Raw genomic sequence first — 136,697 nt, forward strand, 5'->3', positions numbered from 1 at the left:
TCCAATGAGATATTTCCTCTCTAGGGATGAGCCTTGAGTGTCCCTCACCCTGCTCCTCAGAGATCCTCCCACCATCACCCCACACAGCCCTCAGCACAAACCTGCCTGTGTAGGGCTGAAGGTAAAGCAAGAAACTGCCCCAGGGTGCAGCAAAAGCTGATGGCTGGGGAGGGGTGGATCAATGGAGGGATCAATGGATGGATCGATGGAAGGAGAGGGAGGGAGGAACAGAGGGAAGAAAAATTAATGGGGAGATAGTGGGAGGGAGGAGGGGAGGGATGGATGGATGGATGGATGGATGGATGGATGGATGGATGGATGGATGGATGGATGGATGGAGGGATGGATGGATGGATGGATGGATGGATGGATGGATGGATGGATGGATGGATGGATGGAAGGACATAGGGATCTTGAGGAACAGTGTCATACTGGGTACTGCCCAGAAAAGGATCAAACAGGCCTTCATGCCAAAAGGATCCGATCTTCACTTTGATGTTTGCTTCCTCCAGGCCCTGCCAGCATCACCTCAAAGCCCAGTCCAGTCCTAGGGGAGTTTTCTGATCCTGCCCATCTACCTTCTCCCAGGAGCAGGCACAACCTTCCCACTCCGTGACCACGGCAGGACAGGGCTCTGTGCCTCTGCCAAGGATGCTGCTGTCTAAACACAAATACAAATACAAATACAAAATATATAGATCCCATCAGCAGGCTGGCAAACACTGGCAGCAAGCAGAGACTTTGAAACCTGCTCTGCAAAATGTGGGCTGATAGGAAGCCTTCAGGAAACATCCCATCCCTGTGCCCTGCCCTGGTGCGCTGCTACGCCCTGCTCCCCTCCCTGTGCCAGCTCTGGGGCTCTGGGGTGGCCCCATGGCTGGGGGTAATGAATTTCTTGAAGAGTCAGGTGGAATCAGCTCTGTGAGGGTTCAATACCTCTGAGGGTGTCCAGCACCTCACAGAAAATGGCTTAAATAACCTTGTGAGACACCATAGTTGAGTGTGTCTTGGAAAAGCAAAAAGGTTTTAATAAGAGAAGAAAACAATTCAAAAATAAAAAAACCAAAGCTGAACACAGTGTAGGGACAGGTCCCACACACCTGCTACAACACCCCGAGAATGCTCTGAGAAGCCTCGTGCTCTCCTTTGAGTATTGGGTGATTCGGGTGGGGCTTTTGGCAAACAGCTCAATAGAAAATAACTACATTTCTGAGGAACAGGTAAAGAGACCTGTCAGTGGCTTTGTCTTGGCACTGAGCTGGTTATTGCTAGGACAGTGAAGATATTTCTGGTGTTCTTCCTTGAAAAGGTTTTGGGGTGAGTCTTAAACCTTTCCCTAAACAGGAACACCTGCTCAGGTGTGGGGTGCTTTACTACATGGGGAGTGTCCTGGATGGGTTCTGGGAAGGAGCAGTCCCCCTTGGGAAAGAGGTGCTGGGGCTCAGCGGAGGGGCTTGGGCAGGGGGTTCCTCCTGCCAAGGGAACAGAGCCCCAAACCTGGGAATTAGGTGACTGTGGAGGGAGAAGGGAGCAGTGGAGAAGGTTTTCTGCACCAAACTGCCCTGTCAGCAGCCATCAGGGTGTGGGAGCCAGGCCCTGTCCTCGGTCACCTCAACCCTGCCAGGACAGTCGCTTTTCACTGGGAGGAAGTCCCAGGAACAACATTTCACTCCCCTGCAGCCCATCCCTGCCCTGGCAGCAGGGAGGAGAATTGCTCCCAGCAGCAAGTTCTGAGGGGTCTCAAAAGCACTGCCAGCAGGTCAGGGAGGGGATCCTATCCCTGTGCCCAGCCCTGGGGGCACCTCTGGGTGCTGTGTCCAGCTCTGGATCCTCAGCACAGCAGGGACAGGAGTTCCTGGAGCTGAGGAAGGGCCTGGAGCATCTCCGTGCCCAGGAAAGGCTGAGGGAGCTGGGGCTGCTCAGCCTGGAGAGGAGCCCCAGGGAGAGGGGCCCTCAGCCCTGGGTGTCCCTGTGTGCTCCTGGGTGTCCCTGTCTGTCCCTGGGTGTCCCTGTGTGTCCCTGTCTCTCCCTGTGTGTCCCTGTCTGTCCCTGGGTGCAGGGAGGGCAGAGCAGGTCCAGGCTCTGCTCCAGACCCAGCGATGGCCCCAGAGCCATGGGCAGGGCTGAGCCCAGGAGCTGCCCCTGCACAGGAGGCAGAATTTCTGCCCTGGGCAGTGCCCAGCCCTGAGCAGATTGTGCACAGAGGCTGTGGAGGGTCCCTCCCTGGGGATATTCCAGAAGCCTCTGAACACAATCTTGTGCTCTGTGCTCTGTCTGGGCAGGAATTTTGGACCAGAGGAGCCACTGTGGATCCTTCCAGCCTGAGCCTGCCCAGGATTCTGTTTGTGGAGATGCTGCAGGGAGCCAGACTGTGCCTCACTGCTGCACTGCCTGCAGCACAGCAGGACAGAAATGGTGACACATCATCTGTGCTCTGTCCCTCCCATTTGCACCACAGACCTCAGCAGCCTTCCCAAGAACAGCAGTCCCAAACAGCTTCCTCTAAGAGGCAGAGGGATGGCAGGGTCTGCCTGCAGGGCCACAGGGGCCCTGTGCACCCTTCAGGGTCTCCACACACCACCCACAAGGGGGGCCATGGGGTCACCGTGCCATGCCCAGGGGATGTGGCACTCCCTGCTGGAGCAGCTGGGAGGAAAGGGGAGGAAGGCAAAAGCCTTGCCAGGCTCGAGCTGAATTCTGCTTCTGCTTTGCAGGAGCAGCCTGAGGTGAGAACCTGCCTTTCCCCACTGAACTGCACACAGGGGTTGGTATAGGGTGGCCCTCCCACACCACCCCCACAGTGGCTTTTGGGGGCACTGCTGGGTGGGGAAGGACCTGCTTGAGTTGGAGCAGGGATGTCCTCAGCTCTGGGCCCTCAAAGGGCAGGGAGAGGTTATCAGCCACGGCATCAGAAGTGAGATATGGCACCCTCAAGCTTGAGTAACAACTGAGCTGGACCAACCACCAACCCTGCTGGGGCTCTTGCAATAAGTGTTGTGTTAAAAGCAGCTGGGCCAGTCTGTGGTGAAAGCTCAGGCTCCTTGCAGGAGAGAATCCCACTGGATGTCCCTCTTCAGCCCCTGCTGTCATCCTGCCCCTCAGCTCGCTCCACAACCTCCTGCCCACGGGACATCAGATGTGGGATGAGGTGCTGCATTCCCGGCATCCACCCAGCACAAAGGTTTGGATATTCCCAAAATTTCACCCACCCAACCCTCCCAAGTCCCCCCATCAGCACGAACATTTTAGCCTGTTGTTCCCCAGTGTAGCCCAAAGGAAGGCAGTGCCTGGCTGAGGGGCAGGGCACAGCGCAGCCGGGGCAGCGTCATGCCTGGGAAGGGACAGGACAGAGGGTGGGACAGGGATGGGGACCAGAGGGTTGGCCTGGAGGAGGGACCGGCAGTGGGAGGCGCAGGCTGGGTGCCGCGGAGCCCGCAGCAGTTCCTGCACGGGACTGCCTTGGCATCACCCTGGAGCCCAGAGCAGGCGCTGCCACCGTGCTGCTCCCGGGGGGCTGCGGACCGACAGAGGTGAGGGACAACCGCGAGCGCGGCAGGAGATGGATGGGACAGATTTGGGGGCGGTGGGGAAGGGTCAGGACTGGGCCAGTCCGTGTGCCAGCTGGGCACGGGTTTGTAGGCACAGGGCCGGTGCCCACCTCCCCGTGAAGTGCCGCTGCCCATGGGCACGGCTGCGCTGCCCCAAAGTGCCACACCACAGCCTGGTGTCCGGCCCCAGAGCCCCGGGAACGGGGAGGTCTCAGGAGCGATCTCCTCACTGGAGAAGCCCCAGGCAGGGCAGGCGGAGGGCAGAGCCGGCCGCAGATCCCTCAGGGCGATACAGGCATGAGAAAGGGGGAAATTGCCCCATTTCGGCCCCAGCTGCTGGGCAGAAGTGGCTACAGCCCTTTCACCCCGGGCACAGACACCCAGCCCACACCTGCCTGGCCTGGTTCTGTCGGTCCTACACCAGCCTGACAGCTGCCCTGTCCCCCTGTCCTGCTGCCCGTGTCCCAGCCCGTGCCGTGACCGTCCCTCCTCCTCGCTGACAGCGTCCCCACGTGCTGGCGGGGACACCGCAGCCTCGCAGGGCGCTTCCCCACGGCCCCCACTGCCTGGGCAGCTCAGCGGGCACACGCCGGGCTGGGCACGGCTGGGGGCTGCGCACGGCTGGGGGCTCAGCCCGGCTCTCCCCGGCCGCGTTCGGGACGCCGCTCGTGCGGGAGGGGGCAGGGGATGCGTGGGAGCGTGCAGGCAGCAGGAAGGAAGCCTGCGCCGAACAATAGAGGGAAATGGAGGAACTGGAAAAAGACCCAGTGGCAGCACAGTCAGCACAGATGGTTTAGTGCGGAGCTGCGTGATTCATGGGAAAAAGGCCCTCAGCACGCCGTGTCCCGCCGCCGTGCCGCCCGATCCCTCCGGCGTCCCTGGTGGCAGCCGAGCCCGGCCCCGCGCTGTGCTGGTGCTGGCAGTGGGGGGTCCGGCCCGGCCGGGGGTGGGTGGGTGGGAGGCTGTCCCCCCTCTGTTTGCCCGTGAGTCATGCTGACCTCTCCCATGCCCTCGCCAGCAGCGAGAGACAGGCAGATTATGGTCTGGCCCTTCCGGCCGCAGAGCCCTCCCCAAGCCGGCCGGCACAGGAGCTCATCCCCTGGGAGGGGCCGCGCTGCTCCCCCCGTTATCTGCCCGGGACACCCCGCGGCTGCGCGGCTCCGGCCCGCCCGGCGGCCCCGCGGCGTGTCCCGGCATCGGCCCGCTCCCCCGTGAGCCCCCGGACGCTCGGTTCCTGCCCGGGCTCGGGTCACGGCCCCGCCGACAAAGCGGGGCGAGGATCCGGCTCCAGCAGCCCAGGAGGGTGGTGGAGAGGCCGGGGAACAACAGGATGCCGGCTCCTGGAGCTGGGAGGTGAGCGGCTGCGGGGGACAGCAGCGAGGTGTGGGGACCTCTGGGAGCATCCCGCGCTCCCACCCACGGGATTCACGGCGGCTGAAGCCAGCCCCTTTTCCCTTCCTGCTGCCTCCTCAGCCCCTCTCTCCCCTCCTCGCACAGATGATGGGCTGAGCATCCGTCGCAGAGGCACCTCAGGGCCATGAGCTCCCCGTGCGGCCCTGACTCGGATATTGCAGACTGGCTGGCCACCATCCACTTGGAGAGGTACCGGGATGTCTTCAGGCAGCACGGATACCACGTGGCCAGAGATGCCACCTCGCTGGGCAGCCACCACCTGCAGCAGATGGGCATCACCGCCACCGGGCACCGCAAGAGGATCCTCGCCCTGGCGCAGCAGACTCGGGTGCTGAGTCAAACCCGCGGGAGACCCGCAGCAGGAGACACCCATTCCCGAGGCACGGAGGTCCTGGATGCCCCCCAGGAGGGCAAGGATGCCATGAGAGCAGAGCCGGGAGGGACTGGTGACGCCTTCGGGACGCAGCCGCGTGTCACCGTGCCCAGCCAGGCAGCGCCTGGAGAGAAGGACCCCGCTCCTCCTGCCGTGAAGCCGGTTCCCAAGCCGAGGACGGTTTTCCCTCGCTCAAAGGCAGAGCAGGGATCAGTGCCCGTGCCCCCGGCACGCTCCGCGGTGCCAGCACAGGGGCCGGGCAGCGAGAGGGCACCAGCAGCTTTTGTGGTACTGGAGGGCTTTGTGCCGGGGGAGAGCTCCACGGATTTGGAGAGCCCGGAGCCCGGAGCTGATCCAGGGGCAGCCGTGGCCATGGGTGCGATAGCGTCCCGGCTGCGAGGGCGGGACAGCGCTCGGGAGGACACACGGCCGACCCCGAGCCACGGACAAACCCTGGAGGCACCGGAGAAATCCCCGCCGTCCGTCCCGAGCGTCCCCCCGCGGCACAGACACAGGGCCCCGGCAGCTGAGGCCGGCCCTGGCGGTGCCCCGGAGGGTCCCGCCGCCCCCAGCCCTCCGCTGCCCGCCCCAGGCAGGAGAGAGCCCTCGCCGTGCCCGCGGGCAGCCTCGCAGCCGGGCTCGGGCCGGGGCCGCCTAGAGATGGTGTCCAACGTCATCTACGAAGGACTCGAGCGGCCGTCCGCACCCACGGAGGACCCGCGAGGGGACGACGGGCCCCGGGCTGCGGGTGTCCCTCAGCCCCCGGCTCTGTCCCCGCAGGAGCAGACCCAGCCGGAGGACAAGTCTGAGTAAGCCGATGCTTTCCCTCAGCCCTGGGAGCGGACGGGGGGGCAGAGCAGGCAAAGATGAGCATCCAGAGAGCCCCCCACCCCCGGGACCCACCCCAGAGCCTGGCCCTGCCTGCCTCCAGGTGCTGACAAGCCCCTTTCACCACCCTCCCCGCGCCTTCCCCGAGCTCTGGACGCGGCAGCTGGGATCCCTCTGAGATGACAGCACGGCTCTGGGCCCCCCGATGGCTCCTTCTGCATGCAGGGAGAGGCCGCTGCCCTTTCCCTGCCCCTCTGGCAGCAGGGCTGGGGGTCCCCAGCGTGGGGAGGGGGTGGCTGGGCCAAGGTTCTGGGGCTGGCCCCTGCTGGGAACGAGGTAGGAGATGCTGAGGTGGGAAATGCCCCGCAGCCCCAGCAAACACAGCCCGGCGGCCCCAGGTTGGGAAGAGAAGGGAGCAAGGAGGGCACTGGGAGCAGGGAGGGGATGCTGCACATTCCAGCGGACGCAGCCGGGCTCGGGAGCAGCGTCCAGCAGTTCCTGTCCGGCCAGGCGGGACACCAGAGACTCCGGCCCGGGCACAGTAACCCCTGTCCTGTTTTCCCGCAGGACCCCGCCCCCCACGGCACAGAGACCCAGCAGCAGGCCAGGTGAGAGCCCGCGGGGCAGGGGGGCGAGCAGGGACCGCCGCTGGCCCCGAGGAGCGGGGAGAGGGTCACCCACCCCCTGCCTGTCCCCGGCCCTGCCGTGCTCCTGCCGCCCTCGGGGACTGGGCTGGCCCATTCCAGCCCCCCGTGTGTCACCGTGCCGGGAGCCCCGGGTGTTGGGGGGCACTGCGGTGGGCTCGGGGAATCCCTCTCAAGGACTGGGAGTGTTGGCTGGTCTCTCCCTCGCCGCAGGCGCCACTGATGCCTTTCCCTCCCACAGAGGTGAATGATCTGCCCGTCAGCCCCTACAGCGAGACCTTCTTTGGCCATGTGGCCCCACTCCGGGAGCCAAAGGTGAGGGGACACTCTGGGGCTGGTGGCTGTCCCCTGCTGTCACTCTGCATCCCGCCAGCTGCTGCAAAGTCGGGAGCTGCAGCTGCTGAGTCTGCGGTGCCTGGCAGCTCTTCCCCAGAGGGTGCTGGCACTGCCCAGGCTCCCCAGGGAATGGGCACGGCCCCGAGGCTGCCAGAGCTCCGGGAGCCTTTGGACAGCGCTGCCAGGGATGCCCAGGGGGATTGGTGGGAGAGTCTGGGCAGGGCCAGGAGCTGGGCTGGATGTGTCCCTTCCGGCTCAGGAGATTCTGTGATTTTGGGTTGAAGGTCACAGGCTGAGCCCCTGCACTGTAGTCCCAGCAGGCTGAGGGGGTCTGGGATAGGACTGGGCACAGGGGACAGGAGATGTGACCATTGTGTTTTCCCAGGGTGTTGGCGTCTCCTCTGAGCAGAGCTACGAGGCCGTGTCCGAGCTGGAACTGGAGAGAGAAGGCTGCAGGTAGGGATCAGCTCCTCTGGGCCACAGGGGCTGGGCTGGGTGTCAGGGGACAGGGCACACCCCTGGGGACAGCCTGAGAGGGGATGGTTTTTTTTTTCCCCACGGCAGGGCTGATCATCCTGATCAGTCTGGGATGGTGTCAGCAGTCTCTAGAAGAGCTGGCGGGTTTGGAGATGACAAGGAGCTGTGCTGGTGGGTGGACCTTGGGGGGACAGTGCTTGCCAAGGGATTTCTGAGTGCACAGCTGGGGCAGCACTAGTGGCACTGGGCACCTGTACACCCAGAGGAACCTGGATTTGGCCTCCTGGGAACAGGGAAACACCATGGGGGATGGGGATTACTCAGGAATTAGAAGGCTCCAAGCTCCAGATAAGGAGTTGTGCAATCCCTGAAGGCTCCAGCAGCATCAGATCAGCATCTAGTGCTCAGTCATTCCGTGGTGGTGGACGGTGAAATCGTGAGGGGCACCTTTAAAACACTTTTGAAATGTACTTTCCATAACTCCTGATAGCATCTCAGAAAGAGGAAGGAAAGCTGCTCTTCCCATTTCGGATGGGGAGGGTTCCTTTTCCTGTGTTGCTTAGAGAGGAGGAGGTGAGCTGCAGCTCTGTGGCCTTCAGCTGGCCACTGCGTGTCCATGGCCCCTCTGGCCCAGTGTGGCTCCAGTTCCTCTCCGGGGAGGGGCTCTGGGTGTGTGGCACTGCGGTGTCACCTCAGCCTGTGGCACAGATCACAGCCACGGACAGGGAACTGCAAATACCTAGGAACTGGAGTTTTGTAAAGGGAAATGCTGAAATCTCCTGTGGAGCATCTGAATCAGGTTAGAGAGGAGCTGGGCACTGACCTGTCTGCATCCCCAGCTTCCAGGGAGCTGGGATCCAGAACATCCCATGGGAATTGCCAGGGACTTGCAGCTGGGGGATTTTGCAGCTGAGAAAAGGCAGGATGTGACCATCAGCAGCGTCAGGGGCAGCAGCTCACAGGTTTTCTCTCCCAGCCCAAGCACCAACGTGTCTGGGGTGTGGAGAGTGGAACAGGACACAAAGAAGCCTTCGAGGACCTTTGGCACTGTGCTCACAGACTCCAGCATCCAGCTGCTCCAGCACTTTCCTCCCACACCCCGCTGGTCCCACCACGGTTCCCTGGGGCAGAGCTGTGGGATCTGCTCAGCTGCTGAGGGGCTGCTGGCCAGCCCTGGCCCCAGCTCTGCTGCTCTGTGGGACCTCCTGATCCTCCCCTGCAGCACTGGTGTTTCTCCAGCTCAGTCAGTCCTCATCCTTGTGTCACTGGGAATGACCAGACGTCCTCTGCAGCCCACCAATCCACTTGTCGTGGGAAATATTCCCCAGTCCTAAACTTCAGAGAGGCCCTTCTGCCCCTTTTCCTGCCTGTGGGAACTCCCTATGCTCTGTTCTTGGGGAGCTTTGTCTGGCCCACGCTCCCTGGCTTGGGGTGTGGGCAGTGGCAGTGTCAGGGGTGGGCAGAGCTGCCTCCCCAGATAGAAAATATCCTCAGAAATAGGAAGAGGAATGCAAAATTCCCTGCAAACTGGGAGCTGGGTCTCTGAGGGTGCAGCAGGAGGTGGGATTTACCTGCTCTGAGTCTGAGCACCTTCATCCACGCTGGTGATGCTCAGCCCCCTGAACTGCTGGTGCCCTGCTCCAGGCATCGGTGTCAGCAGGACAGAGAGGTGGCACGGCGGTGACAGTGTCACCTCATGGAGCTCAGGGGGCTGGATCAAGGCTCACCAGGCACCGTGGGCTTCACTTGTCCCTGCTGGATGCTCAGTGGCCTCCGTCTCTTTGCATTTCACTGACTGAAGTCACAGCTCAGGAAGGGGCTGTCATGGATTTTTTCCCGTTTTCCTCTTGCCCTGACCCATTCCCTGGGTCGACCTCCCACTCAACCTTGGCACTCAAGGCTGCTGTGTGCCTGTGACTCAGAGGCCTCCAGCCACACCATTCCCGGTCCAGTCCTTCCTGAAGCATCTGCAGCCCAGGCTGGGCCTGCAGCCAGATGACTCAGCCTGCCAAAGCTCTGTTGTGCTGCTTAAACAGCAATCTTCCTTGTGCTCCGAGCCTCGCAGCCACCCAGGGCCATTTCTCGTCTTTCCTGGACCCAACGGGCTGTTTTCCCTCTCCATCCCCTCCTCAGCCCTGTCCCACTTCTCTGGAGCAGACCCCAGCTGCGATGGCTCCAGCCCAGCATCTTCCCGGGCAGATTTAGGACTTGCTCCTGTCCCACGTGCATCAGCGACATCTGGTGTCCAATGGCCTCAGAAAGCGCCTGTCCAGGGCCTGTCCTGGGACGAGGCAGTGCCCAAAATGGGGTGTTAGGAGAATGTATTAAAGGAGGTGTTTGGGGTCCTTCTCGTGGTCCTGAAGCTTCTCATGAACTTACACTGGAGACACTTTCTCGCATTCTGTGGGTTTCCTCTCCAAAAATGTCTCCATCTCCAAGGAGGATTCCCACAGCTCATCTGCTCCTTTCTGCCCCTTGCTCATGCTGGCTTTTCTGATGTCACCCAGCTGCTGTGGCTGAAGCAGTGATGGCCAGGAGAGTCCTTCCAGTTCTCATGAGCCTGCCCCCATCATTCACCCTGCACCCTGGAGATGCCCAGTTTGCTCAGGTGCTCCTCAGACAGAAGCTGGGACGAGTCTTGGATCATCCTTGTTTCCTTTTTAGGAGCCTCCTCTTCCCCCTGGCACTGGATTCCACCGTGGAATTTGGCATGGAAGCTCTCCCGTGGGTGCTGGGGTGTCCCAGCTGCCATAAGTGTCTTCCTGCCCATCACCACTGCACCTGGGCAGGCCCCCCATGAGCTCCTGGCACTGTCAGACATTTTCCAGCACATTTCCTTTCCAGGGAAAGAAAAACGCCTGGCTGAGAGGGCTGATGGGAAGGGGCAGGCTTAGCCCCTTAGTTTATTTTTATAATTTCCTTTTATTGTTACGGCTGGAGAGCCTCAGCAGGTCTGGCTGGGGGTTAGCATGGCTTCCCAAGGAAAGGAGAGGGATACAGGAGTTCCACCAGCCCAGCGTTTTGGCTGGACACAAGAGCAGGCACAAAGGAGTCGTGGCAGGAGTTTCACAGTGCAGGGAATGTTGGAGGGCAGAGGGAGGGAGCAGCTGGGGTGGGTGTGGAGCAGGGAGCAGGACATGGGATTTGGGATCTGCCTGGCTTCCTTTGCTGCCTGTGAAAAAGGGAAGGAGGTGGTGCCAGGGGTTTGGAGACATGTGGTGGTGGCCTGTATGACATTCCCTGAAGCAGGGAAGTCGCAGCCTCTGTGCCTTCATGTAGGACTGGCTGACGTCAGGCTGCTGGTGGCCACAGGGCTGCTGAGCACTAATAGAGATGCAAACCCCAACATCCCTGGGTGCCCCAAGCAGGTCAGGATGAGGCCAGAAGCAGTGCCAGGTGTCCCCAGTTGGGATGGGATTCCCCAGGCCCCTGCTGTGCTGCCCAGCTCCCTCACAGCCCCTTCTCCTCAGGACGAGCAGCGAGTGCAGCAGCGAGGGCCGCAGCGAGGACGAGGAGAGCCGCAGCCGCCTCATCGAGCGCATCGCCCACAACGACACCGAGGGCTATTCCACCGTGGAGGCCCCCCGTGCCCAGGGCTCCCCGTTCAGCCTGCCAGCCCACCTGTACCCCGACGAGGTCCTGGATGACCTCACCATCTCGCCCTACGCCAGCTTCACGTCGCTGTCCGAGCCCCGGCCCACCATGCTCAGCGGCTGGCTGGACAAGCTGTCCCCACAGGGGTATGTGGAATCACAGCAGCCTTTGGGCTGGGAGAGACCTTGAGGTCTTCTCATTCCACACCACAGACAGGGACACCTCCTGCTATCCCAGGTTGCTCCAAGGCCTGTCCAGCTGGCCTGGAACACTTCCAGGGATCTTGGGGCAGCCCCCATAGGGGCAAGGTGAGGTGGCTGCACTGGTCACTGTGCTCCCCTTGGAAGAAGAACCTCTTGGGTACCCCAGCTGTGCTGCAAGGCCCTCTGTTCAGTCATACCTGGGAGGAGGAAGGGTCTATGAGGGGGAATCATCCCCTTCCCAACGGTTTTTCTGCCATCCCAACAGGAACTATGTCTTCCAGAGGCGCTACGTCCGTTTCGATGGGAAGAACCTGATGTACTTCAGCAGCGAGAAGGTACCAAGGGGCAGCGTGGGGCAGGGTGGGGACACTGAGCCTCGACACCTCCTGGGGAGCTGCCACATCCCCTTTGCCTCCCCTTGTCCTTCTGGAAGGAGCCAGCAGTGCTCTGCCATCACCAGGGTGGAGCAGCCAATGCCTGGAAGGCTCCCAGCACAGCCTCAGTCACAAGGAGCCCAGGATAGCAAGGGGCCCTCTGCCAACAGGGAGCAGGAAGGGGGAGGTCCTGCTGGAAACAGGGTCCCAGCCATGGGTCCATCCCTTCCTGAATCCCCAGCACCCACCTGGCTGCTGGTGCCCACAGGCTGTGCTGTGAGGGAGCACCAGCAGAGCAGCCAGGGGATGTGGAGGATGTGCCAGGTCATGGATGTGCCCTGTGGGAAGGGCAGAGGGGGTAACCTCCATTTGGGGCTCGTTCCAGGAGCCCTATCCCAAAGGAGTGATCCCGCTGTCTGTGATTGAAATGGCTCGTTCCACCAAGGACAACAAGTTCCAGGTCATCACCAGCCATCGGATCTTTGTCTTCCGTGCTGAGAATGAGGGTGAGTGAAAACCTGGGCCAGGGCCCACCAGCCCTAGGGAACCGTTCCTGCCTCCTTTCTCCAGCCAGAGCATCCTGCAGGCAGCTCTCACCCCATCCCCAGAACATCCCCTTCCTGCCTTCTGGGTGCTCTGCTCCATGCCAGGGCTGTTGGGAAGGGCTCAGCCCTGCTCCCTCCTGCCTGGTCCCCAGCCCAGAGGAATGAGTGGTGCTCCACGCTGCAGAAGAAGGTGATGGAGCAACGCCTGGTGGGGTCCCGGCCCCGGCCTGCCAACACTGCCCACTGCCAGAAGTCGGGAACCCTGGAGCTGAAGGGACAGAAATCCAAGGTTTTTGCAGCCCTGAGCCTGCCTGAGATGTGGCTGTACAAGAGTGAGCAGGTTTGTGGCCACAGCAGCCCCCCACATGGGATGAGAGGGATGGAGGGAGCCGGGCCAGGGCTGGTGCCAAAGGCAGAGCAGAGAGGAAACGAGTGGGTAAGAAAAAGGCAATGGCAGAGCAGGAAACTGGAGATCCTGCCCAGGGCAGCAGTGATGGGTACCAGGAGTGGAATCCCCCCCAGTCATCTATCACCAAATTATCATCACGTGCACCAGGCAGTTTGGTCCTGGTCACACCAAGCACCCCAGTCCATCCCAGGACAGCTGGATCAATGGCCACGGAATCAGCAGCAAACACACCTGCTGCAAGGAGGACTCGCAGTGACAGCTGGTCCCTGTCACCTCCCACGCTGCTGCTGCTGCTGCTGCTGCCCACAGAATGCCCCACTTCCTTTCTGCTGAATTTTCTTAGCATCTCTGTTTTTATTTCCATCACCTCACTTCCAGGTTGCCCGCTGTGCACTAAGCAGCATCAGCTCTGAGGTGTTGGCTCGTGTTGATGTTTGTTTGATGAGCATCCCTGACTCAAATCCCCAAAAGAAAGGGACCTGGATAGCCACATTTCAGGGGTTGTGGGCAGAACTTGCCTTTCATTTGAAGGCACAATGTACTTTCGGGGTGTTTTATGTCAGAGGAGAGGGTGGCAGGGGCTTGTCCCGGCAAAGCAGGGGTGGGATGCTGGGGGTGCCACAGGGTGTTGCAGCCCCAGCACCACAGGCATGCCCAGGGTGGTGCAGCAGAACCAACACCGCTGTCCCTCTGGACTGCAGTTCTTCAAAATGGGCATCGCCATGTGCTTCATCGAGATGCGCGGCTCCACCATCCGCGAGGCCAAGAGCCGCAGCTTTGAGCTCATCACCCCCTCCAAAACGTTCAGGTACCGCGGCGGCCGGGGCTGAGGAGGGAGGAGCCCTCGGGAGCCAGACCTGGGCGCTGCTGCCTGCGGCCGCCCCCTGAGGTCCGGCTGTGCCGCTCTCCCAGCTTCGTGGCCGAGTCGGAGCGGGAGAAGCGGGAGTGGATGGAGGCGCTGCAGGAGGCCATCGCCGAGATGCTCTACGACTACGAGGTGGCGGAGAAGATCTGGTCCAACAAAGCCAACAAATTCTGCGCCGACTGCTGGGCTCAGAGTCCCGACTGGGCCTCCATCAACCTGTGCGTGGTCATCTGCAAGCAGTGTGCAGGTGGGATAACTCCCGGGGGGCATCCTGGGGGTGTGGGCTGGGCTGGGCGGGCATGGTGCCAGCTAGGGTGGGGGCATAACTCGGGGCCCCGTGCCCAGCAGGTGAGGGGTGCTGACTCTCCTGCTCCCTGCAGGGCAGCACCGCAGCCTGGGCTCCAACATTTCCAAAGTGCAAAGCCTGAAGCTGGACACCAGCGTCTGGTCCAATGAAATCGTGCAGGTGAGACACTCAGGGGTGCAATGAAAATGTACAGGTGAGATCCTCAGGGGTGCAATGTAATCGTGCAGGTGAGACACTTTGGGGTGCAATGAAATCAGGCAGGTGAGGCACTCGGGGCCACAATGAAATTGTGCAGGTGAGACACTCGTGGGCAATGAAATCAGGCAGGTGAGGCACTCAGGGGTCCAATGAAATTGTGAAGGTGAGACTCGGGGGTCCAGTGAAATCGTGCAGGTGAGATCCTCAGGGGTGCAGTGAAATCGTGCAGGTGAGACACTCAGGGCAGGGCATGGTGTGCCCAGAGGCCAGGCTGCTTCTTGGGCAGGGCAGCAGCCCTACGGTCTCCCTTAGGAACACTGGGAATCCTCCTCCTCCTGCTGACCCTGGGGCTTGCCATGACCATGGGGCTCTCCCACAGCTCTTCATCGTGCTGGGAAATGACCGAGCCAACCGGTTCTGGGCCGCTCGGCTCCCCGCCACCGAGGCCATCACCCCGGACAGCGGCGCCGAGCAGAGACGGGATTTCATTGCCCGCAAGTACCGGGAGGGGCGGTACCGCCTGGCCCACCCCCACTACGCCACTCAGGAGGAGGTGCTGCAGGTAGGGGTCACCTCGAGGTGCTGGCAGCCGCCCCAGAGCTCCTGGTCTGAGGTGCCAGCACCTCCTGCCTGGCTGCTGTGCTCACTCCGTCGTGCCAGGCAGGTTTTGGGAGGTTGTGCCCTGGTTTGGCTGCCTTGGAGCAGCCCTGGGAGGGAGCTGGGGTCTCCATGAGCCAGGATGTGGCCCCTAAATGTGCCTGTTTCACCCCAGGCGCTGTGCACTGCAGTGGCAGGACCAGCCCTGCTCAAGACCGTCCTGCAGTTCTTCTCATCCTCGGAGGCTGCTCTGGCCTCTGATCCTGCTGCCAGCGAGGTGGCCCCGGGGCCCGACCTTTGGTGGGGACCAGAGAGCAAAAGGCCCAGGAACCTTTCAGGTAACGAGGACCCTCGAGCTGTGGTGTGGTGGAGGAAATTCCTCTTTGCTGCTGGTCCTGCCCCTCCTAGCATGGCCCAAGGCTGGGGACACTCAGAGGGTCAGGTGGCCCCCTGGGGAACCCACCCTGTCTAAAGATTTCTCTGGAATCTCTAATCGGCACATTCCTCTCGAGTGCCTGTTCAGGGAACCCCATGCCTGCACACCTGGTGCCTACACCTGCACAGGTGGGATGTCTCTGGTAGCCGCAGTTTGGTGCCTGCTCCCACCCTCCGTGCCGTGTCCCACAGGGAGCCCCCGCACACGGGACCCGGATCCAGAGGGCGTCTACAACGAGATCACCCAGCCAGTGACACACAGCGGGTACCTGTACCGGGCCACAGCCCCCCCGAAGCTCCCAGGGGCCAGGAAGAGCAAAGAGGGTGAGTGTGGGCAGCATGGGAGGGCAGGCAGAGGGTGCTCTCACCCCAGTGCCACTGACCCCCCATTCCTGCAGACTTCCAGCGCACGTGGTGCTCCCTGGAGAGAGCCCTGCTCTTCTTCGAGACTGAGAAATGCACTGAGCCCCTGGGCCACATTGACAGCGGGGATCTCATCTCCCTGGGGGTCAACAGAGCCCACCAGGCAGTTACCAGCCCCAGCCCCACTGAAAGGTACCCCCAGAAAGCGTGGGGCACGCAGCACAGTGTGTGCCTCTCTGCTTGGTGCGGTGGCTGCTCTGGCTCTGGGGGCAGGGACAGGGCTGTCCTCATGGGCTGGTTCATCCTCTGCAGGTTTCGCTTCACCCTTGAGCTCTTCCTCACTGGGGAAAAAGTGCAGCAGCTGGGAACTGATGGGCCTGAAATGCTGCAAGCCTGGGCCAGTGCCATTGGCAAGGTGAGCCAGCCCCAGTGGCCCAGACTCTGTCCCTGCTTCCCTACTGTGATTCCTCACAGCTCCCTATACTCTCCTCCCTTTCTAGGGGCTCCCATCCTCACTGGTGACCTCCCCCCATCCTCGTGGGGATCAGCCCTCGGAGGTGGAGCCCTGTCTTCACCCCACTCATCTCCTGTTCCATCCCACAGTGGTTCACCCCCGTGAGCTGTCACTGCCTGCTGGGCTACGAGTTCCAGCGCGTGGGCCAGCTGCGCTACAAGTGCATGCTGAACCCCGAGCGCTGGCAGCGGGCCTTCTTCATCCTGCAGAAAGGCCACCTCTTCATCTGCCCCGCCGAGGAGGACGGCGCCGAAGACAGCATCAACCTGCGGCGCCTGCAGGAGCTCAGTGAGTCACAGCCGTGTCACAGCCCTGGTGGCCCTGGTGGCCCTGCGTGGCTCTGACTCCTCAGCTTCTCGCCCCAATGCAGGCCTGGTTCCCCTCACGGACACCCCTGAGAAGAAGGAGCTGCTGGTTCTGGTGGAGATGGGGAGGTGAGTCCTGGCCGTGGGGGTGATGGGGAGTGAGCCAAGCAGCCTCGGCATGCTGCCCAGGGCGAAGGCACTGCTGGATGGGCCGATGCTGATCCCAGATCCCTGGTGGGAAAACTACTGGGACAGCAGGGCTGTGACTGAGGGGCTTGCAGAGGTGTTTTGGGGGGTAGGGTGTCCCTCGGCTCAGTCTGGCTGGCTCTTGCTCCCTGTCACAGGCAGGAGGGGATAACCTGCCCCTGTGACAACCCTCATTCCCTCTTTTCTGCCCTTGTTGTTCTCAGGACATTTCACCTGCAGGGCTTATCACGGGCGGACTCAGCAGCGTGGTACAGTGACATCCAGGCGTCAGCAGGGGGCCGGGGCAACGCTCTGAGGGACCAGCAGCTGAGCCGAGGGGACATCCCCATCATCGTGGACTCCTGCATCGCCTTCATCACCCAGTACGGTGAGCCCAGCACACCCCAGCACCCTCGGCACCTTGGGACGGCTGATGGATCCAGGGAGGAGGCACCGCCCTGGAGCCACCAGCTCCATGAGGGATTCTCCAAGCAGGACTCGGCCCCTGTGACCCCATGTCCCTGTCCCAGGGCTGCGGCACGAGGGGATTTACCGCAAGAACGGGGCCAAGTCCCGGATCAAGGTACTGATGGAGGAGTTCCGGCGGGATGCCCGCAACGTCAAGCTGCGCATCAGCGACAACTTCATTGAGGATGTCACCGACGTGCTGAAGAGGTTCTTCCGGGAGCTGGAAGATCCCATCTTCACCCTGGAGCTGCACCCGCAGTGGAAGGAGGCTGCAGGTACCTCCTTCACCCAGCCCTGCCCCACAGTGGGTTCCCTGGGGCCAGCGTTGCTCTGGGTGGGGTCCTGGTGCCAGCCTTGGTGTCAGCTCTGGATCTGCTGGGTTCAGGCTGGGTCTGCTTTTCCTCTCCGCAGAAATCTCCTCAAAGCCGCACCGCTTGGAGCGGTACAAGGAGCTCATCCAGCGCCTGCCTCGCCTCAACCACAAAACCCTGGCTGCGCTCATCGGGCACCTCTACCGGTCAGTGGGGCCTGCCCTCAGGGTCCCCTGCTCCAGCCAGCCCTGTGGGGTCTCCCTGCTGCCCAGGGAATGCTGGCCCCTATCCCTAAGAGACAGGGAGGGCCCCGCGCCCTGCTCCACCCACACAGCTGATGCTGGAACACATCTGGGACACCTTGAATGTTCCCAAAGTCATCCTGCAGCAAGGGGGAGTGACAGCAAGTTTAGGACTAGGGGACACCACCCTGTAGGATGTAAATGTCACCCAATGCCGCAGAAAGACAGAGAACACTCAATTCCCATCTTAAGTCACAGTTTGAGGTAGCGCTGTTATCTGGTTTGATAGCAGAGGGAAGTTCTCAAAATAGGAACTGCCCAGTTTGACATTCCCACTGCTGAGGGGCTGGGGACATCCAGGCTGTTTCTCAAGGGAGTTTGAATGAGGCAGAAGAGGGTGGCTGGGGCTGAAACCCCACCCTGAGCAGAACAAGCCCCTCACTTCTGTGCTCCTTGTGCCAGGGTGCAGAAATGTGCAGACCTCAACCAGATGAGCACCAAGAACCTGTCGCTGCTCTTCGCACCCAGCCTCTTCCAGACCGATGGCAAAGGGGAGCACGAGGTCAAGGTGATGGAAGATCTCATCGACAACTACGTCAGCATCTTCAATGTAAGCAGAGGCCTGCAGCCCCTCCATGCTGGGTGTGATCCAGGCCCCCTTGGATCCCCCCACACCGCCCACCTCTGCCTCTCCCTGTGTCCCTCCATCCTGGCCCTGTGTCCTCGCTCCACACTGATCCTGCACCCTTCCTCTGGCAGATTGATGAGGATCAGGTATCCCAGATGGATCTGGAGAACAGCCTGATCACCACCTGGAAGGACACCCAGGTACTGGGAATGTGCTTGTTGGCCCCCACCACATCACGGGCCCTTGGGCTGGGAGGGCTGACTGGAGGATGGAGACACTCCCAGATGCCCACCCTGTGTCCCCACTGTCCCGTATCCACATTTGGGAAAGGTCGTTCCCCCTCTGATCTCCGCTGTGCCCATCACCTTGAGGCTCCTGCCCAGAGGAGAAGCATCCCCACCTTCCCAGGAAACCATCTCCAGCCCCAGGGAAGGTGGGATGTGCTGAGCACCCCCACCAGCACCACACCAATTCCACCTGCTCTCCCCACAGCTCTCCCAGGCAGGGGACCTCATCATCGAGGTGTACCTGGAGCAGAAGGTGCCCGACTGCTGCGTCACCCTGAAGGTGAGTCCCCCAGCAGGGTTGTGCCAGAGCAGGTGAGGAGGGACACAGGCTCCTGGCGTCCCTGGGGCCCACCCTGCACCACCCACCCCAGCTCCTCGTGTGTCCGGCCCCAGGTGTCCCCCACGATGACAGCAGAGGAACTGACCAACCAGGTGCTGGAGATGCGCAACGTGGCTGCCAGCCTGGACATCTGGCTGACCTTTGAGGCACTGGAGAACGGGGAGCTGGGTGAGCACAAGGGGATGGCCCGGGGGGATGCTCCTGGCATGGCCAGGGGGAGCTGTGGGGTACAGGGGGTGGCTTTCTGCTGGTGGCAGAGGGGACAGGAACTGGCACAGGGGAGGGGGCACAGTGGTGAGAGTGTCCCTGTGTCCCCAGAGAGGCCCCTGCACCCCAAGGAGAAGGTGCTGGAACAGGCCTTGCAGTGGTGCAAGCTCCCGGAGCCCAGCGCCGCGTACCTGCTGGTGAGGAAGGTGCCCATCGGCGAGGGCAGCTGTCTCTTCACAGGTAAGGGGAGCACAAGGGGACACAGCCCCTCGGGATGTCCCCAGAAGGGACAGCTCTGCCTGAGCTTCCTCTTGCCCTGCTCACCACCCTGCAGCCATCAGGGGCGCATCACCTGGACCCACAGTGGGATCCTCCTGCAATCCTCCCCCTGCCAGCCCCCCTCATGTCCTCCTCATGTCCCCACAATGGGCAGGTGCCAAGCGTGAGAGCCCCAAGTGTGGGCTGCTGAAATGCCGAGAGGAGCCCCCCAAGCTGCTGGGGAGCAAGTTTCAGGAGCGTTACTTCGTCATCCGGGACAGGAGGCTGCTGCTGCTCAAGGAGAAGAGGGTACGGGGGGGGGGGGGGGGGGGGGGGGGGGGGATGCTGTGGGAGGGACCTGAGCCCCGGGGGTGGGAGGAGAGGCAGGGAGGAGGAGCCTGGGGACAGCAGAGGCGCCGTGGTGGCTGTCCCCCTGGCAAGGAGGCTGGCCTCAAGCCGGGCTGACCCGCTGCATGTCCTTTCCCAGAGTGCCAAGCCAGAGCGTGAGTGGCCCCTGGACGCAGCCAAGGTTTACATGGGCATTAGGAAGAAGCTGAAGCCCCCAGCTCAGTAAGTGGGACCTTCCCAACCATGGCACTGGGGCAGATATCATCCCTCAGTCCCTGCTCCTGGCACCCAAACCTGGCTGCTGGAGTGCACCGGGCTCCAGCTGGCCCCAAAGCCTGTGCCTATGGGGCGAGCCCCCTGCCCCACTGCCCACAGACCCCAGGCTGTGTCTGAGCTCGGCAGTGCTGCCCTACAGCCTTGTGTTCCTTTCCAGGTGGGGTTTCACACTGACCCTGGACAAGCAGCAGCTGTGAGTACCTTCCCCTGCCATCCTGGGGCTGGGAGAGGTGTAGATCCCCAGTTTTAGTGGGAGTGGGACAGCCAGGGACAGTGGCTCAAGGCCCTGGGGTCAGAGCAGAGCTGGGGCATGTGAGAGGCAGAGTTGTGGGGTCACACTGTCCCTGGCACAGGATGGGAGCCAGAATGCAGGGGCCACCCATGTCCCTAGCACACAGCCTTCCTGTCTCCCCACCCACACCAGCGCCTCTGGGTGGTGCTGTGTGCCCAAAAAGCTCTCACCTTGCCCTAAAGCAGCAATTTGGGCATGCAGAGATTTTCAGAGATTTAGCCCCATGGGGTGTAGATGAACCTGAGAGCCCCAGGCTCACAGACAAGGTGAGAAGGGGACATGGGCCCCACTGCCCCTACTCCCTGGCAGCTCCTCCACTATTTGCTCTGCAGGTACCTGGTGTGCTCAGGGCAGGCTGAGCTGTGGGACTGGACCACCAGCATCCTCAAGGCTCAGGTGAGTGCAGGCTGGTCGTGCCACCCAGCTGGGCACGGCTGGGGCTGGCAGGGCGTGACCCCTGTCCCCACCCTGTCCCTGTGACAGCACGATGACCTGCGCCCCGTGGTGCTGCGCCGCCGCTCCTCCTCCGACCTCGCCAAGCAGAAATTTGGGACGATGCCGCTGGTGCCCCTGCACGGGGACAGCACTGATGCCACCATGCTCTCTGCCAACCAGACCCTGGTAAAGCCCCTGCGGCTCCCCCTGCCCCCAGCTGCACCCATCCTGCTCCTTGTACCCATCCCTGTGCCCGCCCCAGGGCTGGAGAGGCCGGTGCACCCATGGGTGCTGTGTGTGCTATATGCCATGCTCGTGTCCGTGCCCGTGTCCGTGGCAGCTCTCCGTGCCTGCAGGCTCCTGCACCCTCTGCCCCTGCCCTGCCTGCCCAGGCACTGTGGCCCTGCTCCGTGCTCTCCGTGCTCACCCCTGTCCGTCTCCTCTGTTTCTAGCGCCGCCTGCACACGCGAAGGACTTTGTCCATGTTCTTTGTAAGTACCTGCACACGTAGAGCATCCGCTGCTGGCTTTGCACTGTGCCAGGGCTCACCTGCAGCATCCTGTGGGCACTCACAGATGTGCCCACCTCGTGGGGCAGACGAGGAGCAGTGTGCCCACTGCTCTGCATGTTCCCTGCCTGGGGATGTGGGTCCCAGTGTGGGCAAGCAACACCAGTCCAGCCCAGTTCCCAGAGCCTCTCCCGCTGGGCACACATTGCCCATAGGGTATCAATGAGGAAAGAGGTTTAGGTGTGCCTTGTCATCAGGTTATTTCCAAAAAGGCCACCGGCCTGAACCTCATCTCACCTGGCTTTATTCTCTGCTCGGCATCCACCTGCCCACAGCACCCCTGAACCCTCTGCCAAGGGCTGCTGTGCTGGTGGCATGGACAATGCCCAGGCAGGGACCAAAACTCCCCTTCCTCAGCCATGGGGAAGAAAGGGCAGCAGTGGCTGAGCCAGGGGACCTGGTGGAGGGCAAGTCCCCTGCAGGTATCAGTCCCACAGTGAGGGACAAGAATCCCCAGGCAGTGCAGGGAGGGCAGGGGGAAGGGAGACAGGGGGGTACAGCTGAGCTGTGTGGGCAGTGCCCCTCACCCTGCCCCCTCTCCTCCCCAGCCCATGAAGATCCACCAGGACTCCCTGGAGGAGCAGCAGGAGAAGGAGGCAGACATTGATCCTGTCTACGAGGAAGTGGGGAACTTCCCCGAGCTGGCAGCGCTGGACCTGGGGCAGGGGCTGCTGGCAGAGCTGGTGGCTGTGCCCCCCGTGGACAGGTCCAAGAAACCATCCCCATTCCCTGAGCAGCCTCCAGCCACCGCCCTGCGCTCCTCGCTGCCCCCCAGCCCAGCCCACAGGGTGACAAGTCCGTCTGTCACTAAAGCTGTGTCCTTGGAAAGGGGCTTGAACTTGGAAAACAGCAAAGCTCCAACCCCGGCGCTCAGACCCACCAAAACATCCTCTCTGGAGAGGAACATGGAGCCTTCCCTGGCGCTGGGCAGGGACTGGGAACAGACAGGCACACCGGGGAGCAGCCCCACGGCAGAGACCTCCCCGGAGCTGCCCAGGAAGACGAGCTTGCAGCCTCCCTCACACATCAGTGACAAACTGATCCAGGAGCTCAGCAGTGTCATCCTCAGGAAGAGCGATGGCCAACTTCCGGGGCCGGGCCAGCCGGTGACGTGACCTGCTGTGCCAAAGGGGTGGCCACCCACCTGGGGGTCGAGTCGTGCCCGGTGGCAGCGATGGTGGGTACCCCAGTGGTGGAGATGAGGGGTACCCCATACTCCCACATCGTGGAACCCAACCCTCCTCCTCTCATCCCGGAGCCAGGCTGGGGTTGGGAAGCAAAGGGACAAGTGGCAACCAGGATGTTGGGCCGTGGTACCTCCTGGTGGGAGGGCTGGGACTGCTGCCACCCCTGCTCTTGCTCATGAGTGGCACATCTGTCATCGAGCCCAGCCCCCACCGAGGGACACCAGTAAAGGGGGAAACAAAAGCAGGAACGTGGTGCCCACATATTTTGGCAGCAGAGCACCAGGCAGCGGGCATGGGGTGCCTGCCAGCACGGGGGAACACAGCATGTCCCCTCTCCAGCACTGGGCCTGCAGGGCAGGCCAGGACACACAAGCCATCCCCCCCGCCCTTCTTGCATCCACTGTGGCATATTCTGCAGGGGGAAATCCCTGCAGCAGGAGCAGGGCTGGCAGTGTGTGCCTGGTGTGTAGTCCTGGCAGTGGAGGGCAGCCCCTCCTCAGCGAGGATGTTTGTACCTATTCCTGCTACCAACAGGGAGAAATAAAGGTTTATTTGTAGTCTGGAGGGTTTGGTAACTGCAGCAGGAGTGGTGAGGGATGCCAGGGTCTGGCAGATGGGGAGATTGGGGTGGCAGCTGGGGGCCCATGGGATTGGGCAGTGCTGGTGTCATCAGGGGAGCAAAACTGAGGCAAAGTCCTTGTAAACCTCAGATCCAGGTGGGATGTTTTGCCGAAGTCTATTGCCAGCCCTTCGTGGTGGGCACACTTCAGGCTCCCCCGTCCCCGGGGCAGGGGAATGCAGCTTCGCAGCCCTGGCTCTGCCCGCTGGACCTCAGGGGCAGGGCTGTCTTCTCCGTGGACCTCCCCGACGAGGCCTCGAGCCCCCGCAGGCAGCGGCCTCCTGCATCCCGCACCCAGCCCCGAAAATCCCGGGAGACATAGAAGTAGATGAAGGGATCAAAGCAGTTGTTGCAGGCGCTGAGCACCAGGACCAGGGTGTAGGAGATGTAGGTGCTGTTGTTGCACCCCGTGGGCTCCAGCAGGTAGTGGATGAAGAGCATCACGTTGCTGGGTGTGAAGCAGAGGATGAAGACCAGGAAGACCATGGCCAGGACACGTGCCACCTGCCCGTAGCTCCCTCCATTGGCCTGCAGCCGCACCAGGATGCAGCTGTAGGAGATGGTCATGAGCATGAAGGGCAGGCCAAAGCCCAGCCCCACCAGGGACAGGAAATAGTAGCCAAAGAACCTTTGGGTTTCCTTTTCTAGCACATCGTGGCATGTCGTGATGTTCAGGCTGGAGATATTGTGTGTGTGGGAGCGCAAAAGCAGAGGGCTCATGCCCAGCCCCACCACCAGCCAGATGCCCACACAGATGCCCACCTTGCCCCTCATCCAAGTGGAGCCCTTCCACAGGAACGGGTGTGCTATGGAGATGTAGCGCTCCAGGCCAATGCAGGTGAGGAAGAGGATGGAGCTGTACATGTTCCCGTAGAAGAAGGCCACCATGGTGCGGCACAGGTAGTCCCCAAAGGGCCAGTGGTTGCCCAGGAGGTGGTAGGAGATCTTGAAGGGCAGCAGGAGGACAAAGAGCAGGTCGGCCACAGCCAGGTTGAGCAGGAAGATGGTGCTGGAGCATCTCCTGAAGTTGGTGGCCAGGACCCAGCAGGCCAGAGCATTGGCTGGCAGCCCCACCAGCAGGACCATGGAGTAGAGGGCAGGCAGGAGGCGAGTGCTGAGGGTGCTGTTGAGAAAATATTCCTCAGAAGCCTCGGAGCACACGTTCTTCTCCTGGGGAGTGAGGCGGAGCAGGGATCGCCCTTTGACCGGCCCTGCGGGGACACAAGGCATCGGGCTCAGCCGAGAGCAGGAGCTGTCACCGCTCCCTGCAGAGCCACCACCAAACACAGGAGGTGGCATCTCCATGGCAGGGGAGGCCCCAACATCCTGCTGCCCTCGCTCTGCAGAGCTGTGCCACGTTCTGGGTGCCAGCCCAGCTGGGTGCCCTGCCCTGAGCCCAGACAGGCTCTGCTCCTCCACCCCTGGTGCTGCTGATGTCCCTTGTCCTACCCAGCCCTGCACAGCGGGATCAGGAGGGCAGATGGGAAACCTTCAGCAGCACAGGCTTGGGATAGTCCCAGCCATCTCTCCAGCTCAGCTCCCCACCACAACCAGAGGCATCTCCTCGTTTTTCTGTGGTCAGGGGATTTTCACTGCGTGTGAAGAACAAAAGTGAAGAACAGGAAGGCCCTGGGAACCAGAGAAACAACCCAGGATCAAATCCCTTTTCTGGCTTGCTCTGAAAATACCCAGACAGGCTCTGCACGTCAGCTTCAGAATTTCTATCCTGATGGTCCCCAGAACACCCTACCCCAGGGGGCTTTGGTTACATCCAACAGGTCTCCCACAACCTCTGCCCTCTCTCCACATCCAGGGGGTGAAAAATTCAGGTTATGAGAAAGTAATCTGAATTTTTCTGCCAAAAGGGGAAATGCTGGGGAAATTCCAGTCTTCACCCAGATTCTCAATGCAGACACTGAGGGAAGGCAGCAGAGCAGGGCTCCAAACTCTCCCCATGACACCCAGCCACCGCCTCCAAGAGTCACGGGGTGTGATATTGGGGTGTCCCAGTGAGGTGTCCCTGCCCTGCCCTACCCCATCACCCCCAGACCCACCAAGGCACTTACCTGAGGCGCGTTGGGTGGCAGAGCCAAGCCAGGCACAGCTGAGCAGGAGGGTGACACAGGCAGCAGCAGAACCAGGTGACAGCACCAGCAGGGACATCTCTGTGGAGCAGCCGCTGTGCCAGCCGGGTCTGTACAAATAGCACAGGGCTGGTGACACGGCAGGACTGTCAGCAGCCCCTTTCTCTGCTGACACCCTCGCTTTGTTTCCACCACGTCACGCCCAAGTCCTGCCCACAAATCTGCCGTGTGTGCAGCCAGACTGAAGTGTGCGGTGACTGCCTGTGGTCACCACCGCCGAGTGTCTGGGGTGACAAATTTCCATCTGCTATCACACAGCTGCACATCATGGGCAGGAGGAAGTGGGCAAGAGGCAGACAGGGGAACCACAGTGGGAAGATGGAGCTGTTCGTGCCCCGTCTGTGGGACAGGAAGGTGGCAGATGGTTCACAGCCTGGTGACTTGTGGCCCTGGGCCACTGCAGCACTCCAGGGCACTGGGCATCCTGCCTGCCCAGCCCTGCCGGGACCAGACATCCCCAGGATCCGTCACTAGGATCAGGCTGACAAGTTGGTATCACAGTTTGATGTAGATGGGGCCACTCCGCATTGTTCCCTTATGTCACCAAAGTGGGCGGCTGAGTGACCTCCAGTCCATTTGCCCAGCTAAGAAGGGGAACAACAGAGCCAGTGACGCATCTCCAGCCCAGCCTTGTGCATCATCACACACCAGGGGGACCAGGACATGTGCAGCCAACCCCAGAGGTGTCATGGGAAGAGAAAAAAGTGGACAAATGGGACAGTGGGGAGAGCCATGAGCTGTGCAGGAACCACAGAGAAAAATCCAGACAGAAAGAGAAGTGAGAGATGGAGGGGATGGGAAAGGGTTGGGAGGGGGACAGAGGGACAGTGGGCATACTGGGACTGGTTGAGGCCCACTAATGATTCCAGGTGGTCCCCACTGAATGCCACTGCCAAGCCAGGGGCTCTGTGTCCTCCATGTGATGTGGGACCCCACACAACCCTGTGCTGGGGGCTGTCCCCTCAGTGTCCCACATGGCCCCGCATGCCAGGACCTGTGCCCCAGCCCTGACCCATGTGTTACCACATCCTGAGACCAGTGTCCTGTGTGTCCTCATGCACAAGGACTAGGTCCCAGTGATCCCAGTGCGGTGTGCCCCAGCACTCCCCATGTCCCCCTGTTCTAGGACAGTGCTCCCGATCACCCCATGTCCCTGTGGTCCTGTGCCCTCACATCCTCATCTCTCATATCCCTGTGTCCCCGTGTTACCCATGTATGTCCCTGTCCTCCTGTCTCCTTGTGTCCACATGTCCCCATGTCCCTGTGTCCCCATGTCCCTGTCTCCCATGTCTCCATGTCCGCATGTCTCTGCCTCTCCTATCACTATGTTCCCACATCCCTGTCTCCCCATCTACATCTCCATGTCCCTATGTCACATATCCCTGTCACATATCCCTGTCTTCCCACATCCCCAAGTCCCTATGTCCCTCCCTCTCATGTCACTGTGTTTCCATGCCCCTGAATTCCCATGTCCCCGCGTTCCTGTCTCCCTGTGTCCCCTGTCCGTGTCCCATCGCCCCGCCCATACGTGCAGCACCCACCACCAGGCGGCGCTGCAGCCCCCCGAGGGGCGGGGCTTGCTGAGCGCAATGGGTGGGGCTTCCCCTCGCGCGGGAAAGGGGCGGGGCGAGGGCGGGGCTGTTTGAGGGGCGTGGTCGGGGGCGTGGCTGTCTGGTGATGGACGGGTGGGGCCTGACCGGGGCAGGGCTCGTCTTAGGGCGTGGTCTGTTTGGGGCGGGGTCTGTTTGGGGCGGGGTCTGTTTGGGGCGGGGCCTGTTTGGGGCGGGGCCTGTTTGGGGCGGGGCCTGTTTGGGGCGGGGCCTGTTTGGGGCGGGGCCTGTTTGGGGCGGGGCCTGTTTGGGGCGGGGCCTGTTTGGGGCGGGGCCTGTTTGGGGCGGGGCGAGGCCGGCCCGGCAGTTCCGGGCTCCGCACATGCGGGTCGGGGCGGCGGCGACCGGGGCCGGCACCGGGATTGGGATCGGCACCGGCACCGGGGCAGCGCAGCGATGCAGCCGCCGCCGCGCAAGGTGAGCGCCGGGCCGAGCCGGGCCACGGGGCGGGTCACCGGGGCCGGGTCCTCCCTCTCTGCCGTGTCCTGCAGCCGTGACCGAGACTCGCCCCCGGCGGAGCTTCACGGGGCTGGGCAGGCGAGGCCGCGTTTGGGGGACACTCAGGAGTGCGGGCGGTACCCGGGCAGCGGGGGCAGCGCGTCCCCGCACCCCGTCCCCGCACCCCGTCCCCTCCGGGGCCGCGGGGCTGAGCGCGACCATCCCGCAGGTGAAGCTCACCCAGGAGCTGCGGGTCCATCTCCTGGAGCAGCTGTCGGGCCTGCAGAGCAAGCAGCAGCGGGACGCCGAGCTGCTGGAGGACATCAGGTAGGGCCCACACGTGTGACACCCGGGTCGAGCTGAGACCCGGCAGCTCATCCCGTGTGTGTGTGTGTCCCCGGGCTGAGATGAAACAGCTCGTCCCACGCGTGTGTGTGTGTGCCCAAGCTGAGAGCGGGCAGCTCATGGCACGGGTGGGCCAGGGACCAGGCAGGGCTCACCTTGAGCCTGTCACCTCGAGGTCATGGGCTCCATCGCCCACTGGGGTGGCATCATGGGGACAGCATGGTGGCAGGGGGAGATGGTGACGGGATGATGGCAGAGGGATGGTGGCAGGAGGTGATGGGAGGGGTGGCCCATCCCTGGCCCTCTCTGTGTGTCCTCTCTGTGTCCCCTCTCCCCCCAGGTCCTACAGCAAGCAGAGGGCCACCATTGACAGGGAGTACGGGCAGGTAAGGAGATGCCGTGGGATTCAGGATCGATGTCCTGGAGAGGTCCAGGCTCCGTCCTGCCTGCCTGGGGCAGGAACTGGGCACGGCCCCATGCAGGCGATGGGCAGCCTCGGAAATTATCTGAGCGTGACTGCTCCGTGCTGGCCCCGGAGGGTGGTGGCAGATGGCTCATCCTGCCAGGAGGACCCTGACCACGTTCAGCACGTGCTGGGGGCTCTGCTGAGCACAGCATGGCCCAAACCTTGAGTGTTTCGGGAGCCTGGAGGGAAAACCTTGCGGGGGGAGGAAACTGCTGGGCTCTGCTGTCTGCTGGGTCATCGCAGGGCGCTGCTCTGAAATGTCAGAGTTTGGATTTGATGTGAGATGTCCCTGCAGCTTCCCTTGGAGACATAGTGCAGCAGAACTGCGTCCACCCCCTTCCTGTAGCTGGTCACCGTGTCACACTCCCCTCCCTCACACCCCCCAGGCTGGGGACAACTGTCCCCCCAGGATTGGAGTCTTGCTGTGCTTGGCTTTGCTGGGGCTCCTCTACTCTGTGTCCAGTGTCCCTTGCTGATGTCTCCTTGCAGGTGCTCTGTCCCAAAAGCCCCAGCAGGGGTGTCCTTTCACTGTGGTGGCTGTCCCAGAAAGTTTTTCTCATGGGGAGCACGGTGGGGTTCCTGCTGACACTGAGCCACGAGGATGTGTGTGTCTGTGCTCGGGGGGAACACGTGTCCATGGGGTGGGCAGCCAGGGTGGGGGAGCCCAGTTTTGGGCCCAGAGGGGGGTGCCGAGTGCTGGGGTGCTCGGCTGGGTTGGGGAGTGCCAGTGATGCCGGGTCTGTCCGCAGGCGCTGCAGAGGCTGGCGAGCCAGTTTGTGAAGAGAGACTGGCAGCGGGGCCGTGGCGAGGCCGGCGACTCCAGGTGGGCTGGGGACAGGGACAGGGCTGGGGACAAGCGGCTGGGGCTGGCTGTGCCTGCCCATGGCCCTCCCAGCTTTGAGATGCTTAATGCCAGCCAGGATTTGGGTGTCAGCGGGATGCAGCTGTGGGTGGGATGTCCCCAGCTCCAGCGTTATGCTGGGACTGGCGGTCCTGCTGGGCATCCCCAAAACCTGTCAAAGTGCAATGGGTCACAAAGGTTGACCCATTCCCGTGTCAACCCTGTGCCCACAGGAGCGTGGCCGCTGTCTGGAGAGGCATCATCGAGGGCACAGCACACGCCGGGCAGGTCCGTGTCACCGCCTCCGAGAGCTACCGCGCCCTGGCTGCCGAGGCCGCCCGCAGCGCCCGCCTCTCCAAGGAGAGGACGCTCAAGAAGGTACTGGGGCAAGGACATGTCCCCTGTGCCCGGGCAGTGGGGACAGCTGTCCCCCCCAGCTGACGCTCCCCACAGGGCATCGAGCGGCTGCAGAAGGCGCAGGCAGAGCTGCTGGAGACCGTGAAGGAGCTGGACAAGGCAAAGAAGCAGTTCAGCCACCTCCAGCGCAGCAGCGAGGTGGCCAAGGACAAGGCGGCCGATGTGGAGGCACGGTGAGTGGGGGCCACGGGGCCGGGGGCCTGCAGTGGCTGCGGGGTGGTCTCACACCCCCCTCCCATCCTCCCCAGCCTCCGGAAGAGCGACCGGCGGATATTTCACACCAAGGCCAGTCTGCAAAAGCTCAGTGCCAAGGTCAGTGGCATGGGGGCTGGCAGGGTGCCCAAGTGGGAGGATGCAGGGGGACACGGGGCACCACCATCAAACCTCACTGTCCACATCCCCACAGTTCTCAGCGCGACTGGCCGAGCACTCGAGGCAGCTGGCAGGGGTGCAGAACGAGTACAGCTTTGCCCTGGTGTCTGCCTCTGCCCACCTGGAGCACTACCAGCGTGTGGAGCTGCCTGCGGCCATGCAGGTAGCAGATCCCTGGACCCCTGTGCCCCACCCCATGTCCCACAGGGACTGTCTCCCCACTGCCAGCAGGGAGGGTCCTGCTGGCACAGGGTCAGGGCTGGCTGCCCTAGGGGGTCAGGGATGCTCCAGTGGAGGGATGTGGCAGTGCTGGGGGGGTTCCCACACGCTTTTCCCCAGGCACTGGACGGGGACCTCTACGAGCGGCTCCGGGAGCACCTGTCAGCCGCCAGCCGGACGGAGGTGGAGACCTGCCGGGCCACCCGGGACTGGTTCCAGGGTGTTGTGGAGGCATCCATGAGGGTAACGGCACCATCCCAGGAGCTGGGTGAGACAGGAGGGCACAGGTGAGCCCTCCAGCCCCACACTGCTCCCCTGCTGCAGGTGTGCCGGGAGCAGGACCTCCTCCTCTTCCTGCAGGACCACCCTGCCTTCTCCCTGGCACCCGAGCAGCGCTTCCAGCTCACCAGGATGGAGGAGGTAAGTGGAGAGGGTCATTGCAGCAAGGTGGGGTCTACACAGGCACCCCCCTTGTCACCCCCGTGTCCTTGCCCAGGTGTGCCTGCTGCCACCATCAGATGACGGGGCCAGCCTGGAGAAGGAGGCGCGGCGCTGGGCCACGCGGGTGGCCCGGGACCACAAGAACAGGGCACACAGCGAGGAGGTGGGTGTTGTCCTGCCTCACGGAGCACCAGGGGGCTCAGGGAGGGGCTTTTCCAGCCCCTCCCCGGCTGCCACCACCCTCTGAGCCGTGGGTGCCTGCCCAGGTGCTGCAGCGGCTGGAGGCCAGGCGGCAGCAGGGGCCGGAGGCGGAGGCGGCGGCCGTGGAGCGGCAGATGGAAGAGGCGAGGGAAAACATCCGGAAGGCAGAGGTGGGAGCCCCAGTCAGGGAGCTTGGGGTGGCCTCAAAGTCTGTCACCCCAGGGTGGGGGCTGTAGAGACAGAGGGGTGGCGGCTGGGATGCTGCACCTGGGGTGCCGCCACACGTGGGGATGGAAGCGATGGGGGTTGGGACACAACCGCAGGTGTCCCGGGGGCTGTGACAATGTGTGGTGTCCCCAGGTGAGCAGAGTGAAGGCCGAGGCACGGCTGGCACTGCTGCGGGCGGCAGGGCTGGACGTGGACGCCTGGCTGGCCGGGACCACGGTGGGGACAGGAGAGGAGACCCCCACGGGGCTGGACCCCGCCGAGTTCGATGACTACGAGGATAGTGATGAGCTGGATGAGGACGATGAGCCTGGGCCTGCTGCTCGCACTTACCCCTACACCTGCCGGGTGATCTTTGGCTACCAGGTATGGCCCTGCCTGCCTGGCCCTCACCCTGCCTGCCCAGGGATGGCACCTCTCTGCCACTTTGTCCCCATCTCCTGCAGGGCTGCCAGGCGGATGAGCTGTCCATCAGCCAGGGCGAGGAGCTGGAGATCATCGAGGATGGGGATGCAGAGGAGTGGGTGAAGGTGGGAGCAGGCTGAGCCTCCTCCATACTGGGAGACACCTTTTGGAGGTGCCCAGGCTGGCCCCATTCTGGAGCCCAGGATGTTCACGTGGTTTCTGCCTCCTCAGGCTCGGAACAAGGCAGGGCAGGTCGGCTACGTCCCTGAAAAGTACCTGCTGTCCCTGGGGTGTGACTCGGCAGCTGGGCTTGGCCCCCCAGGACCCGCTGCCTTGCACCGCCAGCTCTCCAGCATCATGGCCGCAGAACTGGTGCTGGAGCCCGGAGGTGGGTGCTGGGCATCACCCTCACCCCAGGGAGGGGGACGGGATCCAGAGGGCGCTGAGCCCCCTGCCCACTCTCCCCACAGCCTGGCTGGTGCGAGCCCTGTACGACTACGAGGGGCAGAGCCCCGAGGAGCTGAGTTTCCCTGAGGGGGCCATCATCCGGGTGCTGCCCCGCGCCGCCGGCGAGGTGGACGATGGCTTCTGGACCGGCGACTTCGATGGCCGCGTCGGCGTCTTCCCCTCCTTGGTGGTGGAGGAGCTCACCGGGGCCCGGGAGGCCACAGGGCAGGTTGGTGGCAGGAAGGTCGTTGTGTCACCCTGGCATGGCCAACCCCCCGTGTCCCATGACTGCTGAGGTGAAGACCCCCTTCCCAGCATTCCCATCCCTCTTGGCTGTGTCTTCCCAGGAGCTGCCATCACCGTCCCCTCCGCCCTTCTCCCCTCCTGGCCTGGCGCCCGGGGCCAGCCTGGTGCCCAGCCCTGCTCCTGAGACAGCGCTGGGAGGTGAGTGCTGGGGAAACTGGGAGAGGCTGGGGGGGCCCAGAGGGCCAGGCTGAGCTGCTGGGCCCTCCCAGGTTGCCGGCAGGATGGCACGGGCAGCGGGCAGAGCTCTCCAGACCTGGCAGCCACGCGCCTGCGGCCGGTAAGTCCCTTCACAGGGGTGCTGTGACCCCAAAATCTGCCCCAGCCCTGTGTTTTGGGGGTTTAGAAGGGGGATGAGTGGCCTCAGTATGTTGGCACCACTTCTCTCCCTCTCCTCTCCCTCTCTGCAGCTCCGTGCGCCACCCCCGCCGCCCGGCAGAGCCCCCGAGCCCGACCCCGAGCTTCACTTCAGCTGACCCTGTGGGTCTCCCCAACCCTCTGGCCCCCAAAAAGCTTTGTCCAAGCAAACCACCACAGGCTTCTGCCCCAGCAGCAGGGGCTGGTGCTGGCCCGTGCCCTGAGCTGGTCTCTCCAGGGGCTGCATCGTGCCCAGTGGTCCTGTGTCCCAGTACAGCACCCAGAACCCCTTTTTTGGCGTGTCCAGTGCCACAGGCCCCATCTCACCCCCCCTTGCCCCTGCCCTTCCTGCCTGGCACCGCCCGTGTAGTCCCAGCACAGCCCTGGTTCCTGGGGACTCATCGCTGGACCCTGCCAGCCCCCACAGCACCTCCCCACAGGCAGCAGTGGGGTCGGGGGGCTGTTCCCAATAAATCCCGCTGGCCCTGGCGAGGGGTTCAGCAGCTTTAATGGTTGTAGCTCGTCTATGTACAGGCGTTACACACCGAAGCTGGCGCGGCCCCGGGGCTGCTCGCTGGCGTGGCCGGCGGCCATCCTCCCCCCGGGGCCGGCCTCCGGCCCCGCCTGTGCCGGGATGGGGCTGGAAGCTCCTCTCTCCGCCAGCATCTCGCAGGGACCTGCCGGTGCAGGATTTGTGCCTGTGCCCACTCTGCGTGGCAGGGGTGCCCGGGCTGGGGGGCTGTGCTCTGTGGTGAAGGTGCCGGGTGGGTGGGGAGGCGCTCCCCGCCGCCCCGGGGGGGGCTCAAGCCGCTGCCTCCATCCCTGCCCCTCGCCGCGGCCCCTCTTCCTCCCCCGGGGCCGGGGGGCAGCGGGCTCTGGGTGCTGTCCTGCCCCTGCCAGGCCCGAGGGTCTCTCGGGGGGCTCTCCGGGGAGGGTGCGGTGGGTGGGACTCGGGTACCTATTGCCAATGGGATGAAGGCTGGCGCCGAGCGCGGCTGTCGGTGCCGCCGGCGCGTCGCTCCGGCCATGCCAAGCGCGTAGCTGCCCACCCGGGGACGGCGGCCCCGCGGCTGCCCCACGGCAGAGCCCCCAGCCCCGAGGGGTCCGGGGGCTGCGCGCCTCCCGTCCACGCTCCAGCCGGGAGCGGAGAGGAGCTATGGGGAGAGAGACACGATAGGGATTGTCCCCACAGCCGTGGCATCACCCCACCACCCGCTAATGGCATGTCCCGGAGTCGCTGCCTGTGGCTGGGCACTTCCCGACCCCCCGGAGAAAGGGTTCACCCTCTCTCCATCTCCCTCCAGGGGCAGGGACACTGACAGTGCCCTCCCATACCCCCCAGACATTGTCCCAGGGGCAGGGGACAATAAGCACTCACGTCACACGCGGTCCTGTTCCGCGGCGCCGGGCTCCTGTGGGATGGAGGAGGGATGTCAGCGCTCCCATAGGAGCGGGGTGCTGGGCTGGGGGTCTCCCTTGGCCACAGCAGTGACCCGAGGACCAGTGGGCAGAACCCTGCTGAGTCTCCAGGAAAGACTACACCACCTCTGCGCTTCCTCATCCGCTGCAGGACGGGATGAGCAGCAGCCAACAGCCCTCGTGCTGGCTCTGAGGGCGACTGAGGGGGTGGGGGAGGGTTCGAGTGGCACCGGGGCTTGGGGACAAACATCCCAGGGGAGTCCCATCACCGTACTCCTGGGACCTCACGCCTGGAGCACCCCAGCACCACGTGCAGCATCCAGGGCAAGAGCCTGGCACTGCAGAGGGGACAGACATCGATCACCATGTGCTGGGCTTGGCACTGCTTCCCCAGGGATCAGAGGGATCACCCAAGGTTCAGTGGCCCACAGGAGGACCTGTCACCACCTGCCCAGGTCTCTGGGGGAGGGCTGAAGCCCATCAGCTCTATCCTGCCATGGGCTGCCCTTCTCCATGAACCAGCTCAAACCTTCCAGCCAGGTCACCAGAAAGCAAAGAGGGAACCAGTGGGATCCTGCTTTGTCCTCATCCAGCATGCAGCCAGGCACCTTTCCCAGGCCTCTCCTGTGCTGACCCAGTCCTGCCCCATCCCACCCCCTGCCAAGGGCTGCTGCCATGTGCATGGGCCGTGCCCAGCCCGTGGAGCTCCTGCAGAACCAGCCCCAGGGGATCTCCGTGGCTTTGAAGCATGCCAGGAATTTTACCCAGGCATTTGGCTTCCTTTTTCTTCCAAGGGCTTTGCCACGTGTGCCCTGGCACTGGTTTTGTGAAGCAAGTCAAGGCCAGCTCTTGGAGCTGCTGACATTACACAGGGGGTGTTTCCCAGCCCCCTTCCATGAAAATCACTTTTTCCCGGCTGCAGAACCATGAGTGAGAGGGTGAGGCTGTGAGTGAAATGCTGGGTGTCTGCACCACCACCAGCAGCCTCATTTGCTCACTGGTAACAGCACAGAGGCAATTCCAGGAAGAAAATCCCCTGGAGCTTTCTAACCCCTCCAGCAAGGTGGCTGGGTGGGATATTGGGAGGTACCAGGGTACTGGGAGTTCCAGGCAGGGTGGTCTTTCCTCTCTGAGCACAGCTCCTCAGGAGCCGGAACAACAGCCAAGAAATGACCACTTGACTTCACCATTTCCTGGGTTCAAGCTAAGAAAGGCTCCTGGAGAAATCTGTCCCTGCCTGTTCCTTATTGGCCACATTGGACCCCGTTGAGGCTACAGTTCTGGGGACACCACCTGCAGCAGTGGAGCTCTCCCAGGTCAGAATCCCAGTGGATGTCCCCAAAGAGCTCAGCCGCAAAGGAAAAGGAGTCCCCTGCCAAGAGGACCCGGCAGCAGGTCTGCAGCACCTCCCACTGCCCTTGAAGCAGGGTGGGACCTGTCACAGTCACTCCACCGCGTCAGACATGGAAAAATGGGTGGGAAAAAGCAGTGCCCCTCCAGCCCAGGGGACCACGCGGGGACCAGGAGGAACATACCTGCTGCCTCCCGTCCTCCCCTCCGGGCTGTTTCCTGCTGCTGTCGTCTCTCCCCAGCTCATCGGCCTGTTCCTGCAGACTCAGGCTCCCGTGAATATCCGACACTTCATCTGCCGACTCCAGTCCGATCTCCTCCAGGCAGATGCCGGCTCCTTCCCTCGCCAGCTCTCCTGGGATGTTGGGACTCGACGCTCCCAGCGCCGGCAGGCTCATCAGCCTCCGCTGGCGGCTCGAGCTCCCGGGAGCAGAGCCAGCATCCTGCAGGGACCCCGCCACGCCGGGCGCCACCGGGGCGGACCCCGCCGTGCCCGACCCCGCCGTGCCCGACCCCGCCGGGCTGGACCCGAGCGGGCCGGAGCCCGGGCCCGCCCGCCGGCTGTCGCGGGTGCCGGAGCTGGCTGCTGTGTTGGCGGCCGGGCTGGCGGACAGGCTTTGCTCCGCGCTTTTGCCACTCTGGGTGCCCGTCTGGATGGCTCCGTTCTGCAGGCCACCCGTGGGGACAGTCCCGTTGAGAGCCCGCTCCCGCTGGAGCCTCTCGCTGCTGCGCTCCAGCTCCTCCGTGCTCGGCTGCCGGCTGTCGGCGGGCAGCGCGCCGTCCTGCACGGGCGGTTTCTTCCCGATGTGTGTGACACGGAACCTGCAATGGGGACGCGACAGAGCAGTGTGTTCCCTGCTGTCCCACAGCTGGATTCCCAGCTCGCCTGTACCTCCATCCGCGGCTCTCCTCTTTGCTCTGATCCCCAGCTTTTCAGACCCGTTCACACACACACAAGCCAAGCACCCAAACTCGTTTTCCCCTCCGTTTTGAGCAAAACAACCAGAAAGAGAAGGACGGAAAGTTCAATCCAGGTCTTGGCTGGGGCAGAGCTTGCCCTCCCAGCAGCAAGATGGATCACAGCTCTTGGAACTGCTCCGAGACAACCTGGATGAGAGTGTGCCCTAAGTGAGGGCAGGGACAGGGCTTTGGCAGTGATTTGGACACAGGAACCAAAGGCTGAAGGAATTGTTCGGCTAAACTCTGCCAGAGCACATTCTGCACCATCCACTGGAGGGGTGGAAGGTACCTGAGCAGTTCACCAGGGTTCCACCATGAGCAGGTAACTGCTCAGAGCTCCGGGGTGGGCAGCAGAAAAAAATGCAGAAATGGGTCTGACACACTCAAAGGGTGGGTTAGTAATCAGAGGTGATGTAACATGGCACATGGGGAGAAGAGGGGAGTTAGGGATCATACACTCATGGAATGGCTTGGGTTGGAAGGAGGTCCTAAAAGATCGTCCAGTTCCACCCCCTGCCATGGGTAGGGACAACTTCCCCTCAACCTGGTTGCTCCAAGCAGTGTCCCAACCTGGCCTTGGACACTTCCAGGGATCCAGGGGCAGCCCCAGCTTTTCTGTGCCCCTGCCTCAGCACCAATTTCTTTCCAATATCCCTTCTGACCCTGCCTGCTGGCAGCAGGAAGCCATTCCCCCTTGTCCTGTCACTCTGTGCCCTTGTCCCAAGCCCCTCTCCAGCTCTCTTGGAACCTCTCTATGCACTGGAAAGGATTCTAAAGTGTCCTTGGAGTTTCTCCTCTCCCAATTCCCTCAGCCTGAGAGGGGTAAGATGTCAGCAAAGCCTGAAAGTCTGGATTGTGATTGTGCTGATCGTGACAAACTCTGACTCCTCCTCACCAGCACTGCCAGCCACTGCTGGACCAGCAGACAGGAAACCTCCTCCACGGTGAGCTGGTGTCCACCAGCCAGAGCACTCCAATCCCACCACTGGGACCTTGTGCAGCCCATGGCTCCCCCAACCCTGCTCTCCATGCTCTTGGATCACACGTGGAGAAGCCAATGGACCTGGCTCTGCTGGGGTTCAGCTGCCAGTCAGTGCCAGGGAAAAGCACAATTTCAGAAAGTTCAAGTGCTGCTGGTGCAGAAAGAAGAGCAAGATGCAAAGGGCAAGCACATGGCAGTTCTGCTATTCCAAAGGAGAAAACAGAGAGGTCCAAAAGATAAGGACAGAGGCCAGGTGAGTTGGCAGAGATGAAGGAGACCATTTCCAGGCTGGAGCCCAGCCTGTGGACAGCACCAACCCCTCAGCAGGGTCAGAAAGCTGCTCAGGATTGAGAGGGTCAAGAATGGAAATGCTCCAGCTCCGGGGAATTGTTCAGGTCAGGCCAGGCAGCAGCAAATGTGACCTTTCAGGTCTATCCAGATATTTGGAGATAAGACACCAGCACTGCGATTTGGAGAGACCAAAGGATGTTCTGTTGCTGAAGAGGAACAGGAAGGAGACACAAGTGACAGGAACGTTTCTTGGTAATGCCACTGAGCAATGTCAGCCTGGAAGAGTTGGGAGTGGGTTCAGAGAGCAGGAAGGGTTTGGACTGGGGAGGGCACAAGAGGTAATGTAGCCAGCCCCTGGCAGGTGAGGGAAAGCTGAGGAGCCTTGGCTGCCTGCCTCATCGGCATCCCTGGGGCTTTGGGCTCAGTGGGATGTGACCCACTCTGGCTGCTGGGGCTGAGGACAGAGGGTCAGACACAGATGTTCTATGGACAAGCTCTGCCACTGACTACGACTGGTTGAGGGAAGGGGCTGAGTCAAGTGCTGATCATCCTGTACCACACATAACCCTGATTGCTGCAGAAGTTTAGAAAAATTTAGATGCAAAAACCCCTCAGAATGTCTCCAGTCCAGACCCCTGCTTGTATCTGGGCCTCCTCTCACCCTCAAGCACTTTGCCCAGAGCCCTGTCCAGTCAGGTTTTGGAAATCTTCAGGGTGGAGATTCCTTCACTCCTCAGGGCCCTGTTGAGGGCTGCACCATTCTCACGGCAGAAGAGTTTTTCCTTGCATTTTTTCTGGATTTCTCTTGTTGTAGCTCATGGCCATTGCCTCTTGCCCTTCCCAGGCAAGAACAGTCTTGTTGCATCTTCATTTAAACTCCACCCACCCTTTGGGAAGTGTTCGAGGACAATTAGATCATCCCTTTCTAATTCTCCAGGACAAAAAAGCCTCCTCAGATGCCCCATACTCCAGCTCTGGATGATCTTGGTGGACATCCACAGCTCCCATCCTTTCCACTCCTCAGGGATGAGCCTGTGCCTACCAGGACCAGGGCTCATTCCGTGTAGGAGGGGGCTGGACTCTCAACCACTGTGTCCAAGGCAAAAACAATACCCAAAATAAAGGAGAACAAGACCTGAGGGTGTGTCTTCAACTCCAGAGGTGGGTTAAAGAAGCCCTGTATTGTAGGGTCAGTGCTGAATCAAAGCACTTCAAGATATTTGTCATAAATAACACACAGGAAGGGCAATCCTGGAAAAGTCATCCAGGATCTGGAAGAGAAAAGGGGACAGCTTGGAAATAAGAAGCAGAATTTGGAGGAGGGATTGTACCTCATGGGCACGTAGGTCCCTTAGCAGCTGGACCTTGTACTAAAGGGATTCAGGATTGAAAGTAAGGCCTTGGAGAAATGGGATGGCTGTGCTGTGGAGAAGGCTGGTGTCTGTGGCGGGTATTAACAGGGTTAAGGAAAACAAAACAGAAATTGAGGGAAGGTGCCTTTGGGAGAGGAGACCATCTCGCCCAGCACTCCGAGGTGAGGGAGAGGAGACTGGGAAGACACAAAGGACACGGAGCAGTGGATGGAGCTGGGCACCAGCCAGGGAATGAATTAGCGGTGAGTGCACAACTGTGAGAGCCCTGGCTTGCCGGGCACCACCTCCAAGGACAGCCACAGGCACGAGGGAGCCAGCGGCTGGCAGTGCCCACAAGATGTGATCTGAGCTGCAATTCGGCCTGGGGAGGTCCGGGAGGTCTCTCTACTTCTCCAGCTCCCCAGAAAGCGCCAGCTCACCTCCCTGCTGAGGGTCCTGCCCGTGATGGTGGAAAAATCCGCATGATAGGACACAGGGAACAGCTTCCCACTGCCAGAGGGCAGGGCTGGATAGGAGATTTGGCAGGAATTGTTCCCTGGCAGGGTGGGCAGGCCCTGGCACAGAGCAGCTGTGGCTGCCCCTGGATCTCTGGAAGTGTCCAAGGCCAGGCTGGACATTGGGGCTTGGAGCAGCCTGGGACAGTGGGAGGTGTCCCTGCCCATGGCAGAGGGTGGAACTGGATGAACTTTGAGGTCCCTTCCAATGCAAACCATTCCACGATTCCATGTCCATTCTGGTTCAGCATTCCTGTGAAAGGATTGTCTCTTTGGACCACAACATGAAGTTTCATCAAGGCTCAGGCCCTGAAGGAAGACCTTGTGCACAATGTGAGCATGACAGAGCTTTGTGTCTCACCACGGTGGCCATCCAGGGAGCAGCTGTTGCTTGTCACCCTGCCCCGGTCACCTCCAGCCAGAAGGAGCCAAGCCCAGGAAGGCTTTCCTAACCCTTTCTGCTGGAGAGTGGGGCAGCCAGGGCCAGCCCACAGACTGTTCTACAGGTTAGTGACTACACAGAGACCACAGGAAGCTCAGGAAGTCCCTTGGGGTGAAACCAGGTGGGGACTGGAAACCATTTGTGGCAAGTATCAGGAACACTCCCCTATTCTTACACTGCTGCCGTGTCATCTAATTACAGACACCTTTGGAGGCAGCAACCTGGAGCAGCACAGCCACTCTCATTCTGAGTGGGTGGTGGCTTGACCTGGGACACACTGTCCCCTCTGCTCCCCTAATGACGTTCCTAAAGCCCCTGGGTGGGCAGCAAGGGCCCTGCTTACACGGCTCTGGGACAGCGGGCTCTGGAAGGACACGGAGCTGGGGCTGTGCCCAGCACTGACTCAGCAGGAAAACCCAGCTTGAGTCACCTTCCCAGAGAAGGAGGGAAGCCACCGGTGCATCACTGCCTGCCACATCCCACAGGCATTTCCAGGTGCAGGAAGCACCTGGATCCTCAGGAGCTCCAGCTGCAGAGCTGCTGCTGGGACATCTTGACGTGAAACAGAAAGAGGGAACCTTGGGCGAGTGGGGAAGGGGGAAGGAACAGGCGGGCTGAGGAGAGCCCATGGTGCTCAGTGCAGCACAGAAATCCCTGGCAAAGCTGATCTGGGTACCTGCCCACTGAGAAGACGGTGGTCTCTCCGGGATACATCCTGCTTTTGCCCTCCTTGGACCGGCCCTGGCGCTGCAGCGGGTGCCTCTTCCTGCGGCTGCAGTGGATGCAGGGGGCCTGCGTGGAGCCCAGGTGCACCGTGTGGTGATGTGGTGGGCCCCCGTCCTGGCTGCTGCTGTGGGGACAAAGGCTGCAACAGAAGCACATGACAGGTTGTGTCACCTCGGGGACATGTCCCAGCCCTGGTGCAGCCTCACTTGCAGCAAGCCCTGGGAGCAGCAGCTATGGGTGGGACCTCTGCTGGGGACAGGAATGAGGAAGACCTGTTCCACCTGGCAGTGGGGTGAAGCACTCCTCAAAACCCTTAGGAGAGCAGGACTCCATGTTGGGAAGGTGCTTTGTAGCAGATGGAAAAACGAGCTGCTTGTCCCTCCCTCTGCAGCAGCCACAAGCTGCTGTGAGCTTCCCTCACCTGGGCACTGGCACTGGCACGTCCCCTTCGTTTTCCCCCAGCATCTCCTTGAGGGCCTCCACATTTGCTGAAGAGAGAGGGAGAAACGGGAATGTGTCAGCCAAAGTGGTCAGCACAGCAGCGGGGTGGCCTGTTGAGCTGCTCACCTTCATTTTGGATGATGCACCTCACGATCTTCTCCACGGTGTCATCGTTCTTCTCGTCCTCATCTGAAAAGAGACGACGTGGCACTGAGGGCTGGAATTCGGGGACTCCGCTCACTCATCCCTTCCCAGGAGCAGCTGCATCAGCAGAGCTCTTGGAGAAGCCTCGTGTCCCCTGTCACACTGGGAAGCCACTGGGGAACACCAGATCCCTCCTCGTGGAAAAGAAACGGCTGAACCAGCAGCTGTGTGTGCAGGGAGAGGGGGTGGTGTTGCTCCTTCAGAACAGGGGAGCATCTGGAGAAAGGAGCAGGAAGCAGGTTCCAAAAAGTTGAAAGAGGAGAGTCTTTGTCCAGCCCTGGAGCCCCTGGCTGCAGGATGCTGCAAGTGGTCAGGGCTCCAAGGGTAAACAGGACATGCCCACAGAAAATAAACCCACTGGGACCCACTAAACACAGAAATGGGGAACACACAACGACAGAGAGAGCCCCAGAGCTGCACACTATTAAAAGCTTCAAACTGTTCTGAGGAAACTTGGCTGGTGCCCGCTCTGTTGTGGAATTCATCCACAGCGTTCACCTCAACCTTCTTCCAGGCACTGTTGGAGGCAGGAGGCCTGGATGGATGGACCTCCTGCCTGGTCAGCAGTGTGAGATGTTCCTGTAAGCAGGTTGGAGCTGTGGTCTGGCAGGCAACTGCCTCAAAGGCTCAAGGGTTGCTACCATGATCTTGGAAGCCCATGGAGATGTTTCCCACCTGGACTCTGGTGTCTCCAGAGGGTAAAGCCCATCCTGGAAGGTTCAGACACTGTTTCCATGTCATGTACAGCCAAAAGTTACACTAAAGCCAGAGGAGCACATCCATGGACACCTGGAAGCTCTGGCTGCATCCGTGGGTGAGCCAGGGGAGCCGCGTGTCCCCCCTGAGCACAGGCAACGGCAGCAGGAGGTGCTGATCCTCCCCAGCACTGCCGCTGGCACACGGGAGCCGGAGGAGTTCTGTAGCACCATGTGGCTGCTCTCAGCCTGGGAAGCAGCCGGAGGAATGTGTGTTCCCCCTTCAGCAGAGACTCAGGAAACCACCGAATGACAGAGCTCGCTTGGGCCAGGCACCCACGCTCGATGCGGCAGCGACTCCCCAATCTAACCACCCCAGAGCGACTTGCAGTGGCCTGAAGTGATGGAAAAAATTCCCCACAGGGCCCTTCTCCCCTTCTAGCAACACCTCTGCTTCTCTGGTCTGCACGAACACGGCAGAGACTAGAAGAAGACATGACCAATAGCAAACACCAGCTGGCTCCCTGCCAGACATCCTAATGCCAGAGGAGCAGAGGGATAGCTTGTGCTCCAGCTGAGAGAGGTTTTCCTCCAGGGAACAGGGATTATGATTGAGTTGCTAGGGATTCAGCAAGTCCTGGATGTTCATCAGAATTCCCTTTTGGTGATATTGCTCCTTTGGGAAGGGCCAAGCACTGGTTCCCACCTCCCTGTCACCTCCAGCTGTTGTCAGCTCGTGGATCAGAGGGATCCCTGGCCCTCACACTCCCGATCCCCAGGGAACACCGCGCTGCTCTCACCGCCCCAGCCCTTTGTCCCAACCCAGCCACACGTGACAGGTAACCCTCCCAGCCCCATCCCACATGCCAGAAGGGTGCACGAGGAGCACCAGCCCACAGCAGGCAAAAGGCCGAGCCCCCACCGAGCCCCCATGGCCCCGGCACTCACCGTCCTGGAGCTCCTCCACCCCGTCTTTGTCATCGGGGTCGAGCTCGTCCCGGAAGGTCCGGCACCGGTAACCCTTCTTCTTCAGGACATGGCAGATCAGGAACCCCACCAGCCCCATGACGAAGAAGACAAGGACGAGGAGGAAGACCACAGTGATGCCGTGCTGGGGATCTCCCTCCCCATGGCTGGGGTGGTGATGGTCTGACATGCGGATCTAGGAGAAGGGCGAAGGCAGGTCAGAGCCCCGGCTCTCGCCGCCGCCCTGAGCCCATCCCGCCCTTCCTCCTGCGGGGCCAGAGGCAGCTCCCAGCCGGCCAGCCCGGGGCTCAGCCCTCGCCCCGCAAGGTGCGGCGCCGCACGGAGGACAGCCCCGGCCGGAGGTGGCTCCTGGCGGTCTCCCAAGGACACCGCTGCCCCGCACGCCCCCGGCAAGAGGCATCCCAAGGGCAGCGGTGGCGGCAGCGTCCCCGCAAGGCCCGCCGGCCCCGGGCTGCGGCGCTGCCCCGTCCCTTGCAGGCGGCTTCCCAAGGGCACCGGTGGCCCGGCCTGCCCGGGGCTCTGCGGCGGGCGGCATCCCTCGGCTCGCCCTTGCCGGAGGATGGCTGAGCATCCTCCCGCGCCGCGCCGCTGCCTCTCAGCCCTCGGTACTCACGGCCGAGGCCCTCCGCCGGCACCGGCAGCGGTACCGGCACCGGCAGCGGCAGGCAGGGAGCCGCGGCAGCCGGGCTGGCGGAGGGCCGAGCCGCCGGCTGCTCCCGCATTGTCCTCCCGCAGAAGCGAGCGGGCTCCCCCCGCCCCGGCTCCCCCGTGCGCTCCCGGCTCCTTTCCCACGGGCTCAGCGCCCACATTCCCGCTCGCCGGCTCCGCTGCCCGGCTCGGAGAAGGGCCCCCGCCTGTCCCCCGGCCCCGCTGCGGCGGTACCTGGGCCTGCGGTCCTCCGCAGCGCTCTCCTCTTCACCTTCACCTTCACCTTCACCTGCCTCCTAGCAACCCCGCATCCCCGCGGCTGGGGACCGCGGCGAGCATCCTCCGGCCCCCGGGCCCCGGCTCCCTGCCCGCCTTCCCCGGGAAGGAGCCAGCGGCTTCTGCTGCCGCTCTCCGCCACAAGAGCTCCCGCCTGTCCCGATCCCAGAAAAAAAAAAAAAAAACCTCTCCGGAGCTGTTTCGGCGGAGGAAGGTGCGGAGAGGAGCTCGGGGAGATGCCGGCGGCTGCAGCAGGACACGCAGGAGCGCTGCTCAGGGCAGCAGCTGCCAGTGCCGCCCGCCCCGGGGTGAATAACCTCACCCGCACGCGTGCCAGCCCCGAGCTCCCCTGGCACCCTCCTTTCCTGGATTTTTAGGGCACTGAGCCCTGGCGATGGGAGGGAGAAGGGTGGAAGTGGGGCTCAGTGAGGCCAGGACTGATCACGCACCAGGGTGTTGGGGGGAGTAGAGGGATGCAGACACCCACACTGGGATCCCACAGCACCGTGGAGATGGTGGAAAATGAGCCCCGGGAGACTCCTGTGTCTCCTTCCTTCCAAAAAAAGGAGTGGCTAAACCATTTGAAATCTCAAAGTGTTGTGGTCCCACAACCTCCTTCTCCATCTCCACCACATCATCCTCACTCTGGGAGGCTTCACCCACCACTCCTTTGCTACTGGAAACGAGACCTGCTTCTCTCCATCCTTCAGCCACTGCCAGTTCTCCACCCAAACCTTGAGGAACGCAACCCCTGAAATCCCTCCCACCCCATCTCCACCGAACCGAGCATCGATCCGTGCACACATTCCTCCCTGGGAATTATCCCCCTTGACTCTGTCTTGCTGTGACACAACCTGTGACTCCCTCAGGCTCTCAGCTGTGCCTTGCTGAGGGCTCCTGTCCCTCTGCACAGGTGACCAAGTCAGCTCCCAGGAGCCATCAGTGTGACTTCAGGAGGTCACCACATCAGGTGGTGACACCCATCTGTCCGCTCTCCTGACAGGGAGACAAGCCCTAGGACAGAATATCTGTGGCAAGAACAAGACTTTTCCTCCTGCCATGGATTGCTGGGCCACAGCAGAGGAGAGGTCTCCAAACCCTGGACCAACAAGCTGCTACATCGTGCAAGTCTCTGCTGAGACCTCACAAAGTAAACCTCAAGAGCAGTCTGCTCCTTGCCCTTGTTTCTGAGCAGAGGGGGAACTGGCAGGTCTGGGTTTCCGCAGGGCCCTGAGGGGACGCAGTCATGGTGAGCATTATTCCCGTTTTCCCCGTGCCCACGCACGCTGTCCTGCACAATGGATCGCTCTTTCTCCTCCTGGGCGTTCCCGCCCACCCAGCGCATTGCTGCACCCTGCCCCCTTCCAGCTCCCCACCCTTCCCAGCGTCCCACCCCCGTTCCTGACTCCAGCCATGCCAGGCTCAGCAGGACTCCCCACTCCGAGGGGAGAGTCCCACAGATTTTCCCACAGCCTCTGCTGTCAAGGCCTTTCCACAAGCTGGGGGACACAGGGTGGCACAGCAGCCTGGCCCTCCCTGAGGACAAATCCTGGCCTTCGTGGGGTGAACCAGGATGAGGAGGAGGTTCTGTTGCTCTCAAGCTGCTCCCTCCTGCCTCTGCAGCTGGATTATCCCAACTGATTGTGTTTCTCTTCCTCATTCTCTGAACCAGGGATCGCCTGCTCCCAGTCTCCATCCTGCTTCCACCACCTCAGCTTCAGTGTCGCTCCAGGGGCTCGGTCCTTGTCCCATTGCAGGAGCCCGTTAGCATTTAATGGTCCCACACAGCCCCTGGCAGGTGACTCAGAAACAACACCCAGGCTCCTGTCTGCCCCAAAAGCAGCCAGTATTTGAGGCATGAACCCACACAACGGAGCTCTCCCTCCTGAGCAGGCTGGCCATGTCCAGCCTGGCCGGTGGAGACAGAACCCCCACGGGGTAAAGCCCCATACCAAGCTGGGGAGCAGCAGCTGGGGCTGTGGGCTGGATGCTCGTGGCACGTTCACAGTCTGAGCTCCTGACCCCATCCCAGCTCCTGTCCCACCCTGTGTGACCCCACCAGCCAAGGCAGTGGGATCTGAGACACAAGACAATCCGGCTGGAGCTCTGGGATAGGCAGCTGCCTTCTTTCTGCCTGCTCACCTCATCCAGCACCACCATTCCCTGCCCTTCCTTCCCAGGCCACCCCTCGGGGCTTCCCTGAATCCTGGAGAGCCTTGGAGGCTTCAGTCCCTCTCAAGGCATTCCCTGGGAACACTGACATTTTAAGCTTCCACATCAAAAGGTGGCTTGGGAGGGAGTGGACAGAGCAGCTGAGGAGAGGCTGGTGGGACAGAACTGTCACCTGTCACCCTATCCCTCAGCCGGCTTCACTCCCAGCAGAATTCCACGTTACCTCTTGTCCGTTCTTTCCCCGCACTTCTTCCGCAGATATTGGAGCAAATGTCACCCCACAAACCGTGTGAACACGTCCTTTTGGGGGATCCGCTGCCCTGGCCCCACGTGGCAGCTGGACTGCCCAGACCCAGGCTCCTCTTGGGATCTTCACTTCAATGCTCAGGCCAGGAAGCTGTTCCATCCCATCGTGTCAAACGTGTCCCCGAATCCTCAGCCTTTCTTCAGCCTTTCCAACGTGCCAGCAGCTAATGGCCGTTAAACCACAGCCTGGTTTTGCTCTCTGAGCACAAAGAGCATCTAAAAATATCCCTCTCCGACGCTTCCCTCGCTCTGCTCCAACACCCGTGAAGATGCCCGGAGCAGCGGCCAGCTTCCAGCAGGACAGCTCAGCCAGCAATGTGATCCCAGCTGGAAGCAGGGACGTGGTTCTCCTCTCCTCATTCCCCCAGCCGGGCACTGGGATGTGCTGCCCGGGCAGCTCCATGTCCCCAGCCGGGCGTTATCTGGTGGCAGCAGCTGGTGGAGCAGGGACAGGACAGTCGTCACAGGGAGCACCCACCCTGAGACGTCAGTGCTCCGGGAGCTCCCAGTGCAGCCGTGACGTTCAGCACGTTTAAATCCCTGTTGATTCCCACGGTGGGTGCTGGGCTCGGTGCTAGGTGAGCTCTCTGAGTGTCCCCAGCCACAGCCGTGCCCTGCGGGGTCATGGCAAGAGGGTCCTGGGTCTCCTCTGAAAGTGTCCCTGCCCCTGGCAGGGGACTGGAATGAAATGATCTCTAAAGTCCCTTCCAATCCTGTCCCCTAAAACATCCTATGATCCTTGCTCCAGGCTGGAGCTGGGATCCTAAAAGGAAACCCACACAAGGGGCAGAGTGGAGGGGGCAGCATCCCCGCAGGAGGGGACAGAGACAGCCACAAATATCATTTAATAACCCTACAATTTAATCACACCTTGACTCATTGTCTCTTCCACCTGCAGCCAGCACAGCACCCAGAACTCCCTGCCATCCCACCATGCCCCATCCCATACAGGTGGGAAGCTCCTCTTGCTCTTCCAAGGGGTTTCTGTCCCCTGGAAATCCCAGCCTGGCACCCACTGCGATGCCAGGAACATCTCAGTGACCATCTGCATCCTCAGGCAACTCTTGGGGGTCCTGCCCCTCTCTGAGACCCCACTGGGTTGAGCAGCCTCTCTCCAGTCTCTTCCTTCATCCCAAACTCCTGTCTTCAGAAAACCATCCAGCAGGAGACTGGCAGGACCAAGCATTGATTTTGGCTTGGTTTTCCAAGCCTTTGGACAAGGCTTCCTGCTCTGTTCATCCTTCCTTCTCTCCAGCCCACAGGGAGCAGGTTTTTGCTGCCATTCCCAGCCAGCACAGCTCACAACATGGTCCTGTTTCCATCTCTTGTCAGCTCCAGGTTTTCCTTATTCTGCTGCCTCCTCACACCCAGCAATTTTCCACCCAACTTTCATCCCCCTCCTGGCTGGTGCTGCCTCCAAAGGGTTTTTCCAAAGTTCTGGAGGAGCTGCACCCTCCCAGAGTGGGACCTGGACAGGTGACAGACAGCTGGTGGTGGCTGGTCCCCATCCTCAGGGATTGGAGATGGCTCCTCCAGAATGAACGTGTCCCATCAAGGTGTGAAACCGTGGAAACCTCCCTGCCCCATCCCTTGTGTCCCGGGGTGGGGGTAACAAGGGGAGGCTGGGAGTGACTGGGAGACAAGTGGGAATAACAGGGGGACAACTGTGGGCCTTGAGAAGAGAATCCAGTGGCCGACTGCGCTCACTGGGAGCAACTGGAGCAGCTGCGAGTGACTGGGAGTAGGTGAGGAGGAGAGAGGAGTGACTGATGGCAGCTGAGGGGGCAGATGTAGAATGATGTGAGAGAATCCAGCAGGCACCTGGAAGTAAGTGGGAATGACTGGGAGGCAGCAGCAGGCCTACAGGAGAGAATCCAGTGGGCAACTGGGATCTGCTGGGTGTAACTGGCACTAACTGGGGCAGGTGGGGGTAATTGGGAGTGGGTGAGGGGCAGTGAGGGAGAACTAGAGGAGCTGAGGTTGGCTGGGGAGACAACATAGGGTTATGGGAGAGAGTCCAGCCAGCAACTGGGAGTGAGTGGGTGCTGCTGGGGGCAGTACAGGGCAGGCAGGTGAGACTGTGCCGCAACACGTTGTGCCTGCGGGTGACTGTGGGCAGCTGGGGGCAGGCAGGGTGATGTGTGGGGCACCAGGGAGCGGCTGGGCGCAGCCGTGAGGCGCTGCTGGCCACCGGGACCAGTCTGGAGGAACTTGGAGGAACTGGGGAGTGCCGGAGGCGGCACCGGGACCGCGGGGCGATGACCACGCCCCCTGCGCGAAGCCACGCCCCTTTAGACACGCCCTTCGCTGTGGCCACGCCCCCATCCCTGCCCCGGCGCCGGGCGGGTGTCGCGGCGCGATGACGTAAGCGGGAGCGCGGCGCGCGGCGCGGCCTGTCCGCCATGGCGAAGACCGTGGCCTATTTCTACGACCCGGACGTGGGGAACTTCCACTACGGTGCGAGCGGGGCCGGGCGGGGCCGGGCCGGCACCGGGGCTGGGCAGCGGAGCGGCCGCCATGGGGCTGGGGCCGCGCCGGCTGGAGGCGGGGGTGTGGCCCGGCCCGTCTTCCCCCGTCCCCGTCCCTCTGTCCCCGCTCCCCTCCCCGTCCCCGTTCCCACCTCTCCTCAGCCCCGGCCGCGCTCGGAGCTGCAGCGGAGCGTGGTGCCCGGCGGGCGGCGGCAGCGGCCGTTGTGCCGCCGCAGCCCCGTTAATCCCCGCGCGGTTCCGTTCCAGGCGCGGGGCACCCCATGAAGCCGCATCGCCTGGCGCTCACGCACAGCCTGGTGCTGCACTACGGCCTCTACAAGAAAATGATCGTAAGCCACGCGTGTCCCCGGCCGGGCGGGGGGCTGGGGACAGGAGGACACGCACAGGGCTCAGAGTGTGGCAGGTTCCGGACCTGAACCCCCGGGGCTGGTTTCTCGGCCGCGTTGGTGGGTGACAGTGCTCGGTAATGGTTGTAGAGCTCAGTCCCGGGCTGTTGGTGCAGTTACAGAGGATTCCAAGGAGCTGGTGAGGTTAGGAAAAGAATTTTAGATGTTTAGACAGAAGGAAAGTTTTCTTGATCACTGAATTCCCAAATAAAACCACATCCAGTGCCGTGACGATGTGGAAATGCAGCACTTGGGGCGACTGTGGGGAGTCATTGCAAAGTTTCTCTTGCAGATTTTTGCTGTCACTGTGTGGATTTCCACAGGTAACTTCCCCAGAGTTGGGCTTTTCCTTGCAGGACCAACCAAAAAACATGTTCTGACCTAACATGTCTAAATGGTAAATCCCTGCCTGAAGGAGGCAGTGGGCAGAGCTTTACATTTTTAGTCCTGCAATTCTTTTTTAGGGGGTTATATTTTCCACAGGATGCCCCTGGGAAGCTGAAAACCTCAGAGACAGCTTCATCCCCAAACAGTCAGGGTCTGACAGGGTTAGGAGCAAATAAAACCAGGGATGTGGAGCACCTGGGACTGCAAAAAGTCCTGCTAATTCTGTGTTGTGGTTGTATTGTTTCTGCCTCCTTAAAATAAAAGGCTGTGATCACGTTGGGCTGGGTTTGCCTCTTCCCACCTCTCCCAGCCCAGGAACGTGGGTGGGATTTTGGGGAAGGGTAGAAGGAGCCAGGTTTGTTCTGCCAGCAGCTGAGTGGAGATTTCAGTCCGCTTTTTCCCTCTTTTTCTGTTTGATTCCCACATCCCTACTTCGAGAGCCTCTGGCTGTCCACTGAGAGCCATTTCTTCTCTCTCTGCCATCAGTTTTGGTCTGGTTTGGTTTAATGAACCCTTGGGATCCCTGGGAATGGTTCCTGCCTTCCCCCTCAGCAGCTGCTCCACGGAGTTGCCTCATCCCCTGTTGGATGAGCCTCTGAGAAACACCAAATTCTACAAATCCATGTGGAAAACACCAGGAGGGGAGAAGATGGGCTTGTTTTGGTTTATTGTGGCTCTGGAAATGAACAGGTTTCCTACTTAGCACAGAAAACAGGGACATAGTGCAGTTTTCCTGAGGAATTTCCTTTGGCGACCAGCTTGTGCATCTTCCTGTGATGTTCATGTTCCACATTTGCTATAAAGTGGTTGCTTTGAATAAGAGAAAAGATCTCTTATCAATTGAATTTCCTCTCCCAGTGGTGTTAATTTTTAACTTCCCTTCTACTGAGGTATGTGCCCTGAGTGCCAAACCTTTATTGTCACCAGATCCTGGATTTGGATCCATCCACCTCCCTGACCTTTTCCCCTCATTTTCCTTTCCAAAGGAAACAAAACTTAGGCAACTCTTCCATCTCTCTGGGAGGTTTCCCCAAATAATTTGGAACCTGCCAGTACATCTTACAGAGAGACCAGAACCACCCCTAGATCAAGGTCTTAAAATTGTGGAAAATTGGTGACTGAGGAAGGAATCACCCCCCACCCCCAGGGAAGGAAAAGCTGTGGTTGATTTTGCTGCCCAAGCAGGGGAACGTGCCATGGGGTAGGAAGAGTTTTTGTGGCAAGAGCTGCAGTCAGGAGAGGCAGGAGATGGATTTATGAAAGGAGAGCAGGTTTCATGGGGCAGCTGTTGAATTGAAATGGATACAAATGCCAGAGGTTTTTTAGCACATTTTTTTATGTATCTCGTGCAGGCCACGTGTCAGTTAGTTGAGATCTCTTCCAGCCCGAGGAAATGGAGCTTAGATGGGAAATAACTCCTGCTTTTGTCTCTGGAAGGTGTTCAAGCCCTACCAGGCGTCCCAGCACGACATGTGCCGCTTCCACTCGGAGGATTACATCGACTTCCTGCAGCGGGTGAGCCCCAACAACATGCAGGGCTTCACCAAGAGCCTCAACGCCTTCAACGTGGGCGATGACTGGTGAGTGCCCCAGGGCTGCTCCTGCCCCAGCAGCTCTTCTGGAGTGTCCCATTCCTGCCCTGTTTTTGAGCAGGATGAGGAGAGTGTCCCTCCTGTGTGGATAAGGGTATGGAGCCTCCTTGATTCCCTTCCCTTTCCTGGAGATGTTGCAGTGCTCCTTTTTGGCTCCAGATTTGGGGTTGGGTTGCAGACTTTGCTTGTTGTGGGAGAGCTTCCAGTTCTGGAAGGTGGCAGCTGTCTTTGTTAAGAATTTGAGTGCTGCTGGGGGACAAGGAACATCAGCCTGGTGGAGCAAGTCCAGAGGAGGCACCAGGATGATCAGGGAATGAAGCAGCTCTGCTGGGAGAGCTGGGATTGTTCACCCTGGAGAAGGGGAAGGGTGACCTAACTGTGGCCTTCCAGTACCTGGAGGAACTGACAAGAGAGCTGGAGAGGGACTAGGGACAAGGCCTGGAGAGACAGGACACAGGGAATGGCTTCCCTCTGCCAGAGGGCAGGGCTGGATGGGATACTGGGCAGGAATTGTTCCCTGGCAGGGTGGGCAGGGCTGGCACAGGGTGCCCAGAGCAGCTGTGGCTGCCCCTGGATCCCTGGCAGTGCCCAAGGCCAGGCTGGACACTGGGGCTTGGAGCAGCCTGGGACAGTGGGAGGTGTCCCTGCCATGGCAGGGGTGCCACTGGATGAATTTTAAGTTCTTTCCAGCCCGAATCATTCTGGAATTGAGAGCTATCACAGGCCCTTCCTCTCCTGTGGCATCATGTCCCAGCTGTGGGCAGGACAGACTCTGACAGGTTTTGGGAACAGTTCTGAAACAGAACCTCAGAAAGGTTTTGGAAACCTTTTCAAGGCTGGTTTGGAAGCTTTGGGAATCATTACCAAATTCCCTGTGTTTTCCACTGTATTTGCAGCCAGGTCACTCCTCTCCTGAGGCTCAGTGACAAGTAGGGTCAGAGTGATCCTGATCCCAAATTAACTCTTTCACAGAGAACTGAGCTTTATTTGTGCTCAGGTGTTTGCCCTGGCCAGTTTGATTCCTGGCTGCACTCTGGAAAAAGGGGAGGAATGAGGTGTTCTGGCTTTGAATGTGATTTCTTTTTCAGCCCAGTGTTTCCAGGCCTCTTTGAATTTTGCTCTCGTTACACTGGGGCCTCCCTGCAGGGAGCAACACAGCTCAACAACAAGGTAAGGGGGTGAGGTGCTCATCTTTTGGAGCCCAGCTGGAGCTTTTCAGGAGGAGGAAGAGCCAGGAGGGTGTTGTGGGCTCCTGGGATGGGCAGGTGAAGTGGGAAGGAGGGTACAGGGCTGTTGTCACCATATTGTCACTTCAAACTCGCTTCTCTTTCCTCTCTTAGATCTGTGACATTGCCATAAACTGGGCAGGGGGCCTCCATCATGCCAAAAAGTTTGAGGTAATGAGGCAGATCTGTGGATTCCTCTTGTCTGTGAGGCCTGGGTTCTGTGTTGATCTCATCCTAAAGCTGTTGGGGTTTCTCTCTCTTCCAGGCTTCAGGCTTTTGTTACGTCAATGACATCGTGATTGGTATCCTGGAGCTGCTCAAGTAAGCACAGGGCAAGGACTGAACCCAGCTGGCTGCTTTGTGCTTTCCCTCTGCTTTTTTTCCTGTTTCCCTGCCTCTTTTGCCTTTCTGGAATCCAGGAAGCCCAAAGACTTCATTTTTGTTCTGGCCTTATCATTAAGACACAAGAAAGGGTTTGAGCATTGGAACATCTGACTCCAGTTGTGTTGCAGGGAGCTTGAGGGATACAGAAGAGTCCTTTAATCCCATTTCAGAGGCTCCTGAGCCTCAGTCTTTTTGCCACAGTGAGCCTTTTGTAGGTAAAGGCAAGTTTTGGTTCACTGGAGACACAAAAATGACTCAGATCTTTCTGGAGTTATTCGAGCACCTTAAGAACAGGACTTGGGCTGCTCATGGATGATCAAAGGACACTTGGTCTCCATAGAAAAGAGTTTGGTTGTATTTCATTTTCTAAAATGAAAAATAAATTCAGAATAAGAGGGAAAGTTACAGAAATGCCTTTACTTTCTTGAATTGAGCTGAGATTTTTTTTTTTAATTTTTCTTTTGTACTGCGAATGTCACTGAACCTCAGACAAGTTGTCATGGAATTAAAAAGGATTTGGAGTTGATCAGACTGTAGTTACATGATTGCTGGGAAGTTTACCTGCTCTCAGAGTCAGACCTCTGGGATGTGCTGAATTTCTTGTTCCCCCTTCCCTGCTCTGTTTGGAGCCCAGGGTTTCCCTGGATATCCCTGCACTCCCATTTGCTAATCCCATCCACCAGAGGCCTCAGATACAGCCCCGTTCCCCCTCATGGGATATTATTTATGTCCTTGTTCTTTCATTGCCTGTTTCCAGTAGCCATTTCTGCAGCAGGTGATTGCATTTTGAGTTTGGTTCTGTCTCTGTGTCTCTGCCTGCCTCTCCAGTAAATTTAGCCCAGCCTGGAATTTTTGGTGCTCACCAGCTGGGACACAGTGCTCCAGTTCCCACCTCCTCCATGCCAGCTTGCCTTTGATTTCCTGGTATGATTCAAATCACCAGAGCTCTTAAAGATTAACTATGAGCACATTGGAAACAAGAATCTGCAATTTTTGAACACGCAGCTGCTTAAACAAGTTCTTTTCCAAGGCATTTCCGGCCCCATCTAAAAACCTTTTTGTTCTAATGTCTGTTTCCAACCATTTCAGAGGAGAATGTTTTAAATATCAATTTCCAAGCACATTAAAAGATGGCTGAGTGTGTACAAATGCCTGGAACCCAAACTTTGCTGTATTCCCCAGGTATCACCCCCGTGTGCTGTACATCGACATCGATATCCATCACGGCGACGGGGTGCAGGAGGCTTTCTACCTGACAGACCGTGTCATGACAGTCTCATTTCACAAATATGGCAACTATTTCTTCCCTGGCACAGGTAGGTGTTTGATTTCTTGTGGGAACCTGCTCCAGAATGCCTTGGAAGCTGTGCTGGAGTAGAAAAGAGTAAATCACAAAATTGGAGCTGCAGGGGGAAATGGTAGGAGAAGGTGATTAGAGAGGAATAGAACAGTGGTTGCTTGTAAGAAAGAGGTCCTGATTAGGTGGAAAGACTCAGCCCAGCTCAGGTCTGGCCTTTGCACAGCTCTGGAGTCTCAGGGCTGCTGTGACTGTCCTGTTTTGCAGGTGACATGTATGAGGTTGGTGCAGAGAGTGGCCGTTACTACTGTCTCAACGTGCCCCTCCGAGATGGCATCGATGACCAAAGTAGGTGTTCCCCACCCTTCCCCCTTGGCCCCAGGGGTTTCCTGGTCCTTGTGCTCCAGAGCCATGACAAATCCACCTCTCTCTCCAAAGGTTATAAGCACCTCTTCCAGCCAGTCATTAACCAGGTGGTAGATTACTATCAGCCCACCTGCATAGTCCTGCAGGTAAGGAAGCACACCTCTGTGCACACATCCTTCAGAGGCTGCAGAGAGCTCAGAGGGCTGTGTCTGTGTTACCTTCTGTCCCCTGGTGTGGATCTGGAGGGCAATGCCAGAATTCCTTTGTTTTTCTGTTTCCCAGTGTGGTGCTGATTCTCTGGGTTGTGACCGGTTGGGATGTTTTAACCTCAGTATAAGAGGCCACGGGTAAGTACAGCAAGGCTGGGCACAGAAAAACCACCTGAAGGGCTCTGAGGAGACTCTGCTGTGAGGTTGAAGCATTGGCTTTGGCCTGTCAGCAGTTTTGGGTTTTTTTAACATTTGTGTGACTGGAGGGGGGCTGAGAATGAGGCTTTGTAGAAGGTGCTGCAGAGGTGTGGTGAAAGAGGAGAGGAGGCTGTGGAGATGTTCTGAGGGCTGGAGCCAGGCTGGGAAAGCTGGGATTGTTAACCTGGAGAGGAGAAGGTTCCAGAGAGACCTCAGAGCCTAAAGGGGCTCCAGGAGAGCTGCAGAGGGACTTGGATGGAGGGACAGGACCCAGGGAATGGCTTCCCACTGCCAGAGGGCAGGGCTGGATGGGAGATTGGGCAGGAATTGTTCCCTGGCAGGGTGGGCAGGCCCTGGCACAGGGTGCCCAGAGCAGCTGTGGCTGCCCCTGGATCCCTGGCAGTGCCCAAGGCCAGGCTGGACACTGGGGCTGGGAGCAGCCTGGGACAGTGGGAGGTGTCCCTGCCATGGCAGGGGTGGGATTGGGATGAACCCAAAGGTCCTTTCCAGCCCAACCCCTGTGATGGTGATTCCTGGGTGGAAGCTCCAGGCGTATCTCACCAGCCATGGTGGTGTTGGAGTTCAGGGGGACATTTCTGACATCTGAACCTGTGCTGCAGTTTGCAGCTCTGGCATTTTCCTGTTTGGGGTTTGTAGGGAGTGTGTGGAGTACGTGAAGAGCTTCAACATTCCCCTGCTGGTGCTGGGAGGAGGAGGTTACACGGTCCGGAACGTGGCTCGGTGCTGGTGAGTCCTCTCTGCCTGGGGAGGGGCACTGCTTGGGCACTTCTGTGGGATTTGTCCCTGCATTTCCCATGTCCCTTTTAGGGAACTGAGCTCCTCTTTTTCCATGTTTTCAGGACTTATGAAACGTCCTTGCTCGTAGATGAACCAATTAGTGACGAGCTCCCATACAGTGGTAAGTTGGAGTTGCCTTTTTTTCCTCATTAGCTCAGCTGAAATTCTTGGGATGTTCTATTCTGCATTGACCAGGGCCAAAGTGTCAGAACATCCTGACCTTGGAGATGGCCTTAGCCATGCCTCGAAGTGTCCAAGGCCAGGGTTTGGTCTAATGGAATATGTCCCTTCCTGTGGCAGGGGGTTGGAATGAGATGAGATTTAAGGTCTCTTCCAACCCAAACCATTCTGTGGTCTCCCACCACCCACTTTACTGGGCAGACACAGCTGTGTGTCCGTGTGGTTTAGTCTGCACCATTTCGTGCTGTTTGCCCTGTTGTTGTGTGCAATCCCTTGCACTCACAGTTGAGTATCACTGTGCTTTGTAAGCTCTGCTCTCTCCCAGGAGATGAGCTCTGCTCTCTGCACAGCTTCTGGCCCTCTGTGCTCTAACTGTGCCTCCTTCCATCTCAGAGTACTTCGAATACTTCGCTCCAGACTTCACCCTTCACCCTGATGTCAGCACGAGGATCGAGAATCAGAACTCGAGGCAGGTGAGTGCTCACAGCCATGCTGCAGTATCAGCTTTGAACTCCCAAAACCCTGTGGTTGATGGTCTGTCCTGTGAAACCAGCTGGAGCCCATGGCAAAACAACAGTGAAAAACAACAGCTGGGTTCCCTTTGTGTTTTTTGTGAGCTTGAGTGTCAGTAATTGAATTCTCCCACCCGCTCTGCTCTGATAAGTGACTTCTTGCACAATTTTGTTGCTCTTGGCCACCACAGAGGTGGTGCAGGCAGGTGACAGAGCTGTGACACATCCCACTGTGGTGATCCCTGTGTTCTGTCCCTGCAGTACCTGGATCAGATCAGGCAGACAATATTTGAGAACCTGAAGATGCTGAACCACGCTCCCAGTGTGCAGATCCACGACGTCCCCTCCGACCTGCTCAGCTACGACCGCACGGATGAGCCCGACCCCGAGGAGAGGGGCTCCGAGGAAAACTACAGCAGGTACCAGAGCTTGTCCTGGAGCAGTGGCTTCCCCTTCTGTCCCTGGGAGGGATACAGAGGAATCCTTCTGAGTCCTAGAACCGTAGAATCCCATGATTTGGGATTGGAAGGATCCCGTCTCGTTCTCATGGGCAGGGAAGTCACTTCTGAGTCTCTAGTTTTACCCAAGGAGTTTGTGTTCGCCAAATATGACATTCCCTCAGGTCCCAAGGGTTCCAGGTCTCTCTGTCCTCCCTGACAGGGATTTCTCTCCCCCCAGGCCTGAAGCTCCCAACGAGTTTTATGATGGTGACCACGACAATGACAAGGAGAGCGACGTGGAGATCTGAGGGCTGTGCCCTGGGCTCTGGACTGCGGGGCCTCCCGCTTGGACACAGGTGCTTGGAGCACATAACTGGGCCCTGCAGGAGCCAGTTTAGCCCTCTCTTCACCTTAGATTGCATGTGGTGGCAGCAGAGACAGCCCCACTGCAGGCTCCTGCCACCAGGAGAGGCACAGAGGTGACGTCTGTTCCTTGTCACCGTGTCACAGTTCCGTCTGGCACCACTGTGGGAATGGAGCCATGCTGAGTCCCGGCTGGCAGCTGTGTGACTGCCCTCAGAGCCTGAGCCACGCTCCATGACTCCCATGCAGGCTCCTGCCAGCCAGGTGGGAACTGGAGCAGCTGTGCCTACGATCTCTGCCTGTCTGCAGCAGCTCAGGATCCATCCTGCTGTCCCTGACCTCCACTCAGGTACCGCCCTGCTGTCCTCTCATTGGGGAGCCTGCACTGAGAGCTGCTGCTCCTGATGTCCCTTCTAACCAGCTGATGCTCCACAGCTCCAGGAATTACTGGAGCAGACCAGATCACTTGTGGGGTAGGGGTCAGGATGTCCTTGGATCAGGGAGCAGCTCGATGGAGTGGGATGGAAGGATGTGTGCAGAGCACAGGCTCATTCTTCTCCCCACACCCAGATCTGCATTTACAAATGATTCTGCAGCACTTTGCTGACTTGGACACAACCTCCCTGTTGTGTTTATTCCTTGGGAGGCGTTAATCCCTGTGGAACAGAGGTTTGGCTACCCAGGTCAGCACTTAGTTTGTCCTGCACCTCTAATGTAGCTTCCAGCTGTGTTTCCCAAATTCACACATGGTCCTGCTGTGTGTCAGCAGGAGATCTGAGCTGTTTGCTCTGAGAGGAAACAGGTCCCTGGGCTGTACCCAGCAGATGTTGCTTTGCTGCTGGGTGAGGGAAGCAGCTTCCTGCAAGTGCTCTGTTCCTGCCCTCACCCAGCAGAGATTTCTCTTGGCCATCCTTCCAGTCCCAGATTTCGCTGCTCCTTCTCCCCAGTCCTCACCTGGTACCTGTAGTGGTTTGGAACGTGCTGTTTGGGGAGGTGGGGGGGTTCAGCCTCTGTCTGTACGGTTCTGTTTGTTTACTGATGTCTTTGAACATTAAAGAAGAGGCAGTATTTTTCTTACCTGACCTGGTGTTTGTCTGTTTAATCCCCATACCTTTTTGGCTCCTGTTCTCCCAAGGCTCAAGCATATCCCTGGCAGGGTAATGTCATCTCCACTGTCTGAAGGAATGGAGGGAGTTCTCCTCAGAATAAATGTTGGTGAGTTTTTGGCATCACTGCACATGAGGGGAGCACCCTGAACTCCCTTTCAGGGAGTAGACACTCCTCCTAGGCCTCTCAGTCCGGCAAAAGCTTTGCAGGAAGCTGCAGAGCCAATTGAGGAGATCTTTCCTTCAGTTATTTTAAATGCCATGATTTCTGTGAGCTGCAGTGTTTACAGCAGCCTCTGCACCTTGCACTCTCACTGTCCCCGAGCCCTTTTGGGGACTTTTGTAGCTCTTGTCACTAAAACATGAAGCAGACAGTAAGTCAGGGTTACTCCCAATGAGTGCCCAGGGAAATCCCTCACAAATACATTGTGGTAGAATTAGACTGGGGATGGAGAAGGATGACCAAAGGTCTAACACAGCTCTTGTGTGAGGAAGGATTTGGTGGATCAGGATCCTTCAGCTGAGGAGGGAGAGCTGAGCTGGGAAAGGAGTCATGTCATAACCATGAGTGTCAAGAGAGGGTTTCTCCAAATACCAGCCCACAAAAGCAGAGACTACCAGGGCCTGGAGTGCCAGGACACAGGGAATGGCTTCCCACTGCCAGAGGGCAGGGCTGGATGGGATTTTGGGAAGGAATTCCTCCCTGAGAGTGGGGAGAGGCCCTGGCACAAGGTGCCCAGAGAAGCTGTGGCTGCCCCAACACTGGAAATACCCCTGATGGAAGGGTATTTTCCCCTGAAACAGGCTCAATTCTCTGTTTCAGTGTGCCTGTGCAGAGCTGTGCTTGGACACCAGGTGGCAGCTGGATCACTGGAGTTCTATGGAGGCTCCATGGCCCTGCTGCAGTCTCTGTGTGCAGAAACTGCACCCCCAGCATGGAGTTTTGGGGTGGGAGCAGAGTCCTGGCTGTGCTCTCAGAGAGGTCTGGGGGTCCTGGGGCACTGTCAGAGGCCTGGCTGTCACCAGGGCACAGGAGCTGGGTTTGCTCCTCTGTGATTTCCCTGTGTGAGCTCCCACATGGGCCCAGCAAATCCCTTGGCACCAGGAGCAGGGCCAGGCTGGCACTGCCCTTTCTCCAGAGAATGGCCCAGAGATTCCCTCCCCAAGAGCAATGAATGCTCTGTCTTAATTTCTCATAAAGGATCACATAAAATACATTTATTTTTTTCCTGCTTTACCTGACCCTGTCCTTGGCTGTGTTGGTCCCACAGCTCCACAACACAGCAACCCCAAGTTCCTGAACTCACTGCACCGTCTCCTGGAGCTCAGGCTGTTCCACAAGTGTGGCATGAGCTGTGCCTGGGTAGGAAATGTGGCTAAGAACATCCTCATCGTTCTGTGTGCTCTCCAATGCCTGCTTTCCCTGTGGAAGACACCCAGCACACACTGGCACTGACAGGAGCTGATTTTGGGCTGTGCTGCCCAGCCAGGTCTGGCTTTCACCCCTCTAAGCCTGTTCCTCCCTTCCCTCATCCCAGGAGACCCAAGGAGTCAGGAGCATTCCCTGCTGCCCCTCCAGGCACTGCCACAGCCCAGGATGGTGTCCCATCCCCAGGATAAGGTGCAGCACAGCCATGGGGGTGTCACCTCTTCCCCTTCTCTGATCTTTTAGGGACTGAGAGTTTGGGGATGGAAGAGTGTTTCAGTCATCTCCCTCCCTCTGTGCTGAGCAAAGGGGAAGCTTGGCAGGTACTGACTCACCTGAGTGTCCTGATTGTCTTCTGTTAACCGAATTTCAAAGGTGGAGATGGCCATGGGACTTGGGAGTGTGGATTCGATTCTTCCTGAGGCAGAATTAACCTGCAGGAAGGAAAACCAGGGGTATTTCCTGAAGGTCTGTGCTGCTGAGCTCAGCCCTGCCCGTGTGGGGCCAGTTGGTGACAATTCAGGTCCTGCAGGATGGGGCCTACCTGGGCTGCCAGGGCACTGCAGAACCCAGCAGGGGCAGTTTGCTCCTGCTGCACATCCATGGCCTTCCCTGTGTGAATTTCTGGCCTGACAAATCCTCTGCCTCCCCACTGCTCCCATTTCAGTTTAAACCCCTCTCCCCTTGTCCTGTCACCACAGGCTCTAGTTCAAAGCCTCTCTCCACCTTCCCTATAAGCTCAGCTCCATCAGTGCCAGGGCCTGTCCAAATCTCCCTTCCAAACACAACCTGAATTAATTCCTCTCAGCATTACCCTACCACCTTCATTGGGCATTTCCTCTGTCCAGTCCAAACCTGCCTTCTTCCAGTGTAAAACCCTTCTTCCCCCTTCTGTCATGGCAGGCCGTGGTCAAAAGTCTCTCTGCACCTCTCTTATCAGCCCCTTTAGCTGTGGGAAGCTCCAGACAAGGTGTCCCCACACAGTGCCCCCAGTCTGATGTCACTGGGGAAGATACCAAATACTGCAGGTCCCAGTGTGGACCCACACGTCACTGGTTTCCATTTGGACCTGGGGATATTGTCTGTAACCCCTTGGATGGAGCTCCCCAGGAATTCCTTACCCATCCTACATGATCCAGAGCATTTCTGGGAGTCAGTGACCCCATAAGGCCAGATCCAGGATGGATTTCACTCCTGACACAAGGATCTGGAGATGCCCTGAATGGGCAGGGACTTCACCCACCCAAGCTGGGGTCAGGGCCCTGAGCACCTTGTGTGGATCCAAATCAAAGTTTCTCTGGAGAGTGAAGCTTTGGGCTTTCCTGGCAGTCCCAAAATTCCTGTTCCTGGTTCTCTGCACATCTTTCCAACATCCCTGTGTGCTCTCCCTGTGCCCTCAGATTCCCAGGAGGCTCTGGCATCCCTTCCTCCTGCTCACAGATGTCTGGCTGCAGCCATCAGGATCTTCTCCAGCCAAAACCTCCCTCCCCTTTCTTGTCCATCCCAGTGTCCCCAGCACTGTCACCTTTGGGATTCTGCAGGTGTGGCTCCTCTTCCTCCATCCATTCCAGATGTGCCAACATTTGCTGAGAAGTGGCAGCAAACAGGGACAGAAACTTCTCTCTCCCTCTGGAATTTTCTCATGAAAAATGGAGAAATCTGTCCACAAACCAGGAGCTGGAAAATCCAAAACTTTCTGCTGAGAACAATGAACAGGGGGAGCTCACCAGGGTCCTTCCAGCATCACGGGATGATTGAGAGTCAAAGGGTCCTCTGGAGGGATCAGGCCCATTCCTCCTGCCCCAAGTAAGGCCAATTCAAAAGTTAGGGATTGTTCAGGGCACTTTGTGGTCAAGTTGGAGTCCCTGCAAGGCCAGACGTTGTCCCAGCTCCTCTCTCAGCATGACTGAGCTCCCTTCTCTGGTATTTAACCACCCTTGTGAAAATATTCCCTTTAAATAAATCAGGATTTCCCTGACTGAAGCTGGTGGCTCTCACCCCTTCACCTTCTCCCTGCTCTTGCTTCTTCCTTTCTCCTGGAGAGGTGTTGGGGAGCACACACTGACAGCACCAGGGTGCTCTGACAGGGCTCTGGGAGCAGCACTGGTGGGAATCAACCTTCCTTTGCTTTCTGCAGGAGACAGGTCTCTGTCTGGAGAACTTTCTCCCTGGACTTTGCAAGTGAGAACGATTTCTGCAGGATGTGTGGGGTACCTGCTCCCTGTGAGCCCTGGGACAGTGGTGTGAGGGCTGAAATCATTCCCAGCCTCACACATGCAGTCTGTAAGTACAGGTAGGGTGTGGGCTGGTCTGGGAAGTGTTTGTACATTCCCTGGATCCCACCTGTGTTCATCAGAGCCTGGAGGGAACTTTTCACCTCACAAACTTTCTGTAGCACAGCTGAGATTTTTAGCAGGGGTTTACACCCCACACCAGGCACTGGTGTGTCCTGCTTGTCTTGGACTGACTCCTCCTGATGTTTTAGGGCCAGCAGCTCTTCTCCTGCCGTTCCAGTACAGCCCTGGGGCACTGGCCTGGTCCAGCCACAGCAGCCATCCTGCTCCAGGTGTTCTCCTGGGTGGAAGTGATGCTTTGAACAGAGGACACGTGGAAAAGTGAGCAGGAGTGAGGTCAGGCTGTGTCCCAGGAGTGAATCTTTGGGAGTGAGGAGCTGCTGCTGTCCCCATCACTGCTGTCACTGCAGTGGCTTCACCTGGGGACAGTCCCCTGCCACCCCTCCCTTTTGGGGAGCTGCAGGTGGCACCTGCGCCCAGCACTGGGGTGCAGCTCCTGCCTGTCCCAGGGCGCTGCCAGTGCCAGGAGCGCTCGGGCTGTTACTGCTGGGCTCCGTGCTGGTGCCTGGGGCTGACTGGGAGGCACTGGGGGCCGGGCCGGGTCCGCAGAGCCCACCACACTCCCGCGACCTGCCTGCACTGGGACACCACCACTGAGGAGTGAATTTTTGGGGCAATTTAAACTTTGAGAAGCCCCCGATTGAACCCTGAGTTAGGCCAAGGAGTTCTGGAAAGGCTTTCTGGCTTTATGCGGGTGTCGGGGGCGTTCCGGCCGTGGAATTGGGGGTTTTGCCCGGGCCCCCCTGTGCTGTCCCCGTGTCCCTGCAGTGTCGCTTTCATCCGCCAGGTGCGCGCAGTTGAGCCGCGCTGGCGCCGCTCCAGGGATGAGCTCAGCGCGCCGGGATTGGGAGCCGGGATCAGCTGCTCCGCTGACGTGGCGCTGACGCGGACCCGCATCCTTCCCTGCATCCTCCCCTGCATCCCCCCGCATCCCCCGGCTCCCCCCGTGACCTCCTTTCGCAGACAAAGACGGGAAGTGCTGCTGCGTGCGGATCCCGCCCCTCCATCCACCCATCCACCCATCCACCCATCCATCCCCCCTCCTTCCCCCCGCCCCGAACCGGGAAAAAACAGCTCAGCTCCTATTTCAGGGAGCTTTTGTCCTCCCGAAGAGCTTTCTTTGGGACATTTGTCTCTCTTTGTTCCGCCCGTGACGGGAACATAATTGGGAGTGGGTCTCCATCTGCTGCCGGGGGAAAAGGAGGGGTCCCGGCCCAAACCCCCCGGCGCACAAAGGCAGCACCCGCAGCCTTCAGGGCGCTTCGTCACGGGCACTCGGGGGCCAGGAGCAGGGATTTGTAGGGGTTTGTGCCATGAGATGTATCAGGGATTGTGAATTCTCGCTGTTGTGGGGTTCCCACGTCTCTCCGGTGCCTCCCACACCGGCAGTGCCAGGCGATCCCAAATCCTGCCTTCCCACAGCTCTGCCCGTGCCCTGCCCAGCCCGGGGGCACCCCGATGTGTCCCTTGTGCTTTCCCGGCGCTGCCAGGCTGAGTCACCGGGCTGTGCCGGGAATACAGCCGGCCCTGGAGCCCCAGAGCCAGGCCTTGCAACTTTTCCATGGGATGAGCAGTCCTGGCACCTGATGCCCCTTTTCATGGCAAAAACACCCTCTCCTCAAGTCCCACTTCCCTGCCAAGCTCCTGCTGTGCCAGTGCCACCCTCACTCGTCCCCTGCCATGCAGGGGGACATGCCCCAATTATTTTAAATATGTATATAAATGACAGTATTAAACCAAGCCGTGCCGGGTGTCCCATGCTGGTGTCCTCCACTCCCTTCACTCCCAGGCATCACCGGAGAGCTCCAGCTCCGGGTCATCCCACAAAAAGCTCTGCTCTCTCCCAGGAGAGGTCTCTGGAGGTCTCTGTGCTGTTATATAAATGATAGAAGTTATATAAGACCTTTCCCTGTGCAGTTTTTTTGGGGGGTCAGAGCTGATTCCCCACACCCAGCCGGTGCCAGGCTCTCCCCTCACCGCCTGGGTGGGGTCACCGGGCTCAGGTTGGTCCTGGGCACCCCATTCCTGCCTCAATTCCATCCTCCAGTGCTGGCATTTTGCCTCCCATCACCTCCACCAGTGCTTTCTCTGCCTCTGCTATTTTTAAAGGCTCCTTGCTTTTCTTCCTCATCCCCTCAGTGTTTAAATTCTAGCCCAAAAATTGGTGATCCTGGATTTTTTTTTTCGTGGTTTTTTCACCTCCTTCCTGAGTGATGCCTTTTGGCCCTTTTTTGACTGATCTTGGGAAAAAAATTTTGCAAGATTTCCTTGTAAATATCAGCCTCAGATGCAGCTGGGTTTGGCCCTACCCTGGCACACTGCTGCCTTGAAATACTCAGGGAGCAGCCTGCAGGTTTTCCATGTACCTTTTCATCCCTAAACCTTTCCTGGGGACCACACCTGGTCACCCCATTCCAGGTGAGTGCTGGTTCTGCCTTTATATCCATCTTAAACCCTTTTTCTCACCCCACAAGAGAAAACACCAGGGTTTGGGAGTTCATACTTACTAGAAATTAAATTTAATGAAATTTCTCACACATGGAAAATTATCTCAATATGTGGGGCAGGGACATTCATGTTTAAGAGCCGTGTGTGTGAAATATGTTGGTTTTAATACAAATTGCTGTCATTTTCCTGAAGATTTTGAGTGTTAACACAGCAAGGAAAAAAGAAGTGTAAAAATGGAAGAAGAGGCAACCAGGAGAGCTCAGGTGACAGCACCTCAGAAGCTTTTTAAGCAAAAATAATTTCAGCCTCATATCCAGCAGGATTTGGCCCTAAATGGGGTCACCCCATTTCAGCCTGGGGCTGGTCCTCCCCTCATCTCCACCTTTAACCCTTTCTCCCATCCCACAAGAGGAAACACAAAGTTTTGGGTGGAACTTAATAGAAATGAAATCTAAAGAGTTTTTTTCAACCTTGGAAAATTAAATAATTGTGTGGGCCACTGGCAGTAATCTTTAGGAGTTGTGTGTACGAAATATGTTGGTTTTAATATAATTTGCTGCCCTTTTCCTGAGGATTTTAAATGTAACACAGCATGGAAAATAGAAGTGAAATAGGAGAGGGAGAGCCAACCAGGGGGTAACAAGGCTGCTGAAAATTTTTAGGCAAAAATAATTTCAGCCTCGTATCCAGCAGGATTTGGCCCTAAATGGGGTCACCCCATTTCAGGTGGGGGCTGATTCTCCCCTCATGTCCACCTTTAACCCTTTCTCCCATCCCACAAGAGGAAACACAAAGTTTTGGGTGCCAGTCCTAATGTGGAACTTTAAAGAAATTAAATTCAAAGTTCTTTTTTCAAACCTGGAAAATGATATAATTGTGTGGGGCACTGGCAATAATTTTTAGGAGTTGTGGGTGTGACATCCACTGGATTTAATACAAAATACTCTCCTTTTCCTGAGGATTTTCAATGTAACACAGCAAGGAAAATTAAAGTGCAAAAGTGGAGAGAGATGCAACCAGGGGACCTCAGGGGGTCACAAGGCCGCTGAAAATTTTTAAACAAAAATAATTTCAGCCTCAGATGCAACAGGATTTGGCCCTACACTGACACAGTCCTGGCTTAAGGGTTGGCAGGGTTTTCCATGAGCCCTTCATCCCTAAACCTTTCCTGGGGACCACATCTGATCACCCCATTTCGGGTGAGTCCTGTTATATCCATTTTTAACCCTTTTTGGCATCTCATGAGAGAAAACACAAAGTTTTGGGTGTTATCCTAATGTGTAACTTCAAATAAATGAAATTTAATGGGTTTTCTCAAACCTGAAAAATTCTATAATTTTGCGTGGCATAGTAAATAATTTTTAGGACCTGTTTGTGTGAAATGCTTTGATTTTTAGACAAAATACTGTTAATTTTGGGGCAGTTTTGAGTGTAACACAGCAAGGAAAATACAAATGTAAAATACACGGCAGGGAGAGGCAACCAGGAGAACTCAGTGAGTCACAAGGCTGCTGAAGCTTTTTAATTCAATAGTTTGGCTATCACAAGAATTTTAATCATCCGGTTAGGAAAATTTGGGGGTTTTTCTTTGCCTGGAGCCTGTGGGGCCGGAGCAGTGCTGGCGAGCTCCGTGCCCTCCCCAGGCTCATCCAGCAGCAGAGGGTGCTCGTGCACTGCTGAGCAAATCCTGCTTCTCCCTCAGCCATCTTAGGGAAAGGTTTCTCTTCCCTGCAGTCTCCATTTTATGTTCCTGACGCAGAGAATAAAAAGGTCAGCGCGGAGGGGAGGGAGGATGGGTTTGGGGGGGAATGCGGGATGTGCTGAGGCAGATCTTGGCTGAGGTTTTGGGGCTGCCAGGGCGGAATGTGGGGCTGGAGAGGGGGCACTGAGGGGCTGGTACCCAGAGGGATGCAGGGAGAGGGGCTGCAGGGCACAGAGGGCAGGATTGGGTAGGAGGGAGGTGGAATTCCCTCTGAAATGCTGCTTGGGAGCCCCCTGGCTGCCCCCAGGGCTGGGGGTACCCCCTCCCTGCATCCCTGCATCCCTGCATCCCTCCTGCCCCAGGATGCTGCAGCTGCAGCGGTGCTTTTTTTAAGCCCCGTCTCCACAGGAGGCTGAGCAGATCCCGCAGGCTGCGGGAGCAGGATGGAGCTCAGGATGGAGCTCAGGATGGAGCTCAGGATGGAGCTCAGGATGGAGCTCAGCTTTCAGCCCTTGCCAGGCTCCCCAGCCCAGAGGGACTTTCCTGTTTCCATTGTTCGGGACACCGAGATCTGTCCTTGCTCTTTCTTTCCTTCCTGCCTGCCCACGTTCGGGAGGGGGGGTTGGCTGTCCCAGATCCACGACCAAAATCCTGGCAGCAGCACCTTTCCCAGCTGTGTGGAGAGTCCCTGCGCTGCTCTGGAGCAATTGTTGTCATCATCCCTATTTTGGGAGCCTTTTTTGGTAACTCATGGCTGCATCCTCCGTGTGGGGCAATGCTGAGGGGTGAGCAGGCATATGGGATATGAAACAGCCCTGGGATCCAAACCGCTCCAGTTTCACTCAGCTCACCAAGGATGCTCAGAGATGGGCTCAGGGGGCTGCAGTCCCCCCTGGCCCGGCCTCTGTGTGCCCTGTGATCAGGACAGCACCTCTCTGCCTTCCACGAGGGGTCTGTGAACCTCCCAAGGCTTCCTTTGGGATTGTCTGTGAGTTTTCCAGGCTAAGGGGTGCAGTTTCAGGGGTTGGGGAGGGATTTTTTGTGGCATCTCACACGTGAGAACCGAAGTGCTGGGCCCTCACCTTTACAGGAGTGTGCACAGAGATAATCACGGGTGTCAGTGCAGCCAACAAACTTCCAACCAGCCCGAGCTGCCAGCTCCAAAACCTGCCCGAGGAGTGCATTAAATACTTCCAAATTCGGGCCAAGTCCATCAGCAAACTTGTACAAAAGTCCCCGGAAGAGCTGCCTTGTGGCAGTCAGTTTGGCTGAGTCTGCTCAGGCAGCTCATCCATCAGAGCCAGGCGTGGGGAGAAATCCCTGTGGGACCGATCCCGCAGATCTCTTCCTTATCCCGCTTGTCCTACATCCCGTTTATCCCCAAACTCTTTTATTCCTTTCCTAAAAACCTGCTTTTGCAGCTCAATGGAGCTTTTCGGTCTGTTTTCACCCAGCTGCTCCGTCCCCTTCCCGCGGCCAGGCACGAGGATGCTCCCGGGGCTAGAAAACAACCATCACAAGAGCCTCTGCGGTTTCTGGGGACACTCAGCTCAGACAGAGCGACTTTTTCTTTAAATATCCCCAGCTAAAGCTCCCTTTGTCTGTGATGTAGCGGCTGCCTGGATGAAAATAGGTCAGCGATTCCGCGGCGGAGCGAGCGCTGGCCCCAGGCGCCGGGCGGGCGGCTCGGGGGGCTCGGGGAGGCAGCACGGCCATAGGCCAGCGCCGGCCGGGGGCTGAGCCCTGCCCTGCTGTAACCGGGCAGGAGCCGCTCCGGGGGGGAGCAGCATCCCCCGAGCGCACCGCTCGCCCGGCACGGGGGGGGATCTGTGCGCGATTTTCCCCCTTCTCGGGATGCCTTTTTGGGGGTTACCGAGAAACAGAGCCAGATAAAACAGATAAACGGGGCCAGATAAAATTAAGAGAATTAAAATATAAAAAATAAAATATAAAATAAAAAATGTAAAAAATAAAATCTAAAACATAAACCATAAAATATAAAACATAAAATATTTCAAATAAAATATACAATAATAAACAATAATATATAATATATAGTATAAAATATAGAATGTATTTCTTGAAGGGCCTTCAGGTACATTTCGGGCAGAAGAAGCCCCTCCCCAGGAGCTACAACCAAAAATGGGTCACGGGTTTTCGCACTTTTGTAAGTTTGGTTCGTTTGCATATTGAGATTAATCTTCCAATTACAGCTCCAGGTGAAGTCATTTACCCCAAGTTTGCTCATCCCAGCTCACTTTCGTTTACATTTTCCGGGCCTGAAGCAGTGAGGTGTCCTTGATCCCCATTCCTGGAGAGGAATTGTTGTGTCTGCCCAAAAGCGGGAAGCAGCAGCTCACACGGCGTGTGGAGTTTGGAGTCATACACTAAAGAATTGCAGGGTTACAAACACATGAAAAATACACAAGCGAAAATCCTCCGGCATTACTCGTGCTCGGGGCGCCGGTTCTGGCGGTTGTGGCCACCCCAGGATGGGCACAGCCCCAGTCCCCTCCCGTGGGGTGGAGTGAGGGACTCGCAGGGACCTTTTCCAGGTGAGATTCCCCGGAATGCTGTGGCACCATCCCAGGGAGGGGTGTCTGTGCCAGCCCCACTCCTCTGCCCCCAGCGGAGGGGCTTTAACCGGGCTGAGGAAATTTCGGGGCTGTGGCGTTGTGCATCTCCCGGTCGCTCTTCCAGCACCAACCTTTCCTGACTCATCCCATAAATCCCCTGGTTTTCAGGGTCTCACCCGGAGCTGGGATGTGCAGGTGGATTTTGAGGATATGTCAGGGTATCACCTGTGCATTGATCTCTTTTTCCAAGGCTGGAAAATGCTGTAATTTTGTGCAACGCTGGCAATAATTTTTAAGAGCAGCGTGAGTGAAATGTTTTGGGTTTAATACAAAATACTGGTCTTTTGGGGGGCATTTTGAATGTAACACAGCAAGGAAAATATAAGTGTAAAATAGGTGGCAGAGAGAGGCAACCAGGAGAACTCTGTGAGTCACAAGGCGGCTGAAGTTTTTAATCAAGTATTTTGTCTATCAAAGTATTTTAATCACCCGGTTAGGAAAATTTGGGGGGGGTAACTCTCTTTACCGAGGTTATCTCACTGGAGATATCCATGGATAGAGGAGCACTTCTCCTAAAAGGGAAGGCTGAGACAATTGGGATTGTTCAGCCAGCAGAAGAGGAGGATCTGAGGATACCTCAGAGCCCTTCCAGTGCCTAAAGGGGCTCCAGGAGAGCTGGAAAGGGATTTGGGACAAGGGATGGAGGGACAGTACAAGGACTCATGATTTTAACTAAAACTGGGGGGATTCAGACTGGACATAGGGCAGGAATTGTTCCCTGGCAGGGTGGGCAGGGCTGGCACAGGGTGCCCAGAGCAGCTGTGGCTGCCCCTGGATCCCTGGCAGTGCCCAGGGCCAGGCTGGACACTGGGGCTGGGAGCAGCCTGGGACAGTGGGAGGTGTCCCTGGGACAGTGGGAGGTGTCCCTGCCATGGCAGGGGTGGGATGGGATGGTCCTTTAATGTCCCTTCCAGCCCGAGCCATTCTGTGACTCCGTGTGACTTTTCATACAGACAGAGATCCTATCAGCACCTTCTTCTAAGGGAAAAATCGCCTTTATCCCTATCCCTTTATCGCTTTTCCCCCACTCACCTCCCTCTCCACCCTCCCTGCAGCACCTCTGCATTTCCCTTCGTGTCACACTAAAGGTGACCAGCCCGGCTCACACACACACACACATTTATCCTCCCAGTCTGCTGCTTGTGCTGAGCATCAGCCACAGCAGGAAAATTCCTTTTTCGCACGTGGGGAGGAGGGATAAATCGGAGAAAAGAGAGAAAAAGGGAAAGGGAAAACTGCCCGGTGGCCACCTGGGATGAGAAACAGCAGGAGTGTCCCTCAATAATCCCTTTCTCCAGAGCAGCCAGGAGCCCCCCAGGTACTTCTCCTACTCTTTGAACTTTCCCTTGCCAATCCCGAGGCTGAAGTGCTGATCGGAGCAGGCTTTGACTGGGAGCAGATGCGGCAGCGCTAATTACGCCTTAAGCTCAGCCCTGGGTGATGTTTAGCGCTTGTTTTAATGACCCTTGTCCCCTATTGTCGTCGTCTGAGGGTCCCGGGGTGAGGTCAGAGCACAAAGAAAGGGCAGGAAAAGGGAGAGGGGCACTCCCAGCAGCTGTAATTAACTCTACTAATCGCTTCCCACTGCCACACACAGCACAGGGCCGGGCTGATTTTAGGATAAGGTTTAGAGATCTGCAGCTTAGGGCACTGTGTGAGCTCGGGGCTAGTCTTAGCCCTGGATTTGGCAGTTTTCCCAAGGAGAAAGGCACTGGAAAATCTCTTCTGTCCCATCCCTTGTCTGGCAGCAAGGCCTTTATTTCCATAGTCTCCTTTTCTTCCCCATCCTGCTTCCTGGGAATGGTTTTTAGTTATAATCAGCCAGCAATGAATTAAAACTCTGTAAAAAAAAAAAAAAAAATTACTACCAATGACTTTTACCTCCTTGGACAGCAATTATTCCCCTTGCGCTGCTGAATTCCAGCTTTGTTCCCTAGATTTCCAGATAAACTGACCTGTAGGGACGGCAGCTTCACCATCACATTTTGATGTGGGGAGCATCTACATGAGGGAATTTTGGACTTGATGGATTTTGACGATCCAAGCAATATTTTTCTTTATATATATGTTCTAGAAAATCCATGTTCCCTGCCCTTGTTCCCATTCAGAAATGTGGTTGCTTGGCTTCCCACCCCCATCCTGCTTTTTTTAAAGGCAGGGAAAAAAGAAGAGTTAAGAGCTCCCTATTTTTCTTCACAAAATATCCTGAGAGGGTCTCAGTTGTCCTGGTTTTTAACAGAAATCCTGGGTTGTCCAAATTGGAGAAACCTGGTGTTTGAAATGGGAAAACTCCAGTGGAAAAAGTCATTTTCTCTGGACACATTTCATTCCAAAAAGAAGGAAAAATTTTGGCTGTGCAATGTCAGTAGGAAAATCTCATTGTGATTTTTTTTTCCCCTTTCTGCAGTACAAGAAGTCAAATGTAAATTGTCAGAACTAAAAAAAGTCTCCTGCAGAAGAGTTTTATGTTTTCCCGGTCCTCCCAGTTTTAATTTTTTTTAGCCTCGCTGGGGGATAATGGGCGAGAAGGGCGTGAGGAGGGAATGGGGAGAGCAGGACCCTGTGGCTGAGTCCCGACCCAAGGATGGGGCTCCCGAAAACCAGAACCTCAAAGGAGAAACAGGGGAGTGGAAAATAAATCCAGTGCTGTTCCTAACACAAGCTTTGAGGAGCACAGGGAGGATGGAACACCTTGGAGATGGCTGTTCCTGTAATTTATTTTCCTTTAATTGATCAGAGCACTATTTTTACCCGGTTCAGATGCACTCAGGGTTTAGAGGCTGCTCCCTGGGAAGGATGATGATTCTGCCCTTGCTGATTCATGCAGCCCTGAGGATCTTTCTGGAAGCACCTCCCGTGCCCAGGTGTGTGTAACCTGTCTGGAGTTGGCACCCTGAGATTCTCCTTCCTCCTCCTCAACTCCTGGATATCTTTATAAACCCATTTCTGGGCCTGATAAATAAACACTCATGCTGAGACCATTTAAAGAGGGCAGGGTTTGATGAGATTTTAGGAAGGTTAGGTTCGATTTTAGGAAGAAATTCCTCCCTGGGAGGGTGGGCAGGCCCTGGCACAGGGTGCCCAGAGCAGCTGTGGCTGCCCCTGGATCCCTGGCAGTGCCCAAGGCTAGGCTGGACACTGGGGCTTGGAGCAGCCTGGGACAGTGGGAGGTGTCCCCCCATGGTGGGAATGGGATGAGCTTTAAGGTCCCTCCCAACCCAAAAGCTGGCCCAGGAAGGGATCTGAGTGCAAAACCGCTCCGAAGGCAGAATCTGCCCGCTTAGAAAACGGTCCTGCTGCTGTAACAAGCTGGGAAGCAGCACAAGAGCGGCTGTTTCTCATTAAGTGCCTGTTTCCAGTCCTGTGGGACTCCAGAAAGCAGAAGGTCTCTCAGTGAGCTGCCTGTGCCGCCGCAGGACCTGGGGCACAGCCGCGCTCCGTGAGGCTCAGCTCGGGAACTCTTGATCTCTGCTCAGACACGTTTTCTGCCTCGTCCTCCTGCTGATTTCTGCGCTTGTCGCCGTGTTGGGCTCTGCCTCAGGTCAGCAGGAGGCAAATGTCTGATTGGTCTGGAGCCTGCGGGACTGCGGGAGTCATTTAATGCTTCCTGCGTCTGATCCTGCAGGCGGGAGCTGAGGATGGCGAGGAACAGCCCCGTGCCTGCCACTGCTGGAGCCTGCACAGCCCCTGCCCCGGCCAGAGGGGGCTGGAGGGGACCTTGAAAGGCCCCTGGTCCTCCTCTGCCATGGCAGGGACACCTCCCACTGTCCCAGGGACACCTCCCACTGTCCCAGGCTGCTCCAAGCCCCAGTGTCCAGCCTGGCCTTGGGCACTGCCAGGGATCCAGGGGCAGCCACAGCTGCTCTGGGCACCCTGTGCCAGGGCCTGCCCACCCTGCCAGGGAACAATTCCTGCCCAATATCCCATCCAGCCCTGCCCTCTGGCAGTGGGAAGCCATTCCCTGTGTCCTGTCCCTCCAGCCCTTGTCCCCAGTCCCTCTCTAGCTCTCCTGGAGCCCCTTTAGCCCCCAGAAGGGGCTCTGAGCTCTCCCTGGAGCCTTCTCCTCTCCAGGTGAGCAGCCCCAGCTCTCCCAGCCTGGCTCCAGGGCAGAGGGGCTCCAGCCCTGGGAGCAGCTCTGTGGCCTCCTCTGGATTTGCTCCAGCAGCTCCAGCTCCTTCCTGTGCTGTGGCTCCAGGGCTGGATGCTCCAGGTGGGGTCCCAGGAAGTTCACCCAGATTTCCAGCTCCTGCAAACCCCTGCTGCTTCTCAAGACTCCCAACTCCTCCTGCACTGTCTTGTTTCCCTGCTCAGAACTTTTCCTGACCAGATTTCCTCACGTCCATCTCCAAGAAACACAGTCCAGGGATCCGAGGTGATCCCAGGGAAGGGAAGGTGATTGCTGGGGATGAGGAACAGGGAGCCGGACTTTGGCAGCTCCGAGCAAAGACAATTTTAGCTCCTTGCTGAGTCTGCAGAGCCCGAGGCTGCATCCCAAAGATGCTTTAATTGAGTGGCTGCAGTGGAAAGCGTTTTCCTCTCAAAGCTGTGGCTGTGCCGGGCTGCGCAGGGAGGGAATTATTGATGGGATAAGCGGATGTGATGCCTGGGAGGAAGGATACCTATTGTTCTGGCCGGGATGAAAGGCCGCTGCTGCTGAGTCAGGGGAGGGAGGAAGGAAAGCAGGAGAAGGATACGGAGTGCAGATGCATCCGTCCCTGAGGGGGGAAACTGCTGAACCCCTGAGTGTGCCCCCAGCGCTCTGCTCTGATACCGACACCTAGCCCCAAACCTTCTCCTGACACACGGTAACCCCCAGGAAATCCCAGCCCCTGCCGCAGGCTGCGCTGGAGCTGGGCACTCGCTGCTCAGAACCTTTCACTGTTCAAGCTCTCAGTCTTGAAACGCCTTCGAGCCAATCCAAAGGAATCCCCTTTTATTCCCACCTTGGGGACTGGTTAAACATTCAGACCTGCCCTGGGTGTGTGTGTCCCAGACAAAACGCTGTAAAAGGAGCTCGGGGAGAGGCTGGGTGCTGCCTTGGTGTGTGTCCGTGCTGCAGAGGGCTCCAGCCTGCCTGGGAAATGCACAGCAGCATCAGTGTGATGAGCTCTGCCCGTGCTCTGAGCACACACTCCGCATCCAGGGGCAGGAGGGAGCACATTTCCCAGAGCTGCTGCTGCTGCTGAGAATTTGCCCGAAGAAAATCATCATTTTGGGTTTTTTTTTTTGCCTGGATGCAAAGGGGAGGGATGAGCCCCGCTCCTGGCAGGGAGGTCAGAGGGGCTCTCAGAGGGTACAGCTGCAGTCCTGATGACTCCAGGAGAGAAACTGCTCCTGCTTAGAGCAAATATTTTAGGAATGTCCTTCTCTATTTTTATGTCTTTTTTTTTTTTTTTTTTTTTTTTTTTTTCCCTCCAGTGTCTACTGAGAACTTGAAGAAAAGATTAAGCAGGACAAGAGGATGGATTTTGAATATTCTGAACAGATAAGATAAGAGTGACAAATCTGGGGGGGAAAATTGACAATATTCTTTTGCTTTTAGGGAGAAAAACTTTTCAAAGAGGATGTGAGCTGTGATAAAAGGACGCTATTTCCCCTTGTCCACCCTTCACACAGGAGGTGCAAATGTCATCTCAGCACCGAGCAGATCAGGCTGGGTTCAGCTCTGAGTGCCCTTGAGCTTCTCTGGGCAGCTGTGCCAGGGCCTCACTGCGCTCCCAGGGAAGAATTTCTTCCCAAAATCCGCATCCAGATGCCCTGCTGATGCCTCGGGAAGGCTGCCCTGGAACAGAGACTAGACAGAGCTGGAGGATAAAGTAGGGATTTATTGAAAGGCCTTTAGGGTTCATCTTGGGCAGGACAAGAGCCTGGCCAGGGCTACACCCAAGGTGCACCCAAAAGGGTCACAAAATGGATAAATGGTCACGAGGTCTCACATTTTTATAAGTTTTGGTCCATTTCCATATTGTTGTTTAATTGTCCAATTCCAGCTCCAGGCTGTGAGGTCCCATCCTTCCTGTCCCTCCCTCCAGCCCACCCTTGTTTGTGCTTTGGGGCTGAAAGTTGCCCTTGGTGTGCAGCAGGAGAAGGATTTGTTTTGTGTCCCTGCTGTGTGCAGAGCTGAGTGACACTGACTGTGAGCTCAGAGCTGCTCCCTGGGCACCACAGAACCTGAAATACATGGGAGATAAAACTTAGAGCATCACTGCAACGACACCTTTAACTAGAGCAGATTTCTCAGAGCCCATTGCTCAGCCCTGCCATGCTCCTCGCTTCCTCTCCCAAAGAGGATTTAACCCCTTTTGTGTGGTTTTCCCCCTCCCACCCATCACAGCAGCTGTTTCTGCAGTCCTGCAGAAGCTGCCGTGGTCAGGAAACACGATCTGCAGAGCTGAGGACGGAGGGGGCAGAGGAGAGGCACCAGCACTGGGGGCAGCAGGGAACAGCTGGTGGACGTGGATGGGGTGCAGCTGCGGGTTTGGGGCAGCAGGAGCTGTGGACTGGTGCAAAGAGAGCTACAGAATAAGAGAGAAGCTCTGGAGCTGGATTCCCAAGGATAGAGACTCGAGGGAGCACAAGGGGCATTTTACTGAGAGGAGAAGTCCTGAGAAGTTCTCAAACCCCAAAGGCTTTTTGGCCATACAAAACAGCAATTTGCATCCCACCCCAAAGCCTGCACACCCCTTCAGTGGTGCATTCCTCCATCCCCTCCTGGATTATTTCTTGGGAAGCTCGGTGGGTGTCAGCACCAGAACTCTTTTCCCTCTTCCCAAGCCCTGATGCCGTGCCAGAATCCTCTGTTCCAACCACACACATTTCACATTTCTTTCAAATGTGGTTTAAAAGGGAGGAGGGGGAGAGGCCATAAATATTCCTTCCCTGTGCTGTTGCCTGAGCCTGGGAACACCTGAAGGAGCGGGATGGCCTCTGTGGGGTCGGCTCTGTGGGACAGCCCCAGGTGGCCATTTCATCACCCCAAATGTGTCTGTGCCTCTGGGCGAGTAAATCCTCCCCTGGCAGGCAAAGTTTTGGGGAGCAGAGAGGACCTGGCCTGGCTCCTGGCACTGCCTGTATTTTTATATTTCCGTTTTCCTCCCTGGCTCCAAGCACGCTCAGGGGCACGGATGTAGAACAAACACTGTCATTTTGTAATGAAGAGCCATTTCCTTCACCTTCTTTGCAACATTACCCATGAAATTCAGATGTTGAACATTACCCCTGAAATTCGGATGAGTGTAAGTCGGGAAGGGTCCCGAGCCTGCAGCAATCCAGGCACAGACCTGCAGCAGTGACCCCTCTCAGCAGCTGTGGTTGGTCTGAGTTCAGCCTTCTGCTTGGCCCAGGAGGTTAATGTGACTCTGCGTGTCCCCTGCTGTCCCCACGGCGTGGGCCTTCTCCTTGCTACCAGATGCATTCTTTGCTTCCAACATATGGCCTCAATTACTGTCCCTCTCCCTTGATTTCCTGCCTCTCTGCGTTTCCTGAAGCTCATCCCTCCTCCTGGCAGCCGGAACTCCTGCGGAGAGATGCTTTGTGAGCTCTCGCATTCCTCTCTCCCTCCCGCTGCTCTGCTGCCACTAAAGAGGGGGTTCTGATCCAGAGCAGGCACGGACAAGCCCAGACCCCCCCAGGGGCTGTCACTGAGCCCAGGAGCGCAGCCCAGTGCCCAGCAGGGCTTTGTCCATCTCCCCTGGACAGAGGTCCCCGCCCTCCCTCAGCACCCATCCCACATCACCCTTTTCAGGGCAGTTTTCTGCCAACCGCTTCATTTGCAAGGCTCGGGCTCCTTTTTATCGCCATCCCCTCCTGAGGCCGGCGGCTTTCCAAGCCTCTGCCCTTTGCAAGGAGCCTCAAACCTCTCCGGGTTTCCCCTGGGTGCTGTTTGGCCTCTTTCCCAGGCGTTTATCCCTGCAGAAAAGCCATGTGCCTGTGGCTTCTGCCTCTCAAGGCTTTGGAGGAGGGGACAGAGCTCTGTCGGTGGCTCCTCAGCCCCTTCCAGCCTCCCAGGCCCTGCAGCATCGGGGTGCTGCAAATCCTGAGGAATCTGAGCTGATTCAGGGCGCAGGGGGAGGTGGAAACGGTTAAATCCCACAAACGAAGCAGTTGATGATTCCCATCCCCTCCTGGCACAGTTCGGGTTTTGGAAAGGGGTCTGGCCGGCAGCTGTGCCAGCAATTGTAGCTCCAAGAGAGCATTTTGTCTCTGTGTCAGCTTTCATCCGCGGCCCCTCTGGATTCCCCTGGTGCCTGCAGATGCCGGAGTGTCCAGGGCTCCTGCTGCTACAAGTCCCTGGGACTTTTCCCTCCCATCCCAGCCTTGGAGATGTGTGATGGGAAGGGGTGAAGAAAACACTGCTGGCTCTGTGTCTGCTTCCTGTCCCATCCTTCCCCAAGCGTAGGAGAGGCTTTTTCCCGGGATAAAAACGACTCAGCAGCATTTGGGAATGGCAGGAACAGCTGAGAAGCTGCCCCTCCGAAAGCAGGAGTGCAGGGGAGCAATTTGGGATGCAGCTGGGGATAACAACATCTACAGCTGAGCAGTTCCACGGCCACGTTCGGCTGCAGCAGCCCCAGTGTATAATAAGGTTTATATATTTTTAATATATTTATATATGATTTTTACATATCTATTTGTGTAATAAACTGCATTGTAATAAGCCTGGACACTGTTTTCTGATTTTTCTACCCTCAGCAGGAGCCCACTGGTTGAGCAATCACTGACAGTCACCATCCCTAGAAGTTCAGAAAGTGGATGTGGCACTTGAGGATCTTGTGCTTTAGAGGTGAACACAGAGGTGCTGTGAATTTGATGATAATTAAATTGTCTCTTCCAACCTTACTGATTCTGTGATCCCCTGAAATGTGTGGCACCTCCCAAAATTCCTCCTCACCTTCTCCTGATGCCTCTTCCTGCTGCGAGCACCGGGTGGAAGCACAGGGAAGGAGAAGTCTTAACTTCTGAAATCAAATCTGAAGGGTTTTTAGAGATCCTCGTGTGCACAAAAGCTGGAGGGGAGTGGATGAAGCACAGAGGTGAGGATCCAGGTCACAACATCCTTCCTCAGCCTTCCACAGCCCAGGAATGGTTTGGAATGGGTTCATTCCAAAGCTCCCCTAGTGTCACCACCCTGTCCCGTCCTCAGAGCCCCTTCACAGCCCCATAAACCCCCCCAAAAGGTCCCGTAGGTCACTCGAAAGTGCCCTCAGAGCTCCGACCCCTCCGCCGGGGTGACTTTGGGCTGTTTGCTGTGAGCCAGGACAGGGGCCGGCTCCTTCCCAGGACACCCCAAAACTTCAGGGGGTTCGGGGGTGCCTACAGAGCCCCCAGCCTGCCCTCGCTAGCCCAGAGCCGCCTCTGCTAGCCCAGTTTGTGGCCCCCGCGCTGTGTTTTGGGGTGCCGGCAGGTGGCAGCCTGGGCAGGCGGCTCGGGCCGCCTCTCGCAGATGTTTAATGGGATTTCAGAGCTCTGGGATCCATCGGGGCTGTTGTCAGGGTAACGGAGAGCGGCCAGGGCCCTGCGCTCCGCCTTAACCCCCTCGGTGCCGGGCAGGATGAGCCGGAGGGAGCGCTCCGTGCCCGGAGCCCCCAGCCCCGCCTGGCTCGGTACGGTCCGCTGGTTTATTTAGGATCGGCGTTCTAATCGCCTTGTAAAACCTGCCTCGGTGCTGCAGGAGTCCTATCTCCTCCCTGCGTGTCCTGGTCTTCTCCTCTTCAACTCTGCGTGTTTCCCACGCAAAAAAAAGCCGGAGCAGTAGGTGAGGATGGGCGCTGATCTCCCACCTTCGGGGGGAATATCCCACTAACGCACCTCCCCACCCCACCCGGCGCCTCCTCTGGGGCTGGGGCTGGACAGGAGAGGGCACCAGAGCTGCGCTGCCGCTGGGGTGGTGGCGGGGCATGTGTCACCCCCGCACGTGGCTCCCCGGGGTGACAGCCCTGTCGGCGGCGGGCACCGGCAGCTGCGGCCGGGGCTAATCTCCTTAGGGCCTGGGCGGCAGCACGGCAGTGAAAGGGAGATTAGGGCGCAGGGGGGCTCTGGCAGCACGGGGGCACCCGGGCCCAGCAGAGAGGGAGAAAACCCTGGGGGAGATGAGAGGAGCAGCCAGAGAGGCCTCAGTGGACAGCGAATAACAGCGGGGGGCTTTGAGGAAGGGAAAGGCTTTAGGAACATGCCCAAAAATCCTTGTGGAGCATCCCCCACCTCCTTCTCCCCAGGAGGAAGGTGTTGTCGGGCAGTCTGGGCGCTAATCCATTCCCTCCCAGCCAGAGGGAGGAGCTGGATGCCTTCCTACCCCCATCACACTCAAGGGCTTGAAAACATTCCCGAAAGCATATCCAGAATGGAAACCCACTGGAGTTTACCCTATGCCTGAGACACGGAGGAACAGGGCACGGAATATTTGCTGTCCTTTCCCACAGCAGAAAAGGAGAAGATGCCGTTTTCTGGAGCAGAGCAGAGTGTGAGGCTGCTGCTCACAAAGGCTCCATGAGGCATTCCAGAGGCTGGGCTCCATTCCCTGCTCCTGCCACGCTGCTGTCACGGGTCCTGTGTTTTCCTTGCCCGTGGCTAACAGGAGTGATGGATGTTCCTCAGGAAGTTCAGCAGTCCTGCCCAAGCAGGAGAGCGTGGCAGGGCAGGAGGTGCTCCCTGAGCTGTGCCTCCTTCCCACAGGGAGCTCCAGGGCTGGGAGGGATGGAAAAAAGCTGTACCTGCTCTCACTGTGTAGTGTTTGTTCCTTGCTCTCAGCTGTCAAGGAAACCATGGCATGGGCCACATCCCCAGCTGGGTTTGCTGCGGTCGCTGACGTGTCCTGGCCTTTTAATCCGGATCCAAAATAACTTCTCCACCCCTCCATTTGTGCTGGCCGACAGAGCACCTTCCCCGGTGCCATCGTCTGTTCTCCCGCCCGGGAATGAGGCCCAGAATGCCAAAGTTTTTTCTTAGAATCATAAAATCACTGAAGAGTTTGGATTGAAGGGGACATTTAAAGGTCAGCTGGTTCCAACCCCAACCACCTTCCCCCAGGGTAGAAGAGTGGGGGAGGAAGATCTCTCAACCAGGCATTTGGAAAAAAAAAAAACCAGAGCAGAGAGGCAGAGAAGTGGTGACACTACAACTTTTCTATTTCTCACCCAAGAGGAGGAGAAAGGTCAGGAGAAGCATGAAGAGAGATGTCCAAAGTTTCCACAGCCTACGCTGGCAGTGGATTTTTGCTCATCTTTTACATGCAGAAAAGAGCTGGGATTTAAAGGAACATTGAGGGGCTGGAGCGTGTCCAGGGCAGGGAACGGAGCTGGGGAAGGGGCTGGAGCCCCAGCAGAGGCTGAGGGAGCTGGGAAAGGGGCTCAGCCTGGAGAAAAGGAGGCTCAGGGACCTTGTGGCTCTGCACAAGCCCCTGACAGGAGGGGACAGCCGGGGGGTCGGGCTCTGCTCCCAGGGAACAGGGACAGGAGGAGAGGGAACGGCCTCAGGCTGGGCCAGGGGAGGCTCAGGGTGGATATTTGGAACAGTTCCATCACTGAAAGGGTGGTAGACCCCTGGAACAGGGCAGTGGTGGAGTCACCATCCCTGGGATTGTCCAAAAGCCCCCTGGGTGTGGCACTGGGGGCACGGTGCAGTGGTGAACACAGCAGTGCCGGGGGAATGGTTGGACCCGATGATCTCAGAGGCTTTTCCGACCTAAACAATTCCGTGACTGTAACGGGCTGTTCTGCCTTTTGGCCTCCGTGGGGTCCAGGGTTAATCTGTGCTGAGCACAGCGCTGCTGACCCATCAGCCATCAGCAGCTCGGCCCCGCGTGGCTGTGACATGTGGGGTGTCCCTGTCCCTCCTCCCTGACGGCAGCAGCAGCAGCCCAAAAGCTGGAGGTACACATGGCCCCAGCACCAGTGTGTGTGCCCAAATGCCACCTCAGCTGGTGGTGGCAGTGTTCCCTGTGTCCCACTGACATCTCCCTCGGTTGGTTTCACCCCTCCAGCTCTTTCCCAGAGGATCACAGGAATCTCTCCCGCTGTAATCAAACCCTGAGGGGACACTGGCCGCTGTCACAGCCATTCCAGACCCGACTTCCCTTGGAGGGGGAGGATTTTCCCTTCCACAGCTGCAACAACAAGGGGCCCTGAGTCACTGTCTGCAGGGTGCAGGGGACACGAGGCCTCCACTCATGGGCGTAGGAGCCAGGGCAGGGAGTCCCAGGCCCATGAGCCTGAACTCTGCCTGTCCCCATGGGATTTTCTTCTCTTGACCCTTGGGTTTTCCCTTTCCCTGCTCTTTTCAGAGGGTGATTTCAGGGCAGGGTGGCATCTGTGCGGTCCTGTCGTGGCTGAACCCTGGTGAGCTGCTAAACACCACCAGCTGCTCAGTGACCAAACACCTGCCAGGAGGAAGTGATGAATGAATTCCTTATTTTGCTTTGTTTGCAGGCTCGGGTCTTGCTTTATCTATTAAACCACCTTTATCCCAACCCTCACCCTTCAGCTGTCTCCTCATCCTGCTGTGGGGACTGAGGGAGGGGCTGTGTGGGGCAGAGCTGCCCACTGGGGTTACCCCAGCCCAGCTCCCAGGCCTGTGCTGGTTCTGGCATCGCTCTGTGCGAGATCCTGCTGGAGCTGGTGCTTCCCTGAGCCCTCCTCCTCGTGGACCTCCTGTCTGATGCTTTGTGGAGCTCTCCCAGTGGGATTCCCCTTCAGCTGTCAGGACATTTCTCCATCCCCCATCACGGCTGCTGAGGAAGGCAGAAGCAGCTCAGTGTGTGAGCCTTGTCAGCTCTGATCTCGGGTCCCCATCCTGCCCAGGCCGCTGAGCCCATTCAGCCTCCAGCAGCTCCATCTCCAGACTGGGAAGGAATGGGAAAAGCCACGGGGCTGCTGCTTGAAGGAGCCATTGTGGGGGAGTGAGGTCAGGGAGGGGGAAAAGCTGCAGCATCCTCGAGGGGGGCGTGAGGAGCACGGCAGGGCACCCACACAAGGGCTCAGTGTCCTGGGCTGCCTCAGGGCTTGTCCTTGTTCAGAGCTGCTCTGTGGTTTCAGTGACTCCACCGGTGTCCTTTCCTGTCACCTCAACGTCACAGCTCTGCCCTCTGCTCCCCAGCACACCGGGCAGTGAAGGCAGGAAATCGATCCCAAATCCATCACTGCCAGCTCAGGCAGCCCGGGAGAGAGCGGGGGCTGAGCTGGCCTGGGTGTGGGGGACTCTGATTTCTCAGAGCAGACACTGGTGCAGAGATCAGACACGTTACCCCTTATCCCAGGGTCAGGCCCTTCCCTGCTTGGTGGGAGACAGGTTGGTGATGTCCATCTCTAACCCAAATGGAGCCAGGGGAGCAGAGCACGGTGTAGCTTTGCCAGTGACAAAACCACACTGGGACAAAAATCTGTGTGTTGTAGGCAGAGGCAGAAATCTCTGAGTCTTCCTGAAATGTTTTGTCAGTCCTGTCCAAAGCCACTGCAATCTCAGAGCAGATCTGCTGGGGATGAGGAAAAGCATCTTAGGACAGGGGTTTCCAGCCCAGCAATCCCTTGGTCGAGCCATAAATACTCTTTGCCCAAAATGCTGCCAATGTTGTGGTGTTTTCCTGTCCTGCTGCTGATGGCATGTTGAAAAAGCCCACCTGGATTTCCAAAGGGGTCTCTTGAAGCTGAGTTCCTGTGAGAGGAGAGAGGAGGTTTCTCCATGGCTTCAACCCGGTATTTAACTGGCTAAAAGGCAGGAGATAAATTGCATCAGGCAGGCTGGGGGTAGCAGGAATATTTCTGACAATATTTCAGTAGAGAAAAAAACCCAAAAAACTGTGAAGGGGTGCAGAGGAACCTCACCTGGATGTTTGGTGGCTCCAAGGGCCACAACAAAGCTATGACGACTGGGAGTGCTGGGGAAGAGAAGTGTCCAAGAGCCCCTTCTGGGGGCTAAGGGGGCTCCAGGAGAGCTGGAGAGGGACTGGGGACAAGGGCTGGAGGGACAGGACCCAGGGAATGGCTTCCCACTGCCAGAGGGCAGGGCTGGATGGGAGATTGGGCAGGAATTGTTCCCTGGCAGGGTGGGCAGGGCTGGCACAGGGTGCCCAGAGCAGCTGTGGCTGCCCCTGGATCCCTGGCAGTGCCCAAGGCCAGGCTGGACACTGGGGCTTGGAGCAGCCTGGGACAGTGGGAGGTGTCCCTGCCCACGGCAGAGGGTTGAAATGAGATTATCGTTTAGGTCCCTTTCACCATTCTGTGATTTTATGATCTCAAAAGAATTTTCTGCCCTGGATGCTTTTCCCATTTAAGTCCAGGAACAGAGGGATGCTCCAAGTGTGGGGTATCCATGTGATGTCTGCCGCAGTTAAAACCTCAAAGCCCTCTCTGAGATCTAGAAATCGCTGGGAAAGGAAAGAGAGGAAGGAAAAGCAACCACAGCAGTGGTTTATGGGGTGGGGTTTTTTTTTCTTTTGTTTTGGTTTAGCTTCGCTGCCCGCAGCTCTGGCTGTGCTGCCTGAGGAGGGACCTCATGAGCCAAATCGTGTGCAGAGGGAGGCAGCAAAGGGAATGGGGTAGCCCTGGAGCTGCTTAATCAAGGAAAGGGGCATGGAGGAGGCGTATGAAATGATAAACTGGAGGTGCTGGTGTCCCCGGTGTAAGAGCTGAATGAAGCCGGGAGGGGCAGGTTGAAATGCCGAGCTGTCATTTCCCAGCCCTCCCCTGCACAGGATGTCGCGGATCCTGACGGTTCGCCCGGGTTAAAAAAAGCCATGGGATACATTTATGGAATAAAAAGGTGGGAGGATGTGAGAAAATTCACCGCTTGACAAAGATGAGAGCGTCGGTGGGGGCGTGCGGGAGTCATTGTGAGCCGCAGGGAGCGGAGGGGAGGAGGCAGGAGGGAAGGAGCAGTCTGCCGGGGCCGTGCTGTGGTGGGAAGGGGGTTAGCTGGGGGGACAGACGCGCTGTGGGAGGAGGATGGCTCTGCCCGGAGGAGCAAGAAGCTGTCGCTGAAATTTCGGGCTCAGGAGAGGGACTGGGAGCGTGGGAGAGCAAGGCCAGGGGGGGAGAAGGGGCTGCTGGCTCCGAGCGGGGTTTGCAGAGGCAGGAGGACAAGCGCGGCATTGAGAGCAGGCTCCTGCTTCCTTTCAGCCCCGTCCAGCTCTGCCCCAGCCCAGCTGGCAGCTGGGGGGACACCCCTCACCCCCTCCTTCCTGCAGCCCCAGGGGCTCCAGCACAAAGCCTGGCAGCTCTGAATGCTCCCTGTGTTGTCTGCGCTCACCAAATGCTCCGTCCCTGCTGCTGCCAGAGGCCCAGGGGCTGTGAGCCAGCAGCGGCACCCACACAGAGCCCAGCGCCACAAAAACACCCACCGCCAGCAGGGCACGTCTGGGAGGGAGAGGGAGAGGGAGATGTTCAGGTTTGGGGGCTGGGGGTCCCTTCCCAGCCCCGCCGTGCACAGGACACGAGTCCTCAGAGCCATCTCCTGTGCACACCCCACTCTCCTCTCGCTTCGCTGCGCTTCAGGGCTGAGGACAGACCCCGAGGTGGCATCTCCTGCCCACTGCTCCATGTTCCTCCGTTTAATGCACCAAGGAGGGACGAGGGGGATTTTCAGGGATGCTCCAGGGCATGGGGATGGTGAGGGGGGGTTTGTGCTCCGTTTGTGGTTGTTATTTAGCAGTCTCCAAAAGGAATTTAAATCCTGCAGCTTCTTTCTGCACAGTTTTACGTGCTTGCCTTTGGAGGAGGGGATGCCTCAGGAGGTGGGGATGAGAGCACGGGAGGATTTTCAGCCCTGGAAGAGTTAAATCCTCACGCCTGCAGCGCCTGGGCAATAACTCAGCTGCTGCTTCATATCCCTGGGCAGGTCCCCTCCCTTGTGCCGCCTCCTCCCGATGGTAAAAATGCCTCTCCCGAGGCGCTGCCGGCAGGAGCGGGGCCGGTGCCAGCCCCGTGGCCGGGCAGTGCCACACTCACCCCGTGCCCTCGGCCACACGGTGCCCCGAGGCGGCTGGCACTCGGCAGCTGCTCTAATTCGGGGTTCCTGCCTCGGGCGTGGCGTCATGAGCTGGATGAGCTCAGGCTTTAAGCCACAAAGGCTTCTTAAAGGGGAGAAACCTCTGTCTGAGTCTGGTTACTGGGACACCAGCGCCGGCAGGCGATGCTGGGCTTATCTGGATATTATCCACGCCGAGGTGTGGGGCCTGGGGGGGCTGTAATCCTCTGCCGGCACAGCCCTGTGAGAGCCGGGGGCAGCATCCTCCATCGCACCGCTGGCCTCTCCCGGGGGATGCACAGGGAGCACACGGGATGAACAGGGAGCACACGGGATGCACAGGGAACACACGGGATGCACAGGGAGCACACGGGATGCACAGGGAATGTGCGGGATGCACAGGGAACACACGGTATGCACAGGGAACAAAAGGGAGGCACAGGGAACAAAAGGGAGGCACAGGGAACACATGGGATGCACACAGAGCACACGGGATGCATGGCAGCCTCCTGAGGAGGTTGTGTCTGGAGCTCTCCAGTCACAGTGCTGCCCGTTGAGGGCTCTGGGGTTCTCTGGGGTGAGGGTGAAAACAGGAGGACCCCTGAACGTGGTGCACTTTGCAGCCCTGAGCCCGTGGTGGCAATGTCTGGACTCCACAGTGTCCCCAGGTCTGGTGGCTCCTCCAGCCCAGGAAGGTCTGGGCCAGAGCTGGTCTGGACGAGCTTCTGCCCCTGTTTTTACCATGGCCTTGTTTCCAGAACCAGCAAACCAACGAGGTGACAAGAAATGGAGCATCCCTGAGACCATCAGCTGGACACTGAGCCTGGAAAAAGGCAAAAAGCTGCTGGACCCAAGTGAGCTTTCAGTAAGTAAAATAAAGTTTCACTCTGGGACCTGTGCATGGTTGTGAAGGGCAGTTCCTTCTCCTTCTGGCTCTTGGGGCTGTTTGGGGCAGGGTTCATGCTGGTTTAGCTCTCCTGTCCCATCTTGGGTCCACCCCTGCCAAGAGCTGAAGGGTCAAAGGCTTCAGCCAAGGGGAGGAACATCCTCTGTGGCTGTGGTGGTGGAGCAGACTGGGCACAAAGGCAGGGACAGAGTAAAGCCACAGCCATCCTACACATCCCTCAGTGCTGGGGTGACAGCCGGGGACCCCAGGTCTGGGCTTGCAGGGTTCTGGCTCCTGGTGGAGTTAACAGCGGGAACGGCTCTGCCCCAGCTTGTGCCTGACACGTTTGGAGTTTTCTCCTTCTAATTTACCATGTTTGTAACATCGAGCTAATGGAGGGATCCATAACAGCGCAGCATGACCCGGGCCTGGCACAGAGCCTGGCTGCTGTCACATCCCTGCAGGAGGAGGCAGGCTGATCCCAGCCCGGGTAAGAGCTGGGAAGGTGGAGAAGGAGATAGGGTGACTGGAATGCTCGTGGAGAGAAGGCATTGGCACCCTCTGAGCTGGGAGAGCCCTCGGGGGGCTGAGGCAGCACAGGTGAGGCAGCAGGGCCTGGGGACGCGTCAGGGGTCACCATTTCTGCAGGAAACTGCACACCAGAGCGCTGCTGGGAGCGCTGGGCCTTCCCGGGCTCACACAGAGCCTTCGGGGCTTTTCCTTTTAAAGCACCTTCCACAGAATCACAGACAGGTTTGGGTTGGGGGCACCTTAAAGCTCTCCTCGTCCCAACCGCCCACCGCGGGCAGGGACACCTTCCACCAGAGCAGATTGCTCCGAGCTTCTATGTTCACTAAGAGCTCAACAGCAATAACAACCCCATTTCTTCATAGCATTTGGGGCATTCCTGGGGCCCGCTATCACACCGCGGGTCGGGAGCTCTAACAAAAAGCCGGGCGAGCCGAGGACAGTATGTCCCCTGTGCCAGCCCCGCCGCCCCTCCCGGCACATGGCAGGGCCACTGGTCCCCTCCCTGCGCTGGGAGCGGCTCTTTGTGCGGGGCACAGTGCCCTCTGCTCGGCCCGGACTGCCCTGGGCTTCGCCATCCCAGTGCTGAGCATCCAGCGGGGCCGGATCCCTGTGCACCGGCCCTCGGGGAGGAGCTGGGGGTGTTTCTGCACTGGAGCTCTGTGCTGGAAATGGAGAGAAATGCTCGTTTTAGGTTCTGTGGTTCAGCCTCTCGCCACAGTCCAGTGATGCCTCGGGAAGGCTGACCTGGAACAGAGACTGGACAGAGCTGGAGGATAAAGTAGAGATTTATTGAAAGGCCTTTAGGGTACACCTTGGGCAGGACAGAGCCTGGGCAGGGCTACACCCAAGGTGGACCCAAAATGGTCACAAAATGATCACAAAGTGGCCACAAAATGGACGACTGGTCATGAAGTCTTACATTTTTATAAGTTTTGGTCCATTTCCATACTGGGATTTAATTGTCCCATTACAGCTTCAGGTTATGAAGCTTTTTGTTCTCTCCCTTCAGCCACTGTTGTTTGTGCTTTTGGGCCTGAAAACTTGTCCCAGTTGTCCTTGGTGTGCAGCAGGAGAAGGATTTGTTTTGTGTCCCTGCTGTGTGCAGAGCTGAGTGACCCTGACTGTGAGCTCAGAGCTGCTCCCTGGGTGCAATCTGGAAAACAGGAAAGTTGAAACATAAGGCATCACCAGGGACTCCCCGCTCAGACCTGGGTGGACAGCAGCTCCCTGTTGCTGCAGGGGTGTGGGATGGAGCCCTGGACACACGGTTTGACCCCTTCCCATCCCTTCGGGAAGGGCTGAGGGAGTCAAGAAGGGCAGGTAAGCAATTAAGGCAAATAAGTACCCGGGGTGTGAGAGGGCTCCCTGTGGGGCCGAGAGCAGTGCCACCCTCATGGCAGGGTGCCAGCGCTGCTCAGGGCAGGCAGGAGCTGCCAAATGCCCTGGAAAGCTTCAAAATGAGAGCGAAATTGGGATATGTGAGCTGAATCCGAGCCAGCCTGGAGCCCTGCCTGGAGTCTGTATTTCCTTGTACCAGCTCCTTTTTTCATGGCTTTGCAGCTGTGGGAAAGGGCTGCTCTGAGAGCACGGTGTTATCGTGACAGCTTTTAGGTACAAAAAAATGGCGAAATAAACGATTTTTGGTATAAAAATGTGATTTTTTTTTTAATCTCCATATCATATCTTTGCTGGTGCAGAGCTGAACCCGGAGCCGTGTGGCACTGAGCTGCAGGGAGCTCATCCAAGCTGGAGGGGGCAGCTGAGGAGCTGGAGCAGCATCACGGCTGTGGTGGGCTGGGCGCTGCTGCCACAGCCCTGGAGAAGGCTGGAAATCCTGTTCCCTGCCCCGAAAATCCACCTTGGGAGACCACAGGCTCTGGGGGATGGAGCTGTCCCCACTGCTCAAATATCACCAGGGCTGAACGCCAGGTGGGTGGCAGGTGGGGAGGACAGGAGCCACCCTCATTGTCCAGCCACTTGTCACCATGGATGTTCCCCAGGGACAAAGCAGCAAGCAGAGCCCAGGTCACACCGCTGGAACTGTTTTGTCCCCGAGGGTGTGCACACCTGTGTGACAGCTCAGTGACAGCTCAGTGACAGCAGTGTCCCTCCTGGTGACCCCCCAGAGGGTCCCCCTGCCCTTGAAGTCACACCAGCCCAGCCGCCGGCTGAGTTTAGAGGTCAAAGCAGCCAGAACTGGGCCAGGCTGCAGCTCCCTGCTGCTCTGCTGGGATCAAGGACACCTTCTCCCAGATGGCCACTTTGGATGGACAAATGTTCGTCCACGTGGCCCTGGCCTGGTGGCACGGGAGGGGTTTGTCCTTGGGAGCAGTTCTGTGCAGGGGCTGGGGCTCAGGGACACCCCAGCCCAGGCTGTGCCCCTGCTCTGGGGCCCAGGGCTGCACAGGGACACCCCAGCCCAGGCTGTGCCCCTGCTCTGGGGCCCAGGGCAGCACAGGGACACCCCAGCCCAGGCTGTGCCCCTGCTCTGGCGCCCAGGGCAGCACAGGGACACCCCAGCCCAGGCTGTGCCCCTGCTCTGGCGCCCAGGGCTCCGTGCAGCAGCTCTTCTACTGCCCAAGTCCTGCTGGCACCTCATGGTGGGTGCTCCAAGGGATGCTCAATCCCTCCCTGTGGCCAACCCCTCCTTGCCAGGCACGGCTCCTGTCCCCCCTGCCTGAGGTGGGGAGCAGCCCTGTCCCCCCTACCTGCCACCTGCATGGCCACCAGCCAGGCCTGTGTCCCAAAATCTGTCCCCAGCCCCCTTTGCCATCCGAGGTGTCCCCGTTGCTGCAGAGGTGTGGGGTGAAGGCAGCTGAACAGCAGTGGCTGCAGAGGCTTTCAGGAGTGAGTCCCCACAGGCACGGGCACACAGCGACTGCTGGGATAATTTAAAAACCAGGGCACAGACCTGATTACTGCCCTACTTTGCATCAAATCTCAGTTTGGGGTTTTTTAGCAGCTTTTTGATGAGCAATGACAAGTTGCTAATTGAGGAGTGGGAGGCCCACAGCGTCCTGTGAAAACGGGGGAGAAAAAAAGCCAGGATAAAACAAAAAAAAGCTTTTTATCCTGAGCCTGACTGCAGGGACCAGAGGGATGGACAGAAGCCAGGCTGGGGCGGCCTCAGAGGGACCACGGGGGTGGTGCTCAGTCAGGGAGTGGGGACACCCCAAATCTCCGCAGGGGCTGGGAGAGACCTGGGGGGCTTCAGCAGGGAGACTCCCCATGCCCTGGGGTGCTGCAGCAGTGGGGGAGGACTCTTGGTCTCTAACAACTGCAGGCACTCCCCAGCACCGTGCAGAGCTCCAGGCTCCACGGGTTTTTGTTCCACATCCCCCCAGTATATTCACTGATTTTTAAATTCCCTACACATACTGCAGGGCTAACGAGTACACTTTACAGCACAAGCTAAAACACAAGGTAAAAAAGGATCAGGGAGAGATAATTAATGAGGTTTTAATTATTTTTGAAGTCATTAATGGTACAAAACACGTTTTCTTCCTGCACCCCTGTGGATTATCTCTTGCCCCCCACTGTGGGGATGGTGGGGTTGAAGGGAGCCAGCCTGGCCCCCTCCCCTGGCACCCCGGAGCCCCTTCCCCATTCCCCTCTTTCCCTGCCTGGCACAAAGCAGCTTTGTCTCCCTCTTCCTGTCCCTCTGCTCCCATCTGGCTGCAGTCCCTCCTGGCTGCTGTCCCATCTCGCTCTGCAGCACAAGGACCCTCCTCCTCCATTTATCTGGGGAGTCCCTGCCCCCATCGCCCCTGGCAGCTCACGGGAACCCCCCAGTCTGGAGGTGATGGGAGCATGGCAGGGTCCCCACTCCCTGACATCCTGGGGACCAGCAGTGCAGGTGGCATGGACAAGCCCTGGGCACTGCTCCCCAAAGCCCTCTGGAGCTGGGAGGTCTTTCCTCCTGCACCCCTTGACTGAAGTAGCTGCTCTCTGTTCCTTGTGCCAGCCAGGCTGTGTCACCTGGAGCTCACCCAGGAGGGCTCCTCTCAAATCCCAAATCAAATCCCAAATCAAGTCTCATCTGTCTGAGGCCTGTGGGAGAGGAGGGGAGGTTCCCAGGAGGTGTTTCTGCTTCCCAGCCCAAAACTGGCAGTGGTTTCCCAACCTTGGCCAGCAGGATGTGCTGGGCTCCATGTCACTCCAATCCCTGTCCCCCCCGAGAGAGGAACACACCCCAACACAGCCAGATCCATTCCCTTTCCTGCTCCCAGAGGCCCCAGATAATCTTGGGGTGGTTTGGCTCAGCATTTGCTGCCCATTCATGACGAGAGGGGGCCAAAAAACCCCTTCCCAAACTTGTCATTTTGTCATGTGCCAAAGGGACAAGGGTCAGGGAGGCAGCACTGGGCATGGGCAGCCCCTGCACCTTCTCAGAGGAGCATTTGGGCTTTTTTTGGCCTTTTTTTGGGTGGGGGTTTTGCACAGCTCGGCCTTTGCCCCAGCTCTCTGTGGTTAACGGGGGCTGCAGGTATCCATGGGGGAATTAACTCTGCCTGGCTCTGTGCTCCCAGGGACTCCCCAGGGATGCTTTGGCAGGGGCCAGCCCTGGCTTCTGGGGAGCAGAAGGATGTTCCTGCCTGCAGAGGAGCAGCACACCCTGGGAGCAGGCACGTGGGCTGGCTGTGCTCAGTGACAGTGACCCTGGTGAGTCCCACCCACGGCACTGCAGGGCCCACAGCGAGTTCCAGTGGAGTGTGGGGGCACACAGGGCAGTGTCCCCTTGGAGCTGAGCCCTTCCAGCTGCTCTGTGTCCTACAGCAGAGCCCAGAATCTTTGCCTGGTTTGTCCTCATCCCTCCTGGCATCGCTCTCCTTCCCTGCCTCTCCTCCCTGCCCTCCCCTTCCGCAGCCCCATGACCTCAGGCTCTGGCTGCTTCCCTGGGACTGATCTCCTCAGGCACCCGGCCACCAGCACGGCTGGGACACGGGCTGTGCCCCACGGGGAGGACAGACACACAGACAGACAGACAGAGTGCTGCCCCAGCAGCTCATGGCACAGGCCACCAGGTCACACAGGCTGCAAAGGGCAAAGCCCCACCACATCCTATTTTGTCCGGAGACTGGCTGAGGGCTGGTGCTGCTCCTGCACGTGATGGAAGAACCTTTGGCAGCCCCCGAGTCCCAACGGGGCCGGCCAAGGGCCAGCAGGGCCCTCCCTCCGCCCTCTCCTTCCCCGTGCTCACAAGGTTTCAGTCAGCAAAAGGCAAATTTTATTCCGTCTACGCACGCTTTATTGTTGTTATAAATAATAATAAATCAGAGTGGCGGGAAGTGGATTTATGGAGCAGGAAGGGATGTGGAGGATGGTGAAACACCTCTCACTTCCCCCAGGAATGTGAGGTGTGAGAGGAGCCAGCTGTGTCAGGGGAAATCAAACCCCAGAGGATTTGGGGGGGCTGTGGGGGCCTTTCCCACCGCGTCCCCTGCTATGGATATCCCCTCTCCTCACCTGGCCTTTTGCACCCGCTGCCCCTGGACCCCTTCTGGACATTTTGTATTTCAAGTACTGCGATGTCCAGGTGCTCTCTGATGGATTGGCTGCCCTCCCTTGTGAGGAATTCATGGGAGGAGAAACTCCTGCTGCCACCAGCTCCCAGTGCCAGTGTCAGACTGTCAGACCCAGGGTGACCTCCCCAGTGCCTTTGGGAACCCCAAAGGAAGGCGTAAGAGAGAGCTGCATGAAAAATCAGCTTTTTTTGGTGATTTCCAGACCCCCCCGTGACTTTGCTGGGTGAAGTAATGGCTGGAGGAGCTGCTGATGGGACTCAGCCCATGACCACAGCCTGATGGAGATTCCAGCTCCCCACCCAGCCCTCCCCGGGGCCCAGGGACAGGTCAGCTCAGCTCACAGATCCAATGGAAAACTGGCTTGGCTCAATTCTTTTTGTTTGGTGTTTTGGGGGTTGTTTTGGTTTGTTGTTTTTTGGTAGTTTTTGTTTGGGTGTTGTGTTTTTTTTTTTTTGGAGGGGGGAGGAGGAGGGTTGGGGTTTTTTGGGTTTTTTTTTATTTCCTGTTGTGGTTTGGCTTCATTTTCAAGGTCAATTGGGGAAAAATAAATAAAATAAAATAAAATAAAATAAATAAAGTAAAATAAAACAAAAGAACACACCTGCTGCCAGACCAGCACTACCTGTGGCATCTGGGTGCTCCAGCTCTGCCAGGAGCAGGAAGTGAGTTGGGGACAGTCCCCAGAGGGGGAACAAAGGGGTCTCCACCACTCTGCGACCTGCTCCTGCACCACCAAGAGTCTCCAGCCCTGCTGCCTCTGGAGTCTGAAGGCTCCCTGGCCCCACACCAGGGTTGTACCTGGGACAATGGCAGGGAGTGGAGAATAAGTGCTGAGCTAATCCCAGGGGTGGGGAAAGGAGATGGAGAAGAAGCATCAGCAGGAGGACACCAGAGTGGAGGAAAATCCAGATCCCTTCTGGCTGCTGAAGGATGTTCAGAGCAGCGCAGCGTGGACACCCCGGCCCAGGCACAGGGCCCCGTCTGGAGCTGGCTGCACACCTCAGAGTTTGCTGGTGAATCCCCACCTGCTCTGAGGGGGACACAGCCCCTCATCCCCACAGCAGCACCAGGCACAGAGGCTGTCCCCCACAGCCCCACGCCGGGCAGAGGTCCCAGTCCCCACCAGGGCTGCAGTGAGACCCCCGTACCTGTCCCCTGGCACATCCAGGACCTCCCGCCCAAGGCCGGGTCACTCTTCCCGGGAGCAGTGCCACGGACCCCGCGATGTCACTGTCCCGAGCGCCTGCCAGGGGCTCTCTGTCCTGCCACGCTCTTGGTGTCCCTTTTGTCAGGACTGTGACTCCAGCTCGGGAATTCCCGCAACTCGCCACGCTGCACTGAACACATCCTGCGCTCGGTAATTAGCGCGGCTGACCGCGTTTCCTTCATCAGCGCTAATTGGCCAGGCCAGTGTTTGCGGCTTCCCCTCCCCGGCTCTCGCCGTGCCCTGGGGTAATTCCAGTGGAAGAGAGAAGAGAAATGAGATGAAGCTCGATGTGCTCCCTCTCACCGCCCCCATCCCGACACCAACACCCGCAGCTGGGACTCGGGGACACGGCGGCGCTCAGGGCACCGGGGAGGCTGCGGCTCCTCAGGCCAAACCCGCCCCTGGAGTCCTGCAAAGCCTCTTTGCCCCCAGCAGTGGTGACTGTCACCCCTCTGGAGACCCACTCGTTTGACCATCCCCCCTTCCTCCAGCGGCTGGAGGAACCCTCCGCACTCAGCTCCAGGCACATCACCAGCTGAGCAGGCAGTGATGCCCAGTGCCCTGGGAGGAGACCACCCCGGCTGGGACAGGCTGGGGACAGCCCGTGGGTGACACCTGGAAGCTCTCAGCCCTGCTCCCGTTCCCCTGTGGGTCGATGGGATGGATCCCCACCGTCCCTGCTGCACTCCAGGTGATCCGGCATGGGGGGAACAGCAGCTCCGGGGCTGGGGGCAGAGAACACGGTGTCACGGTGTCCCCAGAGCTGCAAAGCCCTGCCCTGTCACTGCCCTGAGCCCGGTGGCCTCCGCTGTGGTCTGGGGCCACCTGTCCCAAAGGAGGATGCTCTGGGTAGCACCCCCCGCATGTGTGTGTGACCAGGGCTGTCCCCACGTGAGCAGGGGAGGAGGGAGAGCTGGATCTGAGGGATACAAGGGAATTTGGGGAGAGGGATGTCTCTCGGAGAGGTGCATGGGGATTTTGGGGGGTCTCTGTGCAGCTGGATGGGGGGTTGGTGTCTCTGTGGGGCGCTGGGGGATGTCTGTCAGTCCGCAGGGGGGCTCAGGGAGTGCTGGCTCTGCGTGAGGGCAGAATTGGGGGGTTTTGGGGGGCAGAGGGTGGAGGCCACAGACCTGCACCTGGACAGAGACACGGGGTGGGAACAGACGGGAATACAGGGCTGGAGGCTGTGCCCTGCACACCTGGAGCCTCCTGTGCTCTGCTAACGGGGGGATCAGCCCCAGCCCCGGGCTCTGTCTGTCTGTCTGTCTGTCCCCTGGGACTCTTCTGCCCCCGCCTCCTCCACCCTCCCCCTCACATCTGGCCAGCAGCAGCTTATTTTTTCCTCCAAGGTTGCGACACCCTGAGCCACGGGATGTTTTTCCTCAGCCTGTGTCGGACACCCCCGTGGGGAGAGGGAGGGAGGATTGTCCTGGCCAGGGAGCTCGGGTCACAAGGTCTGAATGCCCTCCCACCCACTGTCCCCAAGTGCACAGAGGGGACACCATGGAAAACAACCAGACCAGGGCTGCAGAAGGAAGAGTGGATTCCTGCTGGTGATGGGGAAGGGTGATGGAATCCCAGCTGGGTCTGGTTCTACAAATCCTCCGGGACCGGGCAACAGTGACCAGACCCCTGCCAGTGATGGAGAGTAGCTACTGACCCCATCATGTCCTCAGTCATGATCCACAGCCATGTCACACTCCAGTCAAAGGCCTGGGCGACCAGAGGATGGGGATGCCACCAGAGCAGGCCTGGGGGACACAAGATTGGGGGTGCCCCAAGAGCATCCCCCTGGAGCCAGGCAGGGGCTGAACTACCCCCTGTCAGCAGCACCAGGATGGCCAGACCAAACCTGTGCCTCCCTTTCCCCACCAGAATAAACACCATTCATTCAGAAGAAACCATTTTATTATTTTTTTTTCCCAAAGAAAAAAAGCAATATAAATATTAGAGTATAAAACTTGCGTGTAACACATCGACATTGGTCTATATGGGTATAAGAAGGATATAAGCATATATATAATATATAAGTATAATTCAATATTAGACACATTGAAAGGGCAAACGTGTTTCATTTCACGTACACTCGGAGCACAGACCACATGGAAAGAAGGTACAGAGAAAATTGAAAATACTGATGTCCACAAGTTAGTTACCGCGATTAAAAATAACACGCCACTAAATACACAACACTCACTACGCTACCTCAGATTGCAGATTAAAAAGAAAATATAAAGACTACGATTCAGCTACAGCATTTCTAGAGGGGAGGGGGCAGGTGGCAGCTGCAGGGGACAGGGTGGGAACCGCTCCCAGTGCAGCCAGCGCCGGAGGTGGCTGGATCCAGATGAAACATGGAGGATGCTCCTGCTGCCCTGGGTTTGGGAAGGGGGCAGGGGTGGGGAGAGCCTGGCTGAAAGGGCTGGATCTGCTGGGTGAGTTACGTGTTAGTGATTAAAAAAGGAAAAAAACAACACACACCCCCCTGGGAAACTCGGCGTGGCCCCTTCCTGGCCACCCCACAGCTCCTCTCCTGGCCCTGGCTACACAAAGGCCCCATCTGCCTCCCCCGGGGGCTCAGAGCTGCTTTGCCGTGGGAAGCTGGCCTGGTGCTTTGGTGATGGGCACATGGAGAAACTCTAATCCTCACCCTTTAATTCTCCCCGCAGGGTACAACGCCCAAAGCCAGCGGGAGCATCACCTCCTCCGGGCTGGCCCTGCGTGGTCCCGTGTGACGTGTCCCCCAGTTTGCAGCACCACCCCCTGCTCTTGGGTCCCTTATCTGGATCTGGTCCCCAAACGCCACCGAAACAACCATCACATACTCAGTCACCAACTCTGCACCCAAGCCATGCACCAGCAGCTCCGTGGAGCCCACCCCTCGGGGCGGGAATCACCTTGTAGAACCGCCCGACCACCCCAAACAGCCTTTGGGGCCCCAACTAGAAGCAACAATGAGTTTCCCCAGCCCGCCTGAGCCGTCCCACCCCCTCCCACCCCTTCCCCAGGGCAGCCCCGGGGGCTGCCGGCGCGGTCACCCCGCGTGGGCATGCGAGGACTTGTGCGGGTCCGTGGAGCTACTGCGCTAGTGCAGGTGTGAGGTGAGGGACGTGCATGCAGACACCGTGTGCAGACAGTGAAGCGTCGTCCCCGTGTCCCCTGGGCGGGGACACGGCCAGGCCTGGCCGCGGGGGAGCGAGGCTCTCTTAGCCTTAATTCCATAAGAACATCGACTGTACATATAAATATTTACTGCAAAGAAGGTTTGAGATGTGTCTGCTCTTCGGAGACCCCTAGAACCGCCGGGGCAGCTGCCGCACACCTCGGCGTGCTCCTCTTGGAATTCCCTGCCTCTCACACAGCAGGAGGGCTTTTTCCTTATCATATTGCAGGCCATTAGTGGTTACACTTTAAAACAAAACAAAACAAATGTTTAGGATGCAGCTTTGCCATATTCCCTTTGACTCATGCAATATAAACACTTTTTTTTTTTTTTTTCTCAGATGACAGGTAAGCAGGAACTGAAGCACTCCCTACCAACTTCCAAACTCCAAAATCCATCGCTATCATTGACTGGGGGTGAATTTTACGAATGGAAAATTTAAGAGCAAAGAACTGTAGCATGGGCTCTAAGCTAAGGACTTCCATTTCCTTTCCAAAAAATAGTTGAAGGGCTATAAATTAAAAGATCCACATTAAAATTATTTACACTGGGCAAAGCCGAGGACAAGCCTTGTGCCTTTCTCGGACTACCTGGGAGTAAATCGGATCCAAAGACATGGCAAAAGACCTTCCGCCCTTGCATATTCGAATACCCGAGGGATTGTATAAAACGTTATTCACAGGGCACTTGTTTGCGTTCGGTTTAGATTCTGGATTGGTTTTCATCATGAGACCTGAGAGCAGCGAGCCCCTGCTCTCAGCCCTGATGATGACGGGATACATTCGCAGCATTTCCTACTTTTGCACCACAAAAAAATTCACATTCGTCCTCCGGCCTGGGCTGTGGTTTTGGGGGAGTGCTGGAGCCGGCTGCCCTGTAGCTCTAAGGTCTCCTTTCTCTTCTTCACTACTTCTTCTCCTTCTTCCCGGATTTCTTCTTGTTGCCTCCGGCGGGGGCGGCGTTCTTGGCGTCGCGCTTGCCGGCGGCGTTGGTGAGGGTGGCATTGCTGCCCGGGATGTAGACGTTCTGCCGGTAGTCGGGGACGTGCTGCAGGGTGAACTGGGGGCCGTAGCGAGCGCTCAGCCCCATCGTGCCATTGCCGCCGCCCAGGGTCGAGTTACCGTCAGCAGCTTCTGTGGGGAACGCCGGGGAAGGGGGGAAAGAGAAGGGCAGGATGTTAAAGCCAGCTCATCCCTCATCCCTCATCTCCTCATTCCAAGACCCTCATCCCAAGCCCCAGCAGCCCCACAGGGTGTCAAACCCAGGGCAGTGCTGGGCAGCCTGGCACAGAGCCACACCCACCCTCCCCGGAAAGTGCCCATTACAAACGTATTGTGCAGTCACACCATTAGTGATGCATTAAAGGAAATCCAATATTTATTTATTTTTCCGCCGCATTTAAAACCCTGCCCGCGGTATTTTTCTCCAGCCAGGTTTAGTCAGGGAGCAGGACACAGGAGACGAGAAAGAAAACCCCTCCCCTGCAATACCGCAAAATGGCTCTAGGAAGCCGAGCACGAAGGAAATCAATGCCAGAGCGTGTCTGATGGTCCAGATCTGCGAGCAGGGGGAGGGGAAAGCAAATTCATTCCTGTCGCTATGCAAAACTCCGGCACGGAGCGAGGAGTGGGGAGGGGCACAGCCCCCCGGGATGCCGGGGCTCTGCTGGATGCTGGAGAGCAGATGGAGAGAAATGAGCACGGGGGGATGGCAGGGCTCAAGCGATGCTGTTGCCATGAGCTGCTGCACGGTCTGCTCCAGTGCAGCTGCCTGTGCACAGCTCAGGGGGGATCCTTGCACAGAAATGGTTCGCTGAAACTCAGCCTTTGTGCGGGCTCCCACCTCGGCCTTTAACTGCCCCATGCTCATGGCTGGGGACACCCAGGCTGTCCTGGAGGATGGGGACACCCAGCAGGAGCACCCAAAGGACCTAAGGCAGAGCCCAGGGGTGCTGCTCTTTCATTTCACAGGCAGAGAGGTTGTGAGAACAAAGGAAAACAGTGAGCACAGGTGGTGGGCTGGGTCTCCTCACATTTCTCCTCCAGACCAGCTCTGTGGACGCCTCTGTGTTGCCTGAGCAGATGAAGGTGGCCAAGGCAGCCAGAAAGCTGGACAAAAAGCTGGACCACATCCCACCATCCCCCTGAAATATGGCTGTGTACACATTCCCTTCGCAGGGGTCGGAAGGATGAAGCAACTGCAGTTTGAAAAGTTGCAGCTGCTCTGTTGGAGCAGGCAGGGAGGAAAACACAGTGAGGCTGAAAACAGGCGTGATATTGTGCACTAGGGCAGGGGCTGTGGTGAACAAACAGAGCGACCCAGTGCAGGGAAATGCCTTTCAATTCCTGCTCTGGAAGCATTCACCACAGGAGAATTCCTCCAGAGTCCCCATGAAATGGTTCCAGCCCTAGCAGGGCTTGGAGCACCTTGTGCTGGGGAGATGTGTCTGTAATTAGCGATATTTATTGCTAATCCTCACTCGCCTGAGCAGCAGCTTATTTCATTAGCAACCAGCTCAAGCCCATACCCATCGAGGTGTTAGAAATGGTCCCCATGGGATGGGATGACTGGAGATGTGCAGGGACCATCTCACAGGAGGACTTCAGCCTCCAGCCAAGGGAGAATTGTTTTTCCTGGACTGTCCCAGTTGCAGTCAGCCCAGTGAGAGGCTGGGTGGAGACTTGGGCACCTTCTTTTCCCTGGGTATTGCTGCCCTGTGTTGCTCTGGGGCCATCCCAGGGCTCTGATCAGTGAAGGGCCGGAGGTGCCAGCACCACCCAAGTCCCTGTGAATTAATTTGCAGTCTCAGCACAGCTTCCACCAGGCAGGGAGAAAAAGGCACTGGTGCAGTTCCCAGCCTGCCAGTCAGTCCCGGGTAAGGGCGACCGGCTGTTTCTAGGTAACACTGACATTAAGGCTGAAAAGAAGAGAGAACAGGAACAATGGAAGGTTATAAATGGGCACCGAGGTGCTCTTGCCAAGCAAAGGACTTGAGCTCTTGTTGCTGGAAAGGTCACGCTCGGCCTGTACCGGCAGCCTGTCATTATCACAAACAGTCCTGAGGAGGAAAACAAGAATTTGGGCTCCAGCAAAAATAACCAGCGAGCGGCTCCATCGCCCCCGTGGGCAGAGAGGAGGCCGGGGGCAGCCCCAGAGCACGTGTGGCTGCAGCTGCTGCTGGGGCTTTCAGGGGACCCGATTTAGCGTGTCTGGCCCTGCCTGGGGGGACAAGGACCACCCCGGGCTGCCTTTGCATCTGCTCTCCCACCATCCCACGGCACCTCTCTAAATTCTCACTGGGAGCCAGAGTATTTTAAGGACAGGATGTCTGCCCTTCAGTGTCTGGTATCCTGGAGCATCTGTGCTCCTCGGGCTGGCCCAGCAGCTGCCTCTGCCCATTCAGAGCACTGGAAACACCGGGTTTTCATACTGACCCCAGTTGCAAGGCAGGAAGACCCAGAGGAAGGATGGCTGTGTTATAAATAACTATGTAGTTGTTGGCTTTTGCTATGATGCATTGGCTTTTTGCAAATTATTATTAATCACAACGATTTTGATATAGTACCGTTTGTAATCACTTTTAACTGCTTTTGATATAGTATTTGTCATCTTCTTTTGTGGCCAATGCCTGTGTAGCTTATATATTTTAGTGGTTTTTATACTATTCCCAGCTGCAAGACAGGAAGATCCAGAGGAAGGATAGCTGAGGAGGGAGACAGAACCCTACAGCAAGGCCACACCCCAGGGGGGAAAATCCTCGGATACTCTGACCTGTGGTGGTAATTTAACCATTGGGAAAGGGATTTAATCCTTAAAGGACTGGATGGTGCAGGCGTGGCCTGGCACAGCTGGCGCTGCCTCCTGCTGAAGCCAAGGAAAACCTCCGGCCCAGGGTAAGGATGCATCCACGGCATGCCCTGTGTCACTGTGTCCCACCTGTCACCTTTGAGCTCAAACAGAGCTCAGTGGGTGACACTGAAAGATCAGGATTACTTAAACCGCCAGGAAATCACACCCAGGGATGGGTAGCACAAAGCTTAATGAGCAATTAGCGCTGCCCCTAATCAAAGCCTGCTCTAATCAACACTATTGGCTGAAAGAGAGAGCAGAAACGGGGCACAGAGAACAGGGGTGGCACGAAAACGCCGTGCTAGAGGAAAGGACTCGTGCTGTGTCCCCATCCAGCACAGACAAGGATGGATAAGAGAAAGCCATTATCTGTAGGAGATTTTTGATTTCCATCAAGCCCCTGGGCGGGTGGAGCCGTGGGACAGGTTAGGGCTGTGCGGGACTCGGGGATTGGGGGAGATTTGCTGCAATAGGGCCCGGGGCTCCGTGAAAGTCCGTGCTTAACCTGGAAGGGACCCGCTTAGCTCTGATCCTGGGGATTGCTGGAGCAGCAGCCAGAAAAACAGCTTTATTTACCAGCAAGGAAACCGGATCTGGAGACACTGGGTGACGATAACCACATGCAGCCCCAAGGGCTGTTTTTCCATGACTGTTTTTCAGAGCAAAGACACATTTTCACATTGTTTCTTTCTCTTGACTGTAAACAACCCCCTCGCCCCAGACCTTCGCCCCCTCCCCGTCCGCGGCAGCTGTCTCCTGGTGTCTGCACAGCAGCGAGGTTCAGCTGCAGCAGCTTTCCAAGAAAGCAACACCAAAGCCATTCCTCCTCCCTCGGATTCCTTCCCTCCCAACAACTCAAAGGAAACATCCGAAGCATTTTGCACGGGGTTCTAGGGCTGTGCTTCTATTTTTAAATCGAGGGGGGAAAGACTTGGAGGTATTTATAAATAAAGGCTCTATGAAAACCAGGCTCTTTATCCATAGTGCTGCCCAGAGTGATAATTGTCCTTGTTTTATGCAAGGCCACGGAGACTGTGGGTGCGTGGGAACATCCCTCCCTGCCCAAGGCTTCTGCACTGCCATGAACCAGAACAAACCAACCCAAAATGACCCCAGACCACCCTCCTGCTAATACAACTGCAAGGAGGCAGCAGCAGCCAGCGGGAGAAACCTTGGTGAGTCCATGGCTCAGCAGAGGGACTGGGGGAGCTCCTCTGCACACGAGGTGTGTTGGGAATACTGTCAGGCAGTCACTGTTTCCCTGGTCCAGCCTCGACCCACACACAAACTTCCAGCCTTCCTTCCTTCCTCCTCACCTTCCAGCAAGTTTAATTTACTGTGACTTTCTGGAACCAAGTAGTTTATAAAACATCACCTCCAGACCGGCTCTTTCATGAAACACAACCACAGCACAGGCCAGATGTTGTTTCAGTGCAAAGCAAAGAGAGTTTGTGTGGAAGAGGTGTCCCTGGCCACAGGAACCAGGCATCTCCTCTGCTGGACCCTTCCTGGCCCCTCTCTCTGCAGGGACACCAGGGCTTTTCCACCAGCTTTGGGATCTGTGGAAGCAGAGCTTTTGCAGCCAGCCCAGCTAACCCAGATAAATCAGTCCCACAGCATCTTATCTATCAGCATGAACCCGAGAGCAGGAGTCAGGGTTTTCCCAGGAGTGATGGACACCAACCGTTGGCTGAAGCCAGGATCATGGCTTGGAGCATCTCTGTGTCAAACTGGTTGTTGGGCCAGGCTCCAGCTTCCTCTCCATTCTGGGAGCTATGGGAAAAGAAAACAAACAGCAAGTTACTCCAGTTCAGTCAGGAGGAGTGGGCTGGACCAGTGCATGCTTTAAATCCTTCTATTAAATAGCCCTCAGGAGCCAAGAGCCCTTCAGAGGTGTCCATCCCTCACCAGGCTCTTGAAGAATAACCACCAAAAGCACTTGGGGACTCAATGGTGAGTCCAGCAACAGTTTCCTAACTCCTGCTGCTTTCAAAGGCGACAGCCAAGCTTCCCATCTCCTCAAAATCCAACCAATATGGAATCACAGAATGGTTTGGGTCAGAGGAGAACCTGAAGATCATCTAATTCCAACCCTCTGCCATGGGATATAACGTAATCCATTGCCAAAATTACAATGTAACATCATAAAAACTGATATAAAAACTAAAGCCCCAGAGGTGCAAATGCACCCTTGTATGACCAGGCCCTTTTGCAGGCTGTGAGTGGATGCACCTTTCAAGCTCTTTCAGGTTATAACTCCATTCTGCAGCTTCATTCATGTGATGGAGGGTGAGAAAACCCCGTGATGTGGTGAGATTTGGGATCATCACAGAGCAGCTGCCTGGCACCACAGAACTTGCTCTGAAAAGAGTCCAAAGAGCCCTGGGGATGCTGGAGAGGAGTGCAGGGCGCATCTGGGCATCTGCCCTGGCTCCTCTTGGCTGCTGGGGGTGCTGAGCACCACAGATCCGCCTGGGAACTCTCGGGGGATGCTGAAAGACTTTGGCTGAGGAGGTTTTGTGGCCGAGGCCACAATCAGCACTCTGTGTGCAGGCTAACAAGCCCTGCTTTCATGTCTGCCAGGTGTCAGCTGTGCTCAGCCACCGCTCACTGCTCAGGGCTGTGCTCCCAGAGCCCCTCCAGAGCCTCCACACTTCCTAAACACCTCACAGCTTCCTGGGCTCCCCTCTGCTCTGTCCCTAAACAACCCCACCACTCAGACCACCGCTGTCTCCTCTCCCAGCCACTGCTCTGACTACTCACGGCCCTTTCCATCCACTGGAATGCCAGGATTTACCCTTTGGCTCCCCTGGGAGGAGGACTGCCCTGCTCTTGCAGCTGGGAGCCCTCCTCAGGTGAGGATGAGGGTTGGAAAGCCCTTCCCATGAATACACCTTGCCCCATTTCCCAGGAAAGTGTTCAAATCACCAGGACACAAGGCACAAATGTGGCCTCCTCCACCACAGCTGTCCCAGCCCTTACACTCAGGAGCTGCCAGACCCCAACACTCTGCTCAGACCCCAATACTCTGCTCAGACCCAAACACTCTGCTCAGACCCCAACACTCTGCTCAGACCCAAACACTCTGCTCAGACCCCAATATCCTGCTCAGACCCCAATGCCCTGCTCAGACCCCAATGCCCTGCTGAGGTCTCAACATGCTGTTCAGACACCAGATTCCTGCTCAGCCCCTGAATTCCTGCTCAGCCATGCTCAGGCATGGCCATCCCCAGCTCTGGGGTGTCCTCTGGCAGCTCTGTGCCTGAGCACTCAGCCCCCGGCACACGCCAGCGCAGGCAGGGCCGGTGCCAGCTCGGTGCCACGTGCTGGGCAGCAGATGGGCTCCTCACGCCCTGCTGGGCACCCCCCCTGCCTCAGTGCCCCCTCCACCTGCGCCCCCACACACAGAACGGGCTCAATGTGGACATTTTGGAATTGGGATGGACCCACAGGCGTGTTCCTGAAGGTTGTACCTGCCACAGTGACCTCGTTGCTGCATCAAAGCTCTCAAGGAGAGAAGCCTTGGATGTACATGAGCTTTTACCATCCCTGTGAAATCCTCCCCTGTGCACAGGGTGCCCAGAGCAGCTCTGGCTGCCCCTGGATCCCTGGCAGTGCCCAAGGCCAGGCTGGATGGGGCTTGGAGCAGCCTGGGACAGTGGGAGGTGTCCCTGCCATGGCAGGGGTGGAATGAAATGGTCTGTGAGGTCCTTTCCAACCCAAACCAATCTGGAATTCTGATTATATGTTCAAACTCCCTTTGAAACACAATATCTGACTGCAAGGATGCTGTGTGGACGCTCCCAGGTGCTCTGCAGAAAATCTGGTCTCAAGCAGCTTGTCCAGAGCTGTGCAGGACCTGAGCCAGGACCACAGGAGCATCCCTCCCCTTCTGTACCCCGTGCCTGATCCATCCCCAGCCGAGCGCTGTTCTCACACCAGTTAATCTTTAGAGGATGCAAATAACCACTAATGGAGCAGAGGCTGCCCCGGCACGACCCTGCCGGCAGCATCCTGAAATACCTGCTGTCTGCCGCATCCCGGGGCACCCTGGCCATTATTTATAGCCCTCCTGGCGCCGGGGGTGGCGGCACAGTTTCCAAAAGGACAGGAGTGAGTCGTGCTCGCCTCCCAAATTGATTCCCCCAATTGTGGTGGTTGTGCCGAGACTCCTCGGCCGCGGGTCCCCTGCCCCGCGCTCGGTGCCGTGCCAGGACAAGGTGGGGACAGCCCCGGGGCTGCAGTGACCTGTTAATGTCACAAACAGGGCTGGGAATAGAGCCCCGGGCTAGATCCAATAAAGGACTTAGGAACCTGAACTCCATCGCAAACCACAACCCATTCAGCCACCCGTTAACCCCAGCAGCTCCTGCCCCACCCCCAGCTGGAAGATGAGGTCCCCAGGGTTTTCAGGGCTTCGGGAAAGCTGCTCAGAAACATCCCTGAGCCTCCCAGCCGCTGATCCTGGCTCTGGGAGCTGCCCTAAGATGATGTTGGTACCCAGAGATGGGGGAGAGAAAGCACAAAAAAGTATTAAATACATTTTGGGGTTTTGTTGTTGTTGTTGTTGTTTTGGGTTTTTTGTTTTTAATACAGTATTCCAGTGGTTTGAACCCCGTTGTGAAAACAGAGGCCCAGGTTCAACTCCCTCTCTGCTGTGGCAGTGCCAGCATCACATTTTCCACCTCCCAAAAGACTCTCCTCTCCCACCCCTCCTTCAAGCAAGTCCTTCAGGTTTTCCTGTATTCCTCCTGTCAAAGCCTCTGTGTCCTATGACAGTGGGAATGCACAGAAGGAAAGACTCGCCCTGTGGTCAGGAGATTCACCTGCCCCAGGACTCGTGACCCCACCAAACTCCCCATCCGGGCCGTGCCAAGGCACAGACAGAGCTGCCACCGCTGGGCACCAGACCTGGCCAGGAAGGGGTTGGAAAGGGAGGGATGAAGGCTCTGGGTAGTCTCTGCTGCCTGGGAAGGGTCGGAGTGACACAGCCCAGCCCTCCCAGTGCCCGAGGGGAGTAACGGGGAACAGCTGTAACGGGAAACACGGATCTCGCTCGGGTGGTTTTGAGCTCTTGGTTTAGAGTTGTTGGTCCCAGTGTTATAGGTTAGTACAGTTTGGGGTCTTTTTGGTGAATGGGATGTCGTTCTGAAATTGGATGGGATAAATAAACAGCTTGTAGTGGGAGAAAGGTTTGGTTTAAATTTTTCTTTTTTTTTTTTTTTTTTTTTTTTTTTTTTTGGTCTTTTCTTATTTTTTTCCCCTCCTTAGTGTGTGCTATTAAAATCTATTTGTTTGCTTTTAAATTAAAGCCTGTTTTACCTTTTTCTCCAAAATCCTATCTCCCAGAGATAAAAGAGAGCAGATACAAAAACCAGTGCACTAAATTGGGCAGAACAGAAATTCGGCAAAGGTAAAACCACTGCACCCAGGGAAAGAGGACTGTGCATCACCAGTCAGCTCAGGCTGGGCAGCATTCCTCACCCTTTTCCTTCCTTGTGGTCTTAGTGAGGGATGAACACCCGGGAGGAGCCCCACCAGCCCCTCCATCTCCTCACTGTCTGGGAGACACCCAAAGCCTACATCCCCTTAATTCCCCATGAGATCATAAAATCAGACTGGCAGAGAGACATCAATCATAGAAACATACAACGGTTTGGGCTGGAGGGGTCCTTAAGGATCCTGCAGTGCTCCTGGGTCCCACACTTCAAGCAGAGGGAGCTCTCAGCCTCTCCCACCCTGCCTTGGGCTCCAGTGCTCAGATCATTTTGGTGGCTCTCATATGGCCCTGCTTTTGTTGCAGTGAGGAGCCCAAAATTTGTCACAGTGGTCCAGGTCTGGATCTGTGAGTGCCCCATGGGAATCGAGGGCAACTTCTCGTCCTGCTGGCTGCAACGTGACCAGTAAAACCAGTCAGTCTCCATCACAGCAAGGGTGCACTGGTGATTGATATTCAGCCTGACACCCCCCATGTCCTTTTTTTCACCCTTGCTGCACCCAGCGTTCCTGAATTTTGCACAAAGAGCCCCAAAGCTGTGTGCCTGCTCCTCCTGATGCCACGTAGAAAAGCTATTTTAGAAATGCCTTAGCATTGCAAAATGAAAAGGTATTGAACTCACTTCTCTAAGCAGGAAATTCAAGTGTCTCAATTACTCGCAGTGCAATCATCCAGAATTCAGAGGCACAGAAAAAAAAAAAAAAAAAAAAAAAAACCCAAGGGCTGTAATCTAAAAACATCCAAAAATAACTCCTCACGGTGGAGAATGCACACAGCTGATGGGCAGACCTGGCTGCCTTCCACGGCTATAGGATGGGGCTGTGAGTCACAGCTGTGAATCACTGACTCAACAATGAGCAGCTTCCCGGCCCTGCTGCCCCTGGCCGGGCTGGGCACACCCCAGCACCCCCCGTGCCACTGCTCCCCACTCATCCGCAGCTTTGGATGCTGCTGCAGGAAGCCTGCCCAGAATGGGAGGGCCGATTCCTATGGAAATACTCCAAGGACTCGCTGGTTTTATTACAAACGGTGTTGATTCAATGGGGTGTTTTTCTAAAAACCCATCCCCCATAGGATAGATTTTTTTTTTTTTTCTGTTCAGCTCTACTCCACACTTCAAAGCTCAGAAAAGAGCTGGCTTTCATTTTCGGGAGTGCTCCCAGCGTAGCGAGAACTGGAGAGAAGGAATCAAAGCCACGTTTGAGACAAACCCGGGGGTGCAGCATCTTCAGGGGCTCAGGGCGTGGTGGACACGGAGCACAGGCCAGGTGCTGTGTCAGGAGAGGCAGGTGCAGCCTGTGCACGGCCTTCAGTGAGCCTGGCCACATGGAAATCATGGAATAACCAGACAAAAGGCTTTCCTGGCAGCCCTGCCACAGTCCCACTGCATCCATCTGCATCCCAACACTGCCCCATTACTGAGAGCTTCCACAAGCACCCGCACCAGGAGGGCACTTGGCTGCTTTGCTCATCAGCTAATTTGCAGCACCCTTAGCCATCAGGTCCCTTTTTATCTTCCACTTCCAGCACAAAATTATTCCATTTCGAGCACAGAATTATTCATTTCCTTGCGGGGTTGCCATGGAGCTCATCACTATGGCAGCCAAAGGCCTCGCAAACATTTATTTGCACAATCGCCCGATGGATTCCTGAAAAATTGTTTTCCTTGCTCTGCAGCTGGAAACACGAGTCACAGCAGCGCCACAACAAACTGGGAAAGTTTATTCGTGCCAGAGCAGTGCAGTCAGAGCCCCAGGGGGTGGAGAGGGCACTCGGTGCCCCGAGGACGAGACCTCGGCACTCTGAGGTTCTGGCAGGGCTGTGGGCAGTGCTTGGGCTGGCGATTTTCCCGGGACACCCTCAGCATCCTCTCTTCTCTCTTATTTAGGGCTTTCTGGCTGCTATGGCAGTGCCCTCTCCCTGCCAGGACCTCTCCCAGTCCCTGGTCCCGGCTGCTCCCAGGCTTCCCCACCGCGGGCAAGGGGATGTGACTGGGATTCACTTCTCCTCCCGGTTTCTTCTCCTTTCATTCCCACTCACATGCCAGCCCCGGATGCTGCTCCTACTTTCTCTCCGGCAGCACCCAGGGAAGGGCAGCACGTCCCCTCCCCACCCAGGGACCAGGGGGATGTCCAAGCCCATTCCTCCAGCCCATTCCCGAGCACTCCCTGCCCCCTGCCCAAGCCCCCTGCCCTTCTCTTTCCTCCCTCGCAGCTTCCTCCCCATCCCCCCCGCTGCCTCCCACACACGGCTCCAGCCGGAGGCAGCAGCAGCAGTAAAATCTCAGCCTGAGCATTCCCAGGCTGGCAAAGTGACAAGTGAGAGGGAGCAGATCCTTCCCTGCCGGTGCTGAGCCTCCGCTGTGCTCGAGGCGTGTGGGGACACAGCCCCGTGCCTGGGGACACAGTTCCCGGCCTGGGGACACAGCCCCAATCCTGGGGACACTGTCCCTGGCCTGGGGACACTGTCCCGTGCCTGGGGACACTGTCCCGTGCCTGGGGACACAGCCCCGTGCCTGGGGACACTGTCCCGTGCCTGGGGACACAGCCCCGATCCTGGGGACACTGTCCCGTGCCTGGGGACACAGTCCCCTGCCTGGGGACACAGTTCCCGGCCTGGGGACACAGCCCCGATCCTGGGGACACAGCCCCGTGCCTGGGGACACAGCCCCGTGCCTGGGGACACAGCCCCGATCCTGGGGACACTGTCCCGTGCCTGGGGACACAGCCCCCTGCCTGGGGACACAGCCCCGATCCTGGGGACACAGCCCCGTGCCTGGGGACACAGCCCCGATCCTGGGGACACTGTCCCCTGCCTGGGGACACAGCCCCAATCCTGGGGACACTGTCCTGTGCCTGGGGACACTGTCCCGTGCCTGGGGACACAGCCCCGATCCTGGGGACACTGTCCCGTGCCTGGGGACACAGTTCCCGGCCTGGGGACACAGTTCCCGGTCTGGGGACACAGTTCCCGTGGCTGGGGACACAGTTCCCGGCCTGGGGACACAGTTCCCGTGCCTGGGGACACAGCCCAGGGCGAGCATCCCTCTGTCCTACTTCCCACGCCAGCATCCCGCAGCCCACCACCCTCTCCCGGCCTCCGAAAAAAAATGGGATCAGCTCCAGGATGGCCACAATTTCCCGTCCTCCCTTCCCTGACAGGGGATGCTGCCGGCCCTTCCCCCACGTTCCCTCCGCATTCCCGGCCACTTCTGTAATGCAATTACAAGGCCTGCAGGGAGCCTGGATGAAGCCCAGCGCTAAGATCATGACTTTGCAAAGACGCAATTGAAAATGTTAGCAAGGCAGTGTGAGTGGGGGGACGATTTCCAGCCTCCCCAAGCGCTGGAGAGCCTTCACTTCCAGCCTGTGGAGCTGCTGGGATGCTGCTGGGATGCTGCTTGGCTGGGTGAAGCCCATAACGTTCCTAAAAATGGGGCCAGGGCTGTGTCCCCTCTCCCTGGAACTCTTCTAAGCCTCCTGAAGGAGACAGAGCCCAGAGCAGTAATTATTTCCCCCGGGCCATCCTGCCACCACCCGTGTCCCAGACATGCCAGGAAGGATATTTTGAGCAATTCTTTGGAAAGGTTGTTGTGCCTGTTTTTCAGCCCCATCTCTGCAGCCGGCCGTGGCACGTGCTCAGCTGCGCAGGAAGCAGATGGAGAGAGAAAAATTAAACCAATACACATAGCACCTGTTAAATTACCTAAAATAGCTTTTCTATACATAAAACTGGTGATGAAACTCCTGACATTCTGGGGGCTCTCCACAATGAGAAACACATCCCATCACCTGGATATTTCCTTTCCTCTACAAAAGACTTTACAGCTTTTGTCTCATTTGGCAGGATCTGGAGGGTTCGGACCTCAAAGTCCATGACAAATGCAGATAAAAGGATTATTGACCCAGAGTGGTCCATAAGGGAAGGAAATACTCAGTTGAAAAGGGCAGGATGACGTGGAAAGAAGCCCAAATACTGAATCTGCTGAGATTTGGGCTGTTAATAGACAAAAGGGGGGACCCTGCCAGCAGGAGTGCTCACAGGTGGCAGAAGGACCAGCTCTGTGGTCTCCTGACTGTGGAAGGGGAGGTTGGGTGGGACAAGACACATCTCTACAAAAACCTCCAGCTTCCAATCCCAAGATCAGATCAGCTCTGCAGGAAGAGGGAGAGGAGTTATCCAGGGACAAGTCCTGCTCCCAGCATTAAAACAGCTCCTGCCTGCCCCAGCAACCCAAATCCACTCCAAAATTGCACCTAAAGGCTGCAGCCCGTGCTCAGAGCAAAGCCAAGCTCTGAGCAGCCTCACAGGTGTTTAAAAGCAGTGTTTTGTCTGCAGGATTCATAGGAAAGCCCAGTGAGTGAATCACAGAATTGCTAGGTTGGAAAAGTCCTCTGAGATCATCGGGTCCAACCATTAACCCAACACTGACAATTCCGGCACTAAGCCAAGCCCCAGGTGCCACATCTGCACGACTTTTAAATCCCTTCAGGCACAGAGACTCCACCACTGCCTTGGTTGTCTGTTACAACACCTGACCACCCTTTTCCCTAATATCCACCCTGAGCCTCCCCTGGCCCAGCCTGAGGCCGTTCCCTCTCCTCCTGTCCCTGTTCCCTGGGAGCAGAGCCCGACCCCCCGGCTGTCCCCTCCTGGCAGGGGCTTGTGCAGAGCCACAAGGTCCCTGAGGCTCCTTTTCTCCAGGCTGAGCCCCTTTCCCAGCTCCCTCAGCCTCTCCTGGGGCTCCAGCCCCTTCCCCAGCTCCGTTCCCTGCCCTGGACACGCTCCAGCTCCTCCAAGCTAAGAGGCTCTAAGTTGTCTTCAATCTTTGGTGTTTCACAACCCACAGGTCAAACCTGACAGATAAAAGAGTCTGGCCCTTCCTGGGCTTCTGTGGTTCCCTCCAAGGTGTTTGCTGAGCAAAAGCCACACAAGCAGGCTGGGGGCTGGTGTGGGCTTCATCACTGGACATGAACAACCACCCCCAAATACTCCCCAAAAAGGCAACATCTCTCTCAGGCTCCCCAGGACGTGGCAGAAGTTGGTGATTTGAGCTGTTCGGCCCCAGGGGCTTGGCAAGGGAAAACTCCTTCAGAGCAGAGCTCCTTCACTGGCACAACTCCTCCTGTACTCAGAGATTCACAGCCCACATTAAAGCACAGCAGCTCTCACCCTTAGGAGAACACTGTCACTTAGATTATGGCTGTTCCTTCAAAGCAGTGCCCTCAAATAGATTTCCAGAGGCTGCTGTGATTTTTCAGGCTGCAGGGCTCCACTCACACCTTCCCCGGGCCTTGGGGAAGCAGCTGAGAGCAGTTCCACACTCCACATGCTGCAGGAGTTGTGGAGGAATCTCTACATACTCAACACTGAACAGGCAAACGAATACAACCTGGTCAGAAGCAGCAAGAACTTTAGCCCAGAGACTGTTATGACGTTATAATTCACTTGCAGAATGTGTGGAACCACCCTTGGCAAAGCAAATACTACTACTGGCTTAACCCTGGGGTGCATTTGGGATGAAAACATGAGGACTGTAATTATTTCCTAAACTTCCCACAGTGGCACTTCCCTCTGCTGCTCCTCTTGCTCCTGTCAGTGAGAAGCTGCAGCCTGTCCCCAATGAGAAACACATCCCATCACCCTGCCGGCCATGTGCCCATTTCCACTTTTTCCATGAGTGAGCAGAAGGCAAATCCATCAGTGTTTATCTGCACAGCCCCATTGGTGCCCTGTGCGTGTGCTTTGTAGCACCTGCTCTTGGATCTGCTACAACACGACACAAACTCGCAGCGTAAATTCCTGGGCTGTTTACAACGCCCACAGACACCCCTGTGGCTCCTGGCTCTGCCATTATTTATTTTTAGGAAGGATGTGGGCAAAGCCTGCAGCTGTGGCCAGTTGTCCTTCTGCTGGGTATCCACCCCCGTGCTGTGTAAGCCCAGGAATGTCCGTGTTTTTCTCCCTGGTCCTCTGCTCTGGGATGTCCCCTCCAGACACACATGTGGGGTCAGTGTCCTGGTACCCTGTCATGCACCCCAAAAACACACCACAAGCCCCTCCTTGGCAACACCTGCATGCTTGGAGCCACAAGATCACCCCTGAGAGCTTAAGGGACTGTTCTTTACCCCTCTCCCCAGCCCCCAGCACACACACAGGCAGCCTGTTGATTGTCCTGCTAGCCCAACTCTTGAAGATCTTGCATGAAAACAAAACAAAGGATGATTAAAAAAAATCCTCTTTTTCTTCCTGGCTCTCTCTTGCTGCAGCACGTCCACTGTCAGCCCCAAGCCCCTCGTGCTGTGGGTGGGGGATGATGGCAGGGGCCAGGCAGGGCAGCTGGGATGCTGTTTGCTAAACAAGGGGAGCGAAGTGAACATCACCATTGGCTGTGCTCAGCCGGGGAGGGGCAGCCTGGCTAGCAACAGCTTTGGGAAGCATTAACAAAGGGGGATTTAGGATTGGAGAAAACGAATGGAAGAGGGGTGTGAAACGGCAACTCTGCATCTTCTCTACACGCTTTGCTCCTCCCTCCCCTGGAGTTGCCATGGATTCTCACACAGCTTCCCACCTCCTTGTGAGTCTCCTGCCGCTGTCTCTGGGGTGTTTCCTGCCTGGCATCTCCTCCCAGCCTGTCCACACAGCCCCAAATTGTCCTCAGTCCTGCCACGACCTGCCTCCCAGGTGAGCCTCTGTCTCACCCTCTCACTCCCACGTGTGAGCAACACAGAGCCCTCCCCACCCTCCAGGAAGGAAATCCTGACTCCAGCCCGGTGTTTTCCTGGACAAAGCATCACACACAGACAGCAAAACAAAGAGCAGCCAGGGTCGGGCAGCACCATGAACACGCAGGGCACAACAATGAAAACAAACCAAACCAAGAAGATGGGTCCTTTGTACCAGCCCCACTCCCTGAACTCTGCTCCCATACACCACCAGCCTGCTCCCGCAGGGAAACCCCACACTGATGAGCCCACAGGGATACCCTGAGATGTTGTGGACCGTTCATTTACTCCACTTTGGCCAATTCATCACTGTAATCTCCACTACAGCCACTGATCTGATTTGTCTGGGAATGGCATCTGCTGCTCAGAATCAATCTGGAGTCATTTACATTTGCCCAGCGACAGCATGGGTGTGTTCTTTTAAGAAAAACAAACCACAAACATCATTAAATTAATCATCCTATCCTCCTATTTCTCCCAAAAGAGATTAATTCTGTTTTGCTCAAGTCTGCCTCGCTACCACATTTTCAGAGCATATTGTCTGAAGTCCTCTCTCCTGAGCATGTGCACCAGAGCTCTCCCGTGCTTTAGAACAAAGAGCACATTCCCTTTGTTGTCCTGGAGCAGCAGCGATGTATGAGATCAAGAGCTGGTCCCTGCCTCATTGAGCTTCTCCTGTTCTGCCTGGTCCCAGGTGCCCAGAGACATATGGGATTTGCTGTGGTGGGCACGGCAATGCAGAGAAAAGGCAGGATTGCCTCTTCCCCAGCTGCCATGGAGACAGCAAGGCAGAAAGCCCAACATGGGTTTGAGCTTGTTTCTGGCTTAGGGTCAGTGCCAGGCTCCCCCCACGATCCATCCAAAATCCCTGGCCTAAGCTGCTGTGTCTTTATTGTTATTTAATTTGGGTCAAATAGAGTTAAGAGCACATCCCCTGTTTTTTTGATTTTCAGTTAAAAGGCGGGCTGTGCTGCCCTAGCACCAAGCAGAACCCTGCAGTTCAGAGAGCTCGTGGTGCTACAGAGCTTCACCTGTCAGCAGGACACACACTTGTACAGGTTTAACAGCGGAGAGAGAACAGCGAGCTGGGCTCAGGCACCTGCAATTGTCCCTTCTTTAAAGCCTGTACTACCAAGAAGTGCCTGGGGAATTCACACACCGGGCATCAAAACGCTGGGAAGAGCACGGGAACAGTACATTGGGGAGTGGGCTGCTTTCCAGGATCTGCCTGTTTGATCACCAGGGAGATGTCAGGGCTGGGCACTGAACATATGAGAGCACTTTCTATTTCCAGCCTTTAACAGTGTCACACAGGTTTGGGATAAAAAAAAAAAAAAATCCCCCTTCATTTAACTTAAAACAGGATGAAAGAAACAGGGGAAAAAAAATCTGCAAGAGCCGTCTTGTTGCAAATGTGGACACAGACAATTGGGGAAAACCAGCAGGAATTAAAATCCACTGGGTTTTTCCAGTCATTTTAGCAGCAGCCTGAATTTGGGCAAAATCTCTTCTTAAAGTCAGAGCTTAGTCCGTGCTGTGGGACCCCATGTCACAACATGGGGCTCAGAGCAACCTGGTCCAGGGGAAGGTGCCCCTGCCCATGGCAGGGGGTTGGAACAAGATGAGCTTTAAGGTCTCTTCCAACCCAAAGCATTCTGTGATTCAAGAGCAGCTGTTCCAGGGACTGTCCTGGGCACTCACACATCCTCAGCAGTGACACTGTGGCTCATGCACCAGAACTAACATGTCACACTTGTTCAGCTCCCCACAAACAGTCTGAGGCTGCCTTTCCCCTTGCCATGGCTCTTCCCATGCCACAGGTCACTGCTGTCTCTTACGCACTGGGAAGGGGATGGAGCTTGTGAAGAGATCCGGGCTGGGAGCTGGGGCGAGTGTCACTGTCCCATGACCTGAGAAAAGTCCCTGTCACTGAGCTGAGGGGGTCTGGACTGCACCAGCTCCGTGCCCTGAAGAGCCCCAGCACGATGCTGGAAGAGGGAGCAGTAGAGCCTGCTCTGATGGGGCTCATTTACTGCCTTCTCACAGCAAAACAATTACAGCAGCTGTGGTGCACTTCTGCATTAACAGGGCTTTGTTAATCGTCATTTGAACTGGAGCAGAAATGCTTAGAAAGATTTTCCTTGATTAAAATGTCGTCAGTGATGGGGAACTCAACAGACCTCTGAGAAAACTATTCCAGCTATAGCTTTGCTTTAAAGTCCAAGGCCAGTTTCAACTACGAACACTTTATCTAATTACATCAAACCCTCACTCAATTTTAGCTTTATCAGCTGGAATAGCAAAGTTTAATCACTTCAACAAATTGGCTATAGCGATCTCTTAATTTTCTGATAAGATAGATTATTGAGCCAGATCCAGGGAAAGAGTCAGGCACAGGCAGCTGCTACATTAAAGATGTTTCATTGCAAGCTCTGACACCAAAATCCAGCACCCACTACTCCCATGTCACCATTTCAAACTCCACAGGAGCTGCCCAAGTGGCCACCAGGAATCATAAAGAGATACAGTGCCTGAGCCAGTCAGATGTAGAAGCACATCACCCAAATTTACTCCTGATTATTCAGAGAATATAATCCTCAGATCTGCCCCAAAAATATATAATCTTTTCATGTATAAATTATTCTCGAGCCAGTCTCCTCATACACAATGACCTCTGGTTGGGGTATTCACAGAGAGAGCTGCAATTCAGTTAAAGTTCTTTCTTTCAAGGGAGTTCATCCTCTGAAGGGGATCCCTGTCCCTGCTCATGAACCAGGAGAAAAGATGGGAGAGGCAAAGAACAACATTTTGGTGTCAGTGGTCTCTCACTGGGGACCAAGACAAGCAAACCTTGGTGGGCCAGAGGCAAGAGAGCGCCAGTCAAGAGCAGGGTAATCACTTGACAGGTCCCTGCTCTGCTGCTGGGCTTCTTTTCCGACCTCACACACACCTCACAGAGAGCTGGGGCAATCTCCCTCACTGGGGATATTCCAGAAGTGTCTGGACACACTCCTGTACTGTGTGCTCTGGGATGACCCTGCTGAGCAGGGAGGTGGGACCAGGTGAAGCTCTCTGATTCCCTCCATCCTGTGGTTCTGTGAGCACACCTCAGCAGCACAGAGCTCAAGGTTCCAGGACTGGTCAAAGGGAGTGATTTCCAGTTGCTACCATAAAGGGAGAGGAATTAAAGATTTTTGACTCAGGAAGGAATTTGCATGCTAAGAATCTGCTTTAGCAAAGAGGCCTTTCTCTGTGAATCCACTGTCCAGTCCTTCAACCATCTCCTGACTTCCCCTGGAGTTTTCCCTCCAGTTCCTGAGGTGCAGACACCAAACCCAGACACACCACTGCCAACAGCAGCTGTCACAGCCCCACCAAACACAGCTGACACAGGAGCAGCCCTATTTCTGGCTCCATCAATGACAGGGACACTCAGAGCTGCCACTCATGGACCTTCCAGCACTGAAACTGGCACACCAAGAAAAGAAACCTTCATCCCATAGACAAATGAAGAAAGAGCCACTTACCCACTTGTTCCAGGTCTCTGGGTCTGAGAGAAGCGCCAATCTGTGTTAGGCTGAGCTTGCTGCAAAGAAAAAGAAGAGTTTTAATACCTCCATTCTCGCCTTTGAAAATGAAAGTGAACTGATCCTGGATTATTTCAGTCTGGAATATCAGCATGTTCTGTCCAAGTGAAGCAAATCAATTAGAACAAAGAGAATGCTCCCCCTCCCCTTTCTTGAGTATTTCTGAAGCAGCATGAATACCAAAAAGCATGACAAAAACTGTTCAGAGAATAATCTTCCAAAGCAGCTCAGGATACCAGGCTGTGAAAGAAATGAAGCATGAAATAAACTGATAAGGGCATGAATTCAGTGGCACCACAGTAATGAGCTTGGAGGAGGAAGGGGGGTGTGAGGGGGTGGCAGAGTTAATTGATACTGAGAAAGATGCTTTTAATACTCTAAGGTAAAATAGTAACAGACCTTCCTAATCTCGCCTTCTTCTGTCCTTAAAAAGGCCTGCCTGGCATCTTGTTTTCACCCATTGTATTTGAATGACTTTTCCTAGCTGCTGTGGCCTTGGAGCACTACAATATTTTTTCTGTCCACAGAGAAAAGAATAAACTTCCGACAGCAAGAGGAAAAAGCATTATTTGTTCAGGAGACACAATAACCTTCAGACACAGCAGCACACTTTGTAACCTCATTAATAAGCCCCCATATCGCTCTCTGCCCGTGTTATTTTACAACCAGACAATGAACATTTTGTAAATAAGGAAGGACATGCAGTAAGCTTGTGTATTCCTGTTTGAATCATGCCTTTGTGGAAAGCACTAAATAGCACAACTGTTTCTGTCGGGAAAACACACACACTTCCGAAAATCATGATCATCTTAATTAACTCCAGAGTGATGACATACTACCTGGAAAGGACTACACTTCCCTCAGCTATTTTAGGAAGGAGCAGTTCATAGCCCATACATAGTGGAACATCAGTTTTATAGGATTATTCTGCTTGTACATGCAATTACTAAGGAAAAGTGAAGACGAGTAGAGCTGACCTAGATTTTTATTTAGTAGATGTGCTCTCACTAATTTCTCCGCAGCTTTGATGATACTCATGAAAGAAGATATTAGAATAAATTACTCCCCTAAAATAGATGCCCCACTGGTCCCTATGCTGCATGCAAATGAAGCTGTTTAAAGACTTGCCCTCCAGATTTCAGATGCGCATTTTTGCACACGTTGACACACAATGCTGCACTAGATAAGCCCTTCCCAATATTTTGAATAGCCCTTCCATATTTTGAATTCCTGTCGTAATTACCATTTTCAAATTTAGGGCAGGCATTTGTGGCACAAAATTGCTTTACTTTTTATATCCTGAAGTTATAAAAGCTCCAGCTAAACACAGTCACCTACATCTATATTTAGGCATCTGAGTACAAACAGCTCAAGTTTTCAAAGCTTGCCGCTCCTCAGCCTCTTCAAGGCCAAGGGCACGTAAGGTCACCAGGATCCTCGTGAACAATGTCACTCCTGACATTTCGGTATTTTAGTGCTTAGTACTGAGTTCAGCTCCTTGCTCAACACGACCAAGCTGGAAAATGATCCCTTGCCAAGGCACAGTCAGTAATTAATAACACTTGGGGTTTGAGAAACGAGCCATTTTTACAATGCACCTCTAAAACTGAGCAGAAGAAACACAGGCAGACTTTCCTTTCAGATAACCTCCCCCGCACCGCAGCTCATGTGCCATGCACGAAAAAGGGAACCAAGAACAGAACCAAGAAGTAAAACCCCCAAAAAACCTGTTCCTGAGCACACTAAGAATCACTTTAAATAGGAACAAGTACGAGCGGGGCCTAGGGGAAACTCTCCACTGCTACAAACACAGAGTCTTTGATTCTACAATGCTGCTCAGCCCCTTCCCCCACCTCCACCAAGCCCAGCCAAAACTTTCACCTGCCACATCCCAGGAGGTGACAGTGACACATGTTCCCTGAGGCCACTGTCTTAGGAGGAAGGACAGACAGAGAACAGCCAGCTGGCCTGGATCTGACAAACTGTTGCACTGAGCAGAGAGGACAGTAAGGAAGAGGCATCTCTTACCCCATCGCAGGGACTCGCTAAGGTGCTGGTCACCTGCTCACAGGCAACCACAGTCTCCGCAGTGCTAGAGTGGCTGAAGGGCTTTACAAAGAGGAAATCACTCTGGTCAGACATGGGCGAGAAACAAGAGGTGTAATTCTGTGCCTGGGAGGTCAAGCCCGCTCCTCCCACGTCCAGGTACTTGATGAAGCCATCTGGCTTCATCTGCCCTCGGAAATGGGAGGCGGGCTTGCGGCCAGTCCCCCGGCAGCAACCCACAAAGGTCCAGCCGGCACTGCCAGCTTTGAGACACCGGGCAGCCACCAGCCCGAACATCAGGCAGGACACGAAGGAGATGGACACCAAGGAGATGATGAGGTAAAGCGTTAGGTTGGTATCCTCGGGAGAAGACTGGGGGAGATCCAAGGACTTGGAGAAGTCCTGCACACTGTTTTCCTCCGGAGAAATGACTATTACCACAGAGGCCGAGAGGGGCGGCGTGCCATTGTCCCTCACTTCCACTACCAGCCTGTGGGAATCTTCTGACTCCCTGAGAGCCTGTGCAACCCTTATCTCCCCAGAGCGGCGTTCCACTTGGAAAGGCAAAGCCTCAGCAGACTCCTGCAGCTGGTAGGACAGCCAGGCATTATGGCCACTGTCAGCATCAACTGCTACAATTTTAGTTACCAGATAGCCAGGCTCTGCCAAGGCCGGGATGGCTTGGTGGAAGGCAGAGCCCTTGGGGACAGATGGGTAGACAATGTTGGGAGCATTGTCATTTTCGTCCAGGACAAACACATGGACCACAGCAGTGCTACTCAGAGCGGGGGACCCAGCATCCTTCACCTCCACAGGCACCTGGAACACCTTGTCCTGCTCGTAATCCAGAGCTCGCACGGTGTAGATGGTGCCATTGTCCTGATCTATTCGGAAGTAGGTTGAGATAGGTACATCCTGCATCCCATTGTCCAGGATGGAGTAAGACAGCTTGGCATTGTTACCCTCATCAGGATCTGATGCTGACACTGAAAAGACAGAAGTTCCAGGAAGGGAGTTCTCCTGAATGTGAGCTGTATCAAAAGGGCTGGAGAAATTCGGTGCGTTATCATTCACATCAGCGATGCGGAGATAAAAGGTTTTTTGTGTGGCCCTCTGTGGGGACCCTGAATCCACAGCCCTCACTGTGATGTTGTATCCACTGGCCTTCTCCCGATCAAGGGGACCACTGGTGACCAGCGAAAAATGCTCTTTAAAAGATGACACTAGTTTAAACGGGAGCTCTTTGGCTATCTGCAGACGGACTTGCCCGTTGTCACCGGAATCGCTGTCCTTCACACCAATGAGGGCAATCACCGTGCCTGGGGCTGCATCCTCCTGCACTGGGCTGGAGACAGAGGTCAGCACGATCTCTGGGCTGTTATCATTGATATCAATTAATTCCACTCGCAGGTGACAGTGGCCTTCCATGGCTGGGGATCCCTTGTCCCTGGCTCGAACTGCGATCTCGTAAGCACTGCATTCCTCATAATCCAGCAGGGCTTTGGTTCTGATCTCCCCTGTACGGGCATCTAAGGAGAACAGTTTGGTGAATTTACCAGGTGAGTTATTGCTGGTTTTGAAAGAATATTCCACATCCCCGTTGGGACCTTCATCCAGGTCAGTGACATTCAGCTTGGTGACCAGAGTACCCACTGGCACATTCTCCTCCAGAAGTACCTTGGATATGGGTGGGTCACAGACAGGAGGGTTGTCATTTGCATCCAAGACATGGATAGTAACCCTGGCAGTGCCAGTTTTCACTGGATTCCCTCCATCCAGGGCTGTCAGTGTTAGATGATGAACAGGCACTTTCTCTCTATCCAGGGCTTTTTCAAGTACGATCTCGGGCATTTTAACACCATCTCCTCTCACGTTGATGCTCAGGGCAAAATGCTTGCTGGGGCTGAGCTCGTAGGTGGAGATGGAGTTGGAGCCCATATCCGGGTCTTCTGCTACCTCCAAGGGCAGCCGAGTCCCAGGGTTGGCCACCTCAGTGATCTCCAACACCACCTCTGGCTTGGGGAACTGGGGCGCGTTGTCGTTCACGTCGAGGACATCCACCTCAACACGGTGGAGCTGGAGGGGATTCTCCATGACAAGCTGGAGGTGCAGAGAGCACGTGGGGCTCTGCCCACACAGTGCCTCCCGGTCCAGCCTGCTGTCCAGGAGCAGCACACCTGCCGCCAGGTCCACCTGGAAGTGCCGCTGCCCACCCTCGCTCACCAGGCGCAGGTTGCGGGCGGCCAGGCTCCGCACCTCCACCCCTAAGTCCTTGGCCAAGTCGCCCACAGAGAAGCCCGGCTCGCGATCCTCGGGCACGGAGTAGTGGAGCTGGGCGCAGCTGGGAGCCGGCAGGCAGGAGAGGGCTGCGAGCAGCAGCGGGAGCTGCCATGGCAAACTCCGTCCCGGGAGCATCCCGTGCCGGGGGCGCGAACGGAGCAGCGCGGAGAGGAGCGGCGGCGGCTCCGCGCAGCCTCCCCCTCCTCCCCGCCCCCGCAGCCGGCCCCGGCAGCCGGAACCCCTGCGCCCCGGGAGGGGTCCGAGCGGGTTGTGCAGGGAGGAAGCCGCCGCCGGAGCCGCCGGAGCCGGACACGGAGGGATGGAGGAGGCGGGGGAGGGGGCGAGCGCAGCCCGGCCGGCTGAACCGCTTCTCGATACGCAAAGACACACAAAGTCGGCGAGCGGAGGGGATGGACCGAGTGACAGTTTTACGTCTCTCCACAGCCCCCTCCTCCTCCTCCTCCTCCTCCTCCTCCTTTTCCTCTCCCTCCTCCTCCCCTTCTCTATCTCACCGCCTTCCCCAAAATACGCACGGCGTAGCCCCCCCCTTCCCCCGCTGCCGCCACTCCGCCCCCGCAGCGCCGGGAGGGCGCCGGGGACTCCCGGCAGCGGGAACCCCGCTCCGCCCCGCCCGGCTGCTGGCACCGGCCACCGGCCGACACCCCCACCCCAAAGCCGGGCGGTTCGGTGCCGAGCCCCGCGAAGACCGGGGTTGTGCTCAGGCTGGAGACCACACTCCCGAGCTCACCTCGCTGCACAGGGTGCGATCCGCGGAGGGTTTCACAAACATGAACTCGCTGATATCCGAGACTGGCGAAAAGCAGGAGCGGTAGCGAGGGGCGGGGGGTGCCGTTGCTGTCACCTGCACGCCCATCACAGTGTCCCCTTTCTTAGGCTCATAGTGCAAGTTCCCAAAGATGTGGCTGGGAGGAGGCTGAAGCGTGTTCACGCTCTCCACGCAGCAGCCCTGGTTGGCAGGTGCAGAGCCCCGCCGGAGGCACCGAATGCCCAGCGCTGCCATTCCCACCAGCGAGACGGTGGAGATGAGCACTAGGGACACAATCAGATAAAGCGTAATAGTGGGCAAGCCCCCACCATCAGCTGCCCGAGCCTCGGAGCCCTGCAGGGCCTCTGGGCCCTTCTCCTCCACCAGCACCACCAGTGTGACCGCTGTGGAGAGCGGGGGCTCCCCGGCGTCCCGGACCACCACCAGCAGCTCGTGCTCAGAGGCGTCCGTCTCCTGCAGAGCCCTCATGATCCGGACCTCCCCGGAACGTAGGGCCACGCTGAAAAGCCCCAGGTCTGTGGCTTCCACGAGGTGGTAGGATAGCCAGGCATTGCGCCCCGAGTCCGCATCTATTGCCACCACCTTGGTGATGAGGGCAGGAGGGACGATGGAGGGGGAAATTCGGAACTGAGTAGCAGAGTCCTCCCCAGCCCTGGGGAAATGCACTCGCGGGGCGTTGTCGTTCTGGTCCACTACAAAAACATGAACCAGTGTTCTGTTCCTCAGGGCTGGGGAGCCACCATCAGAGACCTCCACATGGAACTGGAGATAGGTGGTTTGCTCATAGTCAAAAGGGAATTTGGCAGTGACCTGCCCATTTGTGGGATGTATCGAGAGGTAGCGAGTAGGATCCAGGCCTGGATCTGTCCCACCAGCTCGCAGGATGGAGTAGGACAGGCGGGAATTCTGCTCCGAGTCAGGGTCGGCAGCAGAGACTGTAACCAGCACGCTGCCCACTGGATTGTTTTCAGCCACCAGCACTTCATAGGACGCTTGCTCAAACTGGGGAGCGTTGTCATTGACATCTATCAGGGTGATTGGCAAGATGGTGTGGCGGGAGAGTGGGGGATTGCCCAGGTCCGAGGCAGAGACGGTGACATTGTAGTAGGCGACGTGCTCCCGGTCCAAACGGGTGCTGGTGAGCAGCGAGTACTGGTGCTCATAGTCTTTGCGCAGCTGGAAGGGAAGATCTGGAGACACGTGACACAGGACCTTGCCCTGATCACCAGAGTCCCTGTCTCTGACGTGTATCACAGCCACCACGGTGCCCGGCAGCGCATCCTCGCTCAGGGTGCTTGAGAAGGAGGTAAGAATGACCTCAGGAGCGTTGTCATTGACGTCAGTGATTTCCACCACCACGCTGCAGTGCTCCTCCATCGTGGGCGACCCCATGTCCTTGGCCTCCACTTCAATCTCATACACTGTCGCTTCCTCAAAGTCCAGGTTGCCCTGGACACGAATCTCCCCAGTTTGCTCATCGATGGCAAAGATCTGGCGTAAGGCAGCTGAGTTGTGGCTACTGAGGGAGTAGCGGATGTCTCCGTTGGGTCCTTCATCCACATCAGTGGCATTTAACTTCACCACGAGGGTGCCCAGAGGCGAGTTCTCCACCAAGCGTGCTCCATATGATGGTCTGTCAAAGACCGGGTGGTTGTCGTTGGCGTCCAGGACCTGAATGGTGATGCGTATCTTGCTGGACTGTGGGGGAGAGCCCCCATCTTCAGCAGTCAGGACCAAGTAGTGGAAAGCTCTGAGTTCCCGGTCCAGGGCCCGCTCCAGCACCAGCTCAGGGAACTTCCCACCATCGGTGCGGGCCTTCACGTTGAGGTTGAAGTTGTCATTGGCACTCAGGTGATAGGTCTGCAAGGTGTTGGTGCCTACATCGGGGTCCTGGGCTGGCTGGATGGGGAAGCGGGCACCCAGAGAAGCCAGCTCATAGATCCGCAAGGCAACCTCATCGCTGGGGAACTCCGGGGGGTTGTCATTGATATCCAGGATCTCCACCTCAATACGGTAAAACTCCACCGGGTTCTCGATGGCAAGTTTCAAGTGGAGGAAGCAGCGTGGGTTCTGCCCGCAGAGCTGCTCCCGGTCTATCCTCTCGCTGACCATAATAACACCAGTGTTCACATTGACAGAGAAGTACTGGGAATCCAAATCCGACAGTACCTGCAGATTAGCTGCCGCCAGTTTAGCCACATCGGTGCCCAGGTCCTTGGCGATATTGCCCACAAAGGCACCCCGTGTGAGCTCCTCCGGGATGCTGTATCGGATCTGAGCAGATGAGCTGTGCAAGAACAAGCAGAAGGAGAAGACACGCGGCAGCCCCAGGGACCGGCGCGCCTGCCCTGCCCTCGGCATCCTTGCCGGGTGGCCGGCCGGGGAGCGATGCCCTCGGCGCCGGGGGCCGCGCTCAGCGCTCGCCGCTCCCATTCATTGTTTGGGGCGGACGCGGCTCGACGGGGCGGGGGGAGCGCGGCCGCGCAGCCGCCCCGCCATTGGCTGCGGGCGCGGCGGCGCCGCTCCAATCGCCGCGCTCCTTCCCCAGGACAGCAACACCGGCGCCAATCACGGCCCGCGCGCCGCCGCCGCGCGCCGCGAACCGGCGCGGCCGCTCCGCGCCCCCCGCGGGGACCGCGCCGTCGGAGCGCCCGGCAGCGCCGGACCCCGCCCCGGCATCGCCGCTCACCTGGCCGCGCTCCCGCAGCGTGCCGGCGGCGGGCAGGAAAACCCCGCTCTCCCTCGGCAGGGTGGCGGGGGTTGGGCAGGGCCGCAGGAAGGTGAAGTCGCTCCGCTCGGAGCCCGGGGAGAAGCAGGTGCTGTAGCACTGGGACGGGGAGTCGGTGGGTCGCAGCGTGACCTCCATGTACTTAAGGGTGCCGTCGGAGCTGAGCTGGAGCTTGGGGCTGGAGTGCTTGCAGAAGTCCCGGGAGGGCGACTCGCTGAGCCAGCAGCAGCAGTAGGGTGAGACGGCGGCACGGCCCCTGCGCCGGAGGCACCGGGCGGCCAGGATGGTGACAGTGGCCAGTGCCACCGTGCTAACGGCTGCCAGCGCGATGATCAGGTAGAAGGTCAGGTCCGGCTTCTCCTTGGCACCAGCCAAGAAATCCTGAGGATTGAAGCTCTCCTCCAGGGCTGCCTCCTCCAGGGCCACAGTGATGGTGGCAGTGGTGGACAGCGGAGGGTCACCGTTGTCCATGACCTGGACGACGAGCTGCTGCACCGCCATGTCGCTGTCCTGGAAGGCACGCGCCGTCCGCACCTCCCCGGTGTACAGCGACACATGGAACAGGGAGGGGTCGGTGGACTCCGGCAACAGTCGGTACGAGAGCCAGGCATTGTGCCCGGCATCTGCATCCACTGCTGACACCTTGGCCACCAGGTAGCCTGGTGGGGCAGACAGCGGGACCTTCTGGGGTGCCGGCACATCATTGTCACTGGCAGGGTGCAGGATGGTGGGGGCATGGTCATTCTGGTCCAGCACAAAGACATAGACGGTAACATTGGCATAGAGAGGGGGGGACCCCGAGTCCCTCACGACCACAGACACTGGCAGAACCTGCAGTACCTCGAAGTCGAAGGTGCGCTGAGCATAGAGATTACCATTGTCAGGGTTGATGTGGACAAAGGAAGAGATGGGGGCATCCTGCACTTGGCCACTCTCTATAGAGTAAACAAGCCGGGAATTATCCCCGTCATCAGGATCTGAGGCAGAGACGGTGCACAGCAGGGAGCCAGGCGGGTTGTTCTCCTGGAGAAAGGCATCGTAGGAGGGCTGCAAGAAGCGTGGGGGGTTGTCATTCACATCAGATATATTGAGGAGCAGCGTAAGTGTGGTGGTGAGGGCAGGAGAACCACCATCCTGGGCGATCAGCTCCACTGCGTACTGTGAGGTAGACTCTCGGTCCAGGCTCTTCTGGGTGACCAGGGAGAAGTGGTTCTGAAGGGACCTGATGGCAAAAGGCACATCAGGGGAGATCTCCAAGCTCACATCCCCATTGGCCCCCGAGTCTCGGTCCCGTACATTGAAGAGCCCCACAACAGTCTCCGGTGGGGTGTCTTCTGGCACCGGATTCAACAGGGAGGTGAGCAGCACCTCCGGGGGGTTGTCATTGGCATCCTCCACTTGTACCTGCAGCACGCAATTGCCCTCGAGCTCTGGGACCCCTCCGTCGTGGGCTCGCACATAGATCTCATAGAAACGTGATTCCTCAAAGTCCAGGGCCCCACTCACCCGGACCTCACCAGAGTGGGGATCCAGAGTAAAGAGCCTCCGCACTGAGTCGGAGGTGTGAACCCCAAAGGAGTACTGTGTCTCCCCGTTGGGACCCTCGTCGGGGTCAGACGCATTGACCCGGAGAAGCACAGCCCCCACAGGCGTGTTTTCCGGGACTTTCACCTTGTACGTGGTGCGGTCAAAGATGGGCGCGTTGTCATTGACATCCAGGACCTGGACCGTTATCTGCGCCGTGCCTGAGCGCGCTGGGCTTCCCCCGTCCACGGCCGTCAGCACCAGCTGCACTTCTGGCTGCTCTTCCCGGTCCAGGGCACGCTCCAGCACTAGCTCCGGGAAGAGTTTGCCATCCGGCTGCTGCTTGACATCCAGGGAGAAGTGGGAGTTGGGGCTCAGCCGGTAGGAGCTCACAGCATTAGTGCCCACGTCAGGGTCCTGTGCGCTCTCCAGGGGGAAGTGCGCGGCCACCGTGGCAGACTCGGCAATGCGCAGGGTGCGGTGGGCAGTGGGGAAGCTCGGGGAGTTGTCATTCAGATCCAGGATCTCCACTTCCAGGCGGAAGAGCTGCAGGGGGTTCTCTGTCACCACCTGCACCGACAGCACGCAGCTGGCAGCTGCTCCGCACAGACGCTCGCGGTCCAGCCGCTGGCTCACCACCAGCGTGCCGCTGTCCAGGCGCACGGCGAAGTAGCGCAAGCTCTCCTCTGAGCCCAGGCGCAGCCTGCGACCTGGCAGCTCCTCCACCTTCAAGCCCAGGTCCCGGGCCACGTTCCCCACCACGGTTCCCAACTCTGACTCCTCAACCACCGAGTAGTGGATCTGCCCGGAGACCCAGCCCCAGCCGCAGAGCAAAAACAAACTCAGTACTTGCCATTTCCAGGCGGGTCGCTGGAGGCTGACACTCTCCATGTCCGTGCACATCCGGCCCGGGACACAGCAGGCACTGAGGAACTGCGAATAAATCCCTGGGTCTCTCTTCCACGGCTTAGAAAACAGCTCCGGGGCTCCGGCAGGCTGCGGCTCCAACTGTCAGCCTCCAAGCAGAGGGGGTGGGCTGGGGGAGGGGAACTGAATCACAGCCCCAGCGCGGAGGTGGGAGGGGGGGAGAAGCAGATTTTCCCCCCTCGCTTCAGATCAGCGCCCAATTGGCCGAGAGCTCCATCCCCTCTCGGCCAGCAGTGGCTCCGGAGGTGCGGGAAGCAGGGGCCTGAGCCGGCAACAGCGGGGCTGCCACCCCCGGCCTCCCCTCTGCCAGCCTGACTCACTTGCTCCGACAGCTCGCTTTGCGTTCACAGGGAAACTGCACGTCCTGGCAGCCTGGAAGCAAGGTACAAGCCCTCCCTGTGTGCTCCCCCTCCACAATGGTGGCTTCACATCATGCCCACAGACAAAGGGCAGCTGTCATGAACGAAGGCCAAAGGACTTTTCATGCCCGATGAAAAGGTGCTTGTTAGAGCCCTGAGGTGCCAGGGGCTCTTCTCTCACCCCTCTTCTCCCCCTCAGCTACTGCTTTGGCTGCTGCCTGCACCCCATGATTGCCTCTCTGAGTGAGGCATCACTGCCACCAGTACCAGCACCGGCCAGGAGACCTTGCACTGAGACGGAGACGCCCACCCCTGCCAGCCCACCCTGGGAGTGGGAGGCTGAAGGTGGAAAAGCAAAGGCAGGTGAGCCATTCCAAGCCAAAATACAATTGCTCTCAATGCACACTTGATTGGAAGCCACTTCCTCACCCTGGGGCAAGGAAGGGGTCAGTCTTCACAGTACTGAAATCACTGCAAACACACTGAGCCAGACAATAAGGCCACTAGATCACCACAGGATCACAACACCAGGTCAGGATGTCAGAGTGGGAAGGAAGCCCAGAGCCTCCCTCCCACCTGGCAGACACACACACTGATACTCTCTGGCAGATACAGCTTTGCAGTCAGTCTCCTGAGGGCAGAAGCAGGGGTCTTAGCCTCCTCAGGGGGGAGTACACAGTAATTTCCTGCTCTCCCTGTCCCAGATAATACTAGCAAGCTGCAGACCTTTAGTTCAATTCACATCCCTGCAGAAGCCTTGTGCAGTCATAGAGTCACAGAACAGCCTGGGTTGGAAGGGACCTTATAAATCATCTCGCTCTGACCTCCTGCTGTGGGCAGGGACACCTTCCACTAGACCAGGCTGCTCAGATACAAATCCAGCCCAGCCTTGAACACTTCAAGGCTGCAGCAGCCACAGCTTTTCTGGGCAACCTGTACCAGTGCCTCACCACCCTCACAAGGAAACATTTTTATACCTGTTATCTAATCTAAACCTTCTGTCAGTTTAAAACCATTCCCTCTTGTCTTGTCACCACATGCTTTTGTAAAAAGAACCTCTCTGTCTTTTGTCCTTGGTGCACTGAAGGCCACCCTGACCCTCCTCCCTTGGATGCACACAGACCCTGGGGGCTGGGGGCTGCAGTGGTGTGGCAGACAGGGGACCCAGGGATCCTGCCTGTCCCCGCCACCTGGGCACCAGAGAGACCTGGAGAATAGGTGAGAGAGTCTGAGGGCATCGGTGCCCGGCACGGTGACAGGGCCAGCATCCTTCTGGCGAGGACAGGGACGGTAAAGGTGCTGCAGCCGAGGGTCCTCCCTCCCGTCTGCAGCACCTCCGTGCCTATTCTCAGAACCGTGAGGCGGGACCACTCTGCTGCCACTCAGGGAGAGACACTGGGAAGAACCTTATGAATGGTGAGAACGCTGCCTGGGTCCCACCTACTGCTGGCTCCGGAGGAGGGGAGAAGGCATCCTTAAAGAGACAATGCAGAAAAACACTGGACAAGAGATTCCCCGGCACACAGAGACCGATCCCTTCTCGTACATACTCATTCCCCCAAGGCTCCTGACGGTGCCACCAGCAGGAAGCTGTCATTGTAACTTTGGCTCTGGAATGTGCCTGTCCCCATCCCAGGCCGGGCCCCGGCCAGTACAGCTGGGTGACAGAGCTTTCCACTGGCAATGCAGGATACTGCACCCCTGGGAATGGGTTTGGGGCTGCTGCAGTGCCTCAGCAGAAGCCCCCGGCAAAGCCCACGTAGCTTGGGGAGAATCCATTCAGTGTCCTGAGATGACTCGGTCACCAAGGACCTGGAGCAAGGGCTGTACACGGGGGATCCTGCTGCTGTTTGGGTCTGTCATAGCCTGGGATAGGGACAGTGTGACAAGGCAGGAAGGGTATGGGGTGTCTGGGTTGGAGAAGGAGATGTTCCTTATTCCACAGGGTCAGAGCTCATCCTGTGGAAAGGCACCAAGCCAGACAACCCAGGAATCACTGGAGATCCAGCAAGGTAGTACCCCTCATGGCAGGACACACCACCTGCTACAGACAGAGCCAACACCCTTCCCACTGCATCACTTTTGGGGGCTGGCTGTGCTTTGCAGAGCAAGGAGGTGTAAAGGCTTGACACAGTCCATTATCACCACAAAGACTGAAAATCCTGAGCCCTGAGCCAGCCCAGCTCATTTCTCACTGCCAGTGCCTTTCCAGTGCAGTACTGGGGAGTCAGAGGGAGTCATGGCTGGGGCTCAGGCTTGCTGCCCTCCTTCCACCCCCACTCTCTAATCATTTATTGCCCTCACCCCCAGAGGCATCTTGTCAGGACGTTTTCCTGGAGGGGACATCCTTGTCCCCTGTCATAGCACAGCCCACACAATGCAGAGGAACACTTGCTCCTGCAGCTGCTGCAGCCATTCTCACCTGCCACAAATCAGAAGTGCTGAGTCTGAGCAGTGACGCAAACAGGGGAAAAAAAAATAAGGCATAAAATAATTCTGAGAGGTTTCTGCCTCCATCTGTGATTTGGCCACACTGAGCAGGCAGCACACGCAGCCTCACACCCATGAACAGCTTCCGTTGCACCTCACTTCCTCCTGCTCTGAGGAGCCGGTCTCTCCTACCCACTGCCTCCCAGGAAGGGCAAACTACCAGCACTGATGACCTTGGAAATCCACCAGATCCACACTCCCCCTCCACTGGATCAACTATCTGGCCTCACCTCTGAAGACTGAAGCATTCCTAAATTGAAAGCTTTCAAATTAAGCAGCACAATTCCCATCGGGGGAGAAGCACAGAAGCTGCTGCCATGCGCAAACGCCTGCCAGCCTGCAGTTTGTTCCGTCAGGACATCAGACATCACCCAGAGACAGCATTTTACAAATCATGCAGAGCTTGTAACAGGGTTTTTGGACAACATCTACATTTGGACAACATTTACATCTGAGTAGAGGACTCACCACCCTGCTCAGAGCCAAAAGGAGCAAAGTCCAGCTCAGCGGAGCCCTGCAAGGAACCTGGGCAGTGCAATCTGCAATCCCACCCCCTCCCCCAAAGTGAACATCAGCACAGAATTCCATGGAAATAAAACCGGAACCACTCAGGAGTCAAAGATGAGGAGCGGCGCAGATGGGGGGGACTGCTCTGTGACCACAGCCTGTCAGAGGAGCCAGCATCATCCTTCAGCTCTGTGTGCTGCACTGTGAGAGGCGACACAGCCATCTCCAGCTCCCAGCCCCCTCTGCACCACCACCTCTCCAGCCCCCACCAAGTGACGACGCACAGAGATTACATTCCCCCCCCAGAACAAGTGCTCCCCTTGGCTCTCCTTTTGCAAAGGGAAGGAAATACCATTAGCAACAAACTTCGTGCCAAGGATTAACAAGTGGTTTCAAGCTGACCTCAGCCTCCACTCATGCAAGGCGTACCCAAAACCACGTCCAAAAGACGCATGATTGCCAACAGGAACAAACTGACTCACTTGATCCTGCTCATCACAGTGCAAAAGTCATCAGCCATCAGGATGGCTCATTTGACTCCAAAGAACACCTGTTCAGCTGCAGCTGAACTTTTTAGGAGAGTGGCATGACCGGATATCCCTCCCAACCCCAACACTCAACCACACGCATATGGCAGAAATGAACCATGGCTCTGCCCAGCGCTGGGACACACCAAGGAAGGAGCTACATTACCTCGGCAGGTGTGGGGAGCCGGCTGGCAGTGCCCACAATCTGGTGGTACAGCCCTGGCTCACCATTCCTTATGGTGCCCTGGCGGCTCCCCAAGGGGCTGGAAGTGAAGGGCTTTTTACACAGGAGATCACTCTGGCGAGAGTCTGTGGTGAGATAAACCTGATGGTAGAAGCTGGGTGGCGTGAAGCCGCCCCGCACAGCATCAATGTGGTTGAAGGGTCCTGGTGTCCTGTACGTGGTACTCCTGGAGCTGTTGTACAGCTCCTTTGACTGCCTCCACTTGTAGCACTTGAAGATGCCCACGGACAACATGGTGATGAAGAAGGCCGCTGACACCAAAATCACAGCCAGGATGAGATAGAAAGTCACATGTCTCCTGGGATCATTGGCAGGTGCCACATCAGTGAGGTCAGTGAGCACCTCCTTGGCCATCTCAGCCACAGAGATGGAGATGGTGGCACTGGTGGACAGCACAGGCTCCCCGTGATCTTTCAGCAGGATGACTAAGGTGTGCTCGGGAGGGTCATCCTCGCGGAGCTGGCGGGCCGTGAAGATCTCCCCATTGTGCAGCCCGACCGAGAAGAGGCTGGGGTCAGTGGCCTGCAACAGGGTATAGGAGATCCAAGCATTGTACCCTGCATCCGCATCCACCGCCACCACCTTGGTGACCATGTGCCCAGCGGCAGTGCCCGGTGCCACCACATCGGTGTAGGTGGCGGTGGTGTTGGGGTGAGGGTACAGCACCATCGGGGCGTTGTCATTGAGGTCAGTGACAAACACACTGACTGAGACATTAGTGGCCAGAGGCGGAAAGCCGCCATCCTGGACCTGCACCACCATGCTGAACTCCACCTGGTCCTCATGGTCCAGGGAGGTGAGCACGTAGAGGGTGCCATTCTCCCGGTTGATGGAGAAGAGGTGGCCATAAGTGGTGTCACCCTGCAAAAGGGTATACGAGAGGTGGGCATTGCGCCCAAGGTCCGGATCTGTGGCGCTCACATTAAGGATGGGGATGCCAGGAATGTTGTTCTCCGGAACATAGACATCATAGGAGTCCTGGGACGACTTGGGCGCGTTGTCATTGACGTCTGACACCTGCACCAGGATGTGCTTTACTGCAGACAAGGGCGGTGAGCCCGAGTCCTTGGCTGTGATAGTGATGTTATACTCTGCTGCCTTTTCCCGGTCCAGAGCTCCTTCTGTTTTCAATGTGTAGTAATTTTTGAGGGAGGAGCTGAGCATGAACGGGATCCCAGGGGAAATAAAGCAGTTCACCAGGCCGTTGTCATGAGAGTCCAAGTCTGTTACACTCAGCAGAGCTACGACCGTTCCTGGGGCTGCATCTTCAGGCACAGGGCTGTACACAGAAGTCACTGTCACCTCTGGAGCATTGTCATTCACATCCACGACTTCCACCAGCACTTTGCAATGAGCCACACCCGGAACGGCTCCCTTGTCTTTAGCCTGTAAGTAAATCTCGTACAACTTTGTTTCCTCATAGTCCAACTGTCCCTTGACCCTCAACTCCCCTGTGGCTGAGTCCAGAGCAAAGAGTTCTCGTACCTTGGCGGGGGTGTGGCTGCTGAAGGAGTAGACGATGTCTCCATTGGGCCCATCATCCAGATCATACGCACTGATCCTGGCGACCAGAGTACCGCTGGGCGTGTTCTCCCTCACACTCGCCTTGTAGGTGGACTGGTTGAAGACCGGGGCATTATCGTTGGCATCTATAACGTCAATGTGGATCTGCACGTGGGCCGACCGTGGCGGGCTGCCTCCATCCAGCGCAGTCAAGACCAAATTCAGCTCCCTTTGCTCCTCCCTGTCCAGCTCCTTTTCTAACACCAGTTCCGCGTACTTGCTGCCATCCACCCTCGTCTGCACGTCGAGCGCAAAGTTTGGGTTGGTGCTGAGCTGGTAGGTCTGCAAAGAGTTAATTCCCACATCGGGGTCTTGCGCGCTCTCTAGCGGGAAGCGCGCTCCGGCAGCCACCGACTCACTGATTTCCAGCCTCGCCTGGCTGCTGGGAAAAACCGGGTCGTTGTCATTGATGTCCTGGATCTCTACGGTGCCGCTGTACAGCTCGAGCGGGTTTTCCACCACGATCTCAAAGCTGAGGGAGCAGGGAGAGAGCGCACCGCAAAGCTCCTCCCGGTCTATCCTCTCGTTCACCAGCAGCGCCCCGCTCGCCAGATCCACCCCGAAGTACTTCTTGTTGCCGCCGGACACCACCCGCAATCGGCGCCCCGGCAGCCGCCCGAGGTCCAGCGCCAGGTCGGCTACCACGTTCCCCACCGCGGAGCCTCTCCGCGCCTCCTCGGGGATCGCATAGCGAATCGCGGCGGAAACCCAGTCGGAAACGCCGAACAAAAGCAAGAGGCTCAGTACCTGCCCCGTCGTCACCCCGCGGCTCCTTACAGCAACGCCGTTCATCGCACAGGACGGCCGCGCTCTCCGCTTCGCCCCCCCGCCCCGGCTAGAAACTCTCAGCTCGCCCCGTCATGCCGCTGCCCAGCGGCCCCGGGAAGCGGCGGCGGGGAGCCGGGCATTGCTCGGCGGGCTCGGCGTGACTCACTCCCAGAGTCTCTCTGAGACCGTCTGCGCCTCATCCCGGCTCCGAGCGGGGCCGGGCCGCCAGTTCCCCCCCGCTCCATCATTGGCCGACAGCGGCACACAGAGTCCCGTCCAATAACTGCACAGAGCGCAGGGCGCCGGGGCCCCGCCGCCGCCGAGCCCCGCCGGAGGCAGCGCGGCCACCTCGGCCCGGGAACAGCGGGGCTCGAGCCGGCAGAACCTGGAGGGAGAGCACAGCCCTGCGAAAAACCTCGCTACAAGGACAGCCGGGCGGGGGGAGCGCTGGCAGAGGAAGGGTAGATCGGGCACAGAGACTGCGTGTGCGGGCAGGAAGGTGTAAAAGTCGGCAGAGATTGTGACGCCAAAAGGGGCGATACGGAGATGTGGGGTGTTTGGGGTGAGTGTCCCGAGAACACCTGGCTGGAATGAGGCAGCGGGAATGAGAAGGGGAAGTGGAGAGGACGGGAGGATGAGTAGGGAGGGTCCTCCGGGGTACGCAGCGACAATCAGCACCAGCACAGGCCAGCTCTCAGTGTTTCTCAAGACTTTCAGGATGTCAATCCTCCCACCCAAATACTTGGCCAGCCCCTTCCTGGGAGGAAGCCCCTTTCAAGGCGTCGGCACATCGCTGCTCAGTATGCCACCAAAGCAGCGTGGCTGACAAAGCGACATTTAGTTATGATTATGAGCAGCTCCCCCGGCCGCAACACAGAGTCTCGCCGCGGGGCGGCTCCCGCCGCAGGATTTCCAGGAGCATCCTCCCTCCTGCGGGATCCCCACTGCCACCACTATCCCAGCAGGCGTCTTCCCCCCAAAACCGCAGACCTCTCAGTTTAATAGCCCCTCCTATTCTCGCCATCTCCCGGGTTGCTCCCAGGTACTTTTTTCCACCAGCCACACTCAGGGAAATCACGCTCTGAGACCTGCGGTGCAGGCTCGCCGGGGTGGGAATGGATCCCGTTCCCGCGCAGCACAGCCTGGCAGGTCACAGCACCGGCAGTGCCTGGTCGAAAACGTGCCTTTGGGTTGTCGCTGCTATCATCAACAACCCGTGTTACGTCGGGTTTTCCAACTTCCCACGCACGCATAAGGATAAAATGACCGAAATTCTGGCATTCGTCTTCTGTCACCCGCAGAACTGCTCGGCTGTCATGGGGTAATGAAAAGGAGACGAGAAAGATAAGGGAGCGTCAGGAGCCCTGTGAAAACCCAGCTGTGACAAGTCCCCAGGTGTCATCCTACAGCCGACACTGATAAGGGGCGGCGACGTCCTGCAAAAACCGGACTGCAAATCAGCGTTCATTCCCTTATGGAGGTTCTCAAAGCCTTGCAGAACCGTCTCGGAAAGTTGAGGCGGGTTATTTGTTACCGCGCTAATTGTGATGGGTGAGCTCGTAGGGGCTCCAAACCACCCGCAACCAGAGCTGGACAGCGACATTCGCCAGAGCGAGAGGATCTCGGCTCTGTCTGCGTGTCCTCGCCCCGCACAACCCTAAAAGCTGCCGTGAGCACATGAAATCCACCCAGAGACGCAGTAGTTCTGCTCCTACATGAAGAGTCGGCAATATCGAAAGAGTCGGCGCAATCTGTCCTATCTACATGCTCAGCTACTTCCTCTTCTCCTGATTAATCGTTGCCAAAAGATGAACTTTATCAGCGCTATTATCGTTCTTATCACTTGTCCATAAAATGTGATAAAAGTACACATAGAGTTCGCATGTGATAGGGTTTCACACATGTAAAATCCAATATTACTCATCTAACGTTCCCAAAGCATTTCTTTTCTCATAGAAAACCAAATCCAAATTCTCTTTCTTTCTTTCTTTCTTTCTTTCTTTCTTTCTTTCTTTCTTTCTTTCTTTCTTTCTTTCTTTCTTTCTTTCTTTCTTTCTTTCTTTCTCTCTTTCTCTCTTTCTCTCTTTCTCTCTTTCTCTCTTTCTCTCTTTCTCTCTTTCTCTCACATATAATCTTTAACCAAGAAAAATCACAGTTCTCTTCTACCCAAATTTTGAAATAGCCTTCAGCAACTTATTTTTCTAAAATAAACTCTGAATCCCTTTTCCAACCACTGTAAGCTCTGAATCCTTTTTCCAACCACTGCCCATTTCAGGTTTTGCCTGCACACGATTTGCGACACAATTTCTCCAACGTGGGGACCACAGTTCTCAAGTAATTTCCCTTTCTGTGAGTGCACACACTACCAGGACCAGAGTACATTCACCATTTAATCCCAGCAGTAGTGGGATAGCCAAGCAACGGAGAGATGAGGAGAAAAGAGATCTCAGTAAAGGCATGGAAGAGAGAACAGTTACATCTACCGTGATTCGATTTATGCGGAGACGTCTCCATCACCTTGATGGAAAGCCTGAAAAATGCCGACGACGCTTCAGAGGGCCTGAAAGCGCCGTTTTGAGGGAGAAGAGTGGAAAAGTACAACAGCTAAAGGGGAAGACTCCTTCCCCTGCACCAAGAATTTCTCCGGGAACGGGCTGAAGCCAAATCCCAGCCTGAGCCGCTCATTTCGGCATTTTTCCCAACCCCGCTGGGACTTCAGAGAAGCCGGTGGAGCAGAGAACAAAAAGCTCCTTCTGCTCGATGCCAGGTTTGTAGCTACTCTGAAGCACCAGCTCCAGCTCTAGAGACGGAGGGGGCAAGTTGAGTTATGGGTGTACACACCACCTTCTGTTAAATGGGTTCAGAGCGCTGAAGAACCGCGCCTGCCAGAAAAGGAGAGAACTACAGTGTGGCTGCCCCCACTGAGTAAACACGCCGGGACAGATCACACATCATTATCACATGACTGCACCCTAATGTGGATGAGACAATTAGTGGTCACTAAACCAAGGTGAAAGGGTTGCCTCCGCTTCAGGCTCCACACTTTCGTTTCCACTCCACCCCGAGTCCACCTCCCCATCCAGCTCTGTGAAACTCGCATCTGTCTGTCCTTCTCCATGACGGACAGAATTACTAACAATATTTGCATCGCTCCTCGGGAAAAACCAGCAATTTGCGAACAAGACTTGGCAGGTCAAAACAACGAGTCAAGATCTGACATATACACCCTCTCACTCACATCCCCACGCCCCTGAGCTATTTAGCAGTGCGCCGGCACCTTCAGATCTGCCCCTGACCCACTAATCACTGATCACTGACGGCAGAACAGAGGAAAGAAAGATTCAAAAAACTCATAGAGAGGGACCATAGGACAGAAGCTCACCTGTGCCGAGCTCTCGGGGCTAGGAGGGTCCTTCCCGGAAAGAGTGCCTGAGCCGGGATCAGCGGACAGGGGATGGGCAGGCAAGGCTGCCGCCCCCGGTCTGAGGAACGTGAAGTCCTTTTGCCCCGACTCGGAGGCTAAACACACCTCGTAGGAAAAGGGCAAGGGCAGCGTGTTGCTGCAGTAGTTGTAGGGTGCTTTTGAGCCCAAGGTGGAATACAGTTCCTTATCAGAAGTTATAAAAATGGGAGGGCTCCTCGACTGTCGACATTTAGTGAAAAAAACAAAAATGACAGTGGAAACGAATAGTAAAGACACGACGGCAAGCGATACAAAAAGAATGAGGTTCAGATCAGACGTCAGGCCGGACACAGAGTCTCTGTCGCTCAGCTCCGGCAGCGCCTCCTGCAAGCTCTCGGCCAGCACCACGTGCAGCGTGGCCGTGGCCGACAGCGCCGGCTGCCCGTGGTCCTTCACCACGGCCACCACACGCTGCTTGGCCGCGTCCCGCTCGGACACGGCGCGCGCCGTGCGCACCTCGCCGCTGTGCAGCCCCACGCGGAACAGCGCCGGCTCCGACGCCTGCACCAGCTCGTACGACAGCCACGCGTTGCGCCCCGCGTCCGCGTCCACCGCCACCACCTTGGCCACCAGGTAGCCGGCCTCGGCCGAACGCGGCACCACCTCGAAAGGAGGCGCCGCCGCTCCCGCCGCCTCTCCCGGCGCCACGGCGGCCCCCCGCGCCCGCCGCCGGCCACAGCACCCGCGGCGCGTTGTCGTTGCGGTCCAGCACGAAGACGCGCACCGTGGCCGTGGAGCTGCGCGCCGGCGCGCCGCCGTCCTGCGCCCGCACCGCCACCGCGAACTCGCGGCACTGCTCGTAGTCCAAGGAGCGCTGCGCGTACAGCGCGCCGCTCCGCGCCTCCACCGACACCAGCGGCGCCGCGCCCGCCGCGCCCGCGCTGCCGCCCGCCAGCCAGTAGCTCACGCGCCCGTTGGCGCCCGCGTCCGCGTCCCGCGCCTGCACGCGCAGCACCAGCGCGCCCGCCGCGTTGTTCTCCGCCACGTACGCGCTGTACGCCGCCTCCTCGAACACCGGCGCGTTGTCGTTCACGTCCGACACCTCCAGCACCAGCTCCGCGCTGCTCCGCAGCGCCGGCCTGCC

The 136,697-nt window shown here is 57.6% G+C and overlaps 6 protein-coding genes across 15 annotated transcripts in view; 3 read left to right on the top strand and 3 right to left on the bottom strand.

Annotated features, from left to right (window-relative positions):
• The first annotated feature begins 3,468 nt into the window (after positions 1–3,468).
• On the top strand, positions 3,469–22,923 carry ARAP3 (ArfGAP with RhoGAP domain, ankyrin repeat and PH domain 3). Its single transcript, XM_066328883.1, is given in 35 exon segments — positions 3,469–3,530; positions 5,046–6,147; positions 6,427–6,443; positions 6,730–6,770; positions 7,048–7,121; positions 7,528–7,598; positions 11,090–11,359; positions 11,682–11,751; positions 12,176–12,296; positions 12,488–12,675; positions 13,446–13,552; positions 13,657–13,856; positions 13,990–14,075; positions 14,494–14,676; positions 14,887–15,049; positions 15,339–15,470; positions 15,545–15,701; positions 15,822–15,924; positions 16,113–16,311; positions 16,394–16,457; positions 16,739–16,902; positions 17,045–17,257; positions 17,394–17,499; positions 17,998–18,145; positions 18,295–18,363; positions 18,656–18,730; positions 18,844–18,958; positions 19,109–19,237; positions 19,431–19,564; positions 19,743–19,825; positions 20,037–20,072; positions 20,504–20,567; positions 20,655–20,792; positions 21,059–21,097; positions 21,723–22,923. Coding segments are annotated over 34 exon segments (5,388 nt in total). The 5' UTR covers positions 3,469–3,530; positions 5,046–5,085; the 3' UTR covers positions 22,290–22,923.
• LOC136367352 (proteinase-activated receptor 3-like) lies at positions 22,893–26,239 on the bottom strand. Its single transcript, XM_066328882.1, has 2 exons — positions 25,047–26,239; positions 22,893–24,191 (listed from the first exon to the last, which is right to left on the bottom strand). Exons 1-2 carry the CDS (start codon positions 25,141–25,143, stop codon positions 23,128–23,130), a joined length of 1,161 nt encoding a protein of 386 aa, XP_066184979.1. The 5' UTR covers positions 25,144–26,239; the 3' UTR covers positions 22,893–23,127.
• Positions 26,240–27,020: 781 nt separating this feature from the next.
• FCHSD1 (FCH and double SH3 domains 1) lies at positions 27,021–32,721 on the top strand. Of its 2 annotated transcripts, XM_066328885.1 has the most exons (19): positions 27,021–27,151; positions 27,402–27,499; positions 27,858–27,903; positions 28,733–28,806; positions 29,058–29,202; positions 29,278–29,414; positions 29,490–29,553; positions 29,648–29,776; positions 29,953–30,075; positions 30,157–30,252; positions 30,329–30,436; positions 30,540–30,644; positions 30,835–31,065; positions 31,146–31,229; positions 31,336–31,492; positions 31,575–31,780; positions 31,899–31,995; positions 32,067–32,134; positions 32,265–32,721. In XM_066328885.1, exons 1-19 carry the CDS (start codon positions 27,131–27,133, stop codon positions 32,328–32,330), a joined length of 2,055 nt encoding a protein of 684 aa, XP_066184982.1. In that variant the 5' UTR covers positions 27,021–27,130; the 3' UTR covers positions 32,331–32,721. The 2 variants fall into 2 exon arrangements, with proteins under 2 accessions (XP_066184982.1, XP_066184983.1); XM_066328886.1 differs by lacking the exons at positions 27,858–27,903; positions 28,733–28,806.
• On the bottom strand, positions 32,703–46,434 carry RELL2 (RELT like 2). 2 transcript variants are annotated; one of them, XM_066328887.1, is made up of 8 exons: positions 45,895–46,434; positions 42,537–42,750; positions 40,816–40,878; positions 40,670–40,736; positions 40,199–40,387; positions 35,166–35,802; positions 33,590–33,623; positions 32,703–33,365 (listed from the first exon to the last, which is right to left on the bottom strand). In XM_066328887.1, exons 1-7 carry the CDS (start codon positions 46,075–46,077, stop codon positions 33,591–33,593), a joined length of 1,386 nt encoding a protein of 461 aa, XP_066184984.1. In that variant the 5' UTR covers positions 46,078–46,434; the 3' UTR covers positions 32,703–33,365; position 33,590. The 2 variants fall into 2 exon arrangements, with proteins under 2 accessions (XP_066184984.1, XP_066184985.1); XM_066328888.1 differs by lacking the exon at positions 45,895–46,434 and adding an exon at positions 45,761–45,783.
• Positions 46,435–48,299: 1,865 nt separating this feature from the next.
• HDAC3 (histone deacetylase 3) lies at positions 48,300–57,886 on the top strand. 3 transcript variants are annotated; one of them, XM_066328890.1, is made up of 16 exons: positions 48,300–48,434; positions 48,713–48,795; positions 50,677–50,819; positions 51,920–52,001; positions 52,172–52,228; positions 52,323–52,378; positions 53,624–53,757; positions 54,006–54,086; positions 54,177–54,250; positions 54,387–54,451; positions 55,169–55,258; positions 55,372–55,430; positions 55,883–55,962; positions 56,263–56,420; positions 56,680–56,797; positions 56,952–57,886. In XM_066328890.1, the coding sequence occupies exons 1-15, from the start codon at positions 48,380–48,382 to the stop codon at positions 56,747–56,749; spliced, it is 1,287 nt and encodes a 428-aa protein (XP_066184987.1). In that variant the 5' UTR covers positions 48,300–48,379; the 3' UTR covers positions 56,750–56,797; positions 56,952–57,886. The 3 variants fall into 3 exon arrangements, with proteins under 3 accessions (XP_066184987.1, XP_066184986.1, XP_066184988.1); XM_066328889.1 differs by having other exon boundaries at positions 56,680–57,886; XM_066328891.1 differs by lacking the exons at positions 51,920–52,001; positions 52,172–52,228; positions 52,323–52,378 and having other exon boundaries at positions 56,680–57,886.
• A 36,583-nt stretch (positions 57,887–94,469) lies between these two features.
• The window catches only part of LOC136367357 (protocadherin gamma-C5-like), a 73,184-nt gene continuing 30,956 nt past the window's right edge, over positions 94,470–136,697 (bottom strand). For 2 of the 6 annotated variants that reach the window (XM_066328895.1, XM_066328896.1), the window contains exons 2-4: positions 115,341–115,399; positions 101,276–101,364; positions 94,470–96,875 (exon numbers count right to left, since the gene is read on the bottom strand). In XM_066328895.1, the coding sequence (XP_066184992.1) occupies positions 96,649–96,875; positions 101,276–101,364; positions 115,341–115,399 (375 nt within the window). In that variant the 3' untranslated portion in view covers positions 94,470–96,648. Of the gene's footprint in view, positions 96,876–101,275; positions 101,365–115,340; positions 115,400–117,428; positions 119,963–123,202; positions 125,767–132,129; positions 132,313–136,697 lie in introns of those variants that run through there. The other 4 variants (XM_066328898.1, XM_066328894.1, XM_066328892.1 and 1 more) reach the window with 4 other exon arrangements.

Source organism: Sylvia atricapilla, chromosome 14 (genome assembly GCF_009819655.1).
Source record: "Sylvia atricapilla isolate bSylAtr1 chromosome 14, bSylAtr1.pri, whole genome shotgun sequence".
Lineage (NCBI taxonomy): Eukaryota > Metazoa > Chordata > Aves > Passeriformes > Sylviidae > Sylvia > Sylvia atricapilla.

What these genes read in the sequence shown, in the direction of transcription:
- LOC136367352 (XM_066328882.1), bottom strand. Translation starts at nt 25,143, where the DNA reads ATGTCCCTGCTGGTGCTGTCACCTGGTTCTGCTGCTGCCTGTGTCACC. An exon ending in TGCCACCCAACGCGCCTCAG is followed by an intron (nt 24,192 to 25,046) that starts GTAAGTGCCTTG and finishes GTGTCCCCGCAG; the next exon opens with GGCCGGTCAAAGGGCGATCC.
- FCHSD1 (XM_066328885.1), top strand. Translation starts at nt 27,131, where the DNA reads ATGCAGCCGCCGCCGCGCAAG. An exon ending in GAGCTGCTGGAGGACATCAG is followed by an intron (nt 27,500 to 27,857) that starts GTAGGGCCCACA and finishes CTCTCCCCCCAG; the next exon opens with GTCCTACAGCAAGCAGAGGG. An exon ending in AGGAGAGGACGCTCAAGAAG is followed by an intron (nt 29,203 to 29,277) that starts GTACTGGGGCAA and finishes CGCTCCCCACAG; the next exon opens with GGCATCGAGCGGCTGCAGAA.
- RELL2 (XM_066328887.1), bottom strand. Translation starts at nt 46,077, where the DNA reads ATGGAACAGCTTCCTGGCCTGAGCATTGAAGTGAAGATCCCAAGAGGA. An exon ending in GGGGAAAGAACGGACAAGAG is followed by an intron (nt 42,751 to 45,894) that starts GTAACGTGGAAT and finishes CCCTTCTCCTAG; the next exon opens with ATCCGCATGTCAGACCATCA. An exon ending in GGTGGAGGAGCTCCAGGACG is followed by an intron (nt 40,879 to 42,536) that starts GTGAGTGCCGGG and finishes GTCTCTTTTCAG; the next exon opens with ATGAGGACGAGAAGAACGAT.
- HDAC3 (XM_066328889.1), top strand. Translation starts at nt 48,380, where the DNA reads ATGGCGAAGACCGTGGCCTATTTCTACGACCCGGACGTGGGGAACTTC. An exon ending in GGTATCCTGGAGCTGCTCAA is followed by an intron (nt 52,379 to 53,623) that starts GTAAGCACAGGG and finishes TGTATTCCCCAG; the next exon opens with GTATCACCCCCGTGTGCTGT. An exon ending in CCACCTGCATAGTCCTGCAG is followed by an intron (nt 54,251 to 54,386) that starts GTAAGGAAGCAC and finishes TCTGTTTCCCAG; the next exon opens with TGTGGTGCTGATTCTCTGGG.